At 39.7% G+C, this 144179-nt stretch overlaps 1 protein-coding gene across 1 annotated transcript; it reads left to right on the top strand.

The window, feature by feature from the left end:
* Positions 1-56816: 56816 nt before the first annotated feature.
* LOC127455028 (pleckstrin homology domain-containing family H member 1-like) lies at positions 56817-142337 on the top strand. The gene is made up of 30 exons (XM_051722559.1): positions 56817-57056; positions 72906-73078; positions 89213-89275; positions 92509-92658; positions 92758-92841; positions 92931-93012; positions 93097-93246; positions 102588-103387; positions 112120-112198; positions 114829-114920; positions 115477-115624; positions 117159-117295; positions 119664-119774; positions 119889-119975; positions 122254-122412; positions 125001-125081; positions 126722-126901; positions 127436-127547; positions 127780-127892; positions 130973-131149; positions 131251-131348; positions 133363-133540; positions 134052-134207; positions 134319-134416; positions 134770-134911; positions 135002-135141; positions 137212-137341; positions 137501-137584; positions 139385-139531; positions 140104-142337. Exons 2-30 carry the CDS (start codon positions 72932-72934, stop codon positions 140284-140286), a joined length of 4308 nt encoding a protein of 1435 aa, XP_051578519.1. The 5' UTR covers positions 56817-57056; positions 72906-72931; the 3' UTR covers positions 140287-142337.
* Positions 142338-144179: the final 1842 nt, after the last annotated feature.

The following is a 144179-nucleotide window of genomic DNA, read 5'->3' as shown; positions in this document are numbered from 1 at the left end:
AATGGCACGTTTGAGATCTCCCCAGAGTGGCTCGATGATATTAAGGTCAGGAGACTGTGATGGCCACTCCAGAACCTTCACCTTTTTCTGCTGTAACCACTGGAGGGTCAACTTGGCCTTGTGCTTAGGGTCACTGTCATGCTGGAAAGTCCAAGAGCGTCCCATGCGCAGCTTTCGTGCAGAAGAATGCAAATTGTCTGCCAGTATTTTCTGATAACATGCTGCATTCATCTTGCCATCAATTTTCACAAGATTCCCCATGCCTTTAGAACTCACACACCCCCAAAACATCAGTGAGCCACCACCATGCTTCACAGTGGGGATGGTATTCTTTTCACTATAGGCCTTGTTGACACTTCTCCAAACATAGCGCTTATGGTTGTGACCATAAAGCTCTATTTTGGTCTCGTCACTCCAAATTACAGTGTGCCAGAAGCTGTGAGGTGTGTCAAGGTGTTGTCGGGCATATTATAACCAGGCATTGGCGCAGTAAAGGCTTCTTTCTGGCAACTCGACCATGCATTTTTGTTCAAGTATCGTCGTATTGTGCTCCTTGAAACAACCACAACGTCTTTTTCCAGAGCAGCCTGTATTTCTCCTGAGATTACCTGTGGGTTTTTCTTTGTATCCCGAACATTTCTTCTGGCAGTTGTGGCTGAAATCTTTCTTGGTCTACCTGAGCTTGGCTTGGTATCAAGAGATCCCTGAATTTTCCACTTCTTAATAAGTGATTGAACAGTACTGCCTGGCATTTTCAAGACTTTGGATATCTTTTTATATCCTTTTCCATCTTTATAAAATTCCATTACCTTGTTACGCAGGTCTTTTGACAGTTCTTTTCTGCTCCCCATGGCTCAGTATCTAGCCTGCTCAGTGCATCCATGTGAGAGCTAACAAACGCATTGACTATTTATACACAGGCACTAATTGCAATTTAAAAAGTCACAGGTGTGGGAAATTAAATTTATTTATTAAATTTTATTCATTATGATTTAAAAAGGAGCCAAACAACTATGTGATGATAAATGGCTTCATATGATCACTATCCTTAAATAAAAGAGAGGTTTTTTTGCATGATCAGTCATATTTTCAAAATCAATGCCAAATTTTTCACAATTTCTGCCAGGGTATGCAAACTTTTGAGCACAACTGTACATACATTACATTCTCCTGGCAGAAGGACTAGTTCATCACTGTACAGTAACCAGATGCAACTGCTTGGTGAAAGACATGTATCTTACCTGAAGCTCCCAAGACCTTCTCAAAGATCTTGTCGTAAAACAACCTATTCCTCATTTCCTCCTGTCTTAGGACAAGGTCCATCTTTGAGCCTTTTGGGTCAATGCCACATTGCTTCCACAGTTGTCAAACCATGTCCACCTATTATTTTAACATGAAAAAAAAAATGACAATATTAATATTGACAATATTTTGCTTAATGAAAAACACAGTGAATTAGTGTAACCAGCCGTTACCCTCAGATTAATTTGTGCATCTTGGAGCCTCTCTTCTGTCATTTGAGATCAGCCATTTCAGCAGCCTGCCTTGGTGCATGAAACTTTTCATGTTCTGTGCTTAAAACAGTGTGCCCCTTTCTGGTTTTTGGTCTAATCCAAGGTGCCCAGTTGTTATAATTTTTGGACAAACCATGTTCATAGCAGCTGAACTCAATGACAGACAACTGAGTAGATACAGGAGCAGAGATGTTAGTAACTAAGTGCCTTGTGTGAACCAGAAGTAATACACTTCAGGGACTAAAGGTATATTCAATTGAGAATGTTGATTGCCATAGTTAACAGTGCTATTAAGATGATACAGTGCTAGTAAGATGGAAAGTCATTGTATCACAGGACTTTGCAATCTTGTGGGGAATAGACGTATGCCTTATACTTCTTACTTTGAGTAAAGAGACACCCACTAGTTAATAAGCCACTGCAAATGATTTCAGAGGTCACAGAGTCCCAAAATCATTTGATATCTGCACTGCCATCAAAGTCTACTTGTGGAGCCTCCATTTCACTTACTGTGAATTCAAGCATGGTATAAAGAAAGTATTGTCAAATTTAGTTTCTTTATCATCAAATGCTGTTTGTTCTGTTACTTTTCCAGGCATACTGAATACACCCTTTCTGTGAAGGTCCATGACAACCACTGGTGGATAGTATTCACACTTGAAACAAGAATATGCGTAGTTGTGTGTAATCAGGGAGGGGTGTGGAGTATTGTGGCCTATCTAGGGAAGGCCTTATTGTCAGCTCAACTTACAGCATGGTGAGTCTAGGAAATTATGAGACATAGTAAGGCACACATTAAAAAAAAATAAGAACAGTACAACATTCCTTGAATGTGCTTCTTACCTGAAGTGATGTACGTAGTACAAAACACAAATGAAGTGTGATGAGAATATGGTCGTTGGAATTGTGAATTCCATCACTCCAATCAGGACATGCCCTGCAGTATGTAGAAATGCCTAAAAAAAAGAAAGGGGGGGGGGGGTACAATAAGGTATTGTTATTGATTGATATCAATCATATTATATCTAGCAAGTTCACTGTGCACCTACTGTACAACACTGACTTTACTTTTACTTTGTTTTTAACATTAGTTAAATTGGTATAGCTAAGTTGATATGGATGACATTTTTGACATGTCTCACCATCTTCAACAACAGTATATGTCACAAGTTTGGCATCTGCTGTAATGAGCACTGGTTCACTAAGATGCCTGGCACACTCCACGCATGACGTTTCTTTTGGCATCAATTGCCTTGGAAGATCTTGCAAAATTTGTAGCCAGTGACCAAATGCTGGGGGAGTTGAGCAGGAAGAACTTTTTTTTTCTTGCAGTAAATAGTGGACCATCCTCCAGAGGCCTGCATCATCAGGAGGATATGCTGGTCCTCCACCTCCACCTGGTCTTGCTTTGCATTCATGATCTTGCGTGTCTTGATGAATCGTAACTGGAACTGGCCTGGCATCACTCTCTGCAGTCCTGAACAGATGTCGGTCAGTTTTAAAAAGATGCCATTTTACAATTGTTTTATGGAGACATGATTGTCTTGCTTTGGCAAATGGGCAGTGCCAGCACTTCTTTTTCAAATCATATGCTGCTATTACCCTGCCCAATCTGCTGTGGTATGATACCTTTGGCTCATATACTGAAAAGGATTTTTTGCATCAGCAGATGCTCTTTGGCGGTTTTAACAGCTCTGCTTCCTTGCGTCCCAAAATATCTTAGCAGCAGTGGCAATTTCTCAGGGCCAGCAAAGCCTTCTCTGCTGGCATAACATGCCTAATAAATAAATATTTTTTGATCCTTTCATTCTCATTGACCTTTTTGCCTATGTATTTGCAGTCGCTTTCCACTCCAAATTAATCTACAAACAAATAGAAAAAAAAATGTATCCAATCAGAATTTATTCCTCAATGCTTACAAGCAAAGTGTGACAACTGTTTCCGAAGCCATGCTCCTTAGCCGAAGCAGTGCGTGAGTCTGAGCTCCACCCCGTCAGGCCTTCAGAATTTCCACAGAATCCACCAACAGTGTAAGTGAATAGGCATCTAAAGTCAAATTGTCAGATTCATCAGTGTAATGGAAACCCAGACTCGAAGATGATGTTTGAGGAAGGTATTTATTAAACACACAGTTTAAGTAAACAGGTGAGTGTCAATCAGAAGATGCTGAACAGTAAATAATGAGCAGTACACTGATAACAGTCTGTGTTCATATAGGAAGCGAGAGTCCTTGATGAGCCACACTCACAAACATCAGACAGGGACACGAGGAGAGGAGAAACAGGGGAAACAGATCGTTGGAAACGTTGGAGAGGAACCTTGGAGAAATCGTTGGATATCGCTGGAGTGGAACTTTGAAGACTTCACTGGAGAACAGGTAAGTAGCAGGTAAGTGAGTCTGTATTCCATGGGAGACCAGACATCGACTGAGTGTGTGGCTTATGTAGGGAGCTGACTAGTGTGGTGATGAGAGACAGGTGCAGGTGATTAGTATTCGGGAGAGAGGGAAGGCTGTGTGTGTGTGGTGAGAGAGCCTTGTGAATCCGTGATAATCAAACAATCAGATTTATTTATTTGTTCTTGTCGGTGTGGTCTTTAGGATATGTCCCAGTCCAGGCTTTCTAGCTGGCCTTGTGTGATGCAATCACGCTTTAAGTGATGTACATAATTTGAAAGCGAAGAGTGCGAGATCTTGCTGGCGAAGAGTGCGAGATCTTGCTGACGAGTTGGCTGTCATCACTTCTGTTATTGCTGTTGAGAAAGAGATCCTTATAGATTTACAAACCTATGATATTCTGCATGATTGTGCGATTGATTAATTAAACAGGAAAGGAGGACTGATTTTCACTTCAAGCAAATTGGTAAGTGCTTTTTGCATTGTTATAGCAACATCAGGTGTTTTCTAAGTGTAAATTAGGCTGCTTGAGCATTCGGTGTCAGATCGAGTTTTGAAAAGTAACCATGTACCCTGACGAAACAAAATTTATTGCAAGCATATATTATTAGAGAGCTTTTTCTTGGTATTAGACCTCCTTGGTTCTGGCTTTCATGCGTGGACGTGTTTTTAAAATGTCAGTTGGTATTATTAGTTGACTGCCACGTAATGTATGATGGGCATATGGTGTCTTATTCATTGTGAAACTGTGTTTTCTTAATGGCATGAATTGCACTGAAGGCCTAGACTTAAAATGCACGGGCCGCGGCTGCTTAGCAGCAACCATTTCTTACAGCACCTCCTCCTCCAAAATTATGGATGTGGTGTCTGAGCGGGGGCAGAAGAGCAATGATTTTAGATGCATGCACTCATAAGGAACAACTCCACTCCTGACTGCAAATTCAGCATTTGTCTTGCATTCATCCAGTTCACAGATTATTTTTTTGGCTTGCACCCAATGTTTTTTCAGAACATAGGAAAGCATGGCTTGAAGAATGATTTATCAACAGCAAAGATGCCATTTTTGGCATCAGTGCATTGGCATGATAGGTGCCGTTTTTCTGAAATATCATAAATTGCCTGTGTTTTCTGTTAATGTGAACCAGCAAGTTCCTTTTATTTATTTGAATGCCACAGTGTGTGCAAGTCACCCTGACTTGCTGCCGGACACGTAATCTTACTGCTGACGACGGTGCTGCTGGGGATGGAGGTGGAAGTGGTGCTGGTGTGGATGGAGGTGGTGCTGCTGGGGATGGAGGTACTTATGCTGGGGATGGAGGTGGTGCTGCTGGGGATGGAGGTACTTCTGCTGGGGATGGAGGTGGAGGTGGTGCTGCTTTGGATGGAGATACTTCTGCTGGGGATGGAGGTGCTGGTGCTGCTGCTGCTGACGCTGTGGGTGGAGGCTGTCCGGATGATGTATTTTTACAAGTTGTTAAATGTTTAATCAGAGCATCCCTTCTGATTAATGTTGACGTGCAGTAGCAGCAGTGAAAACGTGGTGTTTGTCTGCAGTCTAGACCGCACTTGATGATGACAAAATCTAAAATGTTGAAAGAATAAATATGATCAATTGTCTTGTTTACAATAATGTTTTATACAGTGCAGTGCAGCGCCCCTGTAGAGGTTTTGGTCTTGAAGTGCCTTGCTCAATAGCACAACAACATTAAGATCCATCTTGGATTTTTTACCAGACACCCACCGATCACTAGGGCAAGTGTGGGTTAAGGTTTTGTTCTGTCCAAGCAGTTACACACCTGATTCTACTAATTAATGCCCTGATCAAAGACTATTAGCTGATCAGTCAAATTAGGTGTGTTACTACTCGGCTTGAACAGATGCCTGCACCCTACACCAGCCCTCACAGGATGATTGCCTACCCCGGTCTAAAGAGTATTTATATAGTTTTCCTTGTTTATGAATTTAACAATGATCAAAACTAACTGACATAAAATAAAACAGAGAAGGGAAAAAAAGCAACATACAAGAATAAAATAAATGTTCTTCAGACAATTAGCCTATAACTGTGGTGCTAGGGAATATTAATCATTTGAGCAATCTACATATTGGCAAATTACATATATAGTGACTGAAAATTTTTAAACCCCTTTGGAAGTCTGTTTTTCACATATTTTATACATACAGTACTTCATTATGATATCTTCATCTACGCTACTTTTTCTAAAACATGATATGATTAATAGAAAATACAAATAGTTTGAATATATTTAGAGTATTTACTTAATACATTTAATATCCTTGTGTGCAGAAGTATGTGAACCTTTGGGATTCAGACTTCCCAAAGGTTTCACAATACTTCCCAAAAGTTTCACAATACGAGGAAATGTTAAATGAATTATGTTTTTACTTTCAAATTCTAGGGAGAAATGACCAAGGCCAAAACATGCAAAAAACAGAAGGGTTCATAAACGTTCAAACTTTGACACACACACACACACACACACACACACTCTCACACACACACTGTATAATTGAACTGTATAAAGAAACTTAAAATAATTCACACATATATCTTCCTGTTGAACTGCAATGCGATCATGATTTGCAACATGATTTTGTACCTCATGTAAATGGTTATACACCATTTTACTGTAGGCACAGTGGTACTTGTTGCAGCACACTGTGCATCCCTCAGTAGAGAGAAGGGGATCGTGTCCTCACTTCAGTATTGTCTGATGCATCTGTGCAGGTTAAACAAACACACACCATTTAAACATCTGTCAGCAAAAAAAAAAAAAAAATCAGTTCTAATAGACAAAACTTAAAATGCTTCATCGAACCACAAATTATCGATATTCAGGTTTATTGTCTCATTTATTGATGCTAACATTAACCTATGCACGATTAACATTTCAGGGACTCAAAAATAACTAACATTAACATTCATGTCGAGATAGCGAGGTAAGCCTGTGGAAACATTTTACACATGTCTCAAAGTTCAGTTCATCTTTAAAGTTCGGTTTTATATACCTCTATTATGTTGAATCTTCTCCAATCTATTCTCAATAGATTTTGTTGAGGTCACTCTGTTGGTCTGTGTCTGTCCGCCATCTTTCCACAGTAGTGCTCACTGAACTAGCACTACCAAGTTGTATGAGTGAGTTGGGGATGGACTGGACCTGAGCTGGGGTGCGGCTAGACCTAGAGGTGGAGCTGGACTAGGCCAAGTTCCACCCATTGGCTCTGCAGTGAGCAGCCTCTCCATTGCTTCGATTTATTTCTGGATTTTCCAGAGTTGTTGCTGTGTTTGTTTTCTTAACTTTCCATAGCGACCTGCAGCTGAATTGCGCTGCAAAAGTGGGGTTTCCCTCTTACATAAAACTCTGGGATTCCCTCAATATATGAGCGCATATACTCGAACGCGGGGGACAGTCAATATTTTACATTGGTGTGTTAATGGGTTTAGTTTATAGTGTATGTGTTTTTCCCACTGTAGTCCCAGAAATGTTAAATTCTTTCCGCTGTGTAGACCTGTTGTGGGGCTCCAACCTATAACATTTGTTTTCTGGTCTGTTCCATGCACACTCTTTAAACACCTGTTAGGATGGCATTTATGTGTTTACATGGCCATGTAAGCGCGTTCTCAGGGAGAAACCCGGGTGTGTTAAACCGTTTTCTCTTAATCCCTTAAATGGCGTAGGTAAATCGTGTTCTCGTTTACATGACGTTTCAGAATGCTGTTTTCTGCGAAAACCCTTGAATAAACCATTTTCTTCAGTGCATGTAAACGTGGTCAATGACATGCAAAGACGGAAATTTGTTGGTCTTTGTTGGATTAGTGTGAACACGGCAGTTATAGTTTCCAGCGTCCTAAATACAACAACCATCTTTAGAATGCTTGTAGTTTTGCCGTTTATTGGGGCAGTGTGAATCAGCCTTCAAAATGTTTATGTTTGTTGGAGTTTTTTGGGACAGTGAAATCCGTAGCACACTTAATAATGTTTGAAATGTTGGCATTGGTTGGGGCAGCCTTTAGAATAACTTAAAGTTTGATAATCTCTGAGGATATCTGAAAGAGAATATGGGAATGTAGGAGGTGATGTTGAAGATGAGATGCTGTGAGTCCCAGCGCTGAGTCCTGCTTGTTTTTTTCCAGGCTGGGAACTCCCCATCTCCTCCAGCCAAAGTGTACCTTCTTTCTCTCCCTCTCTTCCTGTGCATTTCAGAGCCGCAGCTGCCTCACTCTCTCCCCCAATACCCCAATGCTTCAGTGAGTCTGTATAGAGCACACACTGGGCCAGCAGAGTACGGCATTGTTTTGCCCACTTGGCTCTCCGCCAACACCTTGCCAAGCTTTTGGCAAGCTTGTATAGTTCCAATTCCCAGTCTTTTCTTCTCATTCTTTTTTCCCCTCTTTGGCTTTGCTCTCCTCTCTTCTTTCTTCTTTTTATGTCTTCTCTTTTCAAACTCCTTTCTACACCCTGCTCTTGCCTTTCTTCCCTGTAGTGTGGAGCTGGTGAATATTTATTGATGCAGCAGGTATTGTGAATGGATGAATGGATGGAGTACATGAGAGGAGGGATGTGGGAGACTGTGGGAGAATCCTGAATGAACAATACACTTCCTTTAAGAATGAAAAATACACACAGAGAGATACAGAATTGCGCTGCTAGTCTATGCTTGTCTTATTCAAGCTGTCTTTCTATTAACAACCTCTTTCCCCTTTCCTAATCTTTTTTCCACTCATACTTTCTTTCATTTTCAAAGCATGATAAAATATGTTCACCATCAGTTTTTCGTATCAGTGCTTTTATGCTTATTACCGATATGGTGATGGTTTTAATTTGGTCAATAAATGGTTGCTAAATATCTGCAGTCGATACATAGGTGCATCCCTAATTATTTTAATTTTTTTTTTAAAGCAGGGCGGTGAGTATTATTTTATTGTGTTAATACTTAACAGTTTATACAAAACAATGTAATAATTTCAAATCAACCAAATAAATGTCATGATGAAAAATAGTTAATAAAAGCTTACATTTATTGTAAAGTGATCAGTGATTTATTTCCATAATATATTTTTATGAAATAATATATGACACTGATCTTGTTGATGTATAGAAACACAATGGAGCTAAAGCCACAAATTTTAGCTAACTTTGAAACTGATTTTTATGAAACATATTACAAGATCATGTCATGTGATTATGGCCACTACGCATTAGCGCCATGAATGCAGTATGGTAAACATGACAAATGACACATTATCTACCGCATATATCTTACTTCCGACCATAATAAGAGTAATTATAACAGCTTATTTTTACTGATCTCATGTGGATTCCATTCGTAGAAATGAGGCAGAAAACATATTATTTATAGAATATCCAGTGTGCAGCAGATGGTAGCCAGGTTAAATTGAACTCATATTAGGTATCAGGAGTATTAGGGGCGCTTTGGTGCTACATGTCACATAATTTATTGAAAAATGTACTTGAATAATAATTCTTTATGAAGTTTACATACTAGAATCCATCAATATTTCTATAAATGTGCACACTTATGGAATAAAAGTTCTACTGGGCATTGAAATATCAAAGCTGAAGTATAACACCTTTTTTAATGATGTTCTTTAGTTTGTATACAATTAAGAATTGTATAGTGATAACATGCAGTGAATGTAAACAATACCGATCATGAGGCCATGGGCGATATTTGTGTAAGAAGGGAAAATGTTTTTTGTAGAAAAGTCTTCGACTCTTTAAATCAAATGAACATTTTAGCGAAGAAAATTATGTGAACTACCGGATATACAACATTACTTAAATATGATATTAGAATTTTAAATATTTTTTTAATATTGTGGCACTGCCGGTATTTTGAAGCTGTAGTAACACGATACTAAACTAACAGACATTTTTTTAAATGCCAGTGTATCAGAACATTAAACATGAACAAATCTATTATTCTCATTTTGCTCAAAAATGCATAGAATAACACTTAATTTCAACATTTGTTCACCCTATCCAGTCCCATGCAAAGCATGCTGGGATTTTTTATTAATGCTAAAAAAAATATTTATGTAGTCCCAACTCAAATGGATTAAGTAAATATACATTTTACAAATTGAATTGGATAGATGCAATGAAATGAAATTGACAAATTCTTCTAGAGTTGTGTTGCTTTAGTTAATTAAGTAAACTGAACAACCTGCAATCATTTTTTTGAGTGTACCGTAGCAACCCTACCATTCAACCCTACAATGAATAGGGACAAAAGCACCATAAAGGCATCATAAAAGTGGTCCATATGTCTTGTACATTATACTCCAAGTCTTGAAGCCATTTACGCTTTACGCTATGTTAACAGACTAAAATTAAAGTCTTCCTCGTGATGGAATAAAATAGACACAAAGAGACAACTGTTGACATTCAGTATAGTGGGACTTTAAAACTAAAAATGAATGTACATAGCATAGCCCAGAAAATGTTGTCTTGGAATTTGATTAGAATGTTTAAGTTTACCTTGAAATTCAGATTGACCTTTGATTGCAGGCTTTGGTGACCTGGCAAATCTGAACAAATTTTGTGACATTGTTGAGATTTCCTCTGAAACTCTTGATGAGACTCACTGAAATAAACTTAACTTCATGTAACTAAGAATGTACTTCATGTGGTAATATCTTAAGTAGTTATATTCAAGTCAAAAAATATTTAACATTACTGAATCTACCTGAATACATTAGGTTACACCAACAAAACTAATTTTAAGTGAAAGATCAAGTAGAGTAACAATTGGAGGTTACATCTTTTTTCAGTGCATGTAAGATTACTTGGGCCTTTTTCTCAGGAGAAAACAAGAAACTTTAATAAAAGTTCCCATTTACTCTCCATTTAAACTGTTCTGTGGGATAAACAATTGAGATATTGAAGAGATCTTATTTGTGACTCTTCTTTACTCTTTCATTTTCAAAATGTACGGAAGATGGCGAGCTAATGTACCCAATCCAATTGGACCCAGGCAGCAGAAAGTAGCAAAACGGTGTCTCTAATCAGAGCCTGTGTCTCTCCTCATCTCTCATAAGGCCTGGCTGGTGACCATTCCTGTGCAGGAAGTTGTGGGTCAGCCACACAGCTGGACCGAGACAGACACTCTATTTTCTGTTTCATCCTTTTCATGCTGGTGGTCAAAGCTCTTTTGGAGAAATTAATGTACAACAAATAGAATTGTAGAATAAACTTACTAATTTTTTAAGGATGTGAGTCACTGTCCTGATTAATGACACCAGTGTTAAAAGGTGTATATGATCCAGATTGGTTTGCTTTACCATTCCAAGTATGTCAGGGTCATAGGTGGACTCTTGGTTGTATAATCTCCATTAGCTGTGCTGGACTGGCCTGGTTTGTATTTCCTGTCAGCTGACTGCCAATAATCAGTCAACATCAGCCCACATGGTTGAGAGGAACACACTTTGAAACAGAGTGCAGAGCAGAAATCTGCATGGTCAGCAGTTCTTTGTGGTGACTGAAAAAATAATAAATTCTCTTTTTAAGGGAAAATTTTTCTGCTTGACTTCTTTTCTTCCTTTCTTCAGATGTCAAAGAGCCTGTCCTCTCTTTCATTCCATTACATACAGTGACTGCAAAAAGAATTAAAAATGCCCTTAAAAATGTTTGAATGTCTTTGCTTTATATAACAGAATATCAAACCAATTAGTATTTTTCAAAAAGGTAGCAAAAGCACACTTTTCAAGAAAACACTTGGTTTGAAATGATAAAACAATAGATATACTGTTCAAAATCAAGACAAAATTATTTGGACACTTAATCTGCGCTTAAATACTGTATGTATAAATTACTTTGCATTATATAACAAAATATCAAACCAAGCAGCATTTAAAAAAAATAAACGGTCAAAATGCATACATCGGGTCCTTATTCCACCCCCTGTACCTCATCCATTTTTTGGAGTTATGCCCACACCTCTTTCGTAAAAATGTCAAAGTTGCAAAATGTCAAAGTTGCTAAATATATATATATATATATATATATATATATATATATATATATATATATATATATATATATATATATATATATACAGTATATTTATTTATTTTTTGCACTTCCATAAATTCTATTTTTATGCTTTTTCTTACTCAAGGTGGAGCTGATGTGTCAGTGATTGACTTAATTTACATTTGACATTGCTATTTGATGAAGAAACAACATGGAAGTAAACTATAGCAAGTACAACACATGAACACTATGATATGACTATTGTCATTTAGGTGTACTACTGAAATTATGTAAGTTGTGCATATTTTTACACTCAAAAAGTGCCTGAGAAAATACTTCTGTATAGTTTATGTGTATCTTATGTGTTTTGTCTAGCTCAATATGTGTCTCATCAAATTTCAGTGTGAAAGTAATCATTCCCGTTCTAGATTTGTCCATATTTGTTGCATTATCTATTTGAAATATGAAAAATAGAACATCAAAATATATCAAAATAGGTTTTATTTTATTATATTCTAATTGTCTTGAAAATATTTTGAAAATGTTACACAATCTGTGCATTTTGTAGATCCATTTGTGATAAGATGTAAGTGCCGAGTCTCTAAAGACCCGAATATGTAAGCGTATTTGGTGAAATTTCCATGCATTTAAGGGTTAATTGAGATAAAAGTATTTGGACACTTAAGCCGCAGTTAAAAATCTATGAATGACTTTGCATAATATAATATAAAAAATACTATCAAAACAAGTAGCATTAATTTTAAGGAAATACAACAACAACACACTATTCAAACAAACATTTAAACATAAAAAAGAAGCTTGTTAAGTTTAAAATGATAAAACAATAGAATTTTGTTTGAAATTGAGTTTTGAACAAAAAAGTATTTGTACATTAATGTGATGAACTACACCTGTGGTTACTTTCCAAGGACACCTGCATGAGCACAAGGAAATTGAGTGAAAATCACCTTGACACCACTTATTTTGGTCATTGCAAATTTTTTTTTTAGAAAAGTGAAGTTAGTTTTGAGAAAAGTTGAAAATAATTATAATTTTTTTTTAATGCAATAACATTTTCAGTGTGACTTGTGTCTCTAAATACCTTTTTGGGCAACTGTTTGTGTAGACAATGCACAGACACAAATTTCCTTCTGTTATGTAGGAAGATAGTCTGGCATGCTTAGTTAAGAATTACTCAGCCTCCTTGAGCCACTGTAAATGCACAGTGGGGCTGTGCTGTAAATTGTGGCTGCTGCTGGACGATTGGCCAGTACTTGAGTGGCAGATCATCTAAAATTATCGTGCAGGGCCCATTAAGCACAGTGAGTGGTGGAGGGGGTCAGGTGGATGAAGTAAAGGTTAATAACTGTCTTAATGATGCAGACTGCATTCCCAAGAGGAACGGCTCTTTAATGTGTGCTGCTCATTACTGGATCACAAGCCCCCTGCCAGCATTTTCAACAGATTGTGTGTGCATGCATTAGTATGTTTGTATGCTGTCGTGAGTTTTACCAATCCACCATCACAATGAGACAATAGCAGATTATACAATGATCATATCAAAAAGATTGTTGAGTTTGGGGTTAATTGGGACACATCCCTCCTACTGTTTCTCAACTGCCAAATCTACATTCATGTACAGCCTATATTGTGATTCAAATATGTTTAAAACCAACAGGCAGAATTTTGACAACAGCCTTGTCTTTAATAATGTTAAATAACAACCTTCTCATACAATATATATGAGGAAGGGTGGTTGGTTTTTTATACACTGTACAAAGTTGCAATCTGCAGTTGTAACTGTGGATCTATTTCTACATGACCTACACCCATAAAAATTACTTAGCCTGGTCTCATGAACATAACGTGACTGTGGCAAAATGAAACTACGTGCTTCATTACACGTTTAGCTGCAGCTTCCTAGTGAAAAGTCCAGGAGAGGGTGCCAAAAGTGAGTGAAATGGTGTGGTAATCAGACGAGGTTTTTAAGATGAATATTATGCTGCATTCCATTCAACTCGGAAAGTCAGATTTTCCTTATTCCTTCTAGGAAAAATGCAATGGAACACCACTTGAAGTCAGAACTACAACTTGGAAACTCATGCGGAAATTTTCAACTCCAATTTCGCCGAGATGCAGGTGTGTGACGTCACACAAACATGTCAGCACCCAGGGAGATTTACAAAGTAAGTGATACCGAACATTCACTCTTCTTAAATAATACTGATAAATGAGTCAAAGTTCCTACATGACATGATATTAAAGCATATTTACAAAGGTTTGCAGAAACAGGTGTTCAAAAATTGGTAAATTATACTCTCTTTTGATAATCGTACACCTGTAGCACAAATGCTAGTGCTGTATTGTTTATCAATTGGGTTGCTAGGTGACGTCTCTGGTGACAGTCAAACCCCTGCTGAGCTAACGGGAGTCTTACAGTTTTGTTTTCTTAATCGTCATCTTCCGAGCATCTGGCAATGGAATGCCTTTATGGTCAGAGATTGGAGATATTAAGTAGTAATATCCCACATCTGACTTGAATGAAATGCAGCATTAGTTTGGAGTTTAAATGAGTAAAACATACCTCCCTAACCTAAAACTTTAAACTAAACCTAACAAATAGTGTTTTAAAAAAGCAATGAGAGGTGAACAAAACAGACATCCTTACCCTTAACCAACACCTAAACCTAACCCATAGTTTAGTAAAATGAAATACGACAAGAAAAGCAACACCATCTTGTGTCGCTTGTATGACACGTTCATCTCACATGTCAGTTTGTTTGCTTGGCTGATCTTGAGCCGCTGTCTTCTGAGTTGTCCAACCTCTATCAGGTCAGCTACCGTGCAAGCGAATCACTTTGGAATACGTTAAAGCAAGCGTTAAAATGTATAATTTTTCAAATTATGCGTTATAGTAAAGGTGTTTCGATATCATAATAGCAGTGTGTGAGTAATAGAGCAAAAAATAAGTGTTTATAAAGTCATAATTAGTCATTGTATTCGTGATTTGTGTGAAAGTAAATAAAATGCACAGTTGTTGTAGCGCCTCTAGAGTTAAAAGTCAGCACGTAAAAGTCCGTTTGTAAAAATGCCGTTTTAGTAACGTTCATTCTATGAGACTAGGTTGAAATTACTTGGTGCAACCTAATTTGTCAGGTAGATTTTGTCAGATTAACTTAGATTTGTGTTCCGAATAAAGCCAGTTAATTTAGATTCTACCACGTCTGGAACTTTCTAGCACATTTTAATGTTGCACAATCCGACACAGGTCGGATTCACTACTTTTATGATACTTTTGTTAAACTTTAAAGTAAGTCAATATTAATTACCGCTGTATTGAAAAGACTAATTGGAATATTCATTAAAGCATTTCCTTTTGTGTTTCACCCACTTTAACTATTCTTTTAACTTTAGTCTTGTCCCAGCGAGCTGGCTTGTTCTTTCTCATCTATTATTACAGCTGTCCCAGCCTTGAGCACTACAGAGACTCAACCCCAACCTTACCCCCACCCCAACAGCTCCTCTTCAGTGGGGTCATCACCTCTGACCCCTCACCCTGGGGTTATTTGCTGGGACCCACTATTAAAAAAAAGCTGTTTTGTTCCAGGATCCCCTTTAAATAAGTCTTCAGGTTTAGTCCTCTGTCATCAGCCCCATTGATGTGTTCTAAGTGAGCTGATTAGCAGATCTAGCTGGTCAGGGGACTTGCCAAGCAGCCCATATACTGGATTAGAGTGCTCATACTGCTTTTGTTAGTGTTTCCACAAATTCGCTCAACTACATGACATTAAAGCCGATTTGACAAATATTTGATCCTCCTTATGTAAATGTGCAAGCAGCTTTTTTTTTTGCCTCAACTATACATGATCAGTGTGTTTATGTGTTTTTGAAAGAGTCTTGTGTATATGTGTGTGTGTGTGTGAGGGGGGGTGTATGTGTGTAATTACAGACAGCGGGTAATTTTACACCGCAGCCACTCCCTTAGGTGCTTGAATGATGTTTTATTGGGAAGAAGGATTAGGGAAGAAAGGGTCATAACAACAATAGGCCATAGATCTGCACTCATCTCCATCTAAACCAGCGATATACAGTACATCTCAAACAGAGCGTGAACATATTGATCTGATGTACTTGTCTGGATCGGAATGCTAGGATTAATGTACTATTCCAAAGAGTTGAATAGGCAAGCTTACTGTAGATGGACACCTATAAGTATGGTAAGAGTTTAACAGATCTTTTACTTATCCAAACAGTTAAATGCAAATGAAACCATTCAATAAAGCTTCAACAATGAGTAAAACGCCTTTATTCAAACTGGTTGAGTTTTTCAAGCTGTTGTTTTTGTCTTTCTCTCTCTCTTTCTAAAGGTCAGAGTTGGATATCTCAGTGTTCCAGCAATCCATGTTCTCACATCTGTCTTCATAACCGTCTGGAACTCCTCAATCTTCAAATGCAGAACGTTCACCTCTCTCACTCCCAACAAACAACATACACACACTTTCTGGCTGGCTACTGTGTGCTGCCTTGCTCCATACCACAATCCTCAACAGTCATTTTACATTCTTTAATTAGTTTCATTCAGTTTTCATGATTTTTCATATAGTTGACCCATAGTTTGTTATGAAATGGCATTGGTTCTGAGGGTCTACATACCTGTGCATCAACTTATTTAACTATTATGGTAGTTGGTGAATAGCATAATTCAGAAAGACCATAATTAGAGGCACTGGCTAAGGCTCATATTTTAAGGTTTAGGGATTTGAAAAAGTATTAAACTTTACTTCAGTGCATAACTCTTGCCACACACTTTGTGCTACAGATATGAATGATGTCTCAAATCATGCATCATGTTGAAGTGAAGTGTGCTATTATTTGTCTAAGTGATAAAACTTAAAAAAAAATAAGTAAAAAAATCAGAACAAAATGCATTTCAGGAGGGACCAGAGCCATATATGGGGACCAATGCTCAATACTCAATTGCAACAAATTCTAAGTTAAGAAAACTAGTTATAACTGTAAGGGTATTAAAATTAAGGGTTTTATTTACTTAAGGGGTTTGTTGCAACTGACTCCATAAACACATGGACTCTTTTGGGTCAGGCACTTATGACTTTAGTTTGTAAGTAACCACCCATAACACCCTAGAAACCACATTGTAATGCCCTGGCAACCAAAAATCTAGTTGCCTTCCCTGAGAGAGAGAATGAATAAGAGAACTCTGAGCAGTGACTTGGCTGAACTCACAGTGAACTGTGCCAGATTTATTTTCTCCAGCCTCTCTCTCTCCCAGTGGGAGTCAGATTTACATGGCTCCCTCTCTGTACATGTGTGTTTGGGGGAGAAACCGCAAAGGCTCGCAGGAGGCAGGCAGGAGGAGAGAGGGATGATGGGGATTTGGGGTGTCTTTTATGGCTTCACATGTGAACTTTTACCAACTCTTCAGCACAAAGACACCTCTTTTTACCTATCAGTGGTCCATGATGAGCAGTGGTCGCGAGAATGGTTTGTCCGCACTGCGCTCTTCTGTTGACAAGTGCAGTTTTGTCACACTTTAATCATGTTTTGCTTTCCAATGCAGATTCTTGTCCCACGTTAAAAGCCTATTTCCAGTGTATTTATTTTTTGGCTAATGTTGCGCACAACTACTGGTTTAATGAAAAAGAATGAGTTTGTGATGGTTTTCTGTCAACTTTTGATGTAAAAACATGGTGAGGCATGTGAGACCTTACTTACTACTTACTCAAAAGTATGTTCTTTCCTTACTAGTTTGTTGTATAAGTATAACAATTGGGACGCAGCCACTGTGTCAATCTCTAGTAAGATAAATACACACTCACACATATACCTGCCCTATAAGGCGGGCCACAAATGAAAATAAATACATGCATAGCCATGTTAATATCACAAAAAGTCAAAAGCTAATATAAACACTTTTATACACTAACATAATTCTGCACGAACACAAAACCACGCAAGCAAACCTAAGCACCCATGGGAAGTGAAGCGCATAAAAGAGCCAATGGTTGAAAAGAAGAACATAGTGTAACACCCATTTGAACATAAACACGGGGATTGCCTTACGGAACAGAGAGAGAAACAGACCACATCCAAAAGCGCTGGGAAAAGTGGATGAGGTCAGAGCACTTTTCATAGGCGGAAAGGCAGAAAAAAATCATTAATTACTGTAATTGCAACCAAAGCCTTTTCATTCTCTCATTCAAACAGTGAAAAAGGAAGGAGGGGTCACTTTACTCCAGATTAATAGAGTACACACGTACTTATGGCAAACGCACACAGGCATATGCAAGCAAACACACAAACACACACACTTGTACAGGCATGCAGATGTATGGACAGGCATTGGTTTGTTGATACACATGACGGCAGTTTTTGATGTACTTGCATATACTCTAATACACACAAATACACACATCACACACAGTGGAGCACAGCAGAATGTAATTTCTCATCTTTCTCTCTCTCTTGAAGCCTCATTTCCTTCATCGGAGGAGCGAGGTTGATGTATGAAGTCTGTGTCTCCTTGAAATCTACTTGCTGTGTCCCCTCATGGGCTTCAGTAAAGCCCAGTACGCATTTTTATCAAGCCCTGTTAGAAAGTCTTGTTGACTAAGTTACTGAGGTTTTGAGTAAAAGTCATTTTAAGGGAAATTCAGGCTCAAAAATTTGAGTGTGGGAATTTGTGTCTTTGTCAGAGCATATAAACCAACAAAACAGCATGGAGCTAATGTTGTTCAGTAGATTTTTCTATATACTTAAGTAATTTCAATTGTACTTCAATAAAAGTTTACGACTTGTACTCACTTTTCCTAAAACTGGTGTAAAGAATACAGTGTGTTCATAGTAATTTAAAGCACTGTTTTAGACCCAGATTATTTCTTCTCAGTTATGACTAAACCACTTCAGTTTCAGAGTCAGTTTCACACACATCCATCACATTCATTATTCAACCTATTGATTGTCTATTGTTTATTCAATTACAACTTTGTGTTATACTCAGTTCATCTGAATATTTAGGTCATATATGTGGAACACTGAAAATGCTAGTTATTAGCCTATTTATCACTAAACCTAATCTTAATCTCTATGAAACTACGACCAGTGGTGGACAAAGTACACTAATCCTGTAGTTGAGTAATAGTACAGATACCCTGGTGAAATATTACTCCAGTAAAAGTCAAATTACTCCTTTTAAATTTCCACTTGAGTAAAGGTACAAAAGTACTTGCTTTTCTTTCTTCATCAAAACAGAATTTAAGATTTTTAGGATTTCATTTCAGGCCTCCTCCTTTAAACAATGCTAGTGAATGTACTCCATTTATTTGACGGTCCAAAATGCATATTTGGGGTGCATCAAAATAATCCACACGACTCCAGTCGACAAATAAAGTTCTTCTGAGCCCAAACAATTGATTATTTTTAGAAACAAAACAACACTTACATACTTTTTAACTACAAATGTTCGCTTCCATACATCTCTGAGACGTGCGCTCATGAGAGGGTTGACGTAAGATCGTTGGTAAGGTCACGCGTGGAGGAGGAGGCAGGAAGCACGTCATTGTTTACAAGAGAAACTTGCGCAGACCAAGCGCCATTCACAAACCAAAACAGTCCAAAATAATTTCAAACACGATGTCGGAGGATTTTGATTTGACAAGAGAAGAGGAGATGGAGTTTTTCGCCCAACCCTACCTATCTGAGCCTGAATACACCGATGAGAAACTGAGGGAGATGGAGGAGGCTACAGCGGCGGCGCAATCACAAGTCTCGGGGAGGCAGAAATCTATGGAGACATGGTGGTGCACATGTAGTAAATGCCAACCAATGCCAACAGAGGCAGAGAGCCTGTGCTGCCACGATTGGACCATAGCAATCCCACCGTTGGAAACAATTAGCGAGGCAGCCGGTGAGAACACTCCTAGTCCTAGCTGCATTAACGAACATAATGGTTTTCCACCATTACTGAGCCCCAGCGTTTTAGAGGTGTTTTTCAGTTTGCCACAAATAAACTGGAAGCGCCATCCGAGGCCAGAAGGACCCAATGGCACCCTATTAGTAGAGTAAGTATCATGTTTTGTTTGTTACCATAGCTACTATATAGAAATATAAAGGCTATATCACAAAGTTTTCACACATACCTGAGTTCGCTGGAAAAACAGCACGGGCACAGCTGATGAATTCAGATATTGACCCTTTGTTTCTTTCGATGGTCTGAAATCCTCAGGGGTAAAACGTTCACTGCACACCCTCCAATATTTGAGAGAATGTAGGGGTGTACTGATATCCAGGTTCAGCATGATAAGCCAGAGCTTCAAATGCTCATGATCATGTATAGGCAATCGATGAAAAGTTAATATTTTTCCCACCGTGCATTTTCTTTGGGGTTTCTGAAGGTTGAAGCATCCAGGATACACACACCAAATGACCATTCTGAACAATATACTTATACAAATACAAATCTACAGCAAAGACAATTAAACTTTTGTACAGCGCTCCTTCTCTTGTAAACAATGATGTACTTCCTGCCTCCTCCCCAACGTGACGCGTGACCTTACCAACGAGTTTACATCATCCCTCTCATGAGCATGTCACAGAGATGTATGGAAGCGAACATTTGTAGTTAAAAAGTATACAAGTATTGTTTTGTTTCTAAAAAATAATTAATCGTTTGGGTTCAGAAGAACTTTATTTGTCGACTGGAGTAGTGTGGATTATTTTGATGCACCCTAAATATGCATTTTGGACTGTCAAAAAAAATTGGAGTACATTCACTTGCATTGTTTAAAGGAGGAGGCCTGAAATGAAATCCTAAAAAACTTAAATTCTGTTTTGATGAAGAAAGAAACTCAGATACAGCTTGGATGGCCTGAGGGTGAGTAAATTATCAGCAAATTTTCATTTTGGGCTGAACTATTCCTTTAAGTATCAAAAGTAAAAAAAGTACTGTTCTATTAAAGGGATAATTACCCCAAAATTGGAAATTGAACATTTACTCACCCTTACACCATCCCAGATGTTTATGACTTTCTTTCTTCTGCAGAACACAAACAAAGAATTTTAGAATAATGTTTCAGCTCTGTATTTTCAGTAATTTGAGGCTCCAAGAGCACATTAATGCAGCATAAAATAATCCATAGTCCAGTGGTTTAATCCATGTCTTCAGATGTGATATGATTGGTGTTGGTGAGAAACAGACAATATTTAAGTCCTTTTTACTATAAATTCTACTCCTTGCCCAGAAGGTGGCGATGTGCATGAAGAATGCAAATCGCCACCTTCTGGGCAGGGAGAAGAATTTATAATAAAAAAAATGACTTAAATATTAATCTGTTTCTCACCAACACCTATCATATCACATCTGAAGACATGGATTAAACCACTGGAGTCATATGGATTACTTTTCTGCTGTCTTTATGTGGTTTTTGAGCGTCAAAATTCTGTCAACCTTCACTTGCTTTGTAAGGACCTACAGAGCTGAGATATTCTTCTAAAAATCTTTGTGTTCTGCAGAAGAAAAAAGTCATACACATCTGGGATGGCAGGAGGGTGAGTAAATGAAGAAATCATTTTCTTTTGTTTTTTCTTTTTTTGTGGTTATGCCATAAATGCTGTCGATTGAGTTTAACTAGCATTGAACCCAGAATATTACTTAAAATGTGCTAGAAATTAAACAGAATTGGAACCCCAATAAATTTGACTGGTACCACTTTTTCCACAGTTTCTACTTCATTGCTTCATTCGGTGGAAATCATCTGTAGGCACTGTGACATTGACTACTGTTTTCAAAGTTTTTTCTATTTTCTGCCATACATCCTCAGTCCAACAAAGATATGCCTTGAGTTGCATTTTCACACAGTCAGTGTAAGAGTAACTATTTTTAATAACCTTCAGTTGGCTAGTAAACTTAATCAACAACATTCCAGTTTACCCTTTGCCTGTCAATTAAAACCATTTGGAACCACAAAAGATCAGAGTGCTCCGCGGTCTGCGAAAATCCCCATAGGCAAGCACTTCATATTCCCTCTTGCTTCATCGCAGCGCTGCTTAAGAGGAAGTACACACATGTGAGATGTGAGGTGTAATGTAGGCTGCAAAGTCTAGATCTACACATCCCTGCCATATTATTCTCTCACATCTCCAGCCTCCCGCAAGATGTATTTATTTGTATAGTGCGAACCTCTTTTTCACTTAAAACAGGCCTTGCCAAAACTCTACAGATGATGATTTTGCCCTTCGTCAGTGGAATGGCTTAACTTTGAGCAGAGAGTTCACATGGCTGTGTGCTCTCTGAATGGATTCCCCTGGGCCTGGTCAGACAGTAAGGCTGTGTGTTACAGTCAGTGACCCAGTACACTGTCATTGTGCAATCTGCTGTTTGCTTCACAAGTTTTAAAAGTTAACTCATTACAAGCTGGTTTTTGATAGGTGTTTGATTTTACATGTCATGGAGCTTAGATGCTATCTGCTGGACACAAAGCAAACTGCAGTCTAAAATTCTCAATTTCTCCTGTTTGTTGCTCTTTTCCCACTTTATTGATAGATACAATGAGATAGGAGAGGAGGGAACAGGATCAGGAAAGACACGTGCTGGCCCTGAACTCTTGGAATTTGTTTGATCGCCACCATACACTAACAATTTTTTATGGAAATTTTTCCTGTACTGTTCACAGCATGGTTTGTTTGCCCTACAAATGTTCCTAGGATTGGTTTTGACATTATATTCTGGGAATATGTGTCAGTTCATTGTTGTTATTTAAATGACTTTACATTTGAAGCCCCTTGTTTGTCAATGCATTAGAACAAACCTACACCTTCTATTTTGTTCACAATAGTTGGCTCTTACTTGTTATGAACACACACAATGACCCACACCCATAAGGTTTACATACTGTCTGTTTACATACTGTCTGAAATAGTTAGGCAGTACAAAATTCATTTCTGTTCTATATGGGTTTACCCCTCTCAGCCCCGTTTCCACTCTATTTTTTCTCTCAGCTCCTTTTTATTTCACTTGCACCTCTGGCCAACACAGCAGCTGTGGGGCAGATGTAAAAACAGTTGCATGAGAGCAGGTTTGTCATCAAGCAACCCCCCCCCCCCCCCATCAGCCCAGAAACCTTTAGATTCCCCAATCCTGCTGATTTTCATTTTACTTATGGAGGATTCTGAACCACTGAGATGTCTGTCACTGGAATTATTTTGACTGAAGGAAACTTGACAGCATTGCATGTGTTGTTTGGTCTTGGCTGACCAATCGGCAACATGTATGTTTATAAATGGTGCATTCTGGCATGTAGAGAATTCGATTTCCATAACAGACACAGAAATGGGGTTGCAGAGTCTGGTTTGTGTTTATACAGGATGGCCATATTTCAGGATTCTCTCAGCAGTCAACTGTAGTAGGATTCAACTATAGCTACGTCTGCTGGGGAATTAACTGCTAATGTGTGTAAAGGCAGTCTGAGCATGCTGCAGTCCACAGCAGACTTCACACTAGATTTTTATCATTTCTGAAAATGTGAGTGGTGCAGAACTCAACACTGCATGTTCTGAGAGGTTTCTTGTGCGTTGCTATGTGGTTTCAAGGTGGTTGCTAGAGTGTTCCGGGTGGCCGTTTGGTCAAAAGAGCCCTCCATCAAGTCACTATGATACTCTGCACTCTAGATATGGCTCGAGTCCCTCCTTCAATATAAAAGCATGGGATTTCTTGCTGTTTTTTCTTGTTTTATCATCTGCTTGGCAAAAATGTCAAATATAATAGCACAACTCCATAAGCCCCACAATTTGAGGCATCATTCATGTCTGTAACATGAAGATGTGGGATGAGTTATGCGCCAAAGTTTAATACTTTGGGTTAGAGGTTTAGGGGTTTGTTCAAACCCCCAGTCATAAGCATGAGCATTAGTAATGGTGATAAGTGTGAGATACAGTAGAATGAGTGATTGGAGAGAATTAAGTGAAAATTTACAAATTAGTAGTTTGCTAAATTTGAACCTAGAATAAAATTGACAATAAGTGAAACAACGTATTAATACATGTGTTTTGTTGTATACCTCAGTGCTGGGTGTCACCGGGCCTTAAAGGGATAGTTCAACCAAAAATGAAAATTCTCTCATCATTAACTCACACTCATGCCATCCCAGATGTGCATGACTTTTTTGCTTTTGCTGACACAAATAAAGATTTTTAGAAAAATATCACAAATCTGTAGGTCCATACAATGCAAGTGAAATGCTGCCAGAACTTTGAAGGCAGCATAAAATACTCCATACGTCTCCAGTGGTTAAATCTTTATTTTCAGAAGCGATTTGATGTGTGAGTGAGAAACAGATACATTTTTAAGTCTTTTTTTTTACTATAAATTCTCCTCCCTGCCCAGTGGGTGGTGATATGCACAAAGAATGCCTAAAACAGAAGATGAATGTGAAAGTCAAAGTGAAAGTGGAGATTTATAGCAAAAAATGACTTAAATATTGATCTGTTTCTCACTCACACCTATCATGTCACTTCTGAAGACAGATTTATCCAGTGGACTCATATGGATTACTTTTATGCTTCCTTTTATGCTTTTGTGCTTTTGGGATATTCAAAGTTCTGATCACCATTCACTTGCATTGCACAGACCTACACAGCTGAGATATTTTTCTAAAAATGTTTGTGTTCAGCAGAAGAAAGAAAATCATACACATTTGGGATGGCATGCGGGTGAGTAAATGATGAGAGAATTTTCATTTTTGGGTGAACTATCCCTTTAACCCTCAAGCACAATGCACAAACACACAAGTGTTTTGTGGCAGGAAACAGTAATTAGTCTTTGATCAAAGTGTCCCTTACTCAATAAGATGTGACACTGGAAGGGGGCAGCATGTCTTGAGAAAGTGTTCTTTTTCTCTTCCCTTTCTTTTACACAGTTGAAAACAGGGGCAGCTGATGCTGGGGTCGGGATTCCGGCCCTGAGGAGCAGCATGAAGGCCCTCAAAAAAACGTTCCCTGTTTCTTTAACTGTCCAAACGGTGTTTGAAAACCATTCTCTGTAACTGTCTTTCCTGGAACAAAGGCTTGTGTATTTGCTTCTTTTCTGGTTTAATGCTGGGTGGAGGAGGGGTGTGGCAATGACAACGGTATTTTCATTTAATTTCAGTCAAAGTTAAAAGTAGAGTTCAGGAGTAAAGACTGTTAACTACAAAAAGAGAAAGAGAATAAAAAAGTCTGAGGGCAAAAGCTTTTTTCAAGGGTTGACCACAGCTGACAAAAGAAAACAATACACCAAGGACAAAAGAGATGTTCTCCTGTTTAAGAGATGACTCCTGTTTAATCTCCTTAATTGCCTGTTCATACTGATTTTCCTTTCTATACCTCAAACATCCTCCTTGAATAAATATACTACAGGGTATGTATTTGAATTTGTGTCCAGATCTATCTGGCCATAAAACCCCATTATTCATATTTTAAGGGAAAGATGCAAGATTATTTCTCCAATACCACACACATGCATGCATACGAATACGTACACACATCATGAAAACAATAGACATTTTGATGGTACATTGAGAGTAAATATTTACATACTCTACCCTAAAATGGGCAAAAGCAGAGCCACACACATACACTCAAACATCATGTGCTTTTCCATATTAGTAACATTTCTCTGCATGGTAAAAACAGACCTGAAGATAAATAAAAGAATGAAACACAGCTGTTCTGACCTAAGTTGTACCTTGAAACATAGATGGCGGAAGAAAGAAGACTTGTCAACACAGATTTTGTTTTACTATGTAATGAAAATTTGCTCAGGTCATGTGCAACTTTTGAGATGTTCAAAAAACTAACCATTAGTGATGTCATATATTGATTATTGATCAGCACATTATTTTATTGATATATTTTTGAGGCATCGATATTAAAATTAGCCGACATTTAAATTAGAAACCTAATTTGCATGCTTTCCAATTTACTCTTTGCCTTCTGTTTAACAGTCTGGTGTAATAGCGTTGGGAGACCACAAGAGGGTGATATAATATTTACTCAAGCCAGTCGCTGGGGAGGAAAGGCTATGGTATCACACACACAGGACGGGCTGATGCATTGGGCAGATGGCAGTCCAAAGTTAGGAAGGTTTTTGTACTTGCATTGAGGCATCGGGAAGGCTGCATCAATGGTTCCTCGATGATGATCCGATCCTATCTACAAAGGCATGGTCACTCAGTTCTACTCATTGATGACACATTCCTGCAGAGTGCAAAAAAAAGTGATGTTGATGAGTTTGCAGGTTAGTGTCTGAAACTGGTGTAGATGCGCAAACTGAACGATTAGAAATGGCGACATTTATTATGCAATTACTCTGTGTGTAGCCTTGCATAGGTCTTTCATTCAAACTGTCAAACCACAAAACTACATACTTGTAACTATCCAGCGATGGTGAGAGTAAATTATCTTTGTCCTTTGATAATGATTTTGGTGGAATTTAATGGAAAACTATGTGAGTTGCACTCCGTGGCACTACATAATTTGTGTGCCTTCGCAGAAAATAATTGTTTTTAATTTTAGAATGCTTACAGTGTGCAGCCCCCTTTAATTTACCCTGCTGCCCACACTTTACCAAAGTTGTGTTGATAAATATGTTTGAAAAGAGAAAATCTTTTGATTATCGATCCGTGAAAAAGACAGCAATCCCAAGCTTACCAACCATTTTGATAAGGATTTCTGACTCTAAAGGAAACGTGTTCTCATTTTTACACATTATGATGATAGTAAACACAGAAGAAAATCCAAAATAATAAACTGAAATTTGTCAGAGAAATTAACCTGTGCGTAAATCCTGTGTTTTTAACAATTCTTAAATTGCTATCATACTTTATTTGCACTTCTCACTAATCAGAGACCTTGCTTTATCTTCAGTATTTTGGCAATGCTTAACAGACAATAAAGAATCATATGCTAAGTCTACAAACTTTACATGGGGCTTTTTACACTTGAAACTGTTGACACAGGGTAATTTTTAACACTGGATTAATGTAATCCTAAATTATCTTGTTTAAACTTTACAATAGGTTAGTAATTAATCCAGCTGGCTCATTCAAAACATACAACTTTTACTCCCATAGAGAAAAATTAACCAATGAAAAATGTTATTCCCTTACGAAAATCAAGAGTTCATAGCAAATTCGCTACTGATAATTTTCACATGCAAATTAGCTTTGCGGCAAATTGTCCATTGTTGCCAAAGGTTTGCTGGAGGTTCACGACTACCGGCAAGGAGCTGCAAACTTCTGGCAAACATTTTCGACGAATCAAAAGCTCATTTGCATGTGAAAATAGTGAGTGGCAAATTTGCTGCAATTTGTGGCAAGTATGCGACTAGATTTTTTGTAAGGGTTGTGCTTATGGCCCTGCCTGCCGGCAGGCTTTCCCCACCTTCCTTGAGACCTGGGAGGGAGACAAGGGGAGAGAAAAGGGGAGAGGGAAAGAGCAAGGTGGAGCGACAGTGCGAGAGAAATTGCTCGCCGGTTCTCAGACACGCTGTCGCCTGGTCTTCGATCACTCCTCCACCCTCTGGCGGACGACAGCCGCTACTCCCTGGGCAGACAGCAGCGAGTCCTCTGACCCCTGGCAGATGGAACGCCCCCCCCCCCCCCGTTCCTCCGACCCCTCTGCATTCTGGCAGCCAGTAGCGAGCCCCTCCGCCCCTGGCAGTGGCTCCACCACTCCAGGCAGCCGGCAGTGAGCCCCTCCTCACCTCGAGGATGGCAGCCATTCCTCCACATCCAGGTGGCCAGCAGCGACACCTCCGTCCCCCGGCGGATGGCCACGGCTGCTCCTTTGGGTGGACGGCAGTGGCGAGGGCTCCAGGACAGCGCGTCCCTCCTACTTCCTGGGTTTTAGCACTAATGTAACAGGGGGGATTAAAATGGGAAAGGAGGAGGCAGGAACCAGACGAACCATCAAAGTAATATTTAATAAAAACTTAAACAAAAAGACACAAACATAAACACACACACGGCAGCTGCGTGTGGCGCTCTCTCTGTGGAACTGCTGCATCTGGCTTGTCTTTATCCATCTCCTCGGCTGATTAGCCCAATTGGGGCCCGGCCCCACCCTCCTCCTCGTCACAATCAGTCATTTGTATCGCATAAATAAGGAATGAGTAACCAAATTTGTTCACAGACGTTTCCATTCTTAAAATAAAGTGTTTGATAGGAGGCTAGTTAAAATTTGATGCCTGTATTGTACTGATTTGAAATTGTTTGTTGATTGGTTTGTCTCTATTGCAATAAAAGTTGTACCTTTTTTTACTAGCCAAGTCATAGGTGTCTTACGATTTCGCAATCTCATACGATTTATTACACGTTGTCATGAGACTAAGTTGAATGAATCCTGGGTAGTCAGGTTTTTTACACAAGATTTTACACTGTATATTTGTAAAAACCTGGGCTAACATTCTTATTAGCATATTTTCAAGGTTAATAACATTGATTGGACAAATACAGCATGTGACCTATTTTAAAAACATCACTATACTTAACGCATTTGCCAGCCATTTTTCTTACTGTTTCCAGATGCTGAAACTAAACACATTGTGTGAAAGACAAATATTTAAGGTTAATGAGGCAACTATTTAGTTTATGATTGTCTGTTGTCTTGGATTGAATGCGTGTCATGGAAAAGCAAGAGTTTTAAGTTACCGATGCCCTTTAAAAATGCGTTATATTTGTAGTCAACCAAGACTGATTTATTCTGTGAGCAAAACTATCCGATAACAGAGGATTTACTGAGATAACCTAAGTTATATTTAGCAGAGACGGGCCACTTCTATTAAAATTGGCCAATCACCTTTTAGATACAGACATCGCCTGTCAATCAACTTGAGAACGCACATGTGCATTAGCTAGACAAGCTGGGATAATTGCGTTTTTTAGCGTAATCTGAGATAAAGAAGCACAATTTAGGATTCCAATGTTGATTCCAGTGTTGCCAGATTTTAATGTTGATTTGAAATATGTACTTCGGTCGTAATCTTGACCAATCATTTTGGAGATTTCGGGCTTTCCCCATTCAAGTAGATAGGAGCTGCTCTTGTATGCCACTTGTTTAAATAGAAAAATAGCTGCCAGAGAGCGTTCCAAAGATGGCCGCCAATTTCTTGCTAGAAAGACTTTGGTAAGCTCCTTAAAACAGCTTTTATTAGGCCACTGATATGACTGGAGTCTTATCATTTTAAACATTTATTCATTTATTTTTCAAAATTACTACTAATTTCTTTGTATAATTTTTTTCATGATGAAAAAATTACAGAGTGCACCTTTAACATTGTAGCCCTTCATTGTTTCAAACATTGTGCACTGCAATTAGAGCCTTAAAATGGTGTTACCCCTGCTCTTGAGCAAAGTTTCATAACCTGGATTAAAAGCTGTGTTGACCCCCCCTATCAAGTGTGAAGCATTGATTAACCTGGAGTTTAAAAAAGACATTAACTCAGTCCCAGCGTTAAGCATAGTTTGCTATCTGATGAACAAACCCAAACAGCTTTAGCGACTCCTTGTGGTAATTTTTTTTTTGTTTGTTTTTTTTTTAAAGCAGGGGGCAGCATATCACCTTAAAATTTTCTCCACAACTCTCTCTCTCTTTCTCTCTCTCTCTCTATCTCTCTGACACACACACAAAAGTGCTGTAAATCAAAATAATATTTTTTTCAGTGGTTTTGCAGTGTGTTTGGTCTTATCCCCTGATACAAAATGACATCAGCCAAGCAAAGCATTAATCACACCAGACTACACACATAGCATGTCCCCATAATGTTCCATATCACACTGCAATAAAATAATTCTTTCCTTTTGTCTTTAAGGTTACGGTTATGTTCAAATGTAATTCCCACATGCAGCTGTGTCTAAGACCTCCCTGCTCCCTCTAAGGCACAATCAGTGACTTAAATGGGATGTGGCCCAGGCTAAAGCTGCACAAAGGAAGCAGTAAAATAAAGAACAGCAGCCATAAGGATCAGCTGTCAGAAATCTTCTGAAGGCCACGTTTTGCTTGCTAAAGTCTCTGAACAAGTAAAAAAAAAAAAAAAAAAATGTGTTTATGCCACATTCAGACATTTATGAGGTCAGCTGATCTGTTACACGTGCAAACAAGGCAGACTTGTTTTTAGAACTTTGCAGTGCAAACTGTGCTGTTTTTTTTTTTTTTTTTTTGGTTTCCTCCCCCAGTGCTTATTCCATCTGCATATGTCTGCTAGAGCCATCACAATTCTACCCCCATGCATCCATATACACCATCCCTGTCTCTCTCACTCTGTGGATGTGCCATTAATGCTTATTTACTGCCTCGAGATGATAAAACAATGACATTTAAAAGAGGGTCATCTTTTAATTGTTAGTGAAAACATGTATATTGTGTATAGGTTTTATATATATATATATATATATATATATATATATATATATATATATATATATATATACAGTTGCAGTCAAAATTATTCAACCCCCCTGACCAGCAGTCATCATTCTGGTGATGTGAATTAAAACACATCAACTAAAACCTCAGTAAACAGTCAAAGTACGTTTTTAATACACATTTGAGTGATTTTGAGAACAAAGAGTTTAGTTTACCCAATTTTTTAAATATAAAATAACTAATTCTCTCCACAAATGTCATGTCAAAAATATTCAACCCCCAAAGTCAATCATTTGTGGAGCATCCTTTATCCTTAATAACAGCAAATAAATGTTTCAGGTAAGTGTTCTCAGGCTTCGGACACCTCTCTATTGGAATCTTTACACATTTCTCATGAGCAAAAGCTTCCAGCTCATTGACATTATTTGGTTTCTGTGCTGCCACTGCTTCCTTGAAATCCCAACAAAGGTTTGCAATGGGATTTTAATAATGGACTGAAAGGGCCATTTAAGGACATTCCACGACCTATCCCTGAACCAGAGTTTGGACAACTTGGATGTATCCTTGGTGTTATTGTCTTGCTGGAAAGTCCAGTGATCACTGAGCTTCAGTTCACACACTGAAGGCATCACATTATTCATGCCAAAATGGCTTGATACCTGAAAGAATCCATGGTGTCAGTCACATAGTCAGGATAGCCGTTTCCTGTGGCCGCAAAACACCCCCATAACAGGACTGACCCACCTCCATGCTTGACTGTGGGAATGGTGTCGTTCTTGTCATCACCTTGTCATCTTACTCCAGACGTACTGCTGACCCATGGGTCTAAAATTCATTTTCAGTTTAGTGTCATACACCTGTAAAACCTTCTTCCAGGACTCCACAGGTCTTTCCTACTTTCCTAATTACTTCTTGAATATTCAAGTCAACATTTCCCTTGGTGACGTTTTGCTTTCTTGCACACCCCAAGAAGGACCATAGTACCATATTTAAAAAATGTATGAATGGTGCTGCCAACTTTGTCTATTGGAAATTGAAGTGCCTTGGAAATGTACTTTTAGCCATGACCTTTCTTGTGTAATGAAATAATCTCCTCTATTAGCTTTTGAGACAGCTTATTTTTAATTGCATTTTTTTGCATAGAAATACATTTTTGCTTACAACGCTAAACTTAAATTTTAAAACTTAAATAAGAGCCATTGCAGATTGATGACTTAATTTTGTTTTAAAACAATTACTTGTGTAGCCTTCCATATTTAAGAAACAGCTACATGCAATAGGGGTTGAATAATTATGACTTATGAATAATTTCGATTGCAACTGTGTGTGTGTGTGTGTGTGTGTGTGTGTATATATATATATATATATATATAAAAACCTGTACAATAATATAGTGGCTCCAAAGAGTATCTGAGCACTTAAGCAACACTTAAAATGTATGAATCACATAAGCCACACTTAAAAATAAATGAATTACATTGCATTAGATAACAAAATAAACTAACTTTATTTAGTCCCGGGGTCATTTTTAAGGGAATTATGAAGTCATTTCTAGAACACAGGTGTTCTAGTGGAGTAACCTGTATAGTGTCTAGTGGACATGTGTAGTTTATCACTTTATCTATGGACCACTAACATTTGATGACCACAAAGTGTCCAAACAGTGTGTGTTTATGTGAAATGTTGTGCTTAAAAAATGTGTTTGTGCTATCTTTCTTTAAAATAAATGCCAAATCGTTTGATATTTTGTTATAATGCAATGACATTCATACATTTTATGTACCAAGACATGATTCAAAAGATTTGCATGCATAAGCTGACCTCTAAATTCTTCCTTTATGTGGTGCACAATGCTGAATTCCCCTCCACATTGCTTGAATTTAGCAATAGTAAAAGTATCTTCATCAGTTTGAACTTTTAGAATCTCACCTGTCCTGTTGGCACAGACTTGAGACTCTGGACATTATTCCCCAAATTCATCCACACACAAATGCCTGTAATTTAGTGCAATTATTTTAAGGTTAGCAGAGACCAATTATTTCAGCAAAAAATCTAAAAATTAGAGCAAAATATTTGAAAATCTTCCAGCCTAAAGGATTATATACCCTAGGCTACTCCAGCTTGATTATAAAATATCTTCCATCAGATTAACATCCCTGATTACACTAATAGTGAAAAAGAAAACGCCAGTAATAGAGAGCAAACATTTTTTAAAGTACCGAAGCATGTCTGTTCACCTAAACCGCAAAATGTAACTAGCATATCGCAATAACCTTCTAGCAAAGACACCTTGAATACAGAATCTGAAAATAAAGCATTAAGGACCAACTCGGAGAGGTTGCAGAAACTGCTGTTTTCTTTTGCTTTCATCTCACTTCTCTATGGGATGAAAGTAAATGGTGACTGAGGCTAAGATTCTGCCAAACATCTCCTTTTGTGTTCCACAGAAGAAAGAAAGTGATACAGGTTTGGAACAACATGACAGTAAGTCAATAAAGACAGAATTTTCATTTTGGGAACAACAACATGAAAATTAAAGTGACTGTGATATTATGAATAACGTATAACTTGTTTCAAAAGTAGGGAGATGTGTCCGTAAAAACTGTGGCTCAAGAGGGGATTCATATTATAATGTCAGTATATCATTTGTTGACGATTTTTCACCACTGGAGTGTCGCCAACACATTGGTATGAAAGCGGGTACGATTTCCAGGAGAGCATTATCAACTGTGGGAGTCAGAAACTGCTGATTCTGTTGCAGCCAGATTGCGGTTATCACAGATTTGGAATGTTTGTCATTCCTCTGACACCTGACAGTAGCAAAGGCAGAGGAAGATGAACCTCTCAGAGATTGAGTGAGAATTCAGGAGAAAGTTATCAGTTTACTTTTGATCTTTTTTCCATGTCTGAAAGCCAAATGTTGAAGTGTTGAGTGGGAGGTTTCATTGGGAGATCTCGAACATCACTGTGAATCAGTGATTTTACAGGCCTTCACTGGAAATGGGAATGCTGCTGACACAGACTTGGAAACAGGTGGCGAACTGATGAAAGAGATGTGGATAAGGCAACTGTGAAGAATCTGTGTGGGTTTCACGCCTCATTGCGCACATACACATGCACACAAACACACAAACACACACACGCACACACAAACACACACACACACACATCCATGCAGCAGCTTACCTTTCCTGCCTTCACTAATTTAATACTTAAAAAAAACAACAAAAAAAAAACATACAGTGGCACCAAAAAGTATTTGGACGCATAAGCCATGCTAAAACATGTATGTCATTGCATTAGATAACAAAATATTAAACCGAGTTGCATTTATTTCATAGTAAATTAGCACAAGCACACTTTACAAGCAAAACATTTCACAAAAAGACAAAAAGTTTTTTAGGTTTTATTGTTTAGGTTAAAAAACTAGATATATTGTTCAAAATTAAGACAAACTTTCAGGTTGTCAAACTTCTTGGAACAAAGCCATTGTAAATGTGATGAACTAAAGCTCTGTTTACTCTGCTAGGACACCTTTGTGAATTTGAGTGGAACTCTTCAACTCTGCAGACCTGCCGCGGGGTCCAAATGGGGGTGCTATGTTGCGAAAAATAAAAGATTACGCTTAAGATGTTCAAGTCTCCAAATATGTAAATCAGGCATGTGTGGTATTGTTTGAAAGCTTAGAATCTGAACTTTGCAAAGATAACCTCTCTTCTGCATTTATGTTACATAAAATAACAAAATAAGGCCTGAAAACAATCGGGTCGCAAATCATCACCACCTAGAGGTCATGTGGTAGAAATATTAAAATGAATATAAAAGTTTTTCAAATAGCACTTAGACAAATCATTTATCAAATGAATGCTCTCATTATCAGGAATGCAACTGTACAGTATTTTGTTGCCATCAGGGGCGGACTGGGAATAAAAAGTGGCCCTGGACTTTCTTGCCCAAAGCGGCCCACCAAACCCAGCCCACAACACACCGGATCATTGATTTCATTTTCCAGCTCAATTTCAAATTTTTTGTGTTGAAAAAAATAAAGACATTCTATTGACTGCTAGTCATGACAAAAATTGTCATAACTTTAAAACATATAAAACCACTGTAAATGTCATGAGTGTTTTTTTTTATTTTTTATTATTATTATTTTATTTTAGAGAAAGCACTAAAAATAAGCACTTTATAGCTCAGACAAATAACATGTCCAAAAACTTTTTTTTTCCAACATACAGATGTTAGGTTAAAATGTACATGAAAGTACAAGGGAAAGTGTGTATTTTAGGTGCTGTGACAAGTCAGCATTTCTTCAAAGTTTTTAAAGATCTTAATCACCTTTCAACTTTTTTCTAGAAGTGCAAATAAACTATTGTCTTAGTTAACAAGAGTGTGTGTAAACAACAAGTATGATAATAATATATTATATATGTATATATAGCTATACATGGCCACACAGCAGGACACTGATGACAATGCTTAAAATTTCATGTCAATTACCCACATAACTATGTGTAAATGTTTATTTAAAAAAAGTCTATGAAAACAAATTTGGCCAGAATGTGTACATATATAAATATAAAAAATATAAATATATGTAAAAATAAATAAATAAACATAACTTTTAAAGTGTAGATCTTTGCAGATATTTTGCAGATTAATTGCTTAGAGTTTGTTGCATCTTTATATCTGCAGTGTTTTAATTCCTTCCCCAGATTATTCTTGAGAAAAAGTGAAAAGCCCAATGCTTTGACAAGAGCTGTTTCTGCTAACCTTTAAACAAAATTAGCCTCAAAGACTCAAATAGCCACAAAGTAATATTCTTCATGACTTATTTTCTACATTTTTATCAGACATGAGCATTATTCAGCAGGCCACATTTCAGCTCCCAGTACTGTTTGTGGAATGAATAAATTATGCAAATGACTATGTACTGCTCATAGCTTTACTATTTGCCGAATTTATTATGCTGCTGTTATTGAATTTTTTGTAACTTGCAGTTATTTGTCATTTTGTGATTATTCAGAGCTCATCTTATACTTAATATGTTGTTTTTGGTTGTCACCATTATGTCAAGGTACGGAGTTAATGTGCTTATACAGATGTACACTCTGATGTGTTAGTAATTTAAAAATAAAAGCAATTGTATTGGCTTTACTAGCAGATTTTATTGAATTTTTACTTTGTTATGGGGTTCGAGCAGGTGTGTTGGAGACTAGAGCGACTAGAGCCTATTAGTGATGGGAAGATCGGATCATTTTACTGACTTGGATTTATGAATCTCGTTCAGCAAAATGAACAAATCTTTATTCAAAACATTTCATTCATTAGTCATGTGACAGCTGCATAGGCTCTACAGGAAACATAACTGAATAGTTCACCTCCTGAATGGGTCTTCGGATTTGAGTCTTTCGTTCATTTGTTACGTGACAACTAGGCTCTGCATAGAAGACAAACAATGATAATTTTTCTCTTAACAGCTTACAGTTCATTGTGTTGCAGTTGTTTGTATTGTGATAAATACATGTACTGTGACAATAAAATAAATTTTAAAATCATAAGAATCGTCATGATTAATTGTTTTCATGTATTTAATGTGTTTACAAGACATTTTCTGCCAAGTATAAAATTAAAGTTAAATAAAAAGTTAAAGTCTTAGACAACTATCGATAAATTCAAAGATACATTTCTTCAAATAAATTAAAAATCAGTAAATTCAAAGGGAAATTATGTAAGGCATACTTGATTTGGGTCTACAGTTCACAATAAGGACATAAATAATATAACAAGAGGATGCATCATGAGGGAAAAATAAATTACAGTTAATTCAAAATCGATTCAGTAGTCGAGTCAATAATATGTGTATTTCTAATAGCTTTTATAGTCAATGATGTTTTATGAAGAAAAGATAAAAGTTGTAAAGTTTGGGACTGGGCTTGAATTTAAGACATCTTATTTATAAATGTTATTTTTCCCATCATTCAGAAAGTTTGAAACTTCAACTAACACTTTATTACCAGATTCAATGTTATGGAAAAGAACCATGACAGAAACATTCACAAATTTATACATGGCAAGTAATAAAGAAGATAAAATTTGAGACCAGAGATGCTTTGTGAAATTGAAAAAGCAAAAATACAATCAAACTAACCGCTTGTAAGAAAGGTTGGGAGTATGAACCAATTTCTGTTTCCAATAGAGAGTCTATACAGCTTTCATGTGAAAAATGAATGAAAGACTCAGATCCGAAGACCGACTCGTGAGGTGAACTAATCAATAGACCTTTTTCACAGACTGTGATGACGCATTTCTGCCTTATTTATCAGCTTAATTCTCTGAATTTTTTTATATTATACATTTTTAAAATATTGAGTGTAAATTTATAACATTATGCTTTGTGTTATATTACTCTGGAATTCTTCTAAAAAAATGAATTACCACAGATGTGAGGGGGTTTCTATTACAGCTGCTGAGAGAGTGACAGTAAATTTGGCATCTTCTCCCATATTACTGTCTTAATCCACCACTCTCTATTTTTGTCCTCTTCTGGAAAGTCATTCAAATGTAATAGTTTTTTCTTTTGGTCTTGGAGCAGATGGGTAAGTGAAAATAATATTTTCTGGGATCTCCCATTCATTGCCATTCACCGCTGTCAAAGTTTACCCTGCATACGTTTACTTCCGCATTCCAAAACCCGGAGTGTGAAAAAGGTCTATTCTGTTTCCTGTACAGATCCAATGCGGCTGTCACGTGTCAAATGAATGAAAGACTCATAACGGAAGACCGACTCGTGAGGTGAACTAATCATTTCTGTTTCCTGTAACGATCCAATGGGTACCTAGGTAAAGATTAGTTCAAAATGAATGAATCGTTCATGAACGACCCATCACTACCGCCTATATGGCCTGTAGGTCGGGTCGGTACGGTACTTGCGCAGCAGCGGGCTAGTCGAAATTACCAAACGGCCCACCAGGAAAACACTCTGTGCCATAATACCACAGATCAAAGGATTTTCCCCTCATAAGGCATTAAGGACCCCCTATAAGAATTCAAAAATAGACTTGGGTGGGTCTCCAAATATTTGTATTTTAGTAAAGATACTAATAACAAATACCATTTAATTTACACAGTTAGGATATGGTAAATTTCATGAATTATTTTCAACAATCAGGGCTCTTCAGTGCAAGCGTTTTACTTGCATTTATTGAACGAAAATTACTGCTTGCAAATGCGGAAAATTATTTGGGCACAACTGTGCGAGTAACAGCTGATCTAACGGCCAAAGTTATGAACTTATTATTGCAGCCTACCATCAGAATAAAAATTCCCTAATGCATCTTCCTTCATATGCCAAATACTTTTAAAAGAGGCATGTTAGTTATTTTTGCATCAAATGTGCAGTTTTTCACTCTCTCACGTGGCTGCGAGCGCTGTCCCCTCCCTCCCTCTCTTTCTTTCACGCGCATGCAGAGACCGAGGGAGAGATATACCAAGTAAAGATGGTTTAAGCAGAGTTTCTTGCTTGTTTTTTATGTCAAAATTACTGACAGTGTTTTGAATAATGACGTATTAATTTTGTGCTCACACGCAAGATTCTGAGACAAATAAAAATGCACAAATCCAAAACATTTGCGAATCCATAAAATGCGTGATAACAGTAAACAGCATGTCAGCGTCATCGTCTAACTCAATGTGATAAGCAAAATCTCAAACAAAACAAAAACAAAAATATCATGAAATGTCGCTCTACCAATAAGAGCCTCTTGGCACAACTGCGTGAGGATGATGCGCATCAAACTTACAGTAGCCTATTCTGCTTCTAACGCAGGTGCACTGGCTGTCGCATGAACAAGTGCTTGTGGGTTTCTTTTTCTTGGATCTTCAATGGTCATGAACATTCCATAACTTTATAACCATGCACTGCAAGACTGCAAAAACCTCATAATATGGCATACCATGTTGATGCTTTATAAGGAAACCATCAAGCAGCTGCATGGCTTTGCATCAATGTGTAATAGAAATGTCAGCCACTAGAAATGTATCAAGTATCATGTCTATCGAGGTTATGCAAAATCAGTGGCAATGCACGTTCCAAAAAATCATTGTATTATAATCATCATTTTGCATTTCTCACAGCCATCGATGATAGTGCTCTCTCGCGCGTGCACACGAGCAATCCCATAGCCCGTGAGGAGAGAGAGCGCACATCCATGGCGGTGATATACTCTATGTGTAGACTTATATATAAGTAGAGGGGAGAGGTGGGTAGAGTAGCCAAAAACTGTACTCAAGTAAAAGTACAATTACTTAAAAAAAAACAATTACTCAAGTAGAAGTAAAAGTACTAACATAAATAATTACTTGAGTAAGAGTAAGAAAGTATCCAATTAAAAGAGTACTCAAGTAATGAGTAACTCATTACTTTCACAAATTACATATTAGACTGTAGCAGTGGGGGCATGGTCGAGCGTCCATCCGGAGAGAGAGAAAACGGTAAGAGTGCAGACATCTGAGCTAAATTATGTCTAACACCTGTCTCTAATTCCAGTGAGCATGGGGAGAGCGGCATATCAGTGGCCATGCTACCAGCAGACAGAGAGAGAGAGTCTGGCACAAGGAAGCCCACGGTGCTCGAGAAGCTGATGAGTTTGTGAAGAAATTAATGTGTTTAAGTGACTACGTGCCTGTGAAGCTGATGAGTTTGTGAAGTTGTAAAAGTCTTACCTGAACCTGGAACCTGCTTCCCTGTGTCCTTCTTCCCTTCTGCTGTGAAGTTGTGTTACACTGGTGCCGAAACCTGGGACACTGAAGTACGCCCCATGGAGTCCTCGCAGTTGGCAGAGATCCTCAAGTCCCTCGCCGGCCTACACCAGACCCACCAACAATCCCTGCTTGAGCTTCAGCAAGACCAAGATCGCTGGTTCTTCGAGATCCTAAGAGCTCAAGCAGAGGACCGGCATGCGATCTGGAGCCTCCTCAGCCAGGAGAGAACCCCGGCCATGTCCCTGGACCACCACAGCCCCCTGCCCCCCCGCTTTTGAAGATGGGGGCGGAAGACGACCCCGAAGCCTTCCTCGACCTGTTTGAGCAAACCGCCGAGATCTGGGGCTGGCCGCGTGACCAGGCGGCCAGGCTCCTTCCTTTGTTGTCCAGGGAAGCCCAGCTTGCTGCACAACAACTGCCGGCGGCTAACCTCCTGGCTTATGAAGACCTGAAGAAGTCCATCCTACAGATGGAGAAGACCGGCCACCCGTTTGCCTTCACCCAACGGCTCCGAGACTCCTGCCGGAAATGGCTGCTGGTGCTGGAGCAGCTAATCCATCGACTGCCAAAAGGAATGGCAGAGTGGGTCCAGTGCCACCACCCGGCATCGCTGGAGGAAGCTGTCCGACTGGCGGAGGACCATATGGCAGCGTACCCGAGGGCAGAAGAGCCCTCCTACACTCTCTCTCTTCCCCTGTGTTTTCCCCATTCTCTTCCCCCTCTCCTCTTCCCTCTCACTCTGCTCTCTCCCCAGAGCCCGTGCCTGCCCCACGGAGGCGAGGAGTCCTGCCACGAGGCCAGTTCCCCATGCGCGGGGGTCGGTACCCCCAACATCTATGGTGCCCCGCCATTCTCCCCCTCAGGTGGAGGCGCCCGCCGAAGCAGGTGCGGGCGTAGCGCCTGGGCCAGCCTGCTGGAGTTGCGGAGATCCTGGACACTTTCGGGATCAGTGCCCTGTGATGGAGCTGGGGATGGTGGTACGGGTCCCCGACACTCCACAGGCTGCCCCCAATCGGGCCGGAGTGTACCGGATACCGGTAAGTGTCAAGAGGGGTACTCACCAAGCATTGGTGGACACGGATTGTAATCAAACCACTATCCGCCAATGCTTAGTTCAACACGAGGTTTTGGGCACAGCTAAAACATTGAGGGTGAAGTGTGTGCATGGGGATATTCACAACTACCCTGTGGTGACCCTTGTGATTAAATTCCGGGGAACAAAACATAGAGTGGAGGCCGCGGTTAGTTCCCGCCTCACTCATCCACTGATTTTGGGGACTAATTGGCCTGAATTTAGAAATGTATTAAAGATAATATGTGCAGATGGGTCCTGCACAAAAGTGATGAGATGTGAAATGTGCGATGCTCTGGCAGGGGAGGCAGAGCTGGGGCCATCTTCGTCAGCTCCACGTCAGGATGACGTGGGGGGATTTCCTCCTCGGGGGATTTCACGAAGGGGATTTCCCTTTGGAGCAGTTGTGAGACGAAACCCTCAAGCACACCTTCGACCAAGTGAGAGTGACCGATGGTCAACAACTCCAGCCGAATGTCGCACTTTCATATCCCTATTTCGCAATTATAAATGAGCGGTTGTATAGAGTGATGCAGGACGCTCTAACAAAGGAATATACAACCCAGATCTTAATACCGCGGAGCCGCTGGGAAATGGTGTTCCAGGCAGCTCATTATAATCCCATGGCAGGGCATATAGGGGACAGAAAAACACTGAACCAAATAATAGCCCGTTTGTATTGGCCGGGCATTGGCGGCGATGTTTACAGGTGGTGTGCGGCTTGCGCCCCCTTCCACTGATCGAGGTCCCCTTCGAGAGAATTGGCATGGACCTCATCGGGCCATTAGAGTGGTCAGCATGCAGACATCGCTTTGTATTAGTCCTGGTGGATTATGCAACGGATAAGCACTGGACGGAGCAGTGTCAACAGGCGTTTACACAGGTTAAAGCTGCACTTTGCGGGGGGGCCGCATTTACATGCATCTAATTTCTCTCTCCCTTTTGTATTGCAGACGGACGCTTCAGACAGGGGGCTGGGGGCCGTACTCTCACAGGTGGTGGAGGGGGAGGAGCACCCAGTGCTGTACATCAACCGCAAGCTCTCTTTGAGTGAAACAAAGTACAGCACCGTGGAAAAGGAGTGTCTGGCCATCAAGTGGTTCAAAGTGGTCCACAGACTGGGGGCACAGATGACTGTCGCCGACTTCCTTTACAGAAATGGGGGGGAGTGGTAGACAGGCCGGATGGCTCCCTGGCCTGAGTCGGGCGGTGGGGATATGTGGCAGCGGGGGCGTGGTCGAGCGTCCGTCCGGAGAGAGAGAAAGCGGTAAGGGCGCTGACACCTGAGCTAAATTATGTCTAACACCTGTCTCTAATTCCAGTGAGAATGGGGAGAGCAGATTATAAGTGGCCACGCTACCAGCAAACAGAGAGAGAGAGTCTTTCACAAGGAAGCCCACGGTGCTCGAGAGTCTGTTGTGTTTAACCTATTGTGTTTGTGAAGCTAATGTTTTTAAGTGACTACGTGCCTGTGAAGCTGATGAGTTTGTGAAGTTGTAAAGTATTGAAGTGGCCAATTAAAAAGTCTTACCTGAGCCTGGAACCTGCTTCCCTGTGTCCTTCTTCCCTTCTGCTGTGAAGTCATGTTACATATACGTTTACTCCCCTATATTCCATTACATAATACACATTGAACATGTACTACAGAATTATTATTATTATTAATGGAAATTCTGTCATCATTCATCATTCATGTTGTTCCAAACCCGTATGACTTTCTTTCTTCCATGCAACACAATAAGGAAATATTAGACAGAATGTTTGACTGTGTCACTATTTTCATTCAGTTTTTATATATATATATATTTTGAAAGTGAATGGTGAGCGAGACTGTCAGTCCCTAACATTCTGTCTAACATATTTTGTGTTCCACATAATACAAAGCGTCACACTGGTTTGGAACAACATGAGGGTAGAGAAATGATGACAGAATATAAAATTATGGCTGAGCTATCACTTTAAAGAGATAGTTTACCCAAAAATGAAAATTCTCTCATCATTTACTCACCCTCGTGCTATCCCAGATGTCTTCTGCAGAACACAAATTAAGATTTTTAAAAGAATATTTTAGCTCTGTAGGCCAAAATACTCCAAAAAGCATATAAAGGCAGATTAAAAGTAATCCATAAGACTCCAGTGGTTAAATCCATGTCTTCAGAAGTGATGATAGGTGTGGGTGAGAAACAGATCAATATTTGTCATTTGTTGCTAGAAAGCTATGGGCGATATGCTGAGAAGAATGTGAATCACCAAAAACACAAGAAGAAGAATGTGAAAGTTTCTCATCCACACCTATCACATCGCTTCTGAAGATATTGATTTAACCACTGGAGTCTTATGGATTACTTTTATGCTGATTTATGTGATTTTGTTTAGCTTTAAAATGTTGCCACCCATTCACTTGCATTGTATGGACCTACAGAGCTGAGAAATTCTTCTAAAAATCTTAATTTGAGTTCAGCAGAGGAAAGTCATACACATCTGGGGTTGCATGAGGGTGAGTAAATAATGAGAATTGTAATTTTTGGGTGAACTATCCCTTTAAGGGCTCTTGTCAGATCTGGATGAATTTGTCAATAAGAATAGAGGTTTAGAAACCTTTCTAGTAATTATTACAGTGAAAACTTGAAAATGTCCCACAAGGACATTATATATAATGCTGAAATATAAACCAAAACAAGATCATGCTTTATAAATGCCTTCTTTCGCTATTTCATAGCTTTTAAAGTCCTGTGTGGATCCTTATTTCAGTGTAGTTACAGTTTTCAGTGTCGTAAGTATTTATATAATTAGTTCTGTACAGCAGTACCGCCGCTCTCTAAATGCATATATGCAGCCTAGTGAGTAGGGCACCAACCCTGGTCGTGGAACACTCGCTGTGTCTGAAACCACCGCCTATCCACTATATAGTGCACTATTTCAGGTGTCTGCCATTTTGTAGGAGTGTCTGAATTCTGAGTGAGCCACTCATTCCCTACTTTTGTTCACTCATTCTTACCCACAATGCACTCTAATTTCAAGTGTACATTTGATGTACACTCGGTAATGGTTAATTTCTCACAATACACCACGGGGAAGACGTACGAGCTGGGAGTTTACTGCTTCCTTCACTCCTGCAATGTTTTATTTCATGCTGAATGTAGTAAATTACTTTTTGACAAATCATTACTTGATTAAAATAACATAACATATAGAGAGATAAAACATACAGATACATTTTAATATGTACTCTTTATTTGATAAAATGTGTTTACTCTTTATATTAACACACAGTATATATTAAAAATGACAAACAGAATGAAGATTTATTGTATTAATATATTATTTAATAAGAATAATAAGTAAGTCCCAAGTGTTTTAAAATTTCATATGTGACATTGTTTCTGCGACAGCCCCAGAGCTCCGACACTTGGTGTATATGTCAGCGTCCGAATTCACTCATTTCGTTCACTTACTGCTGAGATATAGTGCACTAACTACCATTCACTATATAGGAAATAGTGAATGAGTGAATGATTGCAGACACAGCCACTCTCTTCGCCATACGATTGCCTCATGCCCACACATCTCACACGCGCGCACCCTGCGCACCTCACTGTGCACGCACAAAAATGCTGTCTGTTTGTGCTCCAGTTGTTGATCGCACTAATGGCAGAGCAAAAGGCATTTACACTTAACTTGGATGTTTACATGGATTTATACAGTTAATCCGCCTGAAGTAGCTGCGAAAGTTTCCAGTACCCCCGCGAGGGCGCGGGGTAAATGCGTAAATAGTGCTCATGACATGTGGGACGCGGGATACAGCACACTGATATATTGCTACACTGGTTTAAAAATGTACATTTAAAAACTGATCTCATAAGAGCCCAGTTACATTATCACCCTGAAAATGACCATCTCATTACACAGAAAAGCTAGTGTTAGGATTAGAGCCTAAATTTACCTCAGTGTGTTGCCTTAAATTGAAGCTGAGATTTTAATCTTGAACTATCAGCTTGTCTTGGTGTTAAATGAAGGCATTGCATGATGAAACTACTCTTTTTTTCACTGTGCGGAGCGAAGAAAATGTTTCACTTTGAAGAGTTTGATGCTGCTGCAGTGATTGAGTGACAGTCTGTGACACCGGCTCAATGCGCGCAGCTGTGTGAACTTCCGCTCTCGTAAAAGTCCCATTCAATAATCTCTCAATAAATTACACATTAATTAAAATGAAACCCAGTAATGTAACGACAGGAACACCACCCATTGTAAAGAAGTAAAAAAAAAAAATTCATTAGAAATTTACTTGAGTGAGAGTAAAAAGTACCCACTTTTAAACCTACTTTAAAAGTAATTTTTTTTTTTTTCAAAAAGTTACTCAAGTAAATGTAATGGAGTAAACCCCTGCCCCAAACTCAAGACCTCAAGGGGTGGGGACACCCATAAGATTGGAATCAATTCAGACACTGACCACTGTATATATTCAAACACACTTAAACTATACAAATGCTAATTTGCAATGTATTCAATTGCCTTTCAGCATCACTACCAAAAAGAGGTCATAAATATCTTATTTTTTCCCCTTATGTTCTTTGTAATATCTTTCCACATGCTGCTGTTCGTTTAGCATGCTATAACATAAACATTTGCACTATTTAGTGAGAGGTTTCAACTGTCCTCAGGGGCTGAAAAGAGCAATGTGTTTTGGAAATGGACACTGATGGTGTGTGTGTGTATGCAAAGACAGCTTTACCTCAACACACTCAATCAGCAGGTTTTTTTTTTTTTTTTTTTTTTCTCAGTATGGAGGAAGCTACTTTGACACTGTAGTTTGCCAAGCTACAACCTATCCATATTTAAAGTAGTTAAACTACAGTTAAGCTACCCTTTGTAAAAAAGTACTTAGCTACTTTTGATTATATAATTCAGATTGTTTGATGTTTTAAAATATTAGAGAAGTCCTAATCTAGCAAAAAACAATGCGGATTACATTTAGGGTGATAGCATGAAACTGAATATACTAAAAAAAATAAAGATCAACTTAATTATTATAGCTTAACTAAAACAAAATTTTGTTACAAATTATGTTACTAATTATGAACTCGCAATAGACATTAAGAATTTCAGATTAAAATTACTAAACTTTCGAGGTTGTTTCTCACCAAAACCTGTTGAATGCCTTCAGTAGACTTGGAATATGAGGCACAAGTGATGGTCTAATTTTATGATACCTTTGGGTTCTTTTTAAGCTTTAAAGTGCGACACCATTGTGTTATGTATTAAAAAGATGGGCAGTGATATTCATTAAAACATCTCCTTTCGTGTTCTGCATGAGAAAGAAAGTGATATTGGTTTGAAACAACATGAGAGTAAGAACATTATGACAGAATTTTCATTTTGGGGTGAACTATTCCTTTAAGAGAAGACAATCTAAGGGAGTCCATTAAATTGTTGCATTAGTTCAGGCTGTATGTGCATATAATCTGAGAACAGTGTAGCATTTCGTTATGCTACACTGCTACTACTAAAAATACCTTGTTATTGGAAATTCTACACCAAATGAGAACAACTGAGCTGCTGTCATGGTACTGAAAAATGTAGTTAAGATAGTAGCTTTGTTACTTTTAGTTAGTTACTCCCCAAAACTGTTACTTTCACACCACCAAATGAATATGCATGTGAGGTCTCAAAAGGTGGCAGGTTTCATAAACCAAGCCAGGAAGTTCAATACTTATAACCTGGGGAGCTGTTGTGGTGGGCAAGGGTTTGAGAAAACATGTGTGTTGGATAGAGAGTGTGTGTGTTTGTGTCAGTGTGTGGGGGAGCTTTGGCTAAGACACCTTCAGTCAGTCACTGAGAAATGAATCCACAAGATTTAGGAGAGCATTTGAGCTGAGCTCTGTGTGTGTATACTATAATTTTCAGGGAGTCAGAGTTTAGGGAGATATTCAGATACAGACATACAGCACGTGCACACACACACATAAGAAATATTCAGATCCACACACTCACACATCGAGGCCTTTAGAGACACAGAGACAATAGCAGAGCCGCTTAAATATAGTGGTAGGTTCAGAAATGAGGGGCTTGTGTGAATGTGATAAACAGCCATCAGTCCTGCAGCCTGTGATTTAAGGACAAGTGTATGGCCATATTTCCATGGTCTCCATCCAGACCACATGGACCTGTACTGATCCTTACTTTATCCAGCATCAATCCCAACAGGCAAAGCATACATATTGCTTAAAGGCAGAACTTTCTTTTAAAAAAGAGCTAAGTAACCAACTTGTAGAAAACATCTAAGTCTAGAGGTTAGTTGCAAGAAAAGCAAACATCAAGTAGCACAAAAAGTCTTGTCAGACTTGATGTTTGGCATACACTCAATGGTTCTTCAATGGTTCTTTGCAGCACCTTAGATTCAACAAACAACGCTATTCTTGTCAAGAACAGTTTTTCGCTAAATACTGTAGGTTTCTTAAGTTGACAATATGGATTTTTGGAGATTAAAAAGTTCTTAATTAGTGGTCCTTCATAACTGTCAGGTGTATTTTGTTGATTCATGTCTTTTATTTTGAAAAGTTTAGTTCCTGTTCCCTAGTCATGTGATGTCTTGTTTTCCCTCCATGTTCATGTGTCATGTTTTCATTGGTTCATTGTTTAATTATCTTGTTATCAGTTCTGTTTGTTCATTGGTTTATGTTCTCCCATGTCTTGTATTTAAGCCCTCATGTTTTCATTGTCTGGTTGTCAAGTATTGGATGTGAATGTTGTTTTGTTGTCAAGTCATAGTCAAGTCATAGTCAAGTCATAGTCAAGTCATAGTCAAGTCATAGTCAAGTCATAGTCAAGTCATAGTCAAGTCATAGTCAAGTCATAGTCAAGTCATAGTCAAGTCATAGTCAAGTCATAGTCAAGTCTAGTTTATGTCAAGTTCATGTTTTTGTTAAATCACGTTTATAGTTAGGGTTTTGGATTCACTTTTTAAATAAACTGCACTTGGGTTCTCATCTTCATCATCGTCTTCGTCATTGCCATTATTGTCAGCAGCCAACAACGTTACAGAATACTTGACCACCCATGAACCCAGCAGTTTTACTTCTGCGCCTTCGTCAGGACAATCGTCCCCTGGAGGACTATGTCGAGGACTTCTGCGGTCTAGCCTGCCAGTTGGACTTTAATGAGGTTGCCCTCAAAGACTGTTTCAGATTTGGATTGAATGAGTCCATTTCTTTTTTGATGTCTGGCGGTCGCAGTTCCCTCAGCCTGGTTCAATATATCGACCTCGCCCTACAGATCATTGGTTCCACGTTCACTGTGGGGGAGGCGGATGCCGAGCCAGAGTTCCACGTCATGGCCGCCGCCGAGCCAGAGTTCCACGTCATGGCCGCCGCCGAGCCAGAGTTCCACGTCATGGCCGCCGCCGAGCCAGTGTTCATTGGTTTATGTTCTCCCATGTCTTGTATTTAAGCCCTCATGTTTTCATTGTCTGGTTGTCAAGTATTGGATGTGAATGTTGTTTTGTAGCCAAGCCATAGTCAAGTCTAGTTTATGTCAAGTTCATGTTTTTGTTAAATCACGTTTATAGTTAGGGTTTTGGATTCACTTTTGTAAATAAACTGCACTTGGGTTCTCATCTTCATCATCGTCTTCGTCATTGCCATCATTGTCAGCAGACAACAACGTTACAATAACACAGTCATCACTACAAGAGGAATAGTTCACCAAAGAATTATAACTCTCTCATCATTTACTCACCATTATGCCATCACAAACTGGTATGACTTTCTTCTGCGGAGCACAAACAAAGATATTTTAATGGATATGTGATCAGTATGGCAGAATAATAATTTAACTTTAATACGTGCACAGTGCTCTGCACAAGTGTCAAGCACAACGAATTGTAACCGAGCTTCAGATCATGATCGCCAAAGAGACTGCTGATGTAAAGATTTAAAGTGAAAAAGGAGTTACATTTTGGTCTGTTTCTCACTCAAAACCGATCGTATTTCTTCAGAAAACATAGATTTAACCACTCGAATCATATGCATTACTTTTTACTGCCTTTATGTAATTTTTGGAGCTTGAAAGTGTTGAACCCCGTTAACTTGCGTTGTATGGACAAATACACCTCATATCTCCATCAAAATATCACAAAAGGGTGGCACAATCAAACGCTTAATCCACCCCACCCACCTCAACAGTTATAAGGGGTGTGAAAGTTTGTGTCGCGTACGTACTCGAAAACGGTTGTTGCACCCCTGTAGTAGATGATAAGAGAATTATCATTTTTGGGCAAACTATTCCTTTAAGCCAGGTGTACTTTTGTTTTGTACTGTGTATTTTTACAGTCCTTTAGGATTGTTGCTTTACAGACTGTAAGATAGCCAGAACTTTGGTCCCAATCAACCCAACTGACAGGCTGACTGGTGTTTTACATCATCTGGCCATTGTAGGAGCAGTCACAAAATTTCTGACACTGCCAGAATGGAGAGAGGATATAGCAGCAGGCAGAGCTCCAAAAAGGGGCAGGAGCTCCGATCAACCACCACAGATATAGGGAGCCCCTAACCTAGCCCTTTCCCTAACCCTTACCATGTGTGGAATTTGGAGTTGGCACAACCCCCTTTCGGTGTAACCCTGACCTCTTTTGGATATTCTGCCCCCATTTGGAGATCTCCAGCAATACCTTCTTGAGAGGCTACATAAGACAATTAATCTGCCATCGATGAACATGTCCTACTAAGTGATTAAAGACTGCTGATTCTGCCCTATGACAAGAGGAAACTTTTAGGATCCACATAATTTGTCTCAGGTTGCAAAAATATGGCAAACATGGTACAGTGTGAGCCCAGCTTTATATTGCTCATATTTACGGATATGAACAAACTCGTCCTGCACTGTTTGTGCCATGGACATGAAGGATATCTCAAATTGTGAGTTTGTTGAGTGTGCTTTTACTCGACTTATGATAAAACAGGTGAAAACCCCCTAGAATTACATTGAAAGAGGGACAGAATATCATGGAGACTTCAGGGTGGGTTCTTTCGACTTACAGTAAGCAACAACCTAGAAATTCCCTAATGAACATTACGGTATATGCTTAAAACCCACTCGGAACACCTTAAAAATCCACAGCACCCTAGCATCGTGTTTGTGGCAGTGAGTTTCATGTGAGTAACATGATCACACGGGAAATCAGCATGTTGTTTAAGAAAGTTTCTGTATCCTGAAATTAACCCAATTCAGCCGAATAACTGACAAGCAGCATCAGACATTTTAGCATCAATTTAAGCGTGAACAAGTTTCCCTTTACCACTACTGATAGTATGTACTGAATGTTGTGCAAGCAAATTCCGTGATGCAGGTTCTGAGCCATGGGAATCAGAATGCTATCGCATTCACATAATCATTAGTAGCAAGATATGAAGGTTGCATTTTCACTTTAAAATTAAATTTTTCCTTAACTGACTGTTAGGTTTAGGGGTGTGGTAGGGTCAGTAGAAAGTGCATTTTTGTTGACAGTATTACATCATTTACAACTAGAAATACTACCCATTTTTTCCGCACACTATGTTGAAATTTCTCCCCGAAACTGGAGCATACACATGCCCATACATTTCCAACAACATTTCCAGCTTCGTCCACTTGGGACAGACAAGCTGAAGATCTCTTGACCTACTTTTGCCGAATTACAAATCTAGAGTTACATTTAGTTGTTTCACATCAGAGTATTAGTTTCTTTTTAATTCATATGGTTGAGTTCATTTGTAGCACCATAGTTTTCTAAAGAACTAGAGAAGAACTAGAGAACTAGAATAAGAAGTAGGGACTTTGTGGAACTTACTAGGTTTCTCCTGAGGCTGTATGATTCTCATTAGAACTTTTATTTTGAAGAGTGTAGCTTCACCTGCTATTGGCCACACTGTACCTGCAGAACACATACTCAGAGACAGAAAAAAAATAATAATAAAGGATATATGCTCTGACTGAATCAATAAGAATGGAATAATACATGAATGTGTCATTATCAGCACCAATGTCCATCCCAACATTCACTCAGCCTGGGCTGCTGCCAAACGTTATTGCTGTAGATTGTTGTAAATTCTCAATTTTTAAAAAAGGAGTTTCCTGCATGTTCCACTCCCTCCGAGGTTCCAGAGAGGCTGGCCAAACGACAATAAAATAATCTGAGGACAGCAGATATAGGGAGTGAACAAGAGAAATACGAGAGGATGTGTTTATTAAAAAAAGTTATGGTACTGGGTGATGAGAATGCACGAGGGGAGAGTACGTCAGACTGCTGGTAGGTGACATCATTTTGTGTTTGAGTCAGACTGTGACCAATCCTTTAGCTGAAAGACATGCATGCATGCAACCTGTTTGCCGACGGAATGACATTTGTGCGTACACAACAACTATGCAGTTGTTAAACTGGACATACTTTATTTGAATTTTTTTCTCTTTTTCCTGTGAAACATGTTGAGCTGTCATGGTTTGTTTTGACTGAGAGCAGTGGAGCACCCCCCCACCCCTCCTCAACACACACACACACACACACACACACATTTTTTACACAACAAGAGCTCAGGTTTTGGAATCTAAACAGAATAGAGACACATTAAGCTGTTCCACTTTTGTTTGAAGGAATGTTCAGAGTTCAATAAAACGTTAAGCTTTAACAACAGCATCTGTGACATGCTATCAGTTAATAATTAAGACTGTAAAAACAAGCAAAAATTGTTTTTACAGTAATGCATTTACAATGGAAGTCTATGGGGTGAGGCATTGCACTTGGATAAGTTGAAAGTACAGCCACAAACCTTAAACATTATACAGTATGTGTTAACTTGAGACTAGTGTGATATGACTGCTTAATCTTGTCTGTGTTATAATTATATAAACATATATAAATAATATAAAAAATTGTAATAATTTTTTTCAACTCATGTCATGACTATGTAAAGCCAGTTAACCCAGTAACTTCCATATGACACGTGCAAGTATACCAAAAAGGGACTGTTAATGTAGAGAAACATCCACCCACAGGAATTATGTCAGTAACACATAATCAGATGTTCATCCACCTAGAACATTAGTCCCATCAATAAAAGGATGATTTAGACAACTTAAAGGATTAGTTTACCCAAAAATGTCAATTATCTCGTCATTTACTCACCCTCATGCAATCCCAGATGTGAATGACTTTCTATCTTCTGCAGAAAACAAACACAGATTTACAGAAGAATATCTCAGCTCTGTAGGTCCATACAATGCAAGTGAATGGTGGCCAGAACTTTTGAAGCTCCAAAAATCACATAAAGGCAGCATTAAAGTAATCCATATGACTCCAGTGGTTAAATCTATGTCTTCAGAAGCAATACAATACTTGTGGGCGAGTATCATATCAATATTTAAGTCCAATTTTACTTTAAGTCCTTTTTCTACAAATCTACACTTTTACTTTCACATTCTTCCACATTCTGAAAATGAAAGTAGAGATTTATAGTAAAATAAGACTTAAATATTGATCTGTTTCTCACCCACACCTATCATATTGCTTCTGAAGACCTGGATTTAACCACTGGAGTCTTATGGATTACTTTTATGCTGCCTTTATGAGCTTTTGGGGCTTCAAAGTTTTGGTCATCATTCACCTCCATTGTGAGGACCAACAGTGCTGAGATATTCTTCTAAAAATCTTCATTTGTGTTCAGCAGAAGAAAGAAAGTCATACACATCTGGGATGTCATGAAAGTGAGTAAGAGTAAAATATTTTTGGGTGAGCTATCCCTTTAACAGTTCAAATAAAACATATTTTTGTACAGAATACTTATTATAAGCACTTTAACAACAATATAAGCTTCACATTTCTGCTTTTTAAATCTCAGGAATGCCTTGCCCCATAGACTTCCATTGTTAGTGCTTTACCGTAAACAATTTTTGCTTGTTTTTAGAAACTAATGAAAGTCTAAATGTATTGACATGCTTAAACCGTGTCTGGTTTAGCAGAAGTTGATCAGCGTCACAAACCGCTACGATCTAGCTACTAATATTTAAGTATGTATATATACATTCATTCTGTTCAAAAAGCTACATAAAGATGACCTGCATAGACTAAAGGATGTACTCAAAACACAAACACACTCACCACACAAAGACTCCTGTTTTGAGACATGCCTAATTTAAATCTGCCCCAGGCTTTATAACAAATATGTTTTATCCTATTATCAAAACAGCATCACATGGAGACAGACAGATAAGATAAGTGCTGAATTACTATTCCAAGTTCATTAATGACTGATGGCGATCAGATGAATAATGTCTGCAAAATTATATAAACAGGTATCATTTCACTTTTCATAATGTGGGATGCATTGTTGAGTCTGAAGGTAATATCAGCTGAGACAGCGAACATAAACATGCTACTAACCATTTGCACACTCTCAAATAAATAAGCTTATATTTCAAATAATAATTATTATCTACCAAGTCTGTAACCACATATTCTAAATAAAGCTCTGAAAAAGACCACTCCAAATGTTTCCTAAATCAACATCTGTGCATGTATGGCAGCCATTCCATTCCAGTGTCTGTTGAATTCCTGCTTGAATTTTTGTGCCAGGAGTGGCATAAAATCACCCAACAGCAACGTGAAAGACTGGTGGAAAGCATGCAAAGACGCATGAAAGCTGTGAATGAAAATTGGGGTTATTCCACCAAATATTGATTCCACCAAGTCTGAACTCTTCCTAAGTTAAAACATTAGTATTGTGTTGTTTATAAATAAATATGAGCTTGTTTTCTTTGCATTATTTGAGGTCTGAAAACACTGCATCTTTTTTGCTATTTTGACCAGTTGTCATTTTCTGCAAATAAATGCTCTAAATGACACTATTTTTATTTGGAATTGGGGAGAAATGTTTTCAGTACTTTATAGAATTAAACAAAAATGTTCATTTTACTCAAACACATACCTGTAAATAATAAATCCAGAGAAACTGAACATTTGGAGTGGTCTCTTAAGTTTTTTCCGGAGCTGTATATTAATTTAAGAATTTGCTATTGAAAAACCCATATTATTCAACCACTGACTGATCTGAATATTGAGCTACACTGTAAAAAGTGAAATTATGCAGTTGTTACCTAAAGGAGGTATTTCTACCTGGCCTGACCATTATAAATTACTTTCATATCTGTTAACTAATGTAGTAGGGTTGATTTAGTAATATAAATGATAGTGTTGACTTGAAAAAAAAAAAATATGTATGTTTTACCAGACTTTCTGGAGGTAATGGCCCTGTTATTTTCACTTTCCACCCAAAATCTATATATGTTATATAATTAGGCTATATATTATGTAAATAAATGCTTTAATTTCTTATTGTATTGTACCTGACTAATTGTACATGTACTGTATTGTTCTAATATTGTGCATAGTCATGTCCTATATGATGCTGTGTCGCACTGGGTCCTATATGCAATGTGCTGTACGTCTGCCATAGTGACAAGCAAATTTCCCATTGGAGATCAATAAAGTTCAAATTTATCTGCTTTTACCATAATGCATTAAGCAAATTCATGCAGATGCAATGACATATATTGCCCTTTTATTGACACATGCACGATGAAAAATCACCATCAGTTACATCAACAATGAAATATTAAATGAAACAACCTTTGTAACTATGACTTTTCTCCACAGCTGTATTCCAGCACGGGCTGCAGTGGTTCATGGATTTAGGACACACCAAGTTTCTTCACTGTACACAACAGGGTGCGGCTAACAATTACCTCAGCTTGCACACTTTATACACACTGGAGACATGGAGAAAGAGATTGAGACAGACAGAGAGAGTGAAAACGAGTGAGAAGTGCTTTGCCTGTCCTCTTATTTTATTCAAATAGCTGCAGCAGGCCACAAAATGACTTTATATACTAGGGTGCATCTCTGTGAAACCACAGTAGAAGAGAAAATAGCCCACAGAAATTATGCTGGAAATGTAATACAGCAGATAATAGCATAACATGCAACTGCACAGCACAATATTCTTTATTAGTAAACAAACCAAATGTTCAGGCTATCACGATGCATAAGCAACTGAAAAATCATCATACACTGAACATGATGCAGTCATCCACCTAATGCTTTTGTTGGTCTTCTATTTGTCTTCTATTAGAGGGCAGATGAAAGATGAAATTTAAATTGTATGTGTTTAATGGGCTAAAACATCAACCAATGCTCAAGAATTAGATTTTTCTTTTACTTCTTCTTCTTCTTCTTCTTTTTTTTTTTTTTTTTTTTTTTGAGGAAGCCGATTAAGGCATTGGTAGTAAAGAAGAATGCTTCCCTCACAAACTTCCTAATTGCACTCCCACAAACCTTTTATTGGCCTATAATGATTCTATAACTGCAAACTTTCACACTATACTCAAACAGCATAAACATAATAGTATATCGGCTGGCACCACATAGCTAGGAATCTCAAGTTTTTGACGAAAAATATTCATCTCATGACTATGTCACTGATTTCCTGTTAAAATCTCTGCTGCTTTTGAGAAGTAAATAAAAGATTTGGACCAAATGCTAAGCTTCATTTTTAGACACTCTGTATTTTCAAACTGTGTACTTTATTGGATGCAGAATTACACAATGACCTACATCAAAACAAAGATGTTATGAGAACATCCATCAACAAAAAAGTTCAGGGGGATTGGTAAATATGTCATCATAACACCTTAATAAAGGTTTAGATATATTATTATTTAACATTTCTGAATAAAACTGGAATAAAATGTCAAAAAAATTAAAAGAGGTGGGCCTGGGTAGCTCAGCGAGTAAAGACGCTGACTACCACACCTGGAGTCGCAAGTTCAAATCCAGAGCGTGCTGAGTGACTCCAGCCAGGTCTCCTAAGCAACCAAATTGGCCCGGTTGCTAGGGTGGGTAGAGTCACGTTGGGTTAACCTCCTCATGGTCGCTATAATGTGGTCCTCGCTCTCGGTGGGGCATGTGGTGAGTTGTGCATGGATGTCGTGGAGAATAGTGTGAAGCCTCCACACGTTCTACGTCTCCGTGGTAACATGTTCAACAAGCCACGTGATAAGATGCACGGATTAATGGTCTCAGAAGCGGAGGCAACTGAGATTTGTCCTCCGCCACCCGGATTGAGGCAAGTCACTATGCCACCACGAGGACTTAGAGCGCATTGGGATTTGGGCATTCCAAATTGGGGAGAAAAGGGGTGAAAAAAAATAAATAAATGTAAATAAAAAAATAAAAAAAACGTTAAAAGAGGAAAACAACTAAGGAATTTATTTAGCAAATGTTTGCTTGTGAATATTAAAACTGGACAAAAAAACCCTTCAATAAAAGTATCGCGACAGTACCATTGTAAATAATGGTACGCTATATAAGGGGCGGACTAGCCATCGGGAGAACTGGGACTTTTCCCGGTGGGCCGGCCGCGAAACGGGGCCGAATGTGCCGCCATAAGCTGAAATGGGCCACCGCATTATGCAGAACGGGCCACAAAACAGTGCCGCAATAAAGACAGTGAAACCCCCACCATCTTGGGTTGTTTAGTGACTATGTTATAGATAGAACAGCAGTTGGTCAAGGATGCAAGCAATCATTTTCATACATGGCATCTACCAGTCCTCATCGTTAGCTCAAGCTCAACTCTTCACCATAATGGTAACCCCCAAAACTCCAACATTACAGAAACTCTTATAAATCTCAACATAACAAAACATTAAACACTAACGAGTATCCCCCTTTATATTTATCTTGCACAAAACACATAAAAGCACTATTCGAAATGAAAATCCCCTGCCTAGTTTCAATAATGCTACATTAACACCACAAAAAGTATTAATGTAGTCCCAACTCATATGGATTAATAAACTTCCATTTTACAAATTTAAATTGATAGAAAGCAATTAAATCAAGTTGTGATAAAATGTTCAGGAATTGTGTTGCTTTAGTTCATTTTATTAAGTAAATTATACAAGCAGTGTATCAGGTAACAATACCATGTGCTTTGGCAATACAGGTGGCAAGTAGGCTACTTTGTTATATACCTGTATGCCATGGTACTGGAAAGAACTACTACAGTATGTCATATACCATTGTAGGTTACACCAAGGTATGTCAAAGAATTGTCATGAAAGCATGTACAAAAACATGGTATTATCACAGTACCATGGCGTAGAAAATGCCAGACAGCATGTAAGGCTGTATCTTTGAAATGCTTTGAGCTATTGAAATGAAACTTGGTATATGAAGAGATGCAACCATGTAAAGATGAACAAACATCAATATCATGGTACTTTTGGTTCTTGTTTTGATAAGTAAAATTAAAAAATGTGGATATCAATTCAAGAGACTTGTTTTCTTCATGTAAATATATTATTCAATATCTTTCAAGGTTAATGTAGCCTATTTTTAACATTCACACTAATGATACATAATTCTCAGCACAAAGTTATAGGCTACCCAATATCTTTTAAAAGCATTACACAGTCAAATAAAATAAGTGAGTCAGAAAACTTTAAACACTTTCAGATAGTGGCCCCTGATGCAATTTCCTGTGTTTGCAGGGCCGAGGCAGACACAGACGCACACGCGCATGTAGGGGGTTTGGCTCCCGGCGTAATCTGACCCCGGCGCTCGGCGCTTGAAAGGAATAAAGGATGAACTTACTGAATGGAGATCCGCTGCAGCGTCTGCTGAGTTCAGAGCAGGACTGAAAACGCAAAAAGACGGAGCGGCCAAGAATGAAACATTTGGAGGTGCGAGTTTTCAGAGGTTACTAACTTCGGAGGCGCAGCGCTGCGATGCGTAATTTGAAGTGCCGGGTCAAGTGAAAATTTCAGCCGGTCAAAAGAAGGACAGTCACAAGGTAGGCTGAACTAATTATCGGTGGATATTTGTTACTAAAAAGACAAGACAATCTTATAATGTGCCTCTGGTTTAAAAATAAGCAACTTTTTGCTGCTGATGACTGATTCTTTGATTGAGTGTTTCTGTTTAGTGGTTTCATGCTTTAGACCTTTTACACTGCATTGTTTGTTTGAACGTTCGGGGGTCCATGTCTACATTATTGTTGACATTTGCCAGCTGTCTGACACATCTGTACGTTGTGCCCTTTTTTGAGAGAGAGAGAGAGAGAGAGAGAGAGAGAGAGAGAGAGAGAGAGAAAAGTAGCCTAATGTATGCTTTGCCCATGTGTGCCCGCCTTGTGTTTTATTGTAGAGATAATGAACAAGTGCTGCCTTTTTGATACTGTGCTGCAAAAAAACAAAGGATAAGTTATGATGCTGTTTGCAGCCAGCATTGGTTACTTGAGATTTACTGTTAGTAATAGACTATAAAGTGCCTCTCGAGAGTGTTTATGTCTGTAACAGTCTGTGCATGTGCATATGTGCTCACGTGGAGTTTTTGATTACAATGAATGAGTTTGATCACAGCTTGACCTCTCTCTCTCTCTCTCTCTCTCTCTCTCTCTCTCTCTCTCTCTCTCTCTCTCTCTCTCTCTCTCACACACACACACACACACACACACACACGATGGTTTAGCTATCATTATGAGGACTCTCCATAGACATAATGATTTTTATACTGTACAAACTATAGATTCTATCCCCTAACCCTAACCCTAAACCTAACCCTCACAAAAAACGTTCTGCATTTTTACTTTTTCAATAAAACATCGGTTAGCATGTTTTTTAAGCGATTTAAATTATGGGGACACTAGAAATGTCCTCATAAACTACATTTATAGCATAATACCCTTGTAATTACCAGTTTGTAACCTAAAAAAAAGTCCTCGTAAACCACTTAAACCTGTCCACACACACACACACACACACACACACACACACACACACACATATGTTGGTGCAGCTATCATTATGAGGACTCTCCATAGACATAATGATTTTTATATTGTACAAACTATAGATTCTATCCCCTAAACCTAACCCTAAACCTAACCCTCACAAAAAACGTTCTGCATTTTTACATTTTCAATAAAACATTGTTTAGTATGTTTTTTAAGCAATTTAAATTACGGGGACACTACAAATGTCCTCATAAACCACATTTAAAGCATAATACCCTTGTAATTACCAGTTTGTAACCTAAAAAAAGTCCTCGTAAACCACTTAAACCTTGCAATGAGCACTTATATTAACATAAAAATAATAAACTACAGCACGGGATCGGCACTTATTATAACACACACAAACTAAATTGAAACTCCTGTTCAAGAAATGGAGATGTTTCTTCTGCGTTAGACACTTACCTGACGAAAGGTATTTCAAAAAGTGGATGGGACAAGTCCCACCCGTCCTACCCGTAAATTACGCCTGGGCTTGCGGCGTGTATTACTGGCATTTGCTCAGCTGATGTCCTTGCTTCAAATATTCAATAATACAGATTAAAACTGTAGCTCGATTACAATAGCTAGACTATCTGCCCTTTTATAACCGTGCATGCAAACTAACTGTCATGTAGGTTTGGGTAATACCAACTACCTCACGATACGATACACAATGCGATGCATATGTCACGATTCAATATCAAAATATATCACAATATAATACTTGCAGTGTGATTGAAACTGCGCCAATAGCTCAGATCCAGCTTGTCCGTGAGAGAGTGAATCTAAAGGCATGATATAAATGAACACATCAATTAAAATTTTTTTATAATAATTGATACAAGGAAGTATTGTTGTAGAATTGTAAGAAAGAGAATTGTGAGATTTCCTTTATGCAGAACCAAATCCTAAAACCTAAGCTTACTTAAAACTTTAACCCTATACTTTTGCTGTCTTGCAAACTCTGATATTTCCTTCTGGAAATGCAAGTCAAGTTTGTGGATTTTGTGTGTGAGTGTGTATGTGTGTGTGTGTGTGTGTGTGTGTGTGTGTGAGTGCGTGTCTATGCTTAAGTGACAGCACTGGAGATGTTTACACCTCAGAATGGAGGAATGTCTTAGGCTATATTTACTGTTCAGGCTGATAATGAGTGTGGCCAGCTTACAGAAGCCTGTTATTAGGCTGAATACATCGCATCCTGTAGCCCAGAGAAGAAGAGAACCCAAATGGAGGAGAGAATATTGGAGGGAAGAGCTGTGGGAGTTCTCCATGCCTCATCTACAGCTGTTAGGAACTATCTATGTGATTCAAGCAATCCAATCTATTTATACCACCACTAAATGGGTGCTGTATTCTGCAGCAGATGTTCTCACCCCTAAATATGAAATCTCTGCAGTCTAGGGCTGCGGTGATGTGCTATATTCAGTAATGCCTTTTGGCATCATTGATGCCCCAGCCATAGACTCAACAGCCATCTTGTTTAGCTGTTTCTCATTTAATTTTAAATTCAATACCTTTGCATAGATTTTTTTCACAATACATTGTTTTAAAGCAACTTTAAAAAAAAAAAAAAATAGTGGACTACAACCCCCAGGAAGCAGACCAAAGGCGACAGCTGACAAGGAACACTCTAAGGAAGTGGCAAGGACAAATTGTGTCAGGAAAAATCTTACAGATATTTAAGTAGTTTGAGGAAGAAACCCTGGGAGGAACCAAGATGAGAACCTTGGAGCCTCTTTTGTCCTGACAAAGTGCTGGTGCCAGAACCGTTGCCCTATCTGGAACTGTTCCATCTGTTTCCTAAGCAGAAACGGTCAGAGACCAAGTGGCTGGGTAACTTGTTCAGTTGAATGGACACCATGTTTTCAATTTCCACCCAACTAGATTTTCTGCTATTTTGAATTTGACAGAAAACATACTTTTTCGAACTCCTCCTAGATCATTCATCGGATCCTTACCAAATTTGGCTTATATTATCTTCAGACCATGTTGACAAAAATGTAAGAAATAATTTCGATAGATTTAACTGTCATCAACAAAATTGTCTTAGAAGATGCCAAACAGGAAGAAGGGCTGTATCTTCACAATACTTTGAGGTATTGAAACAAAACTTGGTATATTGTAACAATGTCAAGTCTACACCAAGTACAATTTTAAGAACAACAACGACTCAGTCTGCCAACACTGGCACAAAACAAAACTTGATTGCACAAAACTTGATCGCTTCCATTAAAATCAACAAAGCTCACTACACTGAAAAATCGACCGATAAGACATTGTGACTCGCGTCCTGTTTCTATGTATGCTGTGTTGCAGAGCTGCAGCTCCAGTCAATTTATTTTCCTCCTCTTTGTAAAATTGTTTTATTTACAAATACCATATATGTTACAATAATTGATTGTATTGAATTTAATTGGATATATATTTAAATAACTTTAGACTGTTGCATCTAAAGCAGCTTGTGATGGCATAGCGCCGATGAATCAAATGAAATAATTTTTTTAATATTTCTTCTAAAATTTAGAAGAATAAAAGAAAAAAAATATTTGCTCAAAATTCATAACACTCATAAACTACACACTTGCAATGCAGCATGTTTATTTTTAGGCCAGTTATGTGGTAACGTAATTAGTTACATTATTATTCACCTCTTAAGTAAGGTGAAATGTGGGCTGGTTCTGAGAGAGGTACATAAATCATCTTGGTTACTGATGTAACCTCTGTTCCCTGATGGAGGGAGTTCTTGTGGAGGCAGTTCTTGTGATTGGTAAGCCAGAGAAATGGCATCCACAATCCAATGGGACAACCTCTGTTTGGAGACAGCTTTCCCCTTCTGCTGCCCTCCAAAGCAGACAAAGAGCTGCTCTGAGCATCTAAAGCTCTCCGTGCGGTCCAGATAGATGCACAGGGCACAAACTGGACACAGCAACAGTCTTCCTCCTCTGAAGGGAGCGCTTGCAGTTTCACCACCTGATCCCAGAAGGGAGTGGTGGGAACTTTGGGCACATAACCGGGCCGGGGTCTCAAGATCACGTGAGAGTGTGCCAGCCCGAACTCCAGGCATTCGCTGGTGACAGAGAGTGCCTGCAGGTCCCCCACCCTCTTGATAGAAGTAAGTGCAACCAGGAGGGCCGTCTTCAGCGACAAAGTGCTGAGCTCGGCCTGCTCCATGGGCTCAAAGGGGGCTCTCTGTAAGGCAGGTAGGACCACAGAGAGATTCCAAGAGGGAATCAGGCACGGTCTAGGGGGAATCAATCTCCTCATGCCTTTGAGGAAGCTGGTGATCAGGTTGTGTTGTCGAGAGGGTCTCTCATCCAGTGTATTTTGATATGCTGCAATAGCAGCCACGTACACCTTCAGGGTAGAGGGAGACAGCCATCTCTCCAGTCCCTCCTGTAGAAAGGACAACACAGACCAGACTGCGCATCTCCGTTTATCTTCCCCGTGGGAAGAACATCAACTCGTGAAGAGATGCCACATTTCAGAGCGTACGGCCGCCTCGTGGAGGGGCTCTGGCCTGAGTGATCGTGTCTACCACCACTGGCGGAAGACCTGCTAGGTCCTCCGCGTCCCATCCAGGAGCCAGACGTGGAGATTCCAGAGGTCTGGCCGTGGGTGCCAGAGCGTGCCCTGCCCCTGATTGAGAATGCGCCAGGGAGGGGCTACTGCCAGGAGCATCAGGTCTGAAAACCAAGTCCGGTTGGGCCAGTATGGTGCAACCATCAGGATTTGTTGCCCGTCCTCCCTGACTTTGCACAACATCTGTGCAATGAGGCTCACTGGGGGAAACACGTATTTGCACAGCCCCCGAGGCCAGCTGTGCACCAAGGCATCCATGCCGAGGGGAGCCTCGGACAGGAAGTACCAAAGGGGGAAGTGAGAGGACTCTCAGAATCTCTCCCAAATCAGCTGGACTGCGCGGGGGTGGAGTCTCCACTCTCTGCGGAGCATTACCTGCCGTGAGAGCGCATCCACTGCACGGTTGAGGATGCCCGGGAGGTGAGTGGCTCGCAGAGACTTCAACGTATGCCGACTCCAAAGGAGGAGGCATCGGGCGCCTCAAGACCTGCACTAATTGAACTCCTGCCCGTAGAAACGCCAGGTCTGAACAAGGACTGAAAGTTTGACGGCACCGTGGCATGATAGTCACACGCTAGGTGCCGTGGTGCCATGCCCACCTCGGGACTCAAGTCTCTACCCAGTGCTGGAGCAGTCTCATATGCATCAACTCAAGGGGGAGTACCGCCGCAGAGGATGCCATAAGCCCCAGGAGCCTCTGAAATTGTTTCACCGGGACCGCTACCTTCTGCCTGAAGGTTTTCAGGCAGGCCAGTACTGACTGTGCACGCTCGTTCGTAAGGCATGCCATCAGGGTGACCGAGTCCAACTCCATACTGAGAAAAGAGATGCTCTGTGCTGGGGAGAGCTTGCTCTTTTCCCAGTTGACCTGAAGCCCCAGTTGGTCGAGGTGCCGAAACACAAGGTCCCTATGCACACACAATAGATCTCGCGAGTGAGCTAAGATCAGCCAGTCGTCGAGATAATTGAGAATGTGAATGCCCTTCTCCCTTAGCGGGACCAGGGCCGCCTCTGCGACTTTGGTAAAGACGCAAGGAGACAGGGACAGACCGAAAGGAGGACCTTGTACTGGTATGCTTGTCCCTTGAAGGCAAACTGAAGAAAGGGTCTGTGTCGAGGAAGGATCGATACGTGAAAGTACGCGTCCTTCAGGTCGATGGCCATGAACCAATCCTGATGTTGTACAGATCCAGGATTGGTCTGGCGAACTGGAACGCGTAGCCGAGCTAGATCATCCTGATGAGCCATCGCGAAGGGCTGGAAAGCGCTAACCAGGCTTCCAGCCTTTGCGCTAACGGCATCAGAGGGATGATTAGATTTATCACGCCCGGGGTGGATGGTTCGCGGCAAGGCAGAGCAGACGCCCCACCGGGAGGATCGTCCAGGGGAGGCGTGCTGCTCCACGAGCACACAACAGTGACCGGTGGCTGGGGCGGGCGAGCGGCCCCAAGAACCACCGTACTTACCTGTTTGCCAGCTTTCTTTCGATGGAAAACAAGGGAACGTGAGATACTTGCATCCCGTTCGCTGACCAGAAAGACTTTCAGCGCCTGGCCATGGCGGGTGCGAGGGCCGGAGGGGCTGAGCATTGGAGAATGACCCAGGGAATGAGGAAACTGCTCTTTTATTGACAATTTGGGTGACGATGTTATGAGGATACTCACCTCGTGCTGACCCAGGGGTGGGAGTGGGGCCCGTGCGCATTGACTCAGAGTAGTCAATGATAGTTGCCTCATCCCTGGGTCGCCCGTTTCAGGACTGCTTCAAAGCCCGTCCAGGGACCTTGGCGGCCGGCTGGCGGGCAGGCAATGCCGCCTTCCTGTGGGAGGATCTTCAAAGAGCTCTGAACGAGATATTAAATCCGCCCTGAGCTGGCCATAAATTGTTGCACAGACACCAAATGGAAACTTTGTTACAGACTGGAAAGGCTGAAACAAAAGACGTCAGCCTCAGTTTAGTTGTGTGTGGTGGCCTTTGTTTTGAGATATATATTCTGCGCAGGAACAAAGAGTTGGAAAGCTCACAAACAGCTTTCTCCAACCTGTAATAGCTACTTCAAGTATTCCTTTAGAAGAACACACACATGATTTCTTTATTTGAATATTTAGACAAACACACAAACACACCTATTTAGACAGAAATAGGACTCAGTATTCAGGTTGTGTTCATTGCATTGCAAAAAAAAAAAAAAAAAAAAACACACACACGCACACACACACACACACACACACGCACACTTCCACACACACATACCACAAGTTGACCCAGACACACTTTCTGCTGATTTAAGTAATTCGGATAAGATGACATATTCTTGAGAAACCAGTTTGGATCTTGACAGAGAAAATTCAGAAAAACAAGACGGGGATTTCACACAACTGTCACGATGATATCATTTAATTGCCTAATCACTTACATCACTGCAGCTGCCCGCTCAGCAGAGATTTGGGGAGTGTGTGCGTGTGTGTACTTAGAGTTTCAAAATGATATTAGGTTTATTGGAAAAACAGAGTTGGTTGGTTCTGTTTTATTGAATGATGCACCAGAGACTTGTCCTGGTTTCTCACTGGCCTTTCATGACTCATACACACTTTTATGTCTTGTGATATGATTTGGGTCATAAGATTTACTGTTTCCTCCACTACACTCTTTTAACATTACCCATATTCTCACTGTGTCTTGTAGAAGAATTGTGAGCATTGTTTTGAAGTTAACAGACTCGCATCTGTCCGCAAAACTGTGTAGTAATCAGTTTACAGCTTTACTGGCTCACTTTAGCCTTAAAATTTATTGTTGTATTTGTGTGTTGTAACTTTGAGATGTATGAGAGCTATCATAGTTTTTTTATCCTTCCTGTTGTTCAGGAAAGCTCTTGGCCTGCAGAACTAGAGAGAAAGGCATTATGAGTCATTATGAGTGTTCTCCATACTGACTTTCTGTGTCAGAGGCTGTGTGACCCATCATGAAGCAGTGCTTGATTGTAATGGGGATTCCTCAACTCTGACTAGCCCTGTTATCGGAGTCAACTCTAGTATAGGAATCAACTCTTTTGTTCAACTCCTTGTCTTTACGAACAGAGCGTTGTGATTGGCTCAAATAAGTGATTTAGCATTCTTAAGAACCAATCACATACCTTACACACACCTGTAGATGGGACACTCATTCATCAGGTGCATTTGAGTGATTGGAACTCTGTAGTATTACATCAGTTAAGGATGCACCGATATAGAATTTCTGGGCCGATACCGATAATTCACTGCTCATTGTGGCCCATACCGATAACCGCTATTTAAAAAAAAAATAATAATAATCTGGAACTGTTAGATAATTCATTAAAAGCTTCTCATTTGAAAAATATGTGTCATTTAAAAGCTCGGAATTTGGACTTGCTGCTATTTAAGGTTTGGCGGATGTAACATGAACCAAAAATGTGTTTTCATAAATGAAAATACATTTGCATTAATTGTGTGCTGCCCATTTATATAAGTGTTTATGGTAAGCCTGATGACTCACCAACAGAGAGAGACTACTGAACTTTAGACAGCTGTGATAATGCATTAAACCAAAAGGAGGCGGTAAACATCATGTAATGAAAATTAAACAACAAAACACACAATGCAAACCCTAATCTCTGTATACATGGTGTAATATTTATGAAAGCAGCCAGACTGCCTGTGCAGCGGTGGTTTGTGTTGTGTTGTATGTGTGCTTATGCATGTCTTATTTATAGACGCTTGTTACAGCACTCATCTGTAACAGTTCTACTGTATAACTTATAAAATATGAACACAACAATCATAATGGGAGTAGTTAGGATCATACAGTTCGAATAGTCATGTGTCATAACATTAGAAAAGTCTCAACTCACCAAGCAGATTCGTTTCACCCACAAACTAATGTTTTTAGTCATCTTGAGTTACTCTGTGAAAATGTTTCTATGAACCGTGTTAGGTTGTTTTGGGTCTTGTTTTAATCGCAATGCTGTGCTGCAAATAACAATATGCAATTTCTCACATTATGTTTATGTTTCATGAAGTAATAAGCGAAAATGATTGCCCCCAACCAAGTAACATACATGCATGTTTTTACTGCGTTTTCATTTATTGCCTCATGAAACATAAACAGAATATGGGAAATGGCATGTCGTTACTTACAGCAGATGATTCCGAATTAAAACCAGACCCAAAACAATGTAACAAGGTGTAGAGATGTTAGAGCAACATGAGCTTGGTTTTCATTCACACACGTGCACTGTGGCTTGTGGCTGCCCAAGTCTCTGCCTGAAGGAAAGACGATGCAGGCAGTCAGAAATTCTGAGCCGCAAGCAAATAAACTGTAACAAATTATCTGCGACTATATCGGTGGTAATTCCATTATTGCCACAATAATAATATTTCGATTTTTCCGGTTATCGGCAAACATGTCAAACGTTTAAATAAAAACTACATAGTAAAAACTACATAGTGTGTTTAATAAAAACTACATAGTGTGTGAAAATGACTGCAATCCTGTCAGGGCCATCGTCAGAACATATGGAATCCAAATAATAGTTAGGTTTTGGATTTGGGTAGGAGCAACTGATCCTAGACCAGCAGTTAAAAGAAAAATTTAGCTTTATCATAGAGTAGCAATCGGACACAGTAATCAGTGCCTACCATTAGCTTACAGTTCACACCAATCCATTTTGCAATTAAATTCATCCATCTACCCATGGTAGACTAGACAGGCTTTTCTAAGCATGCGTCTATGTACACATGCTTCAGACGGACGTTTTTGGACACTATGTGAAGTTAAATGTAGTTTAAAACTTGGAAAAACACATCTAAGACCCCTGCATCCAGAGTTGCACACCATTTAGCTGTGTTGGAATGCAAGAACACGTGTCCTCTTCTTGTGCTGTCTGCAGTCAGTAACAGAGCATGTGAGCGGAGTGGAGTGTTGAGCAGAGCGGTGATAATTCCACCTGAGCGGAGAGCGCCTTTTTGAAGATTCTGCTCTGCTCGCTCAGAAGTTGCAAACCTTATAGCCTACATAATTGCAAAGTATAAATCAAAGTTTAGAATGAGGATATTGAAAGGGAGTGTGGAGAGTCCGTGAGAATGAGTAAATATTCCTTTTGGAATGCATCACATTGACAGAGAGCATGAGGATGTGCAATGCGAACATGGCAGTGAAGCAAAAGGTGAGCTAGTAGGCTACACTACCATTCGATATTAAATTAATAGACAAGTAGATAGTAAAATATCTTGTTGTTTTGCAGTCATGTCAGTGCAGCTACCAGCTAGATGCAGGCCCGGTTCTGCGAGGTTGTGAACGTTAGCGCACCCTCAATTGTATATTGGCATAGCATTTTTCCTTGAATTCCAGCAAACACACACAAAAAATTCCTGCATCAAAACTAATAAACATGTTTGATCTTCTAGATCAGTGTGTCCTAATTTGCAGGTGCAGCATTCTGCTTTCATGCCTTCATTATACAATTGAGCATTTGATTGGTAAAGACTTCCGCTCTTACATAGAGAATTTCATAGCGGAATTATCTCACTTAATCGACCGCCTGTTGCTTTCGATTTCTGTGGTTATATAATTAACCACAGTCCTTTAGATTGCATACAATTTGTACATATAAAATTGTAGGGAATATTAATTAAGCAACAATACAGAAAAAGAGAAAAACATTCACTGCTCTTTTCTGTATAATTTAATACGCCCTTTAAAACTGAACACAAATTTAGGATGAGAAATTGCTCATTTTAATTTACAGACCTAAAGTCTGATAGCATTAAATCAGTAAAATATTAATGTATCAAATCTACTGGAGGCCTGGGTAGCTCAGCGAGCCATGACGCTGACTACCACCCCTGGAGTCACAAGTTCGAATCCAGGGCGTGCTAAGTGACTCCAGTCAGGTCTCCTAAGCAACCAAAATGGCCCGGTTGCTAGGGAGGGTAGAGTCACATGGGGTAACCTCCTCATGGTCACTATAATATGGTTCACTCTCGGTGGGGATGTGGTGAGTTGTGCGTGGATGCTGTGGAGAATAGCGTGAAGCCTCCACACGCGCTATGTCTCCACGCTCAACAAGCCACGTGATAAGATGCGCGGATTGACGTCTCAGACACGGAGGCAACTGAGATTCGTCCTCCGCCACCCGGATCGAGAGTCACTATGCCACCACGAGGATTGGGCATTCCAGATTGGGGATAAAAAGTGGAGAATTTTTTTTTATTGTTTTTATCAAATCTACAGTAGCCTAATAATCATTCCGTGGAGACAACTGAAGAACAGTTATGAATTACATTTTTACCTGTATTTCCTGGTACCAGTCCATGATTTCATTATTGCCATAAACAACTCGAAAAAACTTTTGTTGAAAAGTTGAAAAGATTGTGGTTTTCTGGTTAGGTTGTGTCACTTAGATCCAATTTAATCTGAAAAGCACAAATTCACTCATATGCTCTGGCTGGTTTGTTGTCTGTTCAGCTGGAAATGTGCTTACTGCCCCCTGCTGACTGAGACTCGTAAAACATGAAGCTGATACTTCAGGCTAGAGGTCTTCAAGGGTCCACCCTAACCCGAGGACCCGAGACCCGATCCGGGACCCGTATGGATTCGGATCCACATTTTATATGGTCAGCCGTGTCCGGGTTGGGTCCCATTCTATTGCTGCGGGTCCCCGGTCTGTTTAACATTATGTGTAATACCCGAGTCGATCTGAGAAGACCCGGCCGTGATCAGAGAGCGCTGATGATGATGGTGCTATGTGTGTGTGTGTTGTAACTTGAAACATTGTAAAATTAGGATGAGAATGTGCAGGCCGGGAAATAAGGTGAAAAACGGAGCGGAGCCACAATGAGGTGAGTGACGTTAGAGGCAGAGCTGAGTTAAGGCACACGATAGCAAATTAGCAATTCTAACGTTAGCAGCCATGACAATGAACAAGCTATCATTATTATAGTTCAAAATGGCAAACAATCGAAGTTATCTTATGCGAGATACAAAAAAACTGCAAAGCTGATTCTAAACAAGTCGCATTTGTCATCCGTCACTGTGACAGCAAGTGGACTTTTGAAGCTGAAATAATGAGTGGATTAGCTATGCTGTTTCAATCAGCAAGAGAGGAAACACAGAAAACCTGGATGTATTTTACCAACTTTCTTGGCAAGGAGGATGGATTATATGTGTCATGGCCAGGCACAGGGGGGAAGGCAACTAACGTTACATTTGGTAAGACAAAAAGTTTTGTTTTCACAACTTGTAAATTAACTTGTTAATAGCAATCAGCTGAGAAATCGGTGTCGATCGGGTCTGTTTCTCCCGGCCGGTTCCGGGTCCCAGCTTTCAAATAATAGACGGGTCCGGTCTGGGTATGGAATTTATCGGTTCCGCATGGGTACGGGTCCAAGCTTTCAAATAATAGTCGGGTCCGGTTCGGGTCCGGGTAGTACATTTCCGGATCTCTTTGGTTCCGGCACAAATGTTTGGACCTGTGAAGACCTCTACTTCAATCTTGATTTGCTCTGATGGTAGGAAAATTACTTATTATGTTCCGGAGGCATGATTAATTGCATTACTTTTTTAACACGTTATTTTTTATTAATTAATCGCACTGATTTAGCACGTTAAATTGACAGGCCTAGTTTTTACCTAAATGTGCAAAAAAGCCTTTTTGAAAGGGTTGCGTGGTAATCTTCCAGATTTAATTTTTCATTTTTAATGATTCTATTCTTACTGTAAATGCCATGATATAGACATTTTGGTTGGAAAAACGCATTCACACTACATCTCCCATAGAATTTTACATTGTTGTGAAATCAGGCATTAAAGACCCCACGATGTGGCTTGACGAGTATGGTTTTCTTTACAGTGTTGATGCAGTTCCTGTTGAAACAGGAAATTGGGCTCATCATTTTATATTGTCAGAGGCAGGAGTTATTAAGCCAAAAGTATGCTTCATTTAAGGCGTTTAAATGACCACACAAGTTGTTGTCTTGTTAAGCAGAATTGGTGAAGATTGTACATATAAATGCACTCATTATGGTCACCAGTAGACCTAAACCTAATCCGGGTGGGAATTGTTAAAATTTACAGCCCACTTTCACACCTACAAAGCTCATGGCTGTGGTATATCTCTGTTCTTAACACCAATGTCTTTCCTCGAAGGAGATTGTGGCCACTCTGTTTCCTCAGTGTGGGTGATCCTTCTCCCTCTCTTTCTCCCTTCCCCCGAGTTAAACAAGCCAAGGGTGCAAAATGCTGTGTACCTCAAAGCATTAGCACACACGCTTCAGGGGCAAATGGATTATTTGCATGTTGCTGTCATATTTGGCAGTGCAAGTCAACATCGTGAGCTGAGTTAGCAGAAACATTGGCTTCATTTGACCTCTCTTTCCAATGTCCATGCCTTCATCTGCTAGGCTACGTTTACTAAACCTCAAGCTTTGACTTCAGTCAAGCTCATACATAACTGGATAGAGAGTTATAGTATTTTGGTCAGCTAGCGGAATCTCTCTGAGCGCCGCTTCTGTAATTTGTCAGTAGGGCTGTAGTTACAACCATGCTAATTGCAGAGCGCGACATGGCACAGTTGTGCCGCTTTGCAGTTTCAATGTCCGCCGCACCGGAGATGTCTGGTGTCTCATTTATTGTTCTACTTTCAACTAGTTTTCGTTAATTGGTTGTTACAAGAGACCATATTGTCAAAATGTTTACTGCTACTGCTTTGTTGTCTGTCTAAAACATCATATTTTGTAGGGACATGATTTTTAGAAATGTGTTCTTTTTTACTTTGCTATCCCTCGGTTTACATTGTACATTTTTGTTTTATTTTCTCATCATCTGAATAGAAATATTATCTTTAGCCCTTTTCAGACTTTGAGGTTAGCGTGTGTTTGTGACAGGCTACATTTAAGCTCCAGTAATAAGAAGATCTTCTGTACAGCTCATACACCCTGACGATTTGATTCAAAACTCCCCATAGGGCAGTGAGAGCCTTTGTCATTGCAGTTGTGTGAACCATCCATTGCAGAACACAAATATGAAAATTCTGTCATCATTTACTCATCCTCATGTTGTTTTAAACCAATAAGATTGACTTTCTTCTACGGAATGCAAAAAGCAATGTTTGACAAAATGTTACAGAAAATGTTGAAGTAAATGATGAGTGAATTGACATTTTTAGGTGAACTACCTTTAAAATGTGTGGCAGTTTGCTGAACTAATTGTGGCCTACACAAGTAAAAATAACCACGGCTTTCCACATTTCAAGAGCTTGTCTCCTTTCAGCCGCCACATTCTTTATCCCTTTCTCAGGGAGAGAGAGAAAGACCCCCTCCCTCATATCGGTAATGTGACTGTCATGCAGAAAGACTCCATTGTGTGGGACAGGATCCTGTTTCTCCCTAGGCCTGTAATTAAGAAGGGATTGCTTGAGCAGGGATATTTAGGTGGCTGAATATGGTAGGGATTGCTTGGGCTGCTGGGTAAACTGTCTACACATGCATAGCTAGTCTTACCCCATCACTATGGTCTACATAAATGTGTATACAGTATTAGTGTCTGCACTATATGTAGCTGAGAATGAGATAGTAGCCTTTGTTAAACTGTCATCTCTTTGAGCCCACAGCTCAAGTTTGCTTTTCAGTGGTTACCAAGGTGATCACTAAAAAGTGAGCTCATTTGAAAGAGGGGGAAACAATAAAACAGAGGTGAAAGAAACCCTTGGCCCCAGAGCATTTACTGCCAGGCCTGTGATGTCAGCAGTGTGTTCTCATTTTATGGTAAATGTCAACCTTGGATTACAGAGATTTTGGCTTCTTCTTTTTTTTTTTTTCTTTTTTTTTTTAAGACCGTTTAATGGATTTGAGCTGAAGTCTCAATAACACTACAAACATTTCAGTAAAGTTCCTGTCAGTTACACTGTAACTAGTGGTCGACCAATATGGGTTTTTAAAACTTTTGCAATATTTACTCAAAATCTACTAAAAGTATTGAAAACAGAAAATGTTTATTATCTGTTGAAAAATCTGTTATTAGATATTGGAATAAATACAAGGATGAACTAACACTTTTGTCACCAAGCTGGAGTATGTTGATAATTTCAAATTGGCCAAAAATGTGCAGATATATTGATGTATCACAATTTGCAACCATTATGGTCTATAATAGCTTTTGTTTTGAAGGCCTTGCTCAATCAATTTCCGATTAATCACGATTTGAACAATCCCGATTAGGGGTGGGTAAAAATATCAATTTTCCAATGCATCGCGATTTTCAATTGAACAGTCTCGATATTGATTCTTAAATCCCAAGCTCGATCTTTTACTCTATGCTCAACCCTCCACTACAATGAGAGGAAATCACTCACATTTGCAACCAAACTCTGCGCTATGCGATTTATATGTATATATTTGGCAACTGGCTGATAAATGTTTACATTTCACTCACCAGTAATTGTGTAGTATAGTGGTGGAGTATTTAGCAGCGAGATCCTTTCACTGCGTGTCTAAAGACAAAATCCACGTGACCCATTTGTCATTGAATAATGTCTGCTTTAAAACCCTTTCTGTTCTCTACAGTCAGTTGTTGATCAAAAACAACAAAAAATGAACATTTACTTCTAATCATGCATGGCACAGATGAGATAAAGCCTTTCGAGTCCTCTCTCGTTTACATGCGCTCATCTACAGATGAATCGGAATCTAATTATATCGGGAAATCTGTATCAGTACCCAGCCCTGATACTGATTCTTAAAATCCCAAGATTGAACTTTTACTTTAAGATTACTTCCCTTTTAATTGTGTTGATTATTATATCTGTTGAATAAAAAGCAACTGAACTGCGTAATTTGGACCCTGTTTTTAATATTTTCATACTTTACCAAGTTGGAACGTTCCCTGTATCATTTACAGCATTAGCTGAGAGAGAATTTATTTTAAAAATTGAAAAGAAAAAAATGACATTATAACTGAAATATACCCAAATGAATTAGAATTGAGAGCTTTTGAATCTGACTCAAATTAAATCAGGAAATCTGTATCGATACCCAGCCAATGCACTGACCAATGAAGGGTCTAATAGCAGGAGAGTTTGTCACATTTTATTTCCTTCTCCAAGCAAGGCCAAGTCCAAGGTCCTGAACCTCCATTGAACCTCCACTTAAACCTGTCCTGTCCTCTATTTGCATTGCATTCATGCAAATGTGTTGTGACCCTTCTGAAAATGATTTTAGTCCATACAAAGTTCATCGTGTGACTAACGGACTTCTTGTTTCCTAATGGGTGTTGCAGGTTGGCAGACTGGCACAGGGGAACATATGGCAGAGGTGATGGAGGGCAGCGTAGCTGCGGCAGCAGTGCCCAACACCAATGTGGACTGGCAGAAGAGATGCATTGCCCTGGAGACGCAGCTCATGAGGTTTCGTCTGCAAGCAGGAAACATTCGCCACCTACTTGCTGAGAGGGTAAATAAGGGGTATCATGGGTCATGCATGAGTCCGGATTCGCCTACTGCATTCCAGTTATGCATATGATTGTTTATTTTCTATACATTTAAATATACCACAGCAATTAAACTTATGTTTGCATAGTTTATACAAGCAAAACAAATAATTCTCCCATGCTTTCCTCTGCAAAGCTGCTTTCCTAAACTGTGGACATCACAAACCTAAATGACAGACAATGTAATAGCACAGTACATTAGTCAAATAAGTGAAGGTTTGCGGGTACTCATTTTGCAGTAGATTGCGTTTTATGACTTGCACATGAAAGAGTATCAGGTTACATATTTAAAGAATAACAGTGACAGGATAGTTTCAGTCTGTTTCCTGTCTCATAATCCAGAATTAGCCCAGACAATCCCAAATTACTATCAAAGTATCTTGGAGGACCATGTAAATATTAACCATGTAACAAGGGTTAAAATGGGCAAGGAGGAGACGGGAACCGGACGTAGCATTAAAGTAATATTAAAGCATTAAAGTTCCCCGGTCTGAGGCAAAAGAGGGAGTGTGACGAGGAGGAAGCCGGGCCCGGTTCGGGAAAATCAGCCTGGAGCTCCAACGCTCCAGGGAGCCGGATCGGGAAAATCAGCCTGGAGCTCCAATGCTCCAGGCAGCCTGCAGCAAGCCCCTCCTCCTCTTGCGGACGGCGGCCGTTCCTCCGCGTCGGCTGCTCCTTTGGGTGGACGGCAGTGGCGAGGACTCCACGACAGCGCATCCCTCCTCCTTCCCGGGTTTCGGCAGCAATGTAACAAGGGTTAAAATGGGCAAGGAGGAGGCGGGAACCAGACGAAGCATCAAAGAAATATTTTAACGAAAACTTAAAAAGACACAAGCACACACACGGCAGCTGCGTGTGGCTCTCTCTCTCTCCCGAACTGTCACATCCAGCTCGGCCTTATCCCACTCCTTGGCTGATTAGCCCGATTGGGGTCCAGCCGTGCACACTCACGGCCCGGCCCCGCCTTCCTCCTCATCACAAACCAATATTGCCAGAAAGTATCATGATACTACCAAGGTTGCACAGTAGTAATTATTCAGTACCATAAAATCAAAGTACCACATTATTACCATCTGATACATCACTGTAGCATGGTAACACCTAGTACTTTTTGTAAGGGCAATATCTGCTGTTTCTTTTACTTATTTACTTCTTTTAAAAGCTCTTTTTTTGCAGTCACAGTGGAGCAAGTTACTTAGTTCCTGCTCTCTTTCTGTCTCTCTCCCTCCTCTTCTACAATTTGGTCATGCTGCATTGACCTCAGTGTTCGTCTTGCAAGAAAAGGTTAACTGTCAAACTTGGCAGGTGGCCCTGCAGGGATAGTCAGGGGGAAACCACTGACTCGTGTGAATGCTTGAATGGATATACAGGTGTGTGTGTGTGTGTGTGTGTGTGTGTGTGTGTGTGATGGATAAAGGAAAGATTCCTTTATTATTTACCAGAACAGCAAAAGTAACATGATTTTTACATTTCCAAAAGAAAAGATGATAGGTGCTTGTGAGTGCAAAACTTGCTGTCACATTGATTTTGTTGCTTGGACGTTGCTAGTTGGTTGCTAGGGTATTTATGAGTGTTTTTAGTGTTTCTGTGTGGTTGCTAAGGTGTTCCAGCTGGTTGCTAGGACATTGCTAGGGGGCTGCTAGGGTGTTCTGGGAGGTTGCAAGGTGGTTATTTACTGGCCTAGGTCAAAAGAGGCCAACCCCAAGTCTCTATGATATTCTGGTCCTTAGATATGACTAAATTTATCAGTCCAAGCTCTTTAAAAAATAATAGAAGTAAATAAAAGGAAGTTTTGAGTTCTGATTCATCATGTCATGACCCCATTAATACTTAGGCTTATCTGACCATGATTATGAGCATTAGCAACAGTAATGCTTGCCTTAGCAAGACCACTAAAGGTGTGGTCACATTTTCCTTCGCAAGGCAAAATTACGCGGGCAAAATACAGTCATCTCAGTCGGAATCCGCACTATTGTGATTTTCGCGTGATGGACTTCTGGTGGCGAAGAATTTCCCCTTACGGTTTCCGCATGAAGTTCAAGTTTGGTGAACTTTGACAGGCGAATTCACTGCGTTGACCAATAGGAAGTTGCTTGTTTTGCTTCTGTGTGGGCAGTGATTGACACACAGCTACACTGAATATTCACAATTGACAAGAATATAATTTTAGCAGCGAGTTTCTTTTAACTTCACTGTCCCAGTGAATAAAGTGCAGTATTAAAAAGAGTCTGCTTGATCATTTGTTTATTGCTGATTTCACACGCACTCAACTTCCGCCCTCTCATTGTTCACGGAATTTCACCATGCAAAGGTAAATGTGACTGCGCCTCAATAAAGTTCAAATGGGAATGAGAAATGTTCTTTTCTTAATATTAATACGTCCAAAACCAACAACGTCAGTTTTATTTTTATTTTTGGTCCAAGAGGTAGGTCTGTTGTTGTGTTTTTATTTTGTCTTTCTATCTGTGGTGGTGCCATTAGGGTGTTTACTGTCCAAACATGCAGACCACAGGGACATTAAGTCTTGGACATCTCCCAAACATTCTGCATCAGGTTTCTTCCCTACTCTGGTCATCACTCTAACATCCCTTCTCTCACCCTGACCTCCACTCTCTCCCGCTCTCCCATTCTTTCCAACCTCTCTTGATGGATAATGGGGCTCCATGTCTCATGGGTTTCTGCTTGAAAAGGACAGAGGGAGGACAGAAATGAAAATGAAAGAAAATGTTGAGAGCTCACTGCTGGTGTTACTGCTGTTTAGAAAGATTCATACTGCTTTCATCTGCTTCTCTGGGCGGCATTAAGAGTGTTTTACACATTGACCCACTTTGCAAAGGAAAAGCTTGACATAGAATTGTGTAAGGGGTGTGATCTCTTCTTATTCTAGCCTGAGGAAGACATTTTCCATTCTGTTAACGCACACATGACCTTTCATAACTTTGTGTAAATTCGTCCCTTAGTGGAATCAGATTGTGTGTCTGAGTGCACATTGGGTGTTTTTGTAATATCATACTACCATATTTTTCTGTAGTATATGGTAGGCCTATACACACTGTGCGTAGTATGTGAATTTTCTTTGCATGTGAAATTCTATTGCAATACCTGGATGACCTAGTACATTTACCAAAATATAAAAACAAACTGTGCCCAATGCAATGTACTCAACCTTCCATTTCCTGTGTGAAGAAAGAAGCGGAAAGGATTCAGCTTCCCAAGAAGATAACTGGATGCCACTTTCAGAATTAAACATGCATGTAATGAGGTCATGTGACAAACATGTAGGCCCACACTAGCCACGTTTCCACTTTCGGGCCAATTGAGGGTGTGCTAGTGCGTGGCAGAGCCAGTTGCTTTCCCATTGTTACTTCCGGGGCTTCAGTGTGCCTCCCCTGGGCTTCCTCTGGGCCAATGGCCTTTGGCCCACTGATTACACTTGGGCCAAATCTATGAGGGTAAATCAGTAGCAAAACTTGAGAGCTTGCATATTTGGATATGAGAACTTGTACAATAAATATTTGTACTCATAGGTTGAAACTTACAGTTACAGCACCGATGTGAAAACTTGTAAAATAAAAATTTGAAGTTGAATGTTGCAATCTGCACTCACAGACAATAATTCAAAGCTTGTGTTCTAAATTCACAATTGCAGAAAATTAGTCACAAATGTGTAAAATGGCCTTCACATAAATACAACGACAAACACAAACTTGTATTACACATTATCTTTTGTACTTTAATTCATTTTCGCATTACAACCACAAATCAGCACTTACAACCTCTCAAATCTGCTACTGCAACTTCAAATCTTTGCGATAAACCTGTAGCAAAACTCACTTGTGCACTTGTAAATCCTGATGCGAGAGAGCAAGACCAGTGTTCGGCAGGGGAGGGGAGGGGTCAGTGAAGTTGTTTTATTTGTTGATGCCTAGCCATTGAATGCCACCGGTGTGGATTGTGTTAACTGGGGATGTGTGGATGCATATGAATAATTTCACTTGCCTTTTCAGCAGATTCATTCAATGTGAACTGCCAAGGAGCAAAGAAAATGCATTTTGCACATAAAACGTATTTTCTTTTTTTGGTAACATTATTATCCCTCTTTGTTTCATTGATGTCTATTCTAATGATTTTAATGGCTTCACAGGATAACATGGTTACCTGTGTTAATGTGGGACATTGGTTTGAAGGGGAACTGGCGATTACACTTGTCAGAGCAATAAATCGCAAGTGGAATTATTTTAATTGCAAAATTAAAGCATCATAGGCTGAAATGTCTCAATAACTGGCCTATACACTTAAATTATATTTTTTATTTTATTTATGAAATGTAATACCTTGATAAAATGATTATCCTCTTTTCGTTGGTCTAGTGGTAGCGTGTCCATTAACCATGCGTATTGACCTGTGTTCAAATCCCCTGTGGACATCTGTATTTTTATTTACATTGTTGTAACAGCATCTTTTACTTTTCAAAGGTTATGTGTATGACATTGTCATGTTTATAACTACCCATGACACTGCCAAAAGATGATCTTTCAGAACAGCATTTTTTATTTTTATTTTTATTTTTTGTGGAGAGCAAGTACAAATACCAAATCGACCAATGGGTGAGAATAAATGACAATAAACTCTGAAAAAGCATGAGAAATTTCTTCAGAAACTTAATAACTCTGTTTGTTTGGCAAAATCTTATGATTTTCAATCTTAAATTGGTTTGACAATTTTAAAAAGCCTCTTAACTATGTATGGGAAACATAGTAAAAAAAAAGTTTTTTTTTTTTTCTCTCAGTAATTCAAGCATTCTCAGAAAATTCAATTAATTATACTGTAATTGCTGGCTGTCAGATTCAGTTACAGTTTTGATTGATTGATTTAAAACAATTTTATACATGGTTTGTCTGTATATGTGTGCTTTACAAAATGTTTAATTATATCTGTTAAAAATACATCAAAATCTGCAGCAAAACTACAAATGCATTGTGTCTGACCTAGATTTGAATCCGGGTTGCTGAATGTACTGCCAGTAAGCCTAACCACTGGACTAGCGTCCCAGCTCTCTTAGATCCGCACTTTGTTGATTTTCAGGTTATTCAAGTCATTATTCATTATAAAGAAATAAAGGCAATTGAAAGTTTATTATTGACACATATCAGCCTATGATGCTTCAGTTTTGCAAATAAATGATTATACTTGCGATTTACTGCTCTTGACAAGTGTTATCGCCAGTTCCCATTCAAACCAATGTCCCACGTTAACATGGGAAACCAGATGTTAACCTGTGAAACCGTTAAAATCGCTCTTAAACTGTGACAAATTCATTAGAACAGACATCAGTGAAACAAAGTGGGTTAATAATGATACCAACATTGTTTTTATAATGTACAAAAGGTCTTTTCTTTGCTCCTTGGCAATTCACATTGAACGAAAAAGCAAGTTAAATTATTCACATGTATGCGCACATCCCCAGTTAACACGATCCCCAGTTGATCCATAACACTGGCTCTGCTCTGCCCTAACAAAAAGACATGGACTGCCGCTGTGGTGTGACGTCATCGCATACTAAAACATCGCATTTTATTGGCTAGGCGTCAACCAATAAAAAACTTAATTGACCCCTCCCCCGGCATACACTGGTCTTGCTCTCTCGCATCAGTATTTACAAGTGCACAAGTGAATTTTGCTAAAGGTTTTTCACAAAAGTAGTTGCAAAAGTCAAGGTGTGAAGATTCAAAGTTGCAGTGCCAGATTTGAGAGGTTGTAAGTGCCAATTTGTGGTTGTTCTGCGAAAATGAATTAAAGTACAAAATTCAATGTGTAATGCAAGTTTGTGTCTGTAGTTGCATTTATGTGAATGCCATTATACACATTTGTGACTAGTTGTCTGCAATTGTGAATTCAAAACACAAGCTTTGAATTATTGTCTGTGAGCACAGATTGCAACATTCAACTTAAAAATGTTATTTTACAAGTTTTCAGATTGTGCTGTGAGCGTAAATTTCAACTTACGAGTACAAATATTTATTGTACAAGTTCTCAAATCCAAATATGCAAGCTCTCCAGTTTTGCTACTGATTTACCTTCATACAAACAAGGCCAAATGGGGATTGAGGTGGGGTCAATGTCAAAGGCAGAGTTTCGCTGAACTTGCCAGGTTGTGTATCCAGTGCACAATGGTACAGGAAAAAAAATAGCAGGTACAGTAGGCTACAAATCCATTAAAATGCACAATGGTGAAAGAACTTTCCATGGTTCGAGATCATGTACAGTGTGCTGGGACATCATCCCCCTGTTAGTGGAGAGACCACTCGGGACACCATGGCAGTTACATTAGGTGAGTTGTCAACGCTAACTTATTTTGCTAGCTAGCTAATATTTACATATGGTATAAACTCAGTATTCTAGATAACTTGATACCCCAGCTTGAGCTTCCCCCTTGCTTGTAAAATGGGAGGGGTGTGTGAAGTTGGCACCAGGGCGGTGTGTTAAGGGTTACATTTTTAGGGCAGTGCTTCAGGGCTATGGCCCGATGGTGGGAATGCAGATCGATTTTGGTCTTGCGGCCCGAGGTCCGAGGCTATTGGCCCCGGCTAGCCAGTTGATAGCCCTGGCTCGCACTGGCCCAATAATGGAAAAGTGGCTATTGAATCTTATAATAGTAGGCAGTATTTAGAGTATACTGCAAACTAAAACTATACAGTAAGCGATATGCTTTGATTCCATTCCGAACATAGACTTTGATGTTGTAGTCATTTCAACTGAAAATGTCAGATGTAGTTGCACTTCAGTCCTTATTGTGTTAATATTACTTCAAATAGACATCCAGTCTTTTTGCGAGTGATGCACGTGTTTGTGTTTCAAATAGGACATTGAAGTTTTAGAAAGTTAGTCCTCATGTTGGATTTGGCCTAGTTCTCTGTAGAGCTGTCTAGTCTCTAATGAGCTGCCAGACAGGCGGATTAGCCTGCAATAGCAAAAATGCGCTCTTACTCTCTCTCTTTCTCTCTCTCTCTATCAGTCTCTCTCTCTCTCTCTCTCTCTACTCTCCTTTCTTCTTTCATTTTCTCCCTCTTTAAATCCACCATCCCTTCTTCATCAGTCTTTGTTCTGTCTTAAATCTCAAATTAATTATTGAACCTTCTGTGTCTGTATCTTATATAGTTAATCATTACATTTGGAGACAGTAGTTTCTCTGTGGAAAATGGCTGTGTTTTTTAGAGAGAGAGGCGACCTGATCATGGTAGACGGATGCTATGCTGGTGATTTCCAGAGTCGTTAATGCATAGTTCTCATTCTCTGTTTCCATATTCTGAGGTGGTGTAGCCAGCTGGCTAATGAGGTTCTGGAGTTCAACCAAGGAAAATAACTTATTTGCATTTTCTCATAGCAACTGCAGGAGAACAGTTGTTAAATATTTCACATACCCTGCCCCCACCTGTTTAACCTGTGGCCTGTCATCCAAGTTGACCATATGTCTTTACAATAGTCCATCCTAAATCAGCATGATACAGTGTGTCTCATCATTGGTCTTTATATTAGCCCCAGCATTTAAAGGATAGTTATATACTGTATGTTGTTGTATGAAAATATTTTTTTTTTGGATACACCAACAGTTCACTGTGACCATGTCTGTCAGACTCCAAAAAACACCATAGTCCATATGACTAGTGTTCCAAGTCTTCTGAAGCTAGGCAATAGCATTTGTTTTATTATTATTGTGAGGGAAATACTGAAATGTAAAATAATGAAAAGTAATTTTTTTCTATATATCACAACATTGCTGTGACAGATCTGTATAAAAGACAGTATGTTCAATATGTTGTACAGTTGTGTACCTGGGCATTGATCATCCACCCAAAGAAACATTGAAAACACCTGTTTCCACAGATTTCCACTGGACAAAGAAATAGGGGTTGTGAAAATTATATGTGATTTATGACCTAATTTTCAGGTACACAGCTGCTTAACAGACTGCGTTTCTGTCCTTTAAAGCCTAAAGTAAGGCCACGTCCACACGTAATACGTCTTAGTTTGAAAACAAATTGATTTTGCTACGTTTACACCTCTCATCCACACTGGAACAGTGTTTTCCTCCCCCAAAAACATTCCTAGAACTGGTCTATATTGTACTATATTGGGATTTCACTACGAGTGTCTGTTCTTGTCATTTGAAAGTTTCCATTGATTCTATTAAGGTCTGTTAGCTCTAAACTCAAAACAACCAATCTTTACGACATGTCATTGAATAGCTCTTAAGGCTCTGTAAATCATTGCTGAGGGAAAAAGGCTAACCTGAGGTCAGTTCTAAGCTTGGCTGAGTGGATAAAGTGGATTGATGAAGTATCAGCAAGAGCTTGTCCCTGTTCACATTTGTTGTGACGTCCTCTATTCATTCCTGTACATTTGCTGACCTGGAGGTGAAGAGTCACACAGGCCGTTCTACTCGCCCCAGACATAGGGAATGCATGCGTGGTGTGGGTGCATTCTGGGAATCTCTGGACTTTTGACTGGAGGAATGGGGAAGGGTGGAAAGAAAGAGAGGAAAACAAAGAAGTTGGAACAAAAGGAGTGCTCGTCATACAGTGGGAATCCATTAGTATGCTTGTACTCCTGTTTACTGGGTTGGTGAGCTCATGAGACGTGAGAGTGCTAGGCATGTCGAGTCCAGGAACTCTGTGTGTGTGAGTTCTCAAAAGCTTTTGCAAATATATATGTCTGCAAAAGCATATCTACAGTTGAAGTCAGAAGTTTACATACACCTTAGCCAAATACATTTAAACTCAGTTTTTCACAATTCCTGATATTTAATCATAGAAAACATTCCCTGTATTAGGTCATTTAGGATCACTACTTTATTTTAAGAATGTGAAATGTCAGAATAATAGTAGAGAGGATGATTTTTTTTTTTCAGCTTTTATTTCTTTCATCACATTCCCAGTGGGTCAGAAGTTTACATACACTTTGTTAGTATTTGGTAGCATTGCCTTAAAATTGTTTAACTTGGGTCAAACGTTTTGGGTAGCCATCCACAAGCTTCTTACTATAAGTTCCTGGAATTTTGGCCCATTCCTACAGACAGAACTGGTGTAACTGAGTCAGGTTTGTAGGCCTCCTTGCTTACACACGCTTTTTCAGTTCTTCTCACAAATTTTCTATCGGATTGAGGTCAGGGCTTTGTGATGGCCACTCCAATACCTTGACTTTGTTGTCCTTAATCCATTTTGCCACAATTTTGGAGGTATTCTTGGGGTCATTGTCCATTTGGAAGACCATTTGGAAGACCCATTTGCAACCGAGCTTTAACATCCTGGTTGATGTCTTGAGATTTTGCTTCAATATATCCACATAATTTTCCTTCCTCATGATGCCATCTATTTTGTGAAGTACACCAGTCCTTCCTGCAGCAAAGCACCCCCAGAACATGATGCTGCCACCCCCATGCTTCACGGTTGGGATGGTGATCTTCGGCTTGCAAGCCTCACCCTTTCTCTTCCAAACATAATGATGATCATTATGGCCAAACAGTTCAATTTTTGTTTCATCAGACTAGAGGAGATTTCTCCAAAAAGTAAAATCTTTGTCCCTATGTGCAGTCTGGCTTTTTTATGGTGGTTTTGGAGCATTGGCTTCTTCCTTACTGAGCAGCCTTTCAGGTTATGTCGATATAGGACTCATTTACTGTGGATTTAGATACTTGTCTACCTGTTTCCTCTTCACAAGGTCCTTTGCTGATGTGCTGGGATTGATTTGCACTTTTCACTCCAAATTATGTTCAACTCTTGGAGACAGAATGCATCTCACATCTCATTCAGGCATTTGGAAATTGCTCCCGAGGATGAAACAGACTTGTGGAGGTCCACATTTTTTTTCTGAGGTCTTGGCTGATTTCTTTTTATGATGTCAAGCAAAGAGGCACTGAGTTTGAAGGTAGGCCTTAAAATACATCCACAGGTACACCTCCAATTCAGTACACCTCCTATCAGAAGCTAATTGGCTAATTGTCTAAAGTCTTGACATAATTTTCTGGAATTTTCCAAGCTGCTTAAAGGTACAGTTAACTTAGTGTATGTGAACTTCTGACCCACTGGAATTGTGATATAGTCAGTTAAAAGTGAAACAATCTATTTGAACAATTGTTGGCAAAATTACTTGTGTCATGCACAAAGTAGATGTCCTAAACGACTTGCCAAAACTATAGTTTGCTAATATGAAATCTGTGAAGTGGTTAAAAAATTAGTTTGAATGACTTCAACCTAAGTGTATGTAAACTTCTGACTTCAGCTGTATCTACATACATTTTGAAGTATTTTTCGTGTTTGATAATGAGTTGATGAATGTTGGGCTTGTATTCAGACATATCATTAGACTTGTAAAAAGGTCTGATACTACACAGATGATCACTCCTTTGAACTGCCTTCCTCCCATCTTTTTCTCTTGTCTTCCTCTTATTTTATTCTCTCTCTTTATATTTAAGATGTATTTTTCCTTCCAACTTAAAAAATAAATAAATTAGAATGCACTAGGGTTGCGCAGTATACCAGTACTTACGGAATATCACAGTACCCAAAAATTTTAACTGGTACATTATCATCTTGTTGTTAATTTCAGTACCATATTAAAGTATGCTGCCATTAGCAAAATGTAATGTAATATGAGAGTTTTTAGATTAAATCAAACACCATTTGAAAATAATAATATAAAAGCCTCTATATGGCCAAGTGTGATCATTAAACAGTAGAAGGATGCCATTTAATGAAATAATATGCAGTTACATGTGCTGCACACCACAGTATGAATAAGAGGCATCTCTCTGCCCTGTTATCTCCTTCACACACATGCACATGCACACGAACACACACACAAACACAACACACACTATGAATGCTTGATTTTCATGCAGAATATCCAATAGTATCCATCTGCAGAGCCACAGATCAGTGTGTTGAGTGTATAAATGGCTGTGAACTCTCAAATGAACTCTTTCTCCATTGCAGCTCAGAGATTTCAGCTCACAAGTCACGGAAAGCTTGATATAATGAACTCTTCACAAACAGGAAGAACTTCAAAGATCTTTCAAAATAAAAGTCCTGCTGAAATGAGAGCTCTATTCAGCTGATTGCGTAAAATTGAAGACATTAAGACAGAAACATATTACTACTGTATAAAAGTGTAATATTCAAAGCAGTTGCAATAATACTCATAGAAGCAATAATATAATATGAAATGGTTATATTATTAGTATAATTTTCTGTAAGCAATATTACATAAGCAAGTGTACTGATTATCAGCATGTTGTGATTCAGTCATAGCAGCCTTTTGCCTCAGGTAATCAGATTGTTTTCATTTAATGTTTTCATTAATACTGTAAAGCTCTGTTGTGCATCTTTTTTTATTTTTTTTATTTAATTTGCAAAATATATATACTGGTGGCCAAAAGTTTGGAATAATGTACAGATTTTGCTCTTATGGAAAGAAATTTTTATTTTTATTCACCAAAGTGGCATTCAGCTGATCACAATATATAGTCAGGACATTAATAACATGAAAAATGACTATTACAATTTGAAAAAAAAAATTTCAGAACTTCTTAAACTACTTCAAAGAATTCTCATCAAAAAATCCTCCAAGTGCAGCAATGATAGCTTTGCAGATCCTTGGCATTCTAGCTTTCAGTTCTGAGATACTCAGGTGATATTTCACCCTATGCATCCTGTAGCACTTGCTATAGATGTGGCTGTCTTGTCGGGCACTTCTCACACACATTACAGTCTAGCTGATCCCACAAAAACTCAGTGGGGTTAAGATCCATTACACTCTTTTCCAATTATCTGTTGTCCAATTTCTGTGTTTCTTTGCCCACTCTAACCATTTCTTTTTGTTTTTCTGTTTCAAAAAGTGGCTTTTTCTTTGCAATTCTTCCCATAAGGCCTTGGGTCTTCTCTTTAGAAGGAGTCTTCTCTTTAGAAGGAGTCTTCTCTTTACTGTTGTACATGAAACTGGTGTTGAGCAGGTAGAATTCAATGAAGCTGTCAGCTGAGGACATGTGAGGCATCTATTTCTCAAACTAGAGACTCTGATGTACTTATCCTCTTGTTTAGTTGTACATCTGGTTTTCCACATCTCTTTCTGTCCTTGTTAGAGCCAGTTGTCCTTTGTAACTGATCCCACAGTCAATTCAGGGTGGACTTCAAAGACACTTGAAGCTGAAGCATGTAACTTTTTCGGTGTTAAAATACTTTCTCCTATTCCAGCTTAATATGCAGAGACAGCCATATGTAAGCTATTAATTGGTTAATTTTCTTGAAAACTGTAAACACTGTGTCTCTGTGGCACTATGAACATTCCTCTGTTTGGTTTGAGTGACCCATCTCAAGAGATAAAATAACATTGACTTGACCAGTGGCGTGAGTGGGGGGCTATCTATTTGTTTGAACAATTGCAGACGGGGCATATTCAGAAAGCTGTTTTGAAAACAATGTTTATTTTTGCAATTCCATTTGGTGGCACTAGATGTGCAGAAAACATACTTCAGCTTTAATCATTAATCTTACAGTTCAGTCAATATCTTTTAGTTTCAAACATTGCCCACCAAAAATCTACTCAGTTTACTCCATTAACACATGAATTACGTATAGCTAACTGATAATGGTATTATATTCATGCTGTATACAGTAGCCAGAGGGGAACTGGTTCCCCCAGCTGAGCCTGGTTTCTCCCAAGGTTTGTTTTCCTCCATTAATTAACATCTTATGGAGTTTTGGGTTCCTTGCCACAGTCACCATTGGCTTGCTCTCTGGGGGCCTAAAAACTAATAATTTAAAAGACAAATAATATTAAGGCATGATTTTCAATGACGTTTTCCAATGAAACTGCTCAATGAGGACTCTGAGACATTACAGACATTACAGCATAATTTTACTAAGCTGATTTTCTAGAAAGATGAATACATAATTCTCATTAAAAGTAATGGCCAGCATCATCAAATCACTGCCAGTCATGTTAAAATAAAATTTTGAATTATAAAATTCTGAATCTATGTACTGATTATCATTGTCTCATATCTGCCAAACATGTTGAGTGGTCCAAACATCATCTGCAGCCTGAAACTGAACGTTTGGTCGGATATTAAGTGTGAATGCACTTAGCTGCATAGGAAAGCTATAGGATGCACTCTTGCTCCCTATTTAGTGAATGACTTAACGTCCAGTGTGCTGTCTGTCAGCACTGGTCTCAGAAAAGTTTGAAATGCACCTTATTTTCATCCCAACTCCATATAAAGGCTGCGTCCATAGAAGCAGTTCACTGAAATCGACACCATGGTGTTTGGTCACATGACTCCATGCGTCAGAATTGTAACCCTTAAATGACTCCTTAAAGTGTCCTGAACAGTATTCAATGGGTTTAAATTAATTTAAATTCTGCATTTCATATAGCAAATCCAAAATAGCAAGTACTTGCATGAGGCCGCAGGGTCGCACAAGGTTATCCCTACACAGTGAAATTATGCAGGCGAAGAAGGCATAGGCAGATGTTATGCGAGTATGAAACTTGCAAAAACTACTTGTCAAGCGAGGCTACTTTATTATTTTATCTGGGAGAATGAAGTTATAAAGAAATTACAGGTGCATCTCAATAAATTAGAATGTCGTGGAAAAGTTCATTTATTTCAGTAATTCAACTCAAATTGTGAAACTCGTGTATTAAATAAATTCAGTGCACACAGACTTAAGTAGTTTAAGTCTTTGGTTCTTTTAATTGTGATGATTTTGGCTCACATTTAACAAAAACCCACCAATTCACTATCTCAAAAAATTAGAATACATCATAAGACCAATAAAAAAAAACATTTTTAGTGAATTGTTGGCCTTCTGGAAAGTATGTTCATTTACTGTATATGTACTCAATACTTGGTAGGGGCTCCTTTTGCTTTAATTACTGCCTCAATTCGGCGTGGCATGGAGGTGATCAGTTTGTGGCACTGCTGAGGTGATATGGAAGCCCAGGTTTCTTTGACAGTGGCCTTCAGCTCATCTGCATTTTTTGGTCTCTTGTTTCTCATTTTCCTCTTGACAATACCCCATAGATTCTCTATGGGGTTCAGGTCTGGTGAGTTTGCTGGCCAGTCAAGCACACCAACACCATGGTCATTTAACCAACTTTTGGTGCTTTTGGCAGTGTGGGCAGGTGCCAAATCAACATCTTTAAAAAGCTGGTCAGCAGAAGGAAGCATGAAGTGCTCCAAAATTTCTTGGTAAACGGGTGCAGTGACTTTGGTTTTCAAAAAACACAATGGACCAACACCAGCAGATGACATTGCACCCCAAATCATCACAGACTGTGGAAACTTAACACTGGACTTCAAGCAACTTGGGCTATGAGCTTCTCCACCCTTCCTCCAGACTCTAGGACCTTGGTTTCCAAATGAAATACAAAACTTGCTCTCATCTGAAAAGAGGACTTTGGAACACTGGGCAACAGTCCAGTTCTTCTTCTCCTTAGCCCAGGTAAGACGCCTCTGACGGTGTCTGTGGTTCAGGAGTGGCTTAACAAGAGGAATACGACAACTGTAGCCAAATTCCTTGACACTTCTGTGTGTGGTGGCTCTTGATGCCTTGACTCCAGCCTCAGTCCATTCCTTGTGAAGTTCACCCAAATTCTTGAATCGATTTTGCTTGACAATCATAAGGCTGCAGTTCTCTCGGTTGGTTGTGCATCTTTTTCTTCCACACTTTTTCCTTCCACTCAACTTTCTGTTAACATGCTTGGACACAGCACTCTGTGAACAGCCAGCTTCTTTGGCAATGAATGTTTGTGGCTTACCCTCATTGTGAAGGGTGTCAATGATTGTCTTCTGGACAACTGTCAGATCAGCAGTCTTCCCCACGATTGTGTAGCCTAGTGAACCAAACTGAGAGACCATTTTGAAGGCTCAGGAAACCTTTGCAGGTGTTTTGAGTTGATTAGCTGATTGGCATGTCACCATATTCTAATTTTTTGAGATAGTGAATTGGTGGGTTTTTGTTAAATGTGAGCCAAAATCATCACAATTAAAAGAACCAAAGACTTAAACTACTTCAGTCTGTGTGCATTGAATTTATTTAATACACGAGTTTCACAATTTGAGTTGAATTACTGAAATAAATGAACTTTTCCACGACATTCTAATTTATTGAGATGCACCTGTATGTACAAAGCACTGCCCACACTTCCAAACCAAGCAACTTCCTACTAGTCAACACCACTAATTCCAGTGTCAAAGTTTGCCAAGTTTGAACCCCATGAGGAAGTCATGGAGGAAAATTTCTTAACTATCAGGACAATTTTAAGTCCATCAGGCAAAATGCCTGATCACGCGAAATCCCATTTAGATGACTGTATTTTGCCTGAGGAATTTTGTCATGCAAAGGTAAATGTGACAGTGCCTTAAGAATCGCCACATAGACTGAAGAGGGCTGTCTGACCAATAGTAAAATGGCCAACCATTGTGCCAACAATTCTATGTCAATTTTAGAGCAGATACATCTAACATTTCTGATGCCATAATAATTAAACGTTGTGCAACAACGTGGCAACTCTTTCAAATAATGGTGCAGCTGTTTCTGTGAAAGATTGTACAGAGAGCACCAATGAAATTAGTGGAAAATGGGCATAGACTTTGGTTAGTACTTCTGTCTGTCCAAAAGTAATAAGTACCAATTATTTTACGGACATAAATCTGCAAACAAAGCAGAATATACAGTTGTGCTAGAAGATGTCCTCATTTTCTTGCTAGTAAATGCCTCTAACAAAACTCTGATTATCTTTCAAAGATTCAGTACCATAAATCTCGCAAACTTTGGCAAATTCAGGGATTAGTTGTTCCTTGAAAGTGTTCATCATAGGAGCCCTTTTCTGTAAACGTGACTGTTTCCTGGCAGAGTGATAAAATCCTGTGAACCCTGACTCCCAGAAATTGAGTAGAAGTCAGCCAATCAGGTTGGAGTTTGTGTTTTTGGAAAATCTCTTGCCATTTTTCAGATTGTCCATGAATGGTACAAAGGCAGTACTTTGTACAGTAAGTCTAAGTCTAAAAATATTTCTTTCTATTTTTCTTTCTATAGATGCAGGAGTTGGAACATAGGGTGATAGAGGCTGACCAGCGAGCAGAGAATGCCGAAAAACAGGTACATTTGTTTGACTGTCCTACCTCTTCTCCTGACCCTTTGAGGGAGATATTAAGATGCCACTCAACCCTGGATTTGTTCGTACACACTGACAGCAAATAAACTGCCAAAGATTGTCAAGTGGCTGCTCTCTAACCCACAAAAAACGAGTACTCAATTACTCATAAATTAAAATGCACATTAAAAATAACATGTATGACACGTACATGAATTTTATATTTTGTTTTATTCACAAACGTAATGAAGAATGGTTTCAAAATAAGATAACCAACAAATTATGCTTTTCTTTTGGGAAAAAAAAAATTATGAGTAATTTTAATTAATAAAAATGGAAAACAAAAAAGAAAACAGAAGCCTATACTGACAAACTTATGGTCATACATATATTAAAACTCTGAGTCTTAAATAAAAGCTATCACATGTTATTATTCAGAAAAACAAGTGGTGAAAGTTTGCTTTTTATAAAATGTGCTCTGCCGGTGTTCAGAGATTTAACACACATACACACATACTGGTCTGATAAGCTTCTGAGTTTGCTCCGCATTTTCTTTCTCCAATAAAAGCTAAACTTGTCTGTTGGTTTGCATGACTCCATATAACCTAATACAAATAGAGTAAAATTCAGTAAGAAATCACAATTATTGCCACATTTTGCTTTCAAAAGCACAGGCGCCATGTTCGTGTCTAGAAGGGATCCCTCTCACGTCAAGTTCTCGCACATGCACATACTATTATGATACAGTAATATTTTGACATAACTTCATGTTAAGGCACATATTGCTCTAAATCATAGCTTCTGTTATTATGACTTAATTAATTGAAATGAATAGTAATTTATTAACTAAAAAGTATTTGTGTTGAAAAAAAAATAGCTGCCATTTAAAGACGTTTATCTCTTTTAGAAATGGATATTTTGTTTATAAAGATTTTAAAATTGTTGTTATTATTATTAATTAAAATTTGAGTGATTGATGACTTGCATTTATGATTGATTATTGTAGGCCAACCCCATCATTGCCACTACCAGTGCTTGACATTATTATTTATTTTTTGTTTACAGGCCTGTTTTATTTGTAGCAAGTAGTCTAAGTATGTATAACTATGCTCATCAGTTGACTTTATATTTATCAAAAGAACGACATATACAAGTTAAAGATCAGATCAAGATGGCTAGCAAAATAACAACAGCATGCTCACATCTTAAGCATTAATTATATCATATTAAGAAGATAGCAACTTATGTGCCGCAGTGATGTACTTGGGGAAACGAGAGTCAGCAGAGAGCACTCCTTTCCAGTTGAATCGCAAAGAAAACTGCAAACAAATGCGTCCCGCACTGAGGTGCGAATTCAGTCTTTGTTTGCTCTGCTCCTCTGCGCGGATGAATGTGTTTCAATGCAACAGTGTACACAAGGATACAGGACATCTTATCAGAGTGAATGGACAAATAAATAACAAAAGAAAGGAAAAGACGGATATCTGAAAACATGTCATCTGAGCAGATAATTACCATATCTTATGCTGTTGTTTTGACTTATTGGAAAAATTAATGTTTTGAAATAAATGACATTACAAAAGTTAGGCAACGTTCGTTAACATTAGACATAACGTTTGCAAGTTTGATAAGGTCAAACGTTGTAAAGTTTTTATAACTGCAGGATATTCTGGCCAAATAGACCACGGTAGTAACAAATTTATAGATTGTCATTGTTATCAACCAGTGGTCAACATAATTTCAAGACTCACATGTCCTTGGCAAGCCTAGGACTAAAGGGTTTATTTATATAAATCATTGCCAATATAAAGAAAAATACAAACATGTGCTAGCAAGTGAAAAGTACTGCACTGATTACAGTATAATTATTGTATTTCACTACACACACACGGAGACCCAGAAGACCAGAGCAGATCAGGTGGATTGCCAGGAGACCACCTCAGGGTAGGGACTGGATCAGGAGGCCTGCTTGGCAGCCACAGGGCTGGAAAAGGGTCAATTGTTCTGTAATGTAGGAAGGAGGTCACGGGAGGCTGGATCTAAGTGCGGCAAACTTAAATAATAAATAAATAAACAAAGTACAGGAGGTCAAAAATCATATACATCTAACAACTGACAAAGGTTACATAGACATCAGGGCAATATATATATACGGGGATAAACGAGGTAAATGACACACAGGTGAGAACAAAAGGGAACAGCTGGAAGTGTTCAGGGCAGGGGATTATGGGAAGTGTAGTCCAGGGGGAACAGATGACAGGGCAAAACACAAGGCAAACAACAGTGAATCTACACTGTGTATATTTCTTTTATTTCAACTCCTTTATTAGAATAACAGATCAAGCGAATTTACAGGGAAATAACACAAACAAAATCCAGTTCCAAAGAGAAAGCCAGGGATTTAAATGTTTTAAAAGTTCATTATAATAATTAAAAGCCTTTATAAATCACAGACTTTTTTGTTTATGGAACCAGAGTAACCTGCAGATTTGTGACGTATGGTCCGGTTCCGGTCCGCTTGGCAGCGAAGTGTCAATTAGTTGAACCCTACAGAAACACCCCTTTTGAAGTGCCCTTTGAAGCAGCTATTTATGAGCCCTTCGGTTTGTCACGTCCCTTCAACATGGTGGCCACGATCGTTCCCCCTTCAAAGTGCCCTTCGGAGTCGGATTTATCCCGTTTGGAACACAGGGCACTTCTAGGCATGCGACCAGTCGCCATTATATCTTCTTCTCTCATCCAACGCCTCGATGACACACATTCACAGCTCCACATAGTCCAGTTGACTAAATTGCAAGATTTAGTGATGTTGCACTAGAGATTCAAAGGGAAAATGCAGTGTAATTCAGCGCTGCTCACGACAATGCATAAAGGAAAAATTAATTTGTGATATTCAAGTAGTGATTTAAATACTTGAGTAGCTGGTGCAGAACGAGTACTTGATTACTCGATATCTCGTGCACATCCCTATTTCCAACTCGACTGCAGTATTCAACTGTAGTCACTTGCTAGTCTCTGTACATTTGCATAAATAAGTGTTCTCAGCTTTGTCTTCGTCGCACGGGTTGTCTCAAACTGCCAACTCTCATTGTGCAAATTGCTGTCTGTGAACAGTCCTGAAGTGTCTGGAGATTGTGCCCCTGATGCAAATACAGACTAATAGACAGTCAATGGTGTCTTGTAACGGGTTTCAAAAAACACCTTTATCAGAAGGATTTAATCAAGATTATCGTTATAGGTCCACATCACGGAGGAGAAACTGAAGTCTGCAAACATGCAACCCAGCGAGTCAGAAAATTTGTTGTATAGGCGTTATCAAGAGCTGAGCAGTCAAATGCAGGAGAAAGATATGATCATACAGCGACTCGAAGGACAACTGGAGAAGCAGGTAAGAAGTTCAAATCTCATAGAGATGAAGAAATTTTAACTTACAGTCAAGGATGCATTGAAGCTTTCAGTTGTTCAAAAATGTCCTCCTTATCTTCAGAACTTGGTTCGAGCCCAAGAGGCCAAGATTATAGAGGAGAAAGCAGCCAAAATCAAAGACTGGGTCACATTTAAGTTACGAGAGGTGAGCAGAAACATGCAGAAGTACTTGGGATAGAACACATTTTTTTTAAATAGAGATTGTCATTATGCTATCTCTTCTATGTATTGAAGATGGAATCAGAAAACCAGCAGTTGAAGAAGGCCAACCTTAAGCAGGCAGAACAGATCCTTATGCTGCAGGACAAGCTTCAAAGTAAACATTGTTCCTTTGCTGTTTTTTTCCTTTTACGATTTGTAGTTCTTTATTTTTACACACTCCCTAATGTGTTTCTGTCAGCTCTTCTTGAGAGGCCCATGTCTCCAACCGTGGATGCCCACCTAGTCCCCACCAGTCCCCTCCACCCTCCCAGCTGCCCCGGGACACCCCCTGCCAAAGAGGAGAGTTGGAGACTGACAGGATCTCGGATAAATGCAGCCAACTCTACAGGTACAACATCATCTTCACCCTGCAGGAGTTTCTAAGCTCTCAGTAGTTTGTTTACTTCTGGAATAGTCTTCTGTTTTTGAGTCTTAAGTAAGTAAATCTGTTGATTTATTTAAGGGTGGCCATATTCTATACTTTTGTTCCATTTTATTTTCTGAAGTGAATTTATAATATTACTCAAGTTTTCTTTTACCAAAACCAGACATAATTTAGGTTTACATGACCATTTTTTACTCTCTCCCTCTCTGGGAGATAAATCATTTAAATAGGCTGTTTTTCCTACTGTACCTTTAAGATTTCTGTAAATTACCTGTGTGACTGGCTTTTCTAACATGGTGGTTCAGACAGTTGCTCATGAGAATGGGCCAAGTTGCTGAATAGCAGTTACCACAACAATTTCTGAATGAATTGTCTTTGCAACTTTTCAAAAATGTTGTGGGAGCACAAGGAAAATCCTGCATTTCGTGATGCATTTTAATGGTCCTAATCGTCACTTGTTGTATGTTTCATCGTTGGCTTCTTCCATTTTTGGGTTACTTACAAATTAGATTTTAAAGGAAATACAAAATATATGTAAATATATATATATATTTTTTAAATCTATTTGAAGACTGTAGAAATGTAATTTCTGTGTCCATGTTAGTTTTAGAAATTTTTGAAAAACATTCATAGTATTTCCTACAAAACATTTATTTAATGACTTTCAAAATTGCATGTGGTGTAACCATTAAATAAAAGGTATTAAATACTTTACTTGCACCTTGAATACATGTGAACGTACACAACTAAATCATTGTTTTCAAAATAATAGTTTTTAACACATTTTTCAAAGTAAATATATTTTATACAAATATCACGCATTTTTAAATCATGAATATGAAGAAGATTTTATAGTGCTATTTCATTTGACCTGAACAAAATGTGCCTTTTCATAAAAATGTCAAAATACTGTATATTATTTAAAAACTACACACACATTCTTGAGGGTCTTAATGGGTCCTCTATGTTTTATGTTTTTTTGTCATATGACAACAGAACAGTTACCCAACAAGCTGATTACACCACTTCACTTTGATTTAATGATCAAAAGTGTTTCAAAAATATATAATATTTAAAAAAAAAAAAATGTTAGGTTATTCCAAGCTACTTTTGTCCAAGAATTTCAGCTTTTAATGAGATGTTTATTGATTTATTTATTTTTACTGTCTCCGGAAAGTTACACCACTTTAACCTTCTGAGACATGAGCATGACTGCTGTGTGCATTTTCCATTCCTCTTTTTGATTTGTAACTAGTAGAAACTAAAAAAATAAAAAAAATAAAAAACTCAAGGGCAAATAGTTTTCCTAAAACTTGATGTCCACATATGTGGACAGCGGGACTAAGTTGTGAAATTTTGAATAATACCAAGCTATAGAAAATCAGATTTTTTTTCTCCATCAAATTGTTTTTCATGTTTCCAGGAGTGTTGGTTATTCATGTTTTGAGACGTTACAGACATTACATCAGAAATGTATTCTAATTCAATGTAATGGCCAACATCAACCTATCACTGCCAACCATGTTTAAATAAAATTATACATTATGAATTCTGAATCTATGTTCTGAATACCATTGTCCCATATCTGCCAAACATGTTGAGTGGTCCAAACATCATCTGCAGCCTGAAACTGAACCTTTAGTCAGATTTTAGGAGTGAATGCACTTAGCATATAGTGCCTTAGGGTGCTCCCTTGCACCCTATTTAGTGAATGACTTAACCTCCAGTGAGCTGTCTGTCTGCACTCATCTCAGAACAGTTCGAAATGCACCTTATTTTCATCCTAACTCCATATAAAGCCTCTGAAAACAAAAATGTTCAGCTTTTGGATGAACCCATTGATTCTAAGTGTGAAAATGCACAGTAAATATAGGAATGCATTTATTAATGTTAATGAATAGAATCATATTGTACAGTGATAAAATAAAATATAACAAAATGTATACTGAGATGAAGCGAAATCACCCACAGATGTGTTAATGTTGAAAGTTATTCAAAATATCAAACACGTTTTTTCTACTTTTGAGGGAATAATGTAAACAAATACACATGTGGACATCATGTTTATCAGCGTGCCGATGCGTGAAAAATTAAGAAATTTTTTAAAGCAGCATATTAGGGTTGCTTCGATACCAAAATTTTGGCTTTGGTATGATACCAGCCCTGGTACCTTGGTATCGATACTAAATCGATATTATATAATCAACAAATAAAAAGCCTCAGATTTTTGATGAAATTACACAGAAAATGACTTTGATTAAAGAGGCCCTATTATGCTTTTTGGGATTTTACCTTTCCTTTAGTGTGTAATATATCTCTTTGTGCATGTAAAATGTCTGCAAAGTTCCAAAGCACAAAGTCCATCCCAAAGGGAATTATTCTCTACCACAGACAACACTGCTCAAGAGCTACATGAAACAGCTGGATTGTAGTCCAGCCATTTCTTCCATAAAGTATCTACGTCACTATGTAACACATTTGCATAATGCCCGCCTCTAAGGGTTACTTTGGCCCACCCTCAAACAAACGTTATAGCTGAGGCCAGGATGAGTTGGGTTAGTGTTGTCGCCATGTCGAGAAGATACTGTTTTCTTCACTGCGAAAGCAAAACTCTTTGTTTGGACTTCCAAAGGCAGACGAATTGAAGAATCAATGGTTCAAATTTATTTTAATTATTTAGCAGTACAACCACAACCAATGCTGGATTTTCAAGTTGGTTACCCCTGAAAGATGGTGCACTTTGTTGGGACAATCTGGCACTTCAGGATCACAACCTGTAAGTATGTTTTATTATTTGTGGATTTATCTGCTACCGAGAGTTAAAATGCAGAGTTTTGTGTTGTAGCTTCAGTGTATGCACAGCTGTAGGCCTCTGCTAATCTGCTAGCTAATGTTATTGTGTTGAAATAGTTTTGCTAATCAGCTGCGGGCCCACTTTTATCTACAATTGTGTAGAATTATGCAGATTGTTTGTTGTTCTTACTATCATGAATAGTGATCAAGTGTGGGGATGGATTTATTTTTACAAACGGTCATTTTACGTCTGCAATCCACGGTAGTGCTCAGCTAACTTGCTATCTAATGTTATTGTTTTGGTAAGGGTTTACTATTTAGCTGTGGGCAGGCTTTTACCTAAAACTGTGTAACAAAATGGTCGATCTCAAGAGTCTTATATAATTATATAATTACAAGCTGTAATGTTACGGCCGCTATCCACGGTAGTCCATGGCTAACTTGCTCACTATCTCTCTAATACCCCGGTAATGTCCAACTGGGAGTAAGCCTCTGTTCTCCATTCATATCTCAGGTGAAAAAAGTTCAGCTACACCCATTTCAGCAAAAGGTGACTAAGGCTATGTTCAGACTGCCACTAAAAATCCGATTTTTTGCATATCCAGATTGTATCCAGATGAGTTTTGATAGTCTGGACAGCAAAAAACTGTAATCAGATTTTTCCGAATCTGATTCAAACCACATCGGGAGGTGGTTTCCAATGCGATTTAAATCTGATTTTTTTCATCTACTTTTGCGTCACTCTTAACGCGACACACAATGATGACGTCAAAAATCGGTGACTACAGCACGGAACATCACAATATTTACCGGTCTCCTCCGTCACTGAGTTTTTCTTGTGCGACGGAGTTCTGCACCACGACTGGACAGGGCGCTTATTTGGAGAGCGAGATGATGCACCTCCATTTTTCCCGCATCTGTTTTGAAAGCATCGTCATGTAGGTACGCCTACATCAGGGGTGTCAAACTCGGTTCCTAGAGGGCCACAGTCCAGCAGAATTTAGCTCCAACCCTAATTAAACACACCTGAAGCAGCTAATCATGGTCTTCAGGAGTGCTTGAAGATTACAAGGAGGCATTTTGGAGCAGGGCTGGAACTAAACTCTGCAGGGCTGCCGCCCTCCAGGAACTGAGTTTGACACCCCTGGCCTACATCGTTACCAAAGCAACCCATGTAGATAAGTTGGTTATGTCTGAATGCGCAAATCTGATTTGATCACTTGCAGTTAATAGTGCAGACAGTCTGCTTGAAAAGATCCGATTTGCCTGCAGTCTGAACCTAGCCTAACTTAGATGCACTACGTGTCTTTTACTTGAAACTTTGTTAGGTTCACAATAATCAACAGTGTATTTGTAAGAAAGATACAAAATTAAAACTTACCACTGTGAAACGTCCTGCTCAAGTCGTGCTTGTGAAGGTAGTTCGGGTCGATCAGCTTGTTTTTCCAAACTTTCATTATCGGACTCAAACTGGTACGGCAAAAACAATAGTGTTTACAGCTGTTAAGGAAGCCTGAAACTCAGTTATGGTAAGGGGCGTTACCCTTACGATTAAAAATCACCCAAATGGCCCTGATCAAAAGTTTACATTCCCTTGAATGTTTGGCCTTGTTACAGACACACAAGTTGACACACACATCTTTAAATGGCAATTAAAGGTTAATTTCCCACACCTGTGGCTTTTTAAATTGCAATTAGTGTCTGTGTATAAATAGTCAATGAGTTTGTTAGCTCTCACGTGGATGCACTGAGCAGGCTAGATACTGAGCCCTGGGGAGCAGAAAAGAACTGTCAAAAGACCTGCGTAACAAGGTAATGGAACTTTATAAAGATGGAAAAGGATATAAAAAGATATCCAAAGCCTTGAAATTACCAGTCAGTACTATTCAATCACTTATTAAGAAGTGGAAAATTCGGGGATCTCTTGATACCAAGCCAAGGTCAGGTAGACCAAGAAAGATTTCAGCCACAACTGCCAGAAGAATTGTTCGGGATACAAAGAAAAACCCACGGGTAACCTCAGGAGAAATACAGGCTGCTCTGGAAAAAGACGGTGTGGTTGTTTCAAGGAGCACAAAGCGACAATACTTGAACAAAAATGAGCTACATGGTCGAGTTGCCAGAAAGAAGCCTTTACTGCGCCAATGCCACAAAAAAGCCCAGTTACAATATGCCCAACAACACCTTGACACGCCTCACAGCTTCTGGCACACTGTAATTTGGAGTGACGAGACCAAAATAGAGTTTTAAGGTCACAACCATAAGCGGTATGTTTGGAGAGGGGTCAACAAGGCCTATAGTGAAAAGAATACCATCCCCACTGTGAAGCATGTTGGTGGCTCACTGATGTTTTGGGGGTGTGTGAGCCCTAAAGGCATGGGGAATCTTGTGAAAATTGATGGCAAGATGAATGCAGCATGTTATCAGAAAATACTGGCAGACAATTTGCATTTTTCTACATGAAAGCTGCGCATGGGACGCTCTTGGACTTTCAAGCACGACAATGACCCTAAGCACAAGGCCAAGTTGACCCTCCAGTGGTTACAGCAGAAAACGTGAAGGTTCTGGAGTGGCCCTTCACAGTCTCCTGACTTTAATATCATCGAGCCACTCTGGGGAGATCTCAAATGTGCAGTTCATGCAAGACGACCAAAGACTGTGCATGACCTGGAGGCATTTTGCCAAGACGAATGGGCAGCTATACCACCTGCAAGATTTTGGGGCCTCATAGAGAACTATTACAAAAGACTGCACGCTGTCACTGATGCTAAAGGGGGCAATACACAGTATTAAGAACTAAGGGTATGCAGACTTTTGAACAGGGGTCATTTCATTTTTTTCTTTGTTGCCATGTTTTATTTTATGATTGTGCCATTCTGTTATAACCTACCATTGAATATGAACCCCATAAGAAATAAAAGAAATGTGTTTTGCCTGCTCACTCATGTTTTCTTTAAAAATGGTACATATATTACCAATTCTCCAAGGGTATGCAAACTTTTGAGCACAACTGTATTTGGAGACTTTTGAACCCATCTGGTAGGGACTATACATTTTTTTCAACAGTCCATATGATTTATTCTAGAATAGATTTTTTTTAATATATATAAATCCCTCATTTCATCTGTTGTTGATTGCTCAATTGGAAACATTTTAGGATCAGATCACACCCTGGTGAGTTTAGAGGTGTTGCCACATATGGAGAAAAGTAAATCACATAGTTGGCTCTTTAATGTATCCCTTTTGCAAAATCCTGAATTCCAACAAATGTTAAAGGCTGAAATCAATGTTTATATGGAGACCAACTGGTCCTCAGTATCCTCTGTGGGCATGGCTTGGGAGGCACTTAAGGCAGTTCTTAGGGGCCAGATCATACAGTATGCTTCATTCACCAAAAAATCCAAAGTACAAGAACTCGTGGAGTTGGAAGGGAATATTAAAAGTGCTGAGGCAGAGCTGAAGCACTGAATGTTGTCTGATGGCCTCAGAGAATTGACCTGATTGAAATACAGATATAATCCTGTTTTGTCACAGAAGGTGGAGTTTTGGCCATTCAGGGCAAGACTGTCATACTTTGAGTCGGGGGACAAGGCAGGAAAACTTCTGGCTAGATATATAAAACAGAGAGAGTCTTTTCTACCATTCCCTCAGTGAAATATGCTGGTGGTGAAATATTTACCTCAGCCACTGATATTAATAATGCTTTTAAAGAATTCTATCTTGATCTCTATAGATCCACATCTTCGTCTACTGATGAGGATATTAGAAACTTTGTGGAACCATTAGAACTTCCTAAACTGTTAGCTGAGCAAAAAAATTCTCTTTATTCTGAGATAACCTTGGAGGAGCTTGGCGAGGTAATTAAGGCCTTGCCTACAGGCAAGGCTCTGGGGCCAGATGGCTTTGCCACTGAGTTTTTTAGATCTTATGCTACAGAATTGGCTCCACTTTTACTAGAAGTTTATACGGAATCATTAAAGAATGGAAAGCTTCCGCCAACCATGACGCAAGCCCGGATCAGTCTGATTCTTAAAAAGGACAAAGATTCAAGTAGTTACAGTCCAATTTCCCTGATCCAGCTAGACGTTAAAATACTGTCAAAAATGTTGGCTAACCGATTAAGTAAAGTTATGACATCTCTTTTACATATAGATCAGGTGGGGTTTATTTGGGGCCATAGCTCTTCTAAAATCATTAGGCATTTCATTAATATCATGTGGTCAGTGGCAAATGATCAGACTCTGGTCACTGCCATCTCACTTGACGCCGAAAAGGCATTTGATATGTAGAATGGGATTATCTTTTTAAGATTTTGGAAATGTACGGGTTCGGGAATACTTATATTGGTTGGATTAGTTACTTTTAGACACCCGTTTGCAGCGGTACAAACGAATGGATTAATTTCAGATTATTTTACTCTGGATAGGGGCACCTGGCAGGGTTTCCCTCTTTCCCCATTATTGTTCTGTCTTGCTCTGGAACCATTAGCAGCCATAATAAGAAAGGAGGATGATTTTCCAGGGGATGGTGGCGGGAGGTGTGCCGCATAAGCTTTTGCATTATGCAGATTATATTTTATTATTCGTCTCTGACCCCACTAGATCTATGCCTTATCTCCACAGAATTATTAATTCCTTTTCTAAGTTCTCGGGATACGGAGTTAATTGGTCTAAATCCGAAGCTTTGGCTCTGACAGCATACTGCCCGGTAATGGCATTTCAGCCAGGTGCCTTCCAGTGGCCCAAACAGGGCATTAAGTATTTGGGTATTTTATTCTCAGCAAATTTGTGTGATTTAGGCAGAGTTAATTTTGACCCTTTAATAAAAAGGTTTTCAAGTGATGTGGGCTTCATTACATTTATCTATGATTGGGAAGGTTAATGTTATTAAAATGAAGTGCATTCCAAAATTCAACTACCTGCTACAGTCTCTCCCTATAGATGTCCCCCTCACTTATTTCAAGCAGTTTGATAGCATAGCGAAGTCCTTCATTTGAAATGGTAAACATCCCAGATTACATTTCAGTAAGTTGCATAGGCCGATTGACAAAGGTGGGCTAGGCCTACCCAAGATTTTGTTTTATTATTATGCATTCGGTCTCAGACTTTTGGCTCATTGGTCGCTTCCACCCGAGAGAGCCCCTCCCTGGTTTTGTATTGAACAGGAAGTTCTTGCCCCTATTTTGCCGTTGCAAAGCCTTTCTATCAAACTAATCGGAGAAGTTAAGTTACACCCCGTTATCTCGCATTAGTGCTCGGTGTGGACAAAAGTGTCCAGAGTGTTTAATTAGGACATTTATTTAAATGTTGCCTCGAGCACATGGCTGAACCCAAAATTATGTATTAATAAGTCCCCTTTCTGCTGGTCAGAGTGTATTGTGAGGGAGGTTAATACACTCGGTGACCTATATGAGACTGGAGTGTTGAGATCCTTAGAAAATTTGATTCAACATTTTGGGATTCCCAGAGCTCAGTTCTTTAGGTATTTACATCTGTGCCACTTGCTCTCTACTATTTTTGGAAGTAGCATACACCCCCCTAAAGTGGCAGATTCTCTGGGAGTGGTGATTACTGCTTTTGGAAAAGATCATGAGGCATCAGTGGATTACTCCCTGCTAATTCAGATTCTGGGGGACAGAGCTTTAACTTCTATCAAGAGATTATGGGAGAAAGATTTAAACTTTGTATTGGAGGAGTGAGTGTGGGCTAGGATTCTAAAAAACGTCAAGTCTGGATCTAGAGGTGCAAGGGTGTTTCTTATGCAATTCAAGATTTTACATTGATTCTATTGGACCCCCTCTAGATTGTATAGGCTTGGTCTTAAAGACACACCCACCTGCTGGCGATGCCAATCAGAAGATGGAGACACAACCCATGTTTTTTGGAGATGTGTTAAGATCCAAGAATTTTGGTTGAAGGTTCAGAGTATTATGTGTGATGTATTGGGCACTCAGATTTAATTTTGCCCCAGACTCTGTATTTTAGGTGATGGGGTGGTCATCAATGAAGGGGATAAACACATAAAAAATTGGGTCCTAACCAGTGTTATGATCGGCAGACAGATTGTTTTAAGGGGATGGAAGTCGCCTGGAGCACCCTCATTTCAAGAGTGGTGCACAGAGATGGGGAGGGTTGCGGCTTTCGAGGAGGTGTTATCAAGAAGGCTGGGGAACTTGGAATCATTTGATTGTAAATGGGGCAGCTATTTGGCGTTCTTGGAGGGCTCTCGGGGAGGGGCGGTGGAGAGAGAAGTATACTTTTAAATGTGTGAGATTATTATATATATATATATATATATATATATATATTATTTTTGTGTGTGTGTATATACTCATGTATGACCACAGAGATGTTTGTTGAGGGTCAGGGTGGGGTTGGAGATTGGGAGGGGGAGGGGTAATAGTGGGGGTTAAATGTTGATTCTGTGAATATATGTTTTGCTTTTCTTTGTTAACTGTATGAATCAATAAAAAACGTTAATCAGAATCTGAAGTGATGTTTTTCACATTGCAGATAGCAAGAGGAAAATCACAGAGGGTTGTGACTCTGCCTTTCATAGTGCATCCCTACTTCCCACAATGCAAGACAAAGCAGACAACTCTCTCAAGTCTAGTCAGGAAGGGATTGATGGCACAACCCTGGTAAAGGAGGGAAGAGAGGGGGCGGACCTGTCTTTTGGACTGACACGTGAGAGAGCAGTGGGAGGAGCCTCAGACAGAGATCACTACTCTGACGAGCTCAACAGCAAATTCCGTTCCCAGCGCCTACAATCTTCCTCCTCATCCTCTTCCTCGTCCTCCTCAGCATACGAGACCCCTGATCCTGGTGGCTTTGACACGCCCACCCCTACTCCTAAAAGCCCAACCCCCGCACCACTATCGCCCTCATTAATCCGCCTCCCTCAGTCGTGCCCCTTTCCTCTGGCCTTACCCTCGGGCACCAGCATGACCCTTCCCAAAGTTCGCACCCCGTTAACCCCTCCTGATAGCATTCAACTCATAAAGAAGCACCACAGTCAGCCGCAACCTGGCATAGAGTGCCTCAGTCAGGTCAACGTCAACATTGATATCGGAAACTGCTCCTTTCCATCTTGCCACAGTCATGTCCCAGGTTCATTGCCCACACATGAGCTAGAGGAGACAGACATTGATGAAGGACCTCCAGAGTGCATGGAAGGTGTGGTGGAGGGACCACAGATGGAAGCATTGCCCTCTGATGGGGGCTTATTTGACAGGTTGGCCAAGGAACTGGAAATGATAGATCCAGAGGCTCTTAAACCACCTACTCCACCTCTACACCGATTCCCCTCTTGGGTAAGAAAGTTAAAGGGCTTGATTTTTTTGCAAGAGAAGACCTGAAATATATTTGTGGTGCTTGCTAAGGCATGTTTATGGTAGAATTTTGATTAAACTTCAGCACATAAATCAACCTGCATAAGTAACCCATTAAGGCCAAAGTATATTTAGTTTTTCCATGTGAATGTGACACAGAATTTGTCATCATCAGTACGATGGACTGTCCGCATGCAGCCCAGTCTTTCTAGACAGTACACGTCATCTGCACACATGCTTGGCATTGACTGTACTAAATAGTATCACAAAGCAGTCATACTGTGCATGCACTGAATGTGTCCTCATGGGCTCGAGTTTACTTCGAAAGGTTAGAACGCTTTTTCTCTTTGCTTAAGATGTAATGGCACAGGGAAAAAGGAAGGATAAAAGATAGTTTTTAAGGTTATGGACATGAATGATTCCTCAAATCATGCAGGAGTTCTTGAGGAGAGGTGTGCTATTACTTTTTGAAGTGATCAGACTTACGATTTTTACATGCCAGATAATAAAACAGGCGAAGATTTAGATGGTAAAGGACTTGCATTGAAGGATTGACTAGAGCCATATCTGGGACCTGAGGCCAGATTCACGAAAATCTTGTTATGAAAAAATTTAAGAAAGTTCTTAGGATAAATTGTAAATAGTTTGTATGTTCCTAAGTGCAATTCATGAAAAACATTCATAAGAACATTATTAAGAAGTCTTGTCATGAAACAAAATATTCTTATATTTTTTATAAGTTAGAAATTAAGAAGAAAATATTAGATTGAAGTTATGAAGTAATAATAGTTACGAAATTTTTTTTTAAGAATGTTTCATGAATCCAGCCTCAGAATATCATAAAGACTTAAACCTTTAAGCTCGGATGGGCCCACCGAGAAAATAATAATTATCAAAATATTAATAACTACAGTCTTGACCAACAAAATAGGAATCATTTTAAAGCTTAGAAGCTGTACATTACAATGCATGTTACAATGCAAATCAGAAGTTCCCTATCTGTCACTCACTCGATGTTGTGTCGATGTAGTGACACTAGTGGTCACTCTTGGGAGCCCGAGACACCTCTGGTCTTTGATAAAAGGCCAATGAAAATTGGCGAGTGGTATTTGCATGCCACTCCCCCGGACATACGGGTATAAAAGGAGCTGGTATGTCATTCAGATTTTCTCTTCGGAGCTGAACGGTCATGCTCATTGAGCTGAATTCCTACTGTTCATTCACCTCTGCTGGATCTGACAGCGCATTTCAGCGGCTTCTCCCTCCTCTGCACTGGTGCACTGCAGAGAATGCCCCTGGGCGCTTCGGCAGAAAAAAGAGAGTATATTTTCTGAAAGAGTTTATTTATCTAAAAGAGTATATTTCTCTAAAAGAGCGGCACACATGGAACGTCTTTTTAAAGACGCGTCTTTTTAAAGATGCCTTTCCGATTGTGTGTTATTCCTGGTTGCGGTCGTTACCTCTCAACTTCAAATGGTCATGATCGCTGTCTTTCATGTCTGGGCGTGACACACATGGAGGCAGTGTTCGTGGATGGTTCATGTTCTCACTGCGAGAACATGACCATGGCAACATTGTGGTCGCGGCTTGCTTTCGTAAGAAAGCAAGCCACCCCAGCGGCTCCCTGCCTTGGTCCTTCTTCCTACGGGTTTAAGGCCAGCGCGGCTAGCACTGGGGGGCGATTTGGGGACCCCAATGGGATCACCTCCGCCGGGTATCCCCCTGCGGACCTCCCATTCCCCAACACATTCGTCTGCGCCGATCGGTCTTCCGGATGAGTCCGCCAGCTCGTCTCACGGCGAGTCTGGCCTCTTGTTCGGAGCCTGCAAAGCTGATGAGCTCTCAAGTGCAGCATCGGAGAGCGGGCTTGTCCAGTTGGACGCAGAAGCCTCAGCTGGTCTCCCCCCTTCGGGGACAATTGCCCAGTCACAGGCTGATGCAGAGATGACGGACATGCTTTCCCGGGTAGCCACGAGCATCAGGCTAGAGTGGAACCCTCCACTCTCCCCTGAACCTTCGCGGCTCGATGATTGGTTCCTGGGCTCGCGATGCCGCTCAAAGCAGCCACGCCCCGCTCCAGGGGCTATATGGCGATTCCCCTGGTGGATAAGGTGCTCACGGTGCACCTATGCCTCTAGAGTGCTGCCACCTGGCGTGGACGCCCAAAGCTCCCATCCAAGCCCTGGAGGTTCATGCCGTCCCTGACGGCTAAAGCCTATAGCGCTGCTGGACAAGCTGACTCTGCCCTGCACGCCATGGCTCTCCTGCAGGTCCACCAAGCCAAGGCGTTAAAAGAACTGCACGAGGGTAGTTCTGCCCCAGATCTAATGCAAGAACTGCGCTCGGTGACGACCTCGCTCTCCGAGCGCTCTCACGGTGCGGTCTCTCGGGCGGACGATGTCCACATTAGTGGTCCAGGAGCGCCACTTTTGGCTCAGCCTGGTTGAGATGGGTGAGGCCGACAAGACACGGTTCCTTGCTGCCCCCATTTCCCAGGCTGGCCTATTCGGCGACACCGTCGAGGACTTTGCCCAGCAGTTCTCAACGGTGAAGCAGCAGACAGAGGCTATCCAGCATATCCTGCCCCGGCGCGGCTCAAGATCCCGCACCCCATCTGCTCATCGCCAAGGGTGTCCCCCTGCGGTGACCCCTTCGGCCCGGCCCCAGCATAGGAAGCAGATGCCACCCGTCTCACAGTTGGCTGCTAAGAACCCACGGAGGTCATCAAAGTGCCCCTGAGATGGGCGACCCAGGGTCGAAGAAACCCACTCATCTGGAGCTGGTAGGAAGACCACTCCATCCCCCAGTGGAGGGCCGGGTGGAGAATCTTTTTTTGCCTTTTTGTTTGATTTTGCCACATGCCCAAGTGGCTGCAGTACCCAACAGTTCAGCAAAAGAGCGGTTTCCTCCTTCCCTGGGTCACATACCCAATGTGCATGGTCGTCATCACGACTACCGTTCACAGGATTTTCCTTGCAGGATTGGCACTCCAGCGGCGGTCTTCTCGCCCCTGAGCACCCAGCTGTGGCACATATCTACCCCTGATGTGACAGTCTCCACGGGCCACGAGGACAGACCTCTTCCTCCTCTGTCCCAGGCTGTTCCAGGGGTGGTCACAAGGAGCAAGGTAAGTGCTTCGATGTCCCTAGACTTAGCACGGCCACGACATGGTGTGGCACCTCGAGCTCCGTCCTGCCGCGAGGCCCCACCTTCTGGTATGTCCGACGACGTTGTCCTCTTGGTCCCCTTTGCACGGAACTTGGATGCGTGGCTTGCGCTTTCCAATCCATCGCGATGGCTGGTCTGGACCATCCGACTCGGCTATGCGATTCAGTTCGCCAGGCGCCCACCCAGGTTCAGCGGTATCCACTTCACCTTGGTGAAGGACGAAAACACTGCTACCCTCCTACAGAAGGGCGCGATAGAACCTGTCCCTCCGGCCGAGATGAAGAAGGGGTTTTACAGCCCCTACATTATCGTACCGAAAAAAGGCGGTGGGTTGCGGCCAATCTTGGACCTGCAAGTACCTAACCGGGCTTTACACAGACACCCATTCAAGATGCTGACGCAAAAACGCATTTTGGCGAGCGTCTGGCATCAAGATTGGTTCGGAGCGGTAGACCTGAAGGACGCGTACTTCCACGTCTCGATTCTACCTCGACACTGAGCCTTCCTGCGGTTTGCATTTGAGGGTCAGGCGTATCAGTACAAGGTCCTCCCTTTCGGCCTGTCCTTGTCCCCTCGCATCTTCACGAAGGTCGCAGAGGCAGCCCTTGCCCCATTAAGGGAAGTGGGCATTCGCATTCTCAACTATCTCGATGACTGGCTAATCCTAGCTCACTCTCGGGACATGTTGTGTGCACACAGGGACTTGGTGCTCACACACCTCAGCCGACTAGGGCTTCGGGTCAACTGGGAAAAGAGCAAGCTCCTCCCGGTTCAGAGCATCTCTTTCCTCGGTTTGGAGTTGGACTCAGTCTCTTTGACAGCGTGCCTCACAAACGAGTGCGCCCAGTCGGTGCTGGCCTGTTTGTAGGCGTTCAAACAGAAAACAGCGGTTCCACTGAAACTCTTTCAGAGGCTCCTGGGGCATATGGCATCCTCAGCGGTGGCCACCCCGCTCGGGTTGATGCATATGAGACCGCTTCAGCACTGGCTTCAGACTTGAGTCCTGAGACAGGCATGGTGCTGCGGGACACATCGTGTGGTCATCACGCCGGTCTGTCACCATTTTTTCAGCCCTTGGACCGACCTCTCGTTTTTACTGGCAGGTGTTCCTCTTGAACTGGTCTCCAACTGCATCGTGGTCACGACAGACACCTCCAAAACGGGCTGGAGCGCTGTTTGCAACAGGCACGCAGCCGCCGGCTTGCGGAGGGGCCCGCGACTGCATTGGCACATCAACTGCCTCGAGTTGTTGGCAATTCTGCTCGCCCTGCGGAGGTTTCGGCCATTGATCCAGGGCAAGCACATGTTAGTTGGGACAGACAACACGGCAATGGTAGCATATGTCAACCGCCAAGGTGGTCTGCGCTCTCGTTGTATGTCACAACTCACCCGCCGTCTCCTCCTCTGGAGCCAGCAGCACTTCAAGTCGCTGCGAGCCACTCACATCCCGGGCAACCTCAACACTACAGCGGACCTGCTTTCACGGCAGGTTACCCTCAGGGGAGAGTGGAGACTCCACCCTCAGGTGGTCCAGCTGATTTGGAGTCGATTCGGACAGGCACAAGTGGACCTGTTCGCCTCCCAAGAATCCTCCCACTGCCCACTCCGTTATGCCCTGACCGAGGCCCCCCTTGGCATAGACGCGCTGGCACACAGCTGGCCCCCTGGCCTGCGCAAATATGCGTTTCCCCCAGTGAGCCTACTTGCACAGACTCTGTGCAAGGTCAGGGAGGACGAGGAGCAGGTTGTCCTGGTAGCACCCTTCTGGCCCACCCGGACGTGGTTCTTGGACCTCACGCTCCTCGCAACAGCCCCCCCTGGCAAATTCCCCTGAGGAAGGACCTTCTTTCTCAGGGACGGGGCGCCATCTGGCACCCGCGACCAGACCTCTGAAATCTTCATGTCTGGCCCCAGGACGGGATGTGGAAGACCTAAGCGGTCTACGACCCGCTGTGGTAGACATGATCACTCAGGCTAAGGCCCCCTCTACAAGGCAGCTGTGTGCCTTTAAGTGGCGTCTGTTCACTAAGTGGTGTTCTTCCCGACGGGAAGACCCCCAGAGATGCGCAGTCGGCTCAGTGCTTTCCTTCCTGCAGGAGAGGTTGGAAGGGTGGCTGTCCCCTTCCACCTTGAAGGTGTATGTTGCCGCCATAGCAGCACACCATGACACAGTCGACGGTAAGTCCTTAGGGAAGCATGACCTGATCATCAGGTTCCTGAGAGGTGCCAGGAGGCTAAATCCCTCCAGACCATGCCTCGTTCCCACATTGGACCTCTCTGTAGTTCTTCAGGGTCTACAGAGAGCCTCCTTTGAGCCTTTGCAGTCAGCTGAGCTTAAGGCACTCTCCTTGAAGACTGCTCTCCTGACTGCGCTCACTTCCATCAAGAGGGTAGGAGACCTGCAAGCGTTCTTTGTCAGCGAAACATGGCTGGAGTTCGTTCCGGGCTACTCTCAAGTGATCCTGATACCCCGACCGGGCTATGTTCCCAAGGTTCCCACGACTCCTTTTAGGGACCAGGTGGTGAACCTGCGAGCGCTACCCCAGAAGGAGGCAGACCCAGCCCTATCGTTGCTGTGTCCGGTGCGCGCTTTATGCATCTATTTGGATCGCACGCAGAGCATTAGGATCTCTGAGCAGCTCTTTGTCTGCTTTGGTGCACAGCGGAAAGGAAGCGCTGTCTCCAAGCAGAGGATCGCCCACTGGCTTATTGACACCATAGCTATGGCATATAATGCCCAGTACATGCTGCCCCTGGTAGGGCTACGTGCCCATTCTACCAGAGGTCTAGCGGTCTCCTGGGCCCCGGCCAGGGGGGCCTCTCTAATAGACATTTGCAGAGCAGCGGGCTGGGCAACACCCAACACCTTTGCAAGGTTCTACAACCTCCGGGTGGAACCGGTTTCGTCCCAGGTAGTGGCATGCAATACAAGCGGATAAGCCCGAGATAGCCGGCCAGGTGTATCGCTTGCACATAGCGCCTTTCACCTTTTCTGATCTGAAGACGTGCGCCATTAATTCCCAGTAGTGTTCACAAACTATGTTCCCTGGTTGACTTCCTCCGAGCCCTGTGGCAGTCGAGTTTTTGGAGAGACTCGCTGCCAGCCCAGTACACGTGCTAGCTAAGAGCCCTGTTCTGGAGTTGGTGCTCCGCATGTGGCGGTTCCCTGTAAGGTAACCCCATGTGATATATATCTTCGCTAATTCGTTTCCCTGTTGGCAAACTGCATCTTCCTTGGGCAGAGCCCCTCTGCCACAGTCTCCATGTTTGTAGTAACTCCTCCCCCGTTGGATAGGATCTACCTTGAGACTCTCCACATGGTCGTTAAGACCATGTGATATATTTTTTCCATTTAAATATCCCCCCTCTCTTTGGGCGAGGTGTGGTCTCCGCGGTGTCCTCCCCTTGGGAGGGACACCCCCCGACTAGACCTGGCGGCTCAGTCGGATAACCCCCCTTCTTTTTTAGGGAGTGAAAAAAAAGAAGGGAAAAGAGGCCACGACTGGGTTAGCCTGTCTCTATCTTTTGGGTAGTCGACTTGTCCCCAAAGGGCCATTCGACACTCATAACTATGTTGGGGGAGGTTATGTGTCGGCCTGGTGTGCTGGCTACGAGGCACACAGTGGTCTGCCCGTCACACACCGCCAGTTCACGTAACACAGTTCAGCCAGTTGTGGCGTTTCGTATAGGGACCCCTAATGTCACTACATCGACACAACGTCGAGTGAGTTACAGATAGGGAACATCCTGGTTACTTGCGTAACCTCCGTTCCCTGATGGAGGGAACGAGACGTTGTGTCTCTCCTGCCACAATGTTGAACTACCCGCTGAAATGGCCGGACCTTGTCTCGGCTCCTCTGCATAAAACCTGAATGAGTGGTTGCATTCCAGCTCCTTTTATACCTGTATATCCGGGGGAGTGGCATGCAAATACTACTCGCCAATTTTCATTGGCCTTTTATCAAAGACCAGAGGTGTCTCGGGCTCCCAAGAGTGACCCCTAGTGTCACTACATCGACACAATGTCTCGTTCCCTCCATCAGGGAACGGAGGTTACACAAGTAACCAGGACGTTTTCCGTTTTGATAATTTATTAATAATTTTGCACTGCACATTTTATTGTAATCGGTAAAAACATCAAACTGATCAAATAGCCATGTGTCATATGTCATAGGAAAGCTCTCAGAGAGTATAAAACAAAGACTTTTTGTTTTACTCACAGACAAAAATATACAGAGTAATAGGTAAGTATATGTCTTTGACCTACATGTTAAATGTAAACAAGTGTTGCTTATATGTTGAGTTTTTGCTTATAACTTCACAAAATTAATGGAACATAAAATATCACATAATAAATGGAACATAAAGTATCACATATCATTACTTAGAGGAGGCGATTAGCTTTAAAATGAGCCCACACACAATGTAATCGAATGCACAGATCAGTAGATAATCCACAAGAAGCGCAATGTGCACACAACACATAATGTGCTATCTGGCTAAAGACATGTTAGCTTTCCTGGATCAAATGACTTCATTGGAAATTATGTAGTACGTTGTCCAGTGTCATGGAATGCTAAACCAATCGTATTAGGTTTCAGATCACTGCAACCAGTGGTGGAAGTAATCCAGATATGGGCAGAGAGGATCGTTCACTCTAATTACATGTGGCCACCAGGAGATGGCACATAGTACATGACACAGACTCAATGATAACTCAAACGACACAGAATGGAACTGAATGAGATCTCGTTACTCATGCCTGCATGCTTTGGAGAGAGAGCATACCTTTAGTCATTGTTGTATTCGCATATGTAATTAGTTCTTATGTACAGTCATTATGTTTTATTAGTTTGGAGAGGCTTTTGGACACTTTGAGACATTTTTGGACACTAGGATTAATTATTTTTATATTTATTTTATTACTTTTGATCGATTTGTTGTATCAACACAAAACATTACTCAGGTGACATGATTGGGAACAAAACAAAAGCAGTTTTTCAGAGCTATGTTTCTTCGAATGAGAGTGTCAGAATTTATCATAGTCTATATCATCAAAAAATGTGAAAAGTTTTCTTTAATATGATACCAAACACTTGACTCTCCTTGTTTATATTTTGTTGAGGTACATGCCTTTAATTTTGGGTATAGATTCACAGGTCAGAGTTCGCCAAACTAGAACTCTTGTATGCAGCAGAGTACGGAATCTCTTCACATGAGCTTGCATTTCTGGTCTCCCGCGTTCTGGTGTGTTTGAATAGTCAATGGAGCACAAAGTGTAGTGTGACCGCCCCTTTAGGGGTGAGAACATTTTAGTAGATGGCCACCTAGCAAACAACCTAGCAACCACCTTGAAATGCCCTAGCAACCGCACAGCAACATGCTAAAAACCACTCAGAACACCTTAGCAACTGCATAGCAATGACATGGTAACCACCCACAGCACCCTAGATGATGCATGGGCGCACACCACTCACATTGTCTTTAGAAATTCTACAAATCTTGTTTGACTTAAGTGTTTGCATGAGTCTATGTTTGTCTTTCAGGAAAGTCATATCTATGCAGTAGCTAAATCAGGAATGAGAGTCTCAGAGGCCTGTCTTGGAGCCAAGACTTTTGGGAGAGGTATGTCAACGATTTACAAACACATACAACTCTATCACTAACCAATGACAACCAGTCTGTCACTGAAAACTTGCTGGCAGTTATTGCAACTCATTCGTATAGTGCCATACTAACAGATGCTCTTGGATCTGTCAATTAGAAGTCAGGTCTTGTTTGATGTCAGTTCCTCTTACCTAAAGGGAACACACCTGTGCAGGTGTGACCTCCATTCATTGAAGCTTTCAAGAGGCTTTTAGAGTAGGATTGGGCCTCTGAGAAGAGGGTGAGAATGAAAACCGTGCTTTTTAATCAGCCGTGATGAAAGGAAGAAACCAGTGTGTAATCATTTCGCCCAGTATTCCCCCGGTCTCCACCTCAACCCTGCAACAAAAAGAATGCAACTGTGCTATATGCTGCAGTGAGATATAAAGTCTACATGAGGTCAGTTTTTTTAATATGATCTAACTGTACAAATAAGACATTTATTTTTTATTTTTTTGATAGACAAAGAATTTTGATACTCATTGCAGAAGTTTTGGGAGAAACAGCATTGATTTGCCTGAGTGAATCTTAAGTATCCATTCATGTGTGTACAGAAAACAGGTGTCAATCTCAAACATTGTTTTGGTGTTATATGGCTCTAAAAAGAAACATGGCTGCCAACAGTTTAACCCGTTTGGTGTTAGCTGCTTTTTACCAAACTAATATTAGCAACTGGAGATGTATTATCTTCCAGAAATGTTTAGTTACCCGCCCTTGACCGAGGCACCATGTTTTGTTTATACTTGTAAGGCTGCTACTTTTAAACAGTGTGCTCTCTCTGGTCCATAATATATGGGTTACTCTTAGACCGCCAGAGCTACTACAGTATAGGGATGGTCGATATACCGGTAGACATGATAAACTAGTAGACATTTGTCAACCGGTATACATTTTGGATTATCGATCGATGGAACGCCCCTCCACGTTTTGGCGGCCGGTAGGGAACTCCTCCGCCCCTGGCAGCGGCTCCACAGCTCCAGGTGGCCGGCAGCGAGCCCCTCCTCCCCTAGCAGACGGCGGCCATTCCTCCGCGTCCAGGCGGCCGGCAGCAACTCCTCCGTCCCCTGGCGGATGGCTGCGGCTGCTCCTATGGGTGGATGGCAGTGGCGAGGACTCAACAGCAGTGCATCCCTCCTCCTTCCCGGGCTTCAGCACCAATGTAAGAAGGTTGAGATGGGAAAGGAGGAGGTGGGAAACGGCTGAACAATCAAAGTAATATTTTAATAGAAACTTAAAAAGACACAAAAACATAAATGCATACATGGCAGCTGCGTGTGGCTCTCTCTCTCCTGAACTGCTGCATTCTGCTGCACTTAACCCTCTCCTCGGCTGATTAGCCCGATTGGGGGCTGGGCGTGCATAGTCATGGCCTGGCCCCGCCCTCCTCTTCGTCACACGCAATTTTTCACTGACAGCTGCACGTGTCATTAGATGAAAAGCTTGTCGAGAACGTGAGAAAAAATGACAAAGAATCTGCATCTGCAGCATGAAATTTCGCTTGAGCCACCTTCAAAGCAAATTCAATGACATTCATCCCGCGCTTCAAACATGCCTCCCATCCAGACACGCGCAGCAGTGTTTTGTGCGAGTGTTGCACACGCAGTCTGAAACACGCAAGTGCGTGTGAGTATCATCCAAGTCCCTTCATTTGTGCTCCTGTGACAGAAAAAGCTCAGATCTCACCCGTTGCTCATTCTGGTTTCTCTCGATGTCAAGTGGGTTTTTAAAATACACATCAAACCCCTTTTTAAAATTCTGTTCGAATGATGTTTGATATCAGGAAACAAACCAGCCATATTTTCCTTCAGATATTTTATATGTTCTTTATAGAGATTACTGAAAACACAAAGAGCCTAATTAAGTGTTTTATTTATGGATTTTTTTATTTACATGTTATTTTACTTTTTGCATTGCTTTGAGACGATGTTAAGTTTCTTGAGGAAAGTTATAGCAATAATCATAATAATAACAACAACAACAACAATAATAATAATAATAATAAAAGAAGACAATTGGTGCACATCATCAGACTGAAATGTGGCATTTATTTAATTTTTTTTTACTTTGACTATGTTTGTCAAGTTCAAAATAAAGAGAAAATTATACAAGATGAAGAAGTTTTCATTTATAAAGTATTTAATTCTCTTACTGGATTACTCAAAATTACACAATGAGACATGGCTTAATATATAATACAATTGTATTGATTTTTCAGAAAAAAGTAACTATATCGTGATATATATCATTATCATGATATAAAATTACTCATATCGTGATATAGGATTTTGGTCATATCGCCCACCCCTACTACAGTATAGTGGAGAGAGATTAAGCCATATTTAGCTGCATTGTGTATGAAGCCTTATTGAGTTGTTCCAGTGGTTGTTTAAATGTTCAGATATATTGAGGCTTGAAAATTTGCAATTTGAGCAAATTAAAAATGAGCAAATTAAATTTACAACAACATATTTGGCTGTTGCACTGGCCTCTTAAAATGGATTGGCTTTTTGAAATGATATTAAAAGGCCCACGCAGGCCTCATTAAATATTTACAGCTTTGCAAAGTTTATGTGAGTTGGAAATGTGTTTCTCCATGTATGTTTCTCCAGTTTCTATCCAACCTCAGCACTCTGCTGCCGGCCCCTTCACCCACCTCATTTATAAGAACATCAGTGTGCCAGTATACTCCACACTTAAAGGGGTAAGATTACACCATCAAGACAACTCCATATACCCATCCTCATGTTATCAGTGTCAGACATAGTGAAGTTAAAGTGTAAGCACAACAATGCTTCATGCCATTCTGACTGTGACTCAGAACCTAATGAGTTTCCTACATAATGCAGATAACATTTTTTGGCCATAATAGGTACACTCCTGACACAAATGCTGTCTCAATTTGTGCTTTTAAAAATTCTACGTTCTAACCAATGTTGGGTTGATTATTTCTGAATTGTAATCTAACCAAAATTTGAATGGAATCTTTTAGATTATACTTCTTAGGTTATTTGATTGGATTACTTTTGGATTACTTATCGCATGTTTTGATGAAAATATAATTTGAACTGTATAAAAATACCAACATAAGGAAACATAAAATTAAACAATTTAGTTGTCAGTTCCTGAGCGAGATAAAATGACTGTACCAATAAATTTAGATACAGTCATTGTTATTTTGTTAAAGGGAATAAATAAGTAAAATTTGTTTATTTATTCAGCTTTGCCATCTTTCCCATCATGTTCATGTGCTCTTGTAGAAGGCGACTCAGATCAGCAGTGTTCCTCTCCCAGATGATGACTCTGGCTCAGAGGACGACAGCAGCTCATTGGCCAGCTTGCACACATCCACACTGGGGCCAGATAAGAAGGGTAGTACCCCTGGCAGCCCCCGTGCTGTCAAAAGAGGTGAGGACACCTTTCAAACAACCTGCTCCTTCGAAATCTGTTTATATAAAGGGTTAGTTCACCCTAAAATTAAAATGTTCACATGTATTTTGAATGTGTGAACAAGATTTGAGAACTAGGGTAGAAGGCAACGGAAAGGAATAGTTCACCCAAAATGATAATTCTCTCATCATTTACTCACCATTACGTATTACTTTCTTTCTTCTGTGGCACACAAACTAAGATATTTTGATGGAGATATGATGTGAATGTATCCATACAATGTAAGTCAATGGGAATCAACACTCCAAAATGAACATAAAGACAGTATAAATATTATCCATACAACATGAGTAGTTTAATCCATGTCTTTTGAAGTTAAATGATCAGTTTTGGGAGCAATAGGTAAAATGAACGACCAAAATATAATTCTTGTCATCTGCAGTCTTCTAGGCGCGATCATGATCTGCGCATGCGTCAAGCACGAGGAAGTGTAATCGAGCTTCAAATCATGATCGCGCCAAGGAGACTGCAAATGGTAAGATTTATAGTAAAAAAGGAGTTACATTTTGGTCCCTTCTCGCCCAAAACCGATTGTATCACTTCAGAAGACATGGATTAAACCACTAGAGTCGTATGGATTACCTTCATGCTGCCTTTATGTCCTTTTTGGAGATTGGAAGTGTTGGACCCCATTGACTTGCATTAAATATGCATTATCAAAATATCTTTGTTTGTGTTCCGCAGAAGAAATAAAGTCATACAAGTTTGAGATGGCATAAGGGTGAGTAAATTATGAGACAGTTATCTTTTGGGTGAACTATTCCTTTAAATTTCGGTCTGTTCTTCAGACAAAACCATCGTATTGCTTTAGAAGACCCAGATGGACTACTTTTAAGGTACCTACCTTAATTATGTTTTTTTTTTTTTTTTTTTTTTGGTCATTTTGGAGCTTGACAGCCACAATAACTTTATACATTTTTGATGTATGGAAGGTCAGTGTGGACATCCTGCAAAACATTCACTTTTGTTTTGTATTTTATTTTGTTTTAGCAGACACTTTTATCCAAAGCGACTTACAAATGAGGAACATAAGCAATTTGTCATACAATAAGTCAGCAATATTTGCAGTATCACACTGCCAAGTTCCAAGAGCAGCTAAAGTAGTGCAGAAGAAAGAGACAGACAAGGAAAGTGTTTTTTTATATATATATTTATATATATATATATAATTAAATTGTAAGTGCTATTGTTCTGGATTGGTTAAGTGCTTGTGGAAAAGATGTGTTTTCAGCTGTTTCTTGAATGTTGAGATGGTTTCATCAGATCGGGTGGAGGTTGGAAGCTCATTCCACCGCAGAGGAACAGAGAAAGTCATGATAGAATTTTCATTTTTCGGCGAACTATCTTTTGGTGAACCTTTACTATTTTCTGGCAATATCCAAAGAATAAAAATGTGTATTAAGGAACTGCCTTTTTAAAAGAAACATTTTGTTTATGTTCTGAAAATCTGATTAATCAACAGTTGGAAATGTTTGGATCTTTTGTCCCACAGGTGTGTCCATGTCCTCTATCAGTTCTGAGAGTGACTATGCAATACCTCCTGATGCATATTCTCTGGACAGTGACTGCTCTGAGCCTGAGCACAAGGTCCAGCGCACATCGTCCTACTCTTGTGAGAGTGTCGGGCCGGTACATCTCCAAATTCCTTTTCCTCTGGCTCAACTGACCCATCTCTATCTATGCTTTGCCCCCTAAAAAGTATTTGGACTCTTAAGTCACACTTACAAATGAATTAATTATATTGCATTAAAAATGCATAAGTGGCATCGCCTAAAAATAGCTAGACCCAGTCTCAGAACTTAATTTCAGTCTTGACAAGTCGCATGTTAATGTGGGTATGACATATTAATAGGATATTGGTCTTCGTGCTCCAGATCTGCTACATTGCTGCTGCAGAGCATGTACAGAGTACTGCTAGAACATACACAGACATGCTGAGTTAAGCTATAGATATAACAACCTCCACATTTTTAACATTGGAGAGAGTGTAACTGTCAACTAGCGTGTTACAACAGTAAGTCACCATTTGCAGATACCAAACAAACGAATGGGGAGAGCCGTTAACTGACACCTACCTGTTGCAAAATGTCTTGTTTTATAATACAGCCATTTTATCGTAGTAAACTCTACGCATAGTTAATTCCAAAAGGATTGTTACGTGTAAAACCTGTTGAAGATCAGCGGACAGGCGATCATTTCATTAAGTGATGAGCTGTTTCATCACAAAAGCAGTTTATTCAGCATAATGCTGCTGCACAGTTAAACATAAATACAATCCCCATGTAGAAGATATAGACAAGTGGAGCTGGGGAGGTGGAGGGTTTGAGAGAAAACTCTCGCTGCGCACTGCAGTGAAAACTGCTTACTTGCAAACTGAGCAAATGTAAATGTTAGCCAAAGAAAGAGTACGCAAGTTGATTGGCTATCCGATTACACATCAAAGGACCTATCAGCTTACACCATGCAGAGTTTCATGCCTGAACTTAGGGTGCATCTCAGTCAGCTCTCTAGTTCAGTAGTCAGGGCACTGATCAGGGAGCTGGCCATTTCTAGGGCTGTCTCAAACGCAAAATCATTCCAATGTACTGAAACGCTCCCTAAAACTTCCCAAAATGCACTATCAAAACCAGGGAGCTTCACTGCTCACTATGTTCCCTTATCGGAAATGTCTTCTGAAGTCCTTCAAGTAGTTATTAGACGAGCACAAGTGTAAAACTATGAAGTGAAAGCCTTATTTTCTCTTTAAAAGAGATGTTGTTTGTAGTGTCTTTCCATAATGACCATGAAAGGGAAACAATCTTTTAAATATTAGAGTTGTTAGAAGATGGTTTAAAATGCACTCCTTTATATTTTAATTTCTTTATTTATGTCATTGATCTTTCATGATAAAACTGAGTCTGAATATCTACCACAAAAATGCACGATAGTGTCATATATACAGCACTATTGTTGATTAATTCAAGCTGCATTTAAAAGTGCAAACTCATACTCGTGTCGCAGGTGATTGAGTCATAAGTGTCCCAATTCTGAGTGGATGATCACCCTTGCCAGTGCCCGAATTTGTGTTCACGATATACTGATTCATGACATAGGGAGCTAGGGAGCTGATTGAGACAGTCATTTTTTGCAATTACGATAACACTTTACAATAAAGTTGCATTTGTTAACATTAGTTAATGCATTAGGTATCATTAACAAACAATGAACAATTTTTTTACAGCATTTATTCATTTTTGAAAATGTTAGTTAATAAAAAATACAATTGTTCATTGTTAGTTCATGTTAGTTCATAGTGCATTAACTAATATTAGCATATGCAACTTTTGATTTAAAAAATGTATTGTTATACAGTATGTTGAAATTAACATTAACTAAGATTAATAAATGCTGTAAAAGTATTGTTCATTGATAGTTCATGTTAACCAATGTTGTTAACTAATGTTAACAAATGGAACCTCATTGTATTGTTACCGCAATTACTTTTAAACAACTGGTCCCAAGGTCATTATTAGTGGATGTATGTGAAGTCATTTGCCCTAGAGTTTACACTAGTGTTCTAGCAAAGATACCACAGGTGCAGTTCATCACATTAACTATGGACACGTTCCAGGAATGTTTGACAATTAAAGTGTCCAAATACTTTTTTGTCTTAATTTGAACAGTATATCTATTGTTTTATCATTTAAGACCATTGTGAAATGTTTTACTTAAAATGCATGCTTGTGCTATCTTTCTTAATAATAAATTACACTTGATGTGATATTTTGTAATCTAATGCAAAGATATTTGTATATTTTAAGTGTGGCTTAAATGTCCAAACAGTTTTTGGGGCCACTATATATATATATATATATATATATATATATATATATATATATATATATATATATATATATATATATTTATTTATATCCAAGACAATCCTGTCTTATATTTAGTCTTGTTATATGAATTGACTGTGGTCAATGTTTAGGTTTGTGTGCGTCTTTCTGTCTAGGAAACTCTGGAGAAAGCAGGTTACTTGTTGAAGTTGGGCAGTCAGGTGAAGGCATGGAAGAGGCGGTGGTTTATTCTGAGAAATGGGGAGATCTTATACTATAAGTCTCCGGTGAGCATACCTTGGCACGGGTCTCTGTGGCAGTGCTTGAGACTGTTAGACAGTGTGAGGGAAGGAAGTTTAAAGTTACATGACTGATGATATCTGCATTTGTTCTGCTCTCAGAGTGACGTGATCCGGAAACCTCAGGGCCAAATGGAGCTGAACTCCTCATGTCAGATCGCCCGCGGAGAGGGAGCTCAAACATTCCAGGTGAGAGACAAACACAGATACACAAAAACAGTCAGCCCTGGGCTATCTGAAACAGCCTGATATGGGTACCAGATGATTTTTGCTTGTGTTTCGAGGGGGTATTTAGACCCACAAGTACTCTCATTATTGGATTTGCAAAGTAATACTAATTATAATGGGGAATTATGTATAATTTCCCCCAATCTTTAATCAGTGTAATCATCTCTATTACAGTTTGGGAGGGATTGAATATCATAATCATAAAATGTCCTGTAGAATATATTCTAGGTCATCTGGACATGTTTAACTATTACCCTGCTTGTATTAAAAAGCACATTCAGATTACTTAAACCGTTCATACCCTGCATCCATTCCAGTAGACATCCCTTTTTTCTCATGGTTTTCCACAATAGCTTGGATGACTGAAAATCATTATAGACAATATCAAATGATCATATAAAACAGTGATTCCCAACCAGAGGTACCCGTACCCTAGCGGTTACGTAAGCAGGTGCCAGGGGGTAAGTGAAAAGTATTGGATTTTGCTTTGTTTAACCTATAAAAAATGCATAAAATAGAAATAATAGGGATTATGGCTGCATAAAAATATAGACTTCTCGATTAATCACGATATTCATTTGAAAGATTTCGATATCTATTAATAAAATCTCAAGATTGATCTTTTAATATGTGATGTTCGGCATAGAGACCTTTTCACTTCATATTAAGAGTAAAAGTTTTGTTTGACTCCTTCCGTTCAATGTGTGTCCAAAGACGAGATCTATGCAATCCATTTGTCATTGATAATGTCTCTTTTAGGCTATGTCCACATTAATCTGGATACATTTGAAAACAGCATTTTCGTTTTCAAAACGCTCTCTGTCCACACTGCTGTTTTCAAGCATTTTCCAAAAGTTCCTTGTCTACACTGAAATGTATGAAAACTCTTAAATCCCCTTACTGCACATGCGAAAAATCGCCATTCCATGTACGGCCTGAAAATCAATTGTCCTCGTGTTCTGGCGCCGGACAGCAATTCCGAGTAAACTTCTCGTCACCTTTGAAGGAATGCAATGTGAAGGTTATACAAAGTAACATTTATCTTTAACAACGCTATCAAAGTGAATAGCAGGCACAACAATGGCGCTACAACAAAAGCCGCCATCTTGATTGTTTTGGGAATGGATCACATGACTGTGTCACATGCCAACAAATACATCATCATTTTAAGATATCTGCATTTCCCGTCCACACTGCAACACTAAGATGTCGTTTTCAAATTTATCCACTTCGGAGAGCATTTTCGAAAAGCTCAGTTTTCGCTTTCAAAAACACAGTCTCAGTGTGGACGGAAGACCAAAACATAGAGAAAAAGATGCGTTTTCAAACTAAAATGTATTAGTGTGCACGTGGCTATCTTTTCTGTCCTCTACAGTCAGTTGTTGATCAAAATAACAAAAAAATAAACATTTAATTCTAATCAAGAAGCTGACGTGCGACTTTACTCTCATTAATATGTGCTCATCCACCAAAACAAAACTCTGAACAGCCAGTAGTCTTAAAGAGACAATGCAATTTTAGCACTTGTTCTACATACCAATAGTACAAATTATGTATTTTACATTATTATGTACTTATCACACATATACATTTGCACATATACAGTGAAATTCTTTTTTTTCACATATCCCAGCCAAGCTGGGGTCAGAGTGCAGGGTCGGCCATGATATGGCACCCCTGGAGTAGATAGGGTCAAGGGCCTTGCTTAAGGGCCCAATAGTGGCATCTTGGTGATGCTGGGGCTTGAACCCCCAACCTTCTGATCAGTAACCCAGAGCCATAACCACTGAGCTACCACTGCCTCTAAATTATGCATATAAACAAAAACCATGTAGGCCTAACAATAATATAGTGTCTAACAAAATGATGAAAAACTAATGATAAAATAGTCTGTATAATTAACAGCACCAGTCTGCTCTAATTGTGAGTTTTATGGCTTATATGGCCGAGTTTTGTTTTTGTTGTAATTGATGAATAAACATCATAACCGGCAAGTTCCTCTGTTCATTTTGTACGTCAAGGATGTTACAATATTAATGATATGTCAAATTATATTTAGCCTTTCGTACATATTTTGGGGTTTGTGTCCAAGGCAATTGTGGTGAAAAAGGTTGGGAAACACTGATATAAAATATCAAAACCTCATTTAATAGACATAAAATTCAAAGTTAGAATCATAACTTGCAAATTTGTGGCTAAAGTTCTGTCTTTTGCTCATTTGTGTGTTTGTGTGGTGTAGTTAATAACAGAAAAGAAGACCTTTTACCTAGCTGCAGACTCTCCCAATATCCTGGAGGACTGGATCAGAGTTCTACAGAATGTTCTGAAGGTACAGGCCAGTGGACCTGTTTCCACGGATAAGGAAGCCAAACCCACAGTGCGAGGCTGGCTAACTAAGGTCAGAGTTCACAAGAGTGTTGTTTAGAGTGTGAGAGTGTTCCGTAAGTCTCAGACTCCGCTTGACAACCCTGTTTACACCACGAGTGAATATTCACTACAAATATTTACTGCGAAAAAGCAAATGTTTCTACATCCGTCAAAAAATAACTAAATAAAAAAAAACAGATCAATAATATATGATATTGGGTCATGGATCATGACTAGTGCTACTACTTTAAACTCCAGCCCAATTACGTTTCCATCCAAGGATTTTCTTGCGAAAAAAGTTTTAGCGCATCATAATATAGCTGATGGAAATGCAAATTATCGCTAAAATTTCACAAGTGTCGACATAATATTTTTCCGTTTAACTCTAGCGCATAAACTCTATGTTGATAATTCAAATGTTGGGAAAAACTGGTTTGGAAACTTTATTTGTCGAGAAAATTGGCATTAATGCAAAAATATAGTGTCGCATGACAGAATTTACCCCAATCGTTAGCCTGTGTTAATCATGACGACGGTATACATCCTTGAAACTCAATTTATTGTACGTGATTATGGATTGATCTTAACGGAGTACCTGCACAGATCCGATGCTGCAATCATGACACTTCCAGGAGTGCCAACACAAATATCTCGTATCATGCACATCGACAAGTGCACGGAGAACAAATTAATGGCCACTGTTTGCGATTAATCACGGTAGCCATCCGTTTATTTATTAAAGTTGCTTTTCCACATAATTCAAAATAATAGACGGCAGTCAAGGAATTAGCCCATAATACAAAAAAACATATTTCTGTGCACAAAGATGTTTTAAATAAAAAATAAATACACAATACGAGTAGAAAAGCATCAGTGTGCTTTTTTTTGGGAACACTAACATTGTTTAGCTTACTTTTGAAAAAATGCCGGCAAAATTCCCTGTATTAAATAAAATAAATTAGCCTACCAAATGAATAGAGCATTAAATAAAATAATTAATTACCAAATGAAAAAATAATATTGTTAGGCCTATATAATTGCCTTTTCTTTACACAAACTTAAATTAGCCTTACCCTGTCCTGTAGACGAAAAAAGTCGGCTGAATGACATTCTCAGAATGTTCGACACTTTTTCAAGTCTATAAACTATCAGAACTATTTGTCCAATGCCTGAATTTACTTTCAGAAAATTAGCTTTTGAACATTTTAAAATGTTTAAATATTTTACCTCGTATCGCATTTGCTGAGTTTCTTTAGAAAATGTAAATTGAATTATGACCCTAAAATAAATTTTAGATGACAATCAAGTTCAGTTGGTCGTTAAAAGTTGCTGGACAAATACGCAGGACATAATGCAGTTGTGATTTCAATGCTTTAGATTAGATGATTGTTCAAAATAGCCCATTGAATATCAGGAATGTATCATATGTAAACCTGATATTACACAGCATCAATTTTTCTTTAATAGCTGTGCACACAGCATATACACAATGATTGATGGTCCTTATACTAAGACTGAAAGTTTCCCCCGCTACTTGGTGCAGATTGCCAGCTTGAACAGGGCCATGGCAATTCGCTTTTGGGTCGGAACCGGTGCCAACCTGCAATAGGTGCAACATCAGGATCAATATTACCGTTCTATCAGAAGAGCAACTGCTCACTTTTGATTGCATTTCTGTCTTCTGATTGCATTTATTTGTGAAATTAATATGACAGTAAGCTGGTTAATTTCAATGAATGATTTCAATACTCTCCCCATTTTACCAAAACTTCAGAGGAAAAAAAATTAGGGACATCTGGGAGGCGAAAGCAATAAACACACATTTCTGTATGGAAACGGCTTAACGGCAGATTTCTTTTGCGATAAACCATAACTTATGCGACAGACTGTTTTTTTTTTTTTAGGCATGACGTCATCATACACACCATTTTTATCGATAAAAGGTCATTTGAATGGAAACAGGCAGAAGACAGCAAATTTCACAAATTCTTTTTTTACGCATTTTCACTTTGTCGGTAACAAAATAGCATGAAAAGTGGATGGAAACTACGCTATTGAGGGGGACATGTCCTCCCCCAATATTCTGTATTGTAGATCTTGAAAATGTACATCATTGGTGGCACTAATGCCCTAAATGCTATTTTGCCAACCAACATTAACACCAAAAGAAGTGTTTCTCCTTTTTTTTTTTCAGTTTAAAACCTTTTGGTAGAACTTTACTAGTAATGTTTGGCTTGCTGCTTCTCCTCTGCAGTTTATGATCAATGGCAGACCAACTGGAAGCTTCATTGCACCGTTCAAGTAAATTTCCTTTCCATTAGGCCTAACAAATTTTCAATTTGTCCTCAGTGTGAATAGTTTGGCGTTTCGCTATTTGCCATCAACTGAAATGTAAAAGTTCCCTAATTTATCTAGTCAAAGCAATATGAATGGTGTATCTACATCATGCATCTGGGTGCTGGGTGACAGTGAGGATTGCTGGGTGAGATTCCTGGATGGCTGGTACATGCTGGGACAGAGCTGAGGTCAGCAGACCTGGAATGTATCTGAGGAGGAGTCCCTGTTAACAGCCTCTGTGTGTGTGTGTGTGCGTGTACCGTATCTTTCTCTTTATCACAGGTGAAACATGGTCATTCAAAGCTTGTGTGGTGTACTATGATTGGGAAAGTGTTCTACTATTACCGGAACCAGGATGACAAGGTAGGTTACTTTTAGTTGCCTAAAGCTAAGCGCACACTACATGATTTGCAGTCGGTACCCTGTGACTCAAAGTCTTGTTTTCCATCGTGCTGGTGTGCACACTACACGACTGATCGCAGACTGGGTGTATCAACTACATAACCATTTGTCCCCGATTGAGGCTATTTGTACATTTGTACTTGGTCTGATCTCAAGTGTACAAGCGAGACACATCACCTTACACCTGGTCGTCTCTTTTGAACTCTTGTGTTCGGATTTCGAGGGGAGTCTATGATTTCTTGAGGACATGTGTATAATACTGAATGATAATAAAGCGCAAAAAAGTAAAAGAAGAAAAAGAAAGTGATAAAAATCATTTTAGTGAGTTATTTTAGTGCAGTTCCTGTAACTGAGCATCTAATGTGCGTGCTGCTCATATCTGTGTTCCTGCAAGTTGATATCAGAAACCTGTACTGTATTTCTTGAAGTTCTTGTGCATGTTCAATGTTCTTGCATTTGCACTTTTCTGATTGTAATGTTATTTCCCTTTAAATCCGCACGTAACCTGCAATATTTAAACTCTTGTTTTATTAGGCTGCGCTCCGCTGTGGTGGCACTATGAGCCCAATGTCTGAATGTGTTTGAAGTGGACAAATCTTAAAACGGTTTGGACCCCGTTACAGCTGTGTTTAGCGTCGTCCCTTTTCAAACGGATCACCCAAAACGCATTTTAAAATTGCGATAGCACAATTCATTCACAAACTCGTGCAGTTTATTCCTGATAACATGTCAACAAACATAAAAAGAATGGCATGCACCCGTTTTTTTCACTTATTTGCAAAGGGGAAAAAAATGAGCAAAACAGCTGAAAATAATAAAGAGAGCGGGTAGGGAGATGTGGGTGATGTTTTGTTTTATTTTCTAATTATTTTTTGCCTTCTGTTTCCCAATACCTTGCTCTCCTCTTGCTCCCCTTTTTTTTTCATTGGCTGTGGCTCATTTTTGGTCTCGCGGTCTTTGGGACAGTGCATACACCTGATGACAAGACATCTAGATATCAAGCTGGTCCGAAATCCTTTGTAGAATCTGGGACTAGCCGCAGCATGTCGCAAGAGTGCGCACACTACACGTTGGTCGTGAGATCCAAGGCTTCTCGTCGCAGACCAGTTGCCGACTCAAAATATCAAAGAAGACCGAACTTAAGTCGTGTAGTGTGAACTAGATATAAGGAGCCATTCACACTGAGCATGTTTTTGCATCCATCTGTGCTGTTTTACAATTGTTTTTCTATGAAATGCGGTAGACGGACTGTGTTTTTTTCTTCAGCATCTCGTGCAGGAACGCTGCGTTTTTTAGACACTGTGTCAAGTTAATAAGAAATTCAACTTTTAAAATGCATCTTGAGACACCTGCGTTCTGTTCTATTCAATGTGCTGTGTCTAGCTTTTTTTAAGCACATGAAAATGTTCAGTCAGAACGGCCCCTAATGCTAAAAATACTTTTTCTTATATAATGAAAATGTTCTGTTATTAAAACAAGTTGCTTTCGATTTGACAATGCTCCTTGTCATTGTTAAAATATTTACATAATATTCAGTTGATGGTATTTATTTATGCATATGATGCTATTGAGTATTGATATGAAATGTGTGTTTATGGCAGTTCCCACTGGGTCAGCTACGAGTTCAGGAAGCACGGGTGGAAGAAGTGGACAGGTCATGTGACTCCGATGAGGATTATGAAGCAGGTGGGCGGGGCTTCCTCTCCTCTCATTTCACATTAGTAGTCCATCCCAAAGAGCAAAGCCCCACCTACCTGCTTGTTGGCACCAAACAAGAAAAGGTACTGCTTACACCACAAAACACGAACTTTGGTTAGCATATACCCACGCACTACTTTGCTTATGTTTTGTTATGGAATGGTGTGTCCAATGTATTTACAAAAAAAATCAGATTTGAAAATTCTGTTGGAATTTTGTTAGTGGTGATGGAAAACTCCAGCCATGAAAGTGTTAACTCGTTTAAGCTAATGTGTTTATTTTTTTTGATGTAAAAATTACCATTAAGTAAGCCAATTGTACGTTAATAATTAATAATAATAAAAAAATTAGTTTGTGCAGCCCATTTTACCTGACACCAGCAACAGTTGACACACAGTGGCTTGACCAGTGGTGTGAGTTTGGGACGGTACTTTCTGATTGTGCAACCAATGAGCAAGACAGAGAGTTTGAAAACTGTGATTATTTTTCCAATTCTGTTTGGTGACACTAGTCATGCAGAAATTACACACTTCAGCTTTTAGCAGTAGTTTAATTGGCACTGTGTATAAATGTGTAAATCTAGATACAAACTCAATTTCCTACTGTCGTTCTTGCAGGACACCTGGTTGTACCACTTGACTGTTGCGGCGGGCAGTTGTGCCAGCCTCAGGGTGGGCACAGAGTATGAGCAGCTGATTGGCAAGCTGCTGGATGTAGATGGAGACCCAGGTTAGAGGTTACTTTTAAATATCTTTCAATCACACTCCTCTAAACTGTACAAATGTTTGGTGTAAAGTCAAAATCAAATGACATACTGGATGGATTTACAGATATATGGTTTTAAATCGAGGATTTAATGACACCATCTAGACCCCAGACAGTTTGTACGACCAAGCCTGATTGCAACTGTTGCGTTATTATTATTTTTTTTTTTAAATCTGTTGTGTGTTTGTGTGTGTAGACTCCACAGTGTGGAAACGTGAAGTGCTGTGCTTCAGTAAGGAGGGTCTTCGTTCCCCCCTTACCACTCTTCCCTCTGAAGCACTTCAAACAGAGGCTCTCAAACTCTTTAAGGTGAATGTTCTGTTTTTGTCTCGCCTCCCCCTCCTCCTCTGTCTGTGTCCTCTTTTACTCTTTCACTGTTTGCCTAATTCACATTCACAATTGCTCTAGTCTTTATGTCCTTGTTTTCTTTATCTTGCGTAAAGGGTCTCTCCATCTCTCAAACACTTCTAACTTGTCCTCATCCTCCTCTCTGGAGGGTTGATGGTGTCGTCCTGTCCCTGTGTGTGAGAGAGCTACTGTGTCTCCCACAGCAGGATCAAAGGCAGAGATGGAGGCCTTGTGCTCATTATAGCAGAGCAGATAACGAGCTGGATTTGACTCTGATTGAGGCGAACCTCTCTTCTGCAGTGTAGCCATGTCAGCGAAGCTACTTTGAAACTGTAGCTTGCCAATCTAAAAGTTACTCATAATTTATAAGTAGGTCACTGATGAATCTAATAACCCTTTGAAAAAATTTAAGTTTTTTTAATGGATATGACAAGTTAGTAGTAAGTTTGGTCTGGGTGCACTAGTTCTGCAGATCAAGTACGAAGACTACTGTAAGAAAATGAACAGACATGCTGTGTCAAACAAGTAAGGCATGCTGCTGCTGCACAATTAGACATACATAAGACATGCTGCTTTAAGCATGTACGACATGCTTCTAGGGCTGCACAATTAATCGAATAAATTATCGAGATTACAATTACAGCTGATACAATTAACTAATTGTGAAATTTGTCAATTATAGCAGTCCATGTAGATCTACTCATGTTCTGGTAAAATTTTCGATTTAATTTTGTATTTAATGTCTATTTTGCAGTGGTTGAGCATTGCAACCAATCAGAGACATGTTTATTGCTCGCTTCTGTGTGTAATTTATTCAAAATTTGAATAACAGCTTTGTTTTAATGGGTATTGATTTGAGAAAAACAAATATTAAAAGTAAAAAAACAGAAAATAAACAAACATCTTTGGTGAAAAGCAGCAGTGTTTAGTAAACAAACTTCCAGTATCCAGGACGATGGGTGTCAGTATTGAGTCCAAACCATGGAACCGATGGGACGAGTAAGAGCAAGCTAAAATCTTACTTAGTGCACCTTTAATGTAAATTATTCTAATCAGAATTAATCGCAACTACAATATCAAAGGAAATAATTAACAATTTAAATTTTTGTCAGAATTGTACAGCCCTGCATGCTGCTGCTGCTGCTGCTGATTAGACATACATACAGTACAATCCCCATGAAACAGATTTAGACAAGTGATGCTGGGGAGGAGGAGGGTTTCAGAGAGAAAACTCTCATAGCGTGCTGCAGTGAAACCGGCTATCTGCAAACAACTGATGCAATTTAAATGCTCGGCAGCAGATTACATGCCAGAGGACCTATCAAATTCACCATGGAAGACGATTGGCTAACAGTTCCTTTGAACATTTAATCTATCAGCTTGCACCATGTAGAGTTTCATGACTGGACTTATAATAATTTAAACTACAGTCAAGTAGTTAGTTACACTACAAGCTTCTTACAAAAAGCAAACATACAATTTTCACCTGGCAGAACATAAAGTGCTGAAAAATACCAAAGACTTACATTGAAGGAGAGACCCGAGCCATATCTAGGCACCAGAATATCACAAAGACTTAAGGGTGGGCTCTTTTTACCACATAGCAACACGCTAACAACTATACAGAACATCTTAGCAACCGTATAGTGGGTTTTAGTGTAGTCAAGCTACAGTTTTCATGTGTCTGTCCAAGTATACAAGACACAAAGCGTTACTGAATATTGAAGGAAGGACATTAGCTGAGGAAGTGTTAAATAAACAAGGAAATGTTAAATACACAACAGAGATGAAGGACACCTCTGTCTTTCGGAGCATGTGCACAATGCCGAGGAGAGTTGTGTTCCAATTAATGTGTTTACTACTAGACGAAGACGAGCTACAATCAGAAACTAGGTCTGTTATTCCGACTTTGTCAAAATCTGACTAGTACTATTTCAGTCGGACAAAGGCATTTACACGACATTTTAAAAAGACCAGTTATTGTTTTAGTCTGACTGAAATTGAACTTTTAAAGTGTATGTAAATGAGTGTGGTGGCAAGTTTTCCCCTGGGAATTTTTTTTAAATTATTCTATTTAAGTATGGTGACAATGTAAACGTACCTAAATACAACTAATAAAAAAAAATGAATAAAAATAAAATAACAGAACAAATATTTTTAACTAAATATTTATTTTGAAACAAAAAGAAGACTTACTAGAAAACAAGTGAGTTGCTGTCATACTACTGAAAAATTTTGTTAAGTTACTCCCCAAAACAGTTGTAGTGTGCTCTCGGCTCTCTGTGTGGGAAAAAGCCCCAACGCTGTAATGTGTCTTAATTTGAGGACAGGCCTAAACGTTTCATTCTGAGTTCAAAGAGGATCACTGACAGTGTTTAGAGAGATAGTCTTGTTCCACTCGCTCGTAGCGTCTCCTCAGGCTCCTATTTTTCTATGGAGAACCACATTCCCCTGAGGTTTGCAGACATTATGCCCTATTTACAGTTCAATGGTTTATCCTCAGGAGCTAGCATCATGCTTAGCTCTCAATATACTTTGAAGATCAGAAGGGCTTTTTAGGTAGTCATTTGATACTGAAAGTAAATGCCTCTTACTCTGAAGTAATGAATGGGGGGTTGAAAGCTACATCCTGACTTGTTTAATTTGCATTGTAAGAATTTCTGTAAGAACAAAAATGGAATGTTAATAAAAAAGTCAAGCATGTTGTTGCATGCGCTGTCTGCACGACCCGACCACAGAACCATTTGTGTGTGGCAACGTGTCGTGTGAGGGAATCGCCATCTGGTGGCCATTTAGCATTCATCAGCGTCTGTAATGTGTCAAAGATCTATTGTATGAGGATATGCAAATATTTAGTGGTATTCTTTAATTACATTTACAGGACAGGGCAGAAACTGTGGTGCAGTGACACCTGAGCTCATTTATCTTTCTTTCTCATCACTTTCATGCATTTTCCCAACTGTCCTATTTAATAGCGGCATAAAAAGCCACAAAAGCTCACAAATACATTCTAATGAGTTCTGTTCTTCGTTTCCCGGCAGTCGTGTCAGCTCTTCATCAATGTGCTGGTGGAGTCTCCCTCCATTGACTACCACACCTCGCTGGCCCAGAATGCACTGCAGGTGTGCCTAACACATCCAGAGCTGCAAAATGAGATGTACTGTCAGCTGATCAAACAGACCAACTGCCGCACACCACACAACTACGCCCTCACACAGGTCAGTGTCATACCAACACACACACACACACATTACACTGTATCATCATATAAATTATGAACAGTATGTCACTATATACAATCTCTTTCTCTCTCTTTTAGTGCTGGCAGCTGTTATCATTGTGTGTGGCTCTCTTCCTGCCCCAGCATCACTTTCTATGGTACCTGAGACAGTACCTGCTGCGGAACGCAGATCCCAGGTCACAAACCTGCTCACTCTGTGTAGTGAAATTTATTCATGCATATTGAACTACAGTATATTCAAATGTACTCGCTCTCAGATTGACTCTCCCTTAAGGTGTGGTCACATTTACCTTCGCTTGGCGAAATTCAGCAGGAAATACAGTCATCTCAATGGGAATCCGCGCGATTATTAATTTTGCGCGATGGACATCTGGTGCCAAAGAATTTCCCTTGAAGATTAATTTCACGTGGAGTTCAAGTTTGGTGAACTTTGACAGGCGAATTCGCCGTGTTGACCAATAGGAAGTTGCTTGGTTGGGCAGTGACCTCTGTGTGTGCGATGCTTCGTATGCAGCTACACTGAATATTCACAATGGACAAGAACATAATTTTAGCGGGGAGTTTCCATTTAACTTCACTCTCCCAGAGTTAAAAGTGCAGCATTAAAAAGTGGTTGCTTGGCAATTCGTTTTATGCTGGTTTCACACACGCTCAACATCCGCCCACACCGCCTTCACCTATGGAAAATGTGACCATGCCTTTACTAAGACTAGTTCCTACTTATTATATTTGTATCTTACAATGAAATAAATTAAAATACTCTGCAGAACATGACTTTTGGAAAATAAGAAATAACACTGTGCGGTTTTGGCTAAAAAGGATAGTTCAGGATAGCTCTAATTCTCTTGTCATTTACTCACCCTCATGCCGTCTTAAACTCGTACGACTTTCTTTCTCCAGTGAAATACAAATAAAGATTCTTTGAAGGATATAAGATGTCTGTTTGTCCATACAATGTGTAATGATTAGCTCCAGTCGAGTCTGAGGGAGCCATGTGCAGAGATTTATTAAGGACTATAGCATAAATCAGTATCCAGTAAAGCAGGCAAAGGTCAAGAGCAAAAATCAAGAGGCACGGCAAAGTACAAAATCACAATCCAAGAGAGTAATAATCAAGGGAATAGAAGGGTCAACATATCCAGAAAAGGGTAATACAATAACACTCAGAGTTGCTAGGTAAACTGGCAATATTTGCAATGTTTTCAAGGAAGAGACTCGTATTTATACTAACAGGAAGTACATGCACAGGTGAACAGCATAGAGTAATCAGTTCTAGACATCAGGAGATACTGCCCTCTGGTGATGAGTGCTTGAAACAATGAGTGTAGATGTTACACAATGCAAGTCAATGGGGTCCAAAACTTTCAAGCTCCAAAAAGGAGCATCAAAGGCAGCATGGTAATCCATACGACTCAAGTGGTTTAATCCATGTCTTCTGAAGTGATACAATCGAGTCTCCTTGGCGTGATCATTATTTGAAGTTTGATTCCACTTGGGAATGTATGTAAAAACAGACGTCATTCAGTATATCCTTCAAAAAAATCTTGTTTGTATTCAGCAGAAGAAAAAAAGTCATACAAGTTTGAGACGGCATAATGGTGAGTAAATGATGAGAGAATTATAATTTTTGGGTGAACTATTCCTTTAAAATAAGTGAAAAAATCTACCAATGGAACAATATAAAAGCTCTTGGAAAGACTTCTTAAAGGTGCACACAGTAAAATTTCAGTTTATGTTCGTTGTCACCTAGCACCATAGATGCAGTATCACACAAAAGTTCTCAGTTATCTATGTCATTTTAAAAATTTGCTATTTGCAGTCAGCCATGATTAATATATTTTGCGAGTAAAAGCGTCCAATTATAGATATAGCGAGTAGTAATCGACCGTGTCATATGATCTCAACACACTTGAATATGCACACAGCAAAATATGTATCATCTCATGTGTGTACATTTTTCACACAAAAAAAAATATGCTATTCTACGATGACTAATTCTTTCTGTTTAAAAGTTTAGCAATCAGCAAAAAAAATTATGGTTCTCAGGTTAATTGATGTTAAAGATGTTTAGAAATTTTTCCTGGAAAAACAAGACAAAGATAGACACTGATTAAGAATATGATTTTTGCTGTGGCAACCCATGTAATTGTATTTAAAAGCATCTGTTTGTGTGTGTGTGTTTGCTCACAGGAGTGAGGTGGGGAAGTATGCCGTGTACTGTCAGCGGTCAGTGGAAAGAACTTTGCAAAATGGAGAGAGAGAGGCCAAGCCTTCGCGAATGGAGGTCCTATCTATTCTGCTGCGAAACCCTTACCATCATTCCCTACCCTTCAGCATACCTGTTCACTTCATGAACAACACTTATGAGGTATACACACACACACACAACTAACCATTAACAAACAAAAGGATACACAAATAAACTCAAAACTAACTAGCGACAAACCCATGATCTGACCATTATGATAAGTACTAAGGTGACACCATGGTACTCTGATATACCATGGTACTGAATCATTTATATACTGGTATTTACATAGTACTCCAAGGTACTTCAGAGAACAAAATGGTACAGTATTACCATGGTACCATGTCCAAAAACCATAATAGCACTATGGTAGCCTACTGTTTGGCACTTTTTTGCTAGTGGGGGTCTTAATACAATAACACACAAAAGTTTTGGTATTCTTTAGCTCAACTGGTAGAGCAAAGCGTTTGAAACACCATGGTTACATTCCTGTAAACCTTGAATGCACTGTCACTTTGGATAAAAGCATCTGGCAAATGGATAAATGTAAATGCAAACAGTTTTACAATGGCAGGATAGTCTTTTATAATACTGTCATCTCATCCTATCAACATCGATCTCTTTTCTATAGGTTGTAGGTTTTGATGGTTCCACCACAGTGGAGGAGTTCCTAAACACACTGAACCAGAGGGCAGGCATGAGGAAGCCCCAGATTTCAGGCTTCGCTCTCTTCACTGATGACCCCTCTGGCAAAGATCTGGCGCACTGCCTGCAGCCCAGCAATAAAGTATAGCATTTTTACTCTTTATCATTATATCAGTCTGTATTCCTTCATTTTTTGTAGCAAAAAAAAAAATGGTGGATTGAGTTTTTATAGACATTTGTACTTCTGGTGCAGATTTGTGATGTGATCTCCAAGTGGGAACAAGCACTGAAAGAACTTCATCCTGGAAAATATGAAGGAACACGGATTGTCCGCCTGACTTACAAAAGCAGGTACCACCTAGATACCAAATGGGGATAGTATCTAGTTTTTCTAGTGTTTAGGAATAATACTTGTTATTACTTTACCGTGACTGAGTGAGCCAAGTTGCTAGATGTTAACATGGTCAGTTATATGTGCTCACGGTTGTGACATCAATACCATGATGATTTTTGAATGACCAATTTCTATAAAAGGTCTTTTTGTTCTGAGGTGCTTTGTGAATGTTATACATTTGTGAATGTATTTTATAATGTATATGTCTTAAAAAAAGGAAAATCATTCTTAACATGATAAAAATGTAGCACTTTAATGCAGCAAACCTTATTAATAATAAGGATATGACATTATTCAATCCTGTGTTTAGGCTGTGCTTCCGAGCTCAGGCTAAGGGCGAGACAGAGCGAGAGCGCCTCCTGCTGGCATATCAAGTAAATGATGAGGTACAACAAGGGCATTTCCCTGTCAGTAAGGAACTGGGCCTGGAAGTGGCTGCGTTAATGGCACAGGTGTGTGTTAATAGAGAGTGAGTGTATATGTGGGTGAATGGATCTGAAGTGGTGAGTCATGAACACAGCTAAATCACATTTGTCTTTTAGGTTGAGCATGGTGACCTTGACCGCCCAGCAATGTCTCCCACTGGTTCTCCTCAGCCAAAGACCCAACAGATCCTTCTGCAGGTACTGGAGCGTTTTTACCCCAAACGCTACAAGCAGGAATGCAACATGGATCAGCTCAGGTATACTCACATGTGATTCACTGCATTAAAGCCACTTTCATAACTAAGTACAAAGTACTAAACCTGTAATAGACATATTATATGTTTTGTGAATGGACAGTCCAACTGATGACTAATGTATCTTATGCAGGATATTCCATTTATTATATTATATTATATTATATTGATCAAATGGGCAGATTCAATTTATATCATGCTTTATTGATAAAAATAAACTTAAGTTTACATTGCCAATTAATTATTAGACACTATACATACAGAGATAAAACAAAATGAAGTTTTTTTGCTTAAGTTTAAAATATCACATGCACGCTGGGTCTCTCTCGTGGTTTTGTTTTTGACACTGGTTGAGATGACAGTGAGTGAGCGTTTTCGGGCGATGCGAAGAGGCAGCTTGCTTGATCTCTCCCACATCTGGCTCACTACTTACAGCTGAAGTCTCCATTCTCCATACTGTAAATCAGCTCACGTGTTTATTATGCCCTGGACATGTTTTGCACCTAATGAATAAACAAGCTAGGATGTGCTAGTGTGTACCTCATGGAAATGTATAAATGGCAATTTTAGCTACAGGAAGTGGGAAAAAAACATTAGTAAAATTTTAGAAAGTGAAAAAAACAGACACAATTAATGCAATTACTGCATTAATTGCATTCATTTTTTAACGGGTTAAACAATAAAGTTTTAATTGCAGAAATTAACACGTTAAATTTTACAGCCCTTATTACATTATTGTAATGGGGTAAAAGGGAAAGGAGGAGGCGAGAACCGGCTTGACAATAAATAATAATTTAATGATTAACTTAAAGCAAAAGACATATAACACACACACATACACACACACAGGACAGTTGCCTGTAGCTCTCTCTCTCCCGAACTGCCGCCTCTGGATGCCTTTATCCCTCTCGTGGGATTGATTAGCCTGATTAGGGCCGGGCGTGCATCATTACGGCCCGGCCCCTCCCTCCTCCTTGCCACACTCCTCCCTCCTTTGCTTCAGGCCAGGGAGTCCCCAGCATGACATACATCATTTTGTGGGGTGGGGGGGCGTGCCCTTCCAGCCCCGCCTGCCAGCAGGTCTTTCCCGCCTTCTCGGACCTGGGAGGGAGACAAGGGGAGGGAAAAACAACAAAAAAAAGGAGAGGGAAAGGCCAACACGGAGCGACAGCGGAAGAGAGAGAGGAGAGAGAGAAAAAAAACGTACTCGCCGGTTCTCTGATACGCCATAGCCTGGTCCTCGGTCATTCCTCCACCCTCTAGTGGATGACAGCTGCTCCTCCCCAGGTGGATCGGAGGCAGGCCTCCGGCCCCTGGCGGACGGAATGTCCCGCCGCATTTTGGTGGATGGTAGGGGTCTCCTTCGCCCCTGGCAGCGGTTCTCCCGCTCCAGGAGGTCGGCAGTGAGCCTCTCCCCGCTCGCGGACCGCAGTCTTATCTTTGACCCCACCGCATTTTAGCAGCCAGTAGGGGTCTCCTCTGCCCCTAGCAGCGGCCCCACCGCTGCAGGCGGTCGGTAGGGTGCCCATCCTCCCCTCGCGTGGATCGTCGTTCCTCTGCTTTCAGGCGGCCAGGCTCCTCAGTCCCCCGGTGGATGGCCACAGCTGCTCCTTTGGGGTGGATGGTAGTGGCGAGGACTCTACTACGGCGCATCCCTCCCCCTTCCCGGGTTTCAGCACCAATGTATAGGGGTAAAAGGGAAAGGAGGAGGTGAGAACAGGCTTGACAATAAATAACCATTTAATGATTAACTTAAAGCAAAAGACATGTAACACACACACACACACACACACACACACACATACAGGACAGCTCCCTGTAGCTCTCTCTCTCTCTCGAACTGCTGCCTCCGGCTGCCTTTATCCCTCTCGTGGGCTTGATTATCCTGATTAGGGGCCGGGTGTGCATCATCACATCCCCCCCACCCTCCTCCTTGCCACAATTATATTACATGGCTCTCTGAAATACTTGATTGATTCTGAATAAAATGGCTGCTAAACTGTATAATTGACCGTTGACCCAGGCAACTGATTTCATATTATATTATATTTAAATGGTAACTTTGTCCCACAGGGACCTTGCTGAGCGTCTGGCCACTAAGTGGTCTGTCCTGCGTGGGTGCACAGCCTCAGAATGTGTGAGAATCTATCTGACGGTGGCCCGCAAATGGGCTCTGTCTGGGGCCAAACTGTTCAGTGCCAAGGTGAGTTCAGATGTACATGAGGCAACAGAGTTTCCTCAGCTGCTGCCAAAATGAGCTGCTTTTCTACATAACCCTAACAACATAAAAAGATTTTCAGATGTACGTTTTCACAAGACCTGACAGATCTTCTCCATTTACTCCCACTCTTTTGGTGTGCAGCCATTGCCTCCCTCTTCATTGGAGCAGATTCAGGTGTGGCTGGCGGTTAATGAAGATGGGCTTAGTGTTTTGGACTACACCATGGTGAGTTTGTGTGGATATGGATGCATATTTAAAGTTTCTGAAAGTGGAAAAGACTGCATTAAAAGGACATTCTGGGTTATTTACAATTTAATGGGATAGTTCACACAAAAATGGGGAAAACGGTTTGTCCCAAAACAACTGAATCTCCACACGCTGATAACGCTGGATTGAGCTGCTTGACCGTGATAGCCTGGGACGGCAGCTGGTTACCATCATACAGATCCCTCTCTGTACCCTTGACCGCCTGCTGTGAAAGCCAGTCAGTGGACAGCTTGGCTGCCGTCTGCACATTTAATTAGCTTCTTTTCCACCATCTAGTCATGGCTATCAACTGGCCAGCTGTGACCAATAGCCTCGGACCTCGAGCTGCGAGACCAAAATCAATTTGGAAGTGACAGTGAGAACGCAACTGGCCATGGAACTACCTTATCATTGCTGTGATTGGTCTGTCAATTGACAGACATGGTGTTATTGGTGCTTCCAGGATTCTTCACAACTGTGATACTCATAGTGAGATACTGAAAAAATGTTTGAAAGAAACTACTTTTTCATAATGCCATTATAGTAAGATCTACCTTGCACAATTTAAATATACATTGTAGGTTATAAATCATTTGGAAATGTTCACTGAAGCGCAACAATTAAGGTGGTTTCTTTACAAACTGTAGCGCCTTCTTGTGGATGCTTAGTGCATTTACTCTCTATCCTTGTCTTTGGCTTCAAGAACGATATCTATCTAGCACTGAGAGGGCCACATAGGCAGATTTGCTGGTTTGAAATGTTTATTTACCTGGTAGTTTCCAAAAAGCCATTGCCCTGCAAGCTTTCGCAATTGACCGTTTGCTTCCTTACTTACCCTCTCCTTACTCTGAGCAAGAATAAACAGGGTCAGTGCAGACTATAATTTTCTACAGCTCTTGCTCTTCCATGTCATTTTTGGTTTAACCTCTCCATCCATTCATTATTTTCACCACCTCACTGTAAAATTCTTAAAGGAATATTCCAGATTTCATCATGTTAAGCTCAATTGACAGCATTTGTGGCACAATGTTGATTACAACACAAATTTATTTCAACTCGTCCCTCATTTTATAAAAAAAATTAAAATAAATAAGCCAAAATCTGGGTCACAGTGAGGCTCTTACAATGGATGTGAATGGGGCAAATCCGTAAACATTAAATACTCGCTGTTTCAAAAGTATTGACACAAAATGTTAACAATATGTGCGTTAACATGATTTTAGTGCAACAAAATAGCTTGCTAACCTTTTCTGTGTAAAGTTATAACCAATTTTACAACTTGTTGCCATGACAGCGTAATGCTGTAAACACTAAAACCCTAAAACGACTGCAAAAAGGAAGATTTAAACAACTTTACAGCTCAAATAACACATACGTTTTAACAGAAGAATACTGCAAGTGCTTTTGTAAAATTTTGAGCTTCACATTTCTGTGTTTAAACTTTCCAAATATTGGCCCACTTGACTTCCATTGTAAGTGTCCCACTGTTACCTCGATTTTTGCTTTTTTTTTTTTTTTTTTAAAAAGCAAAAGAAAAGGAGAAATAAGTCGAAATAACTTTTTGTGGTAATCAACATTATGCCACAAATGCTGTCAACTGAGCGTAACTTGTATTGAACCCGGAATGTTCCTTTTAAAGGGAAAAGAAATCATAACCCTATTGCTTTCTGTCAAATGTAACTTCAAGGAACTAAAATAATCTGGAAATGATTTCCATATTTGTTTTCCTTGCTGTGGGAGATTTATCAGTTTGTGTGTGTGCTGTTTGTTTCTCCTTAGCACCCGGTAGCCACGTATCCATACCAGTCAGTCATTACATTTGGAGGCTGCAAGGAGGACTTCATGGTTGTGGTCAGCCAGATTAAAGACCAGGCTTTGGGCAAGAAGATTGTGGATAAACTTTTATTTGCAATGGCTAAACCAAAGGTAAGGCATGCTGGGTTACAAAAGGCAAAACACAGTTTAAATGCATTTCCAAATGTGGTTGGTAAAGAGCACTGAATTCTGATATACCAGGGTGCTATTATGATTAAGTTTTATTAGCTATCTTAGAAATATGGTCTTGTGTTTGTAGAAGTGAAATCAGAACTTTAAAAACTGCTTTAAGGCCAAGTTAAACTCCTACTCCCTCCATCTGCAACCGCCTATCTGGATGACATCTGATGGTAAAAGCAGGTTTCTGGATATACATTGAGGGTTTCAGATGTACTTAATAGCTCTGACTTACTCTACTGCCATACAGCATTACATTAAACAGGAAGCGTTAATAAGCTACATTGTGTTAGTTTGAGTGGGATCATTTCTCCGCCTGTCTGTGGGTAATTTTTTTTAGCCTTTAAAAGGGATAGTTCACCCAGAAATGGAAATTCTGTCATTTACTCACGCTCATGTTAATATGATTCTTTCATGAAACACAAAAGGAAATATTAGGCAGAATGACAGCCTCAGTTCACAATTCACTTTAATTCTATATCTCTTTCTCTCTTTCAATGCTTTAGATCCTGGAACTGACTCTTCTCATGGCTAGTTATATTAACTACTGCAGCTCCAGCTTAACAGGGGCCAGCAACCAGACACAAGGCTCTGCACTGGGGCCTCAAGGAGACAGGAAGTTGTGGGACATAGACAGCAGACACTTCCCCTCAATGACATACACTACTAAAGGCCCTACTCTTCTTTAAGAGTCTGGACACATTGGTTACCATTCGCATAGTCTACATTCACAAATATTAATGTGCACTTCAAACTCTTTTGATCTGAAATAATTGCTAACACTTTACAATAAGGTTCCATTCGTTAACATTAGTTAATGCATTAGGTATCATGAACTAACAATGAACGTACGTTTTTTACAGCATTTATTAATCTTTGTTCATGCTAGGTAATAAAAATACAATTGTTCATGTTAGTTCAAAGTTCATGCATTAACTAATATTAGCATATGCAACTTTTGATTTAAAAAATGTATTGCTATACAGTATGTTGAAATTAATATTAACCGAGATTAATAAATGCTGTAAAAGTATTGTTCATTGTTAGTTCATGTTAACTAATGTTGTTAACTAATGTTAACAAATGGAACCTTATTGTAAAGTGTTACCAAATCATTTAATTATGGATACGATTCAAACTTTTTGTGTTGGAAAGATCAAGCCATAAATAGGGAGTTATTTATTATGTGAAGAGGTCAACTACTTGCATACTGATCAAAGTCCAAAGTAATGAAAATAAATCACAAGGGGGGTTTACGAATGTACCTTATTGTAAGATCACCCACAGAGTCAGTACAGCTCCAACTTACAAAAAAGTTGGAGCTCATTTTTAAAGCATTAGCGCTTTTAGATTTAAAGTCACGGTTAGAAATGTTAATTTGTGCATTACATTTCTTACATGTCATCCTATTACAATCTTTATGTCTGTTTTTTACTTTTTTTATTTCGTTTTTATAAGTTAAGAGTTTTCTATCTATGTTTGTGTGGGACATTTCCACTGTTTCACGGTACATTATTTAATGGTACTGCCTATGTTGAGATTAATTTATGGCATACTTTTTCTGGATGGGTAAAGACATACCGATCATCATCCCTGGCACATTTAATGTCAACCTACAAACTAGGTTACAAGTATACAGTATAAAGGACAGTCTTCCATGGCAAACTTTTCTTTATAGCTCTCTCTTTCCAACTGAGGCTGGTTTAATGTTAGAAAATTACCACTTGGACAGGTGGAGGCACAGAACTGTACGACGTCTAGTGGTAGATTAACAGGGTTGACAAATTCCCATTTATTGCATTGAGGTTTTTTCTCCTTCTTTCCAAGCAGGAAATAACAGCTAAGTGAATTTATAGTTCTCTCATATGGTACGTGTTATTTTTCTGTTGTACAACCAAACATAATGCATAATCTGAGCCAAACTGTTAATCTGTCTCTCCAAAAAAAAACAAAAAAAAACAAAGGTCTAGTTTTAAATGGTTAGTTAGAAGCATACAAAGTACTGACACACATTTCATATTTGTTCGATAGCCATTGTCTTGCTTCTGTTAAAATTCATGGAATGGCCCATGCCTTCCTCAACATAACGTTAATATATGCAGGAATATATATTTATTCTCAAATTTTTAGCTTGAGAATTTAAGTTACCATGATTATGATATCATGACATATGCCTTTTTTCACATGAAGTTTTTAAAAACTAGATGTTATATTTACAACACAAAGACATTGCATGTTTTCAACCACAGAAAATAACTCTTTTTAATGAATCACAATAACTGCAATGTTAACTATCCTGCAAGAGCACAAAGTCTTGCAAATTATTAACAAATGTGTTTAAGCAACAGATAATTTACAAAGTTCGTAAAAAAAAAAAAAAACACACTGCACTCTTGATAAAGCAGTACATGGACACACCATTGTGGATATTAATTTTGAAAAAGAGCCATAATAACGATACAAGTGACTTGAATTGTTCTATGAATCAGAACCACTGTTTCTGTATTTTGAATATTTATTTTGTCATTTTGTGTTTGAAACATTGCATTTTTAGTGTAACCAACTTGTTTTAATTTAGTCAGGCTTAGTTTTTTTCTAGAAACCTTGAAATGTTCCAAGTTGCTTGGGAAAAATGTCACTTTTTCACTGCTAAAGTAGGCCATAAATGCTGTGGTACAGACATAAAGAGATGGTGCACTACATGCATAGGGAGATTAGTGAAAATAAAAAGTTAATTTTACTGCTGTTTTCTCTTTTGAATTTTCTACCCGAGTTTTAGTATGTTATGAAGAACTTCTAATTTCAAGGGAAAGCTCAATGTTTAACATTTACAATTTGAGCAAAGTATTCAATTATATTACCCTTATACACACAATGATTATTACTTTAAATTCCTTTATTTATGTGTAAAACCCTTCTCCATTCAATTATATTATTAAGAGGTTATTTTTAGGTTTCCTCCATCCAAGAAATAATTTTCTTTTAGTGGCAGTTATAGTCAGGGATTTTGTAAGGTCTCAGACACATTTTCTTACAGAGCAGTTTGTTTAGTTTCACTTATTCTTATGTTGCAGAAAAATAGATTAATAACTGAAAAAGTTGACACAATTACTGGCCACCATGTACGTTTTATAGATGGGGTGGGGTTTTCACTGCTCTCTCACTCCAGGCAGGTCAAAGTGCTAATGGCATTTTCCTGCCAATAGCCTGCTATAAATTCACATTTAAAAATTAAATTGGGGGGAAAAAATGTGCTTGTTCTAAGCTAATACATTAATATGCTCCCTATCCAGCCAGACTCTTTCTAAGCAACTTCTAATATTGAATTAGAAAAAGCCTGCTTTTCATTGTTTCCTTATGCAAAAAAACAAAATAAGAATTTTGTCTTACAATATGGTTTGGAGGAATCCCAGACTCTCTCAAGGATTTACTGTATTTTATGTTTTTCTTAACATTTTAAATGACAGCTTTTAGTTTATGAGCCATCAAGTTAACTATTTAAGCTCGGTGAGATGTTTTTTAAAAGGCACATTTCACAAAAATTTCAGCTCTGAGAATGTTTTTATTTGAAACAAAACATAATGACATGAAAAACTGAATGCCTTCAATGTAAACATCAGTTAAACAGCTGTCAAAAATAATTGCTATTTTGATGTTTCATGTGACATCACTGTATGACCACGCCGCCATGTTTGTGACCAAAATTCCATATCCCTTCATTGTGCTGCGCTGTGGGATGCAGAGACATTTTTGTTTCTGCTTATTAATCTTGAAAAAGTGAAACCGCTGTTTAATTACCAGAGCCTAAATGTAATTTTTCTGTCAATAAAGTTTTATCTTTTAAGTGACACGACTTCATTTCACCAAGTAAAGCAGCGATGAATGGGGAGAGCACGGTCTTTGGACATGTCAGTTATCTGTACACGTGTCAATTATATTTATAACATCATGGATTTGGATACAATTAAACAGGAAATGCGCATAGGATGATGCTATTCATAACGTCTGTGGTCATGAAGTTGTTTGAGGGACTGGTTTAGGCATACTTGAAGGACATCACTGGACCCCGTTCAGTTTGCTTACCGAGCAAACAGGTCAAGTGGCTTTTATTCTCATTTCAACCATATACAGCTAGTACAGTACACAGTGAAACAAAACAACGTTCCTCAAGGACCATGGTGCTACATGAAATAACAAAAAAAAAAAACAACATAAAACAAACAGAGAAGTATGTGAGACTACACAGAACTAAATAAAACCTACAAATTACTACATATAGTGCATGTGTGCAAACAGTACAAAATGGTACAATAATTGCTAAATGTGCAAATTGCAAAGGGAGTCGGATGGTGTTTAGTTGTGTGTGTGTGTGTGTGTGTGTGTGTGTGTCAGTCCAGTCTCTGAGTATTGAGGAATCTGATGGCTTGGGTGAAGAAACTGTTACACAGTCTGGCTGTGAGGGCCTGAAAGATTCGGTACCTTTTGCCAGACAGCAGGAGGGTGAAGAGTTGTTGTGAGGGGTGCTGGGGTCATCCACAATGCTGGTGGCTTTGCGGATGCAGCGTGTGGTGGAAATGTCCAT

The sequence above is a fragment of the Myxocyprinus asiaticus genome, chromosome 17 (genome assembly GCF_019703515.2).
Source record: "Myxocyprinus asiaticus isolate MX2 ecotype Aquarium Trade chromosome 17, UBuf_Myxa_2, whole genome shotgun sequence".
Taxonomy (NCBI): domain Eukaryota; kingdom Metazoa; phylum Chordata; class Actinopteri; order Cypriniformes; family Catostomidae; genus Myxocyprinus; species Myxocyprinus asiaticus.
Note: the sequence above shows the minus strand (reverse complement) of the source record. Positions and strands in the feature narration are given on the sequence as shown.

What these genes read in the sequence shown, in the direction of transcription:
- LOC127455028 (XM_051722559.1), top strand. Translation starts at nt 72,932, where the DNA reads ATGGCAGAGGTGATGGAGGGCAGCGTAGCTGCGGCAGCAGTGCCCAAC. An exon ending in CTTGTGAGAGTGTCGGGCCG is followed by an intron (nt 117,296 to 119,663) that starts GTACATCTCCAA and finishes CTTTCTGTCTAG; the next exon opens with GAAACTCTGGAGAAAGCAGG. An exon ending in TGCAACATGGATCAGCTCAG is followed by an intron (nt 135,142 to 137,211) that starts GTATACTCACAT and finishes TTTGTCCCACAG; the next exon opens with GGACCTTGCTGAGCGTCTGG.